General features: G+C 44.8%; 1 protein-coding gene across 1 annotated transcript; it reads right to left on the bottom strand.

The window, feature by feature from the left end:
- Positions 1–42,251: 42,251 nt before the first annotated feature.
- CD28 (CD28 molecule) lies at positions 42,252–121,662 on the bottom strand. The gene is made up of 4 exons (XM_089672716.1): positions 121,457–121,662; positions 57,392–57,727; positions 46,059–46,180; positions 42,252–42,818 (listed from the first exon to the last, which is right to left on the bottom strand). The coding sequence occupies exons 1-4, from the start codon at positions 121,509–121,511 to the stop codon at positions 42,696–42,698; spliced, it is 636 nt and encodes a 211-aa protein (XP_089528842.1). The 5' UTR covers positions 121,512–121,662; the 3' UTR covers positions 42,252–42,695.
- Between the last annotated feature and the right edge of the window lie 22,517 nt (positions 121,663–144,179).

The following is a 144,179-nucleotide window of genomic DNA, read 5'->3' as shown; positions in this document are numbered from 1 at the left end:
ACTCCTCATGCTGTGACGTTGCAACAAGGTGGAATTCAACCCTACATATGTTAGACCGCCTTTACGAACAGCGAAAGGCCATCACAGATTTCCTGATGTTAAAAGCGGATAAAGGTACTCCCTGTGTAACTTAGATGTCAGCCATTGGCAGCTCATGCGTGACACCTGCGCTTGCTCAGGCCCTTTGAGGAGGCCACGCTATTCGTGAGTCGGCAGGACTATGGGATGAACGACGTCATTCCTCTGTTGCACGTCCTGGAACAAATGCTGTTAACAATGGCTGGTCAGGGTGCGGTAGACGTGGCGCACAGATCTCAACGCCACATGACCCCTGTGGGGGCAGGACAGGAAGAAGAGGAGGAGGTAGAGGAGGACATTGGTGCTCAGGAATTATTGAGTGAAATGGGTGGTTTTTCCACTCAGCGGACAGGAGTGGAGGAGCAGGAGCATCTGGTAGAGGAGGAGGAGGAGGAGACAGAGGACCCAGACGCACCGTGGCAGTATGCTGTGGAGATGGAGGCAGGGAGTCCCTCGCATTCCTTGGCACAAATGGCCCATAGCATGCTCGGTTGCTTGCGTAGCGACAGCCGAATAATAACCATCAGACAGAGGGATGACTTTTGGCTGTCCACCTTGTTGGACCCTCGCTACCGTTCAAAAATGGTGGCCTTTTTCACACCTGCTTAGAGGGAGGCCAAAATAACGTACTATAAAAACCACCTATGTAGTCAGCTGGTCTCTGCCTGTCTGCGCCAACGTCCATCCTCAGACACTGTGGGCCCTGTGCGCTCGCGTTCCGCTGCCATGGCAGCAGGGGAGGGGTGGGGTGGTAGGAGCAGTGGCAGCTCCACCAGCAGCGGCTGCCTCAGTCTGCAGTCGATGATGAGTAGCTTTCTTCACCAGCGCAGTGAGGAAACTACTAACCAGCCGCAGCAGCAGTAGCAGCAGCATCAGGTGGACCTGGAGCAGGACCTCAAACAACAGGCTTAGGCCTACTTGGACAGCACCCTGCCAACCGAGGTAGACAATCCCCTTGACTACTGGGCAACGAAACTTGACCTTTGGCCCCAACTAGCTGAACTTGCCCTTGAAAGGCTGTCATGCCCGGCCAGTAGCGTGGCATCGGAGCGCGTGTTTAGTGCGGCAGGAGGTATTGCAACTCCGCGGAGGACACGACTGTCCACCCAAAGTGTGGAGAGAGTGACGTTTGTGAAAATGAATCAGGCGTGGATTAGTCTGGATTTCAAACCACCAGTTCCTGACACAACTGACTAAATCCGCAATGAATCACGCCCCAAACATGTGCCACTTTCAGGTCTCCTCACACTGCTGGTGTGTTACATTTTTTGTCATAGGGTGCTGGCAGATTACGGGCCTCCCATAGCTGCTGCCAGGCCCCTAATCTGCCATGGGCCCCTATACCGCCTCCTCATGCTGCTGCCAAGTCCAGAGTCTCTCATGGGTCCCTGTACGGCCTCCCATTGCTGCTGTCTCCATCGCCACACTCTGCCATGTGCCACTTTCAGGTCTCCTCACACTGCTGGTGTATTCCATTTTTTGTCATAGGGTGCTGGCAGATTACGGGCCTCCCATAGCTGCTGCCAGGCCCCTAATCTGCCATGGGCCCCTATACCGCCTCCTCATGCTGCTGCCAGGTCCAGAGTCTCTCATGGGTCCCTGTACGGCCTCCCATTGCTGCTGTCTCCATCGCCACACTCTGCCATGTGCCACTTTCAGGTCTCCTCACACTGCTGGTGGGTTCAATTTTTTGTCATAGGGTGCTGGCAGATTACGGGCCTCCCATAGCTGCTGCCAGGCCCCTAATCTGCCATGGGCCCCTATACCGCCTCCTCATGCTGCTGCCAGGTCCAGAGTCTCTCATGGGTCCCTGTACGGCCTCCCATTGCTGCTGTCTCCATCGCCACACTCTGCCATGTGCCACTTTCAGGTCTCCTCACACTGCTGGTGGGTTCCATTTTTTGTCATAGGGTGCTGGCAGATTACGGGCCTCCCATAGCTGCTGCCAGGCCCCTAATCTGCCATGGGCCCCCGTACCGACTCCTCATGCTGCTGCCAGGCCCGTAATCTGTCATGGGCCCCTGTTGTCGTTTGTTGGCATATTCCGCTCGTTCAGATGCTCCTTCTCCTGCTACTCCTCTTCACGGATTCCGTCAGCAGTCTTTCTTGGAATCCGTTTCCAAGAGACAACAGTTTGCGAGTACGCACCAGACGGTGCAGAAGCTGAACGTCCTCCTGTCCAAGTTGCTGCTGCCAGGCTCGTAATCTGTCATGCGCCCCTGTACCGCCTCCTCATGCTGCTGCCAGGTCCAGAGTGTGTCATGGGCCCCCGTACCGACTCCTCATGCTGCTGCCAGGCCCGTAATCTGTCATGGGCCCCTGTACCGCCTCCCCATGCTGCTGCCAGGTCCAGAGTGTGTCATGGGTCCCTGTACGGCCTCCCATTGCTGCTGCCAGGCCCGTAATCTGCCATGGGCCCCCGTACCGACTCCTCATGCTGCTGCCAGGCCCGTAATCTGCCATGGGCCCCTGTACCGCCTCCTCATGCTGCTGCCAGGTCCAGAGTGTGTCATGGGTCCCTGTACGGCCTCCCATTGCTGCTGTCTCTATCGCCACACTCTGCCATGTGCCACTTTCAGGTCTCCTCACACTGCTGGTGGTTTCCATTTTTGTCATAGGGTGCTGTATGGCCTCCCATTGCTGCTGCCTCCACCGCCACACTGTGGCTCCACACTCTGGTTTTGGCCCCGTGACTGCCCAAATGAGTGAAGTGTGCAGTGATTCTAAGATCGACGGCACTCATCTGCATGTCATACTGACTGACAGTATTATTTCTCTTCCCCAGCAGACTCCAAGGGCATTTAAATTAAAGGTACAGTGTTCAGCACTAATATTAAGTCTCTCTGAAGCCTAGAAACACCCTTTTTTAAGTTAAATTCACAGCGAATATATTCGACTCGAATCAAAATTTTTCCACGAATTCGCCGAATCAGTCGAATCGAATTTTTGAATACTTCGCTCATCTCTAATTATTTTGATTACTTTAATTTTATCTGGTAGGAAGAAAATAAACAGTAAAGTATGTAATAATTGCCATACATTTGATGTCATACATACACACTCCAAGAAGCTGATGAAGAAGCCAATAGATGATTCAACCTACTGGATGTGTTCTCACCACTGACAGTTTTGGGTGGACTGACTTTAACAGAGCTGCTTGAATTCTTAATTGTTTTAGGTCAATTGTTCCTTAAATACAAATGATAATAGTATGTGCATAATACTGAAGTGCACATGAAGAAACAGACAAAGGGTTCACACCTACACACATCCTCTGCCACAATACATCTGCTTGTGTCACCTGTTTTCTTTCTCCACACAAACCGCACAAACATAGAAAAGGTCTGTAGACAGCTTTGTATCCTCAAACCCTTTTTAAGCCAAATTTACAAGGAAAAGCATTCAACTGATTATTTTATGCATGTTAAGAAAACCATGGCAAAACAACAGAATAACATGACATACTTAAAGATGAGTTCCATTTATGTGTAGTGCTACCTCTTTAGGAGTCACGCATCTTTACACAGGCTTGCATCCAGAGTCAGGAATCAGACCCTGAGCTTTGGTTTTGTTGTTTTATTTAAGGAAATTGAACTGGGATAGGGTTAGGGGTATACAGGATGCCCAAGGAAACCGATAAACTAAGGACAATTTCCTGGAACTATTTACAAGCCTTCTCTGCAGCACAGTCTTTGTTGGAGAGCTAGCCAGAATATCAGTTTTGTACCACCCCACTTCTCCCCTTCACTCAGCAATCTGGAGGTATTCCTGAACAGGGGATCCAGTTCCTGTCACTTTAAAACATGAATAGTCACTGGCAGGTGGCTAATCTGATTTTCCACCAGTGTGTTCCTTCACCCAGGGGATGTAGGTGTACTCACTCAGATCCGCTCCTGTACTGCTTGTGGGTTGGTGGCTGCCACCAGGCCAATCAGCTGGACCACTCCTTTCCTGCCATACAGGTGGTCGTCGATCAGGGGGCCAGAGAGCTCTGAGCTTTCTTCTTTTCCAGCACCAGGCTTGCAGGTAGACCCGATCCCACTGGGACTCCTCGCAGCCTCCTTCCTTCAGCCTCACATCCTCCTCTTTGTCTTCCACCCGAACTCTCTGGCAACTGAGCAGGCTCTAACACTTTTAAGGGTGTTGAGGCCCTTGCCAGCCTCCTGTTGGGGATTGGCTAAGAGCCCTCAAGAGTGCAGCCAGCCACTCCTCAGATACACCCACTGCTTCTAGAGCCTTTCCAAAAGCCCTAGAGCAGGGGGAAATTCCAGAGGGGCTGGCCTGCAGAGCCTCTCAGCTCATGACCACGATTTGACCTTCTGGCTATTACACACAAGCACCCTCCTACTCAGACTAGGAGGGTGCTACATATGGTATATTTTACACTGTTACATTGGTCCAGCTTGGACCAATGTAGCTATGTACATTATATATATATACACTGATATCACTGGAGCAGACACCACTACTCCAATAATCTTGACATTGTTTCAAAGTCCCATGCTGAATTGCTGGCCTGATTCATTCTGAACACAGGAGATTGGCCACTCAGTAAGGGCACCATTCAGAGAATGCTTGGCATTGGATCACTGGAGTAGAGATATCTACTTTATTGATTTTCAACCTTCAAGGGCATCAGCCAGGTATGGTATATACATTTTTACATTGATCAAAGCTAGACCAATATATCTATGTATATTATATCCATATCTCCAATTCCTCTTTAACATTTCTTAAATGATACATTAAAACTGTACACTGGCATGCATTCACTTGTTAATAACTTATAACTGTTTTGGTATTATTATAGCTACATTTAGTATAAGACATTCATGGGCCAGTGTAGGTTGACAAAGTTCAGATCAGACACTAACAAAACACATTATTTATAATAAAGACTCTCTGCTCAGCCATATAAATAGTTAAACTACCTGCCTGTAGTAATATCGATATCATTTGCTATGTCACCTTAATCTTATTTTGTTAATAAGAAAATGGTCAGCCCTTCTGCTCTCCTGGGAAAAATTAGGCCAAAATGAGGTTAGGTCTTAACAATCCACTTCAAAGGCAGAACAGCCTCTTTGGAACCATCTGGCCTAGATGCAGGAAAGTATTTTAACTTAATTAATCCGGACCATTTGTTATCAATATGTTTTCTGCTGTTAAAAGGAGAAAGGGCACCCAACTATGGCAGACCATAGACGAGTCAAAAATCAAAGGTTCTGTTGATCATTTGTTTAATTTTTCAAAACAAAATCCAGCATGTTGAATCAGGCACTTTTAATTTCAATATTTCTTTATTATGTATTTCACATAAACAGAATCAAAATCAAAATGAAATAAGGTATGACAGTAACCAACTAAGACTTCATCTCGAGGTCAGGAAACATTTTCAGAAATATATTGCCATGTTAAGAACAGGCTATGTCCTTTACTTTCATATATAGTTATTTCTTTAAGTCACAGTTGTAACAAAGATAGATTATAAAACATATAAATAATATAATGGAAATGTTCCATGATACAATGACCAAGAAACTGGACCCCCCACCAGCCACCCCAGCAATGATCCAAGACATTATAGAATATATCTAACGTTTGTGATTTTCCCATAAGATGAGTACCACTGATTCCAAGTCCGCCAGGATGTATTAAAGATGGACTATTTACCCGTATTAACTGCAAGCATATTTTCATATGTAAGGTGGGTATGAAGTGTATGCACAATTTAATTTACACTTGGGGAAATTGAGGATCTCCATATGCGTAGGATTGTCAGTTTTGCAGCCAAGAATAAATGTGTTGTGAATTATCTATAGGAAGGAGGAATATCCTCAATCCCTAGGTTCAATATGGCTAATGACGGAGAGGGTGGGATAGGTAAGTCAATAATTCGGTTGAGGATATCAAACACTGAGAGCCAGAACTTGTCCAATTTACTACATGACCAAATAATATGGTATAAAGTTCCAGTATGTTGACATCCTCTCCAGCATAAAGGAGATTGTGTAGATATTATATGAGTTATCTCCCACAGATATGTGCATTTAGTCGCGGAAAATATATACTTTAGAGCTTTTGGCCATTGTACAGCTGAATACGTGCTATTGAGATCTCTTTCTCAGGCTAATATGGAAGGTGTCTTAACAAATACCGTTTTATCTCTAATATGGCTATAAAAAAATCGATATCCCACCTTTGTTTATAGATTTGGACGTAACAAAGCATCCAATTATCCATGGGAGTTCATATTTAATGGGGGTGCTTTTCTGAATAAAAGAGGTTAGCCTGAGATACGTATAATTCTCTGATTCCGGTAGTTGGAATTCTACCTGTAAGGCAGTGAAAGTTTTCAAAGCAGTCTACTATTAAGTCTGTTACCTTCTGTATACCATGTTTTCCCCATTGAGCTAAGTCAAGGTCTTTCAATAAAATAGTGAATATGGATACTGGAGCAGGCAGATGTATTCTAGGAGATGAAAGTGGATTATTAATAGAGAGTGTCAGTGTTTTCCAAGCTCTCAAAGTCGCTAGGATTGTTGGTGATAGATTTTTGAGGTAGGGATAAGCTAGCAAGTACGCGTGTAAATTCCCACCTGAAATTTGTGTTTGTTCAAGCTCCTTCCATATAGAGGTGGGTGCGTTTGGAAACCAACACCACAACTGAGCCAAGATTGCAGCTATATGGTAGTCAAAGATGACTGGTAGTCTCATTCCCCCTGCAGATCTTGTTTTAATCAATTTAGTAAATGCACATGGGGCTTTTTTCCCTTCCCAGAGGAATCTATGTAGGATAGACTGTAGAGTAGAATGTCTTATTAGCTGGTATGGGTACAGAGCGAAATACGTACAAAATGTGGGGTAATATCTGCATTTTAAACGCCGCTAATCTTCCAGACCATGATAATGTGTGCTTAGTTAAAGATAAAAGACCTTTCTTTAATCTAGTTTCCAAAGGTAGATAGTTAGCTTTAAATAGTTGCTTGGGGCGATTGGTATGTGTAATTCCCAAATACGTTATACCTGAATCCAGCCATATATAGGGGAAGGCGGACTGTAGTTTATCTTTATGTTTCAGAGTTACTCCTAGGTCAAGTATATGAGATTTAGCTTTGTTAACTTTATAATATGATACTTTCCCATATTGGAGGAGTACCTGTGCAACATTACTTAAAGATGACAAGGGCTTGGTCAACATCAATATAACGTCATCTGCAAATAAGCTTATAACGTTTACTGCTTTTATATTGGAAACCTGTTATATCGGGGTGTTGTCTAATACTAGAGGCCAATGGCTCCATCATTAGGTTAAATATCAGTGGAGATAAAGGGCATCCTTGGCGAGTGTCATTTGTTATTTGGAAGGGTTTAGACAACATACCAGACATGAACACCCTTGCTGATGGGATTGTATACAAGGCAAAATTGCCAAAAGTATGTGTCCTTGAAATCCAAATTTATGAAGTACTCTTTGCAAAAATAACCAATTCACCCTAACAAACACCTTCTGTGCATCTAACGCTAGTAGCAGAGAAGGCGTCCGGTGCTTCCAAGCCAAATGAATGATATTAATCACTCTCCTAGTAGCATCAGAAGTCTGCCTTCCTTTGTGAAACCTGGCTGATCCCGGTGAATCAAGGTAGGCAGAATATCCACCAGTCGTAACGCCAACATTTTTGAGTATATTTTTATATCATTATTTAAGAGAGATGTTGGCCTAAAATTAAGGGGAGTTTCAGGTTCTTTTTCTGGTTTAGGTAACGTCACTATAATAGCTTCCAACATCTCTGGTGTGAAGTATGTCTTCAATGCTGCCTCGCCATAGACCCTTATAAGACATGGAGATAAAGTATTTTTAAATTTCTTGTAATATTCCTCAATTAGTCCATCCACACCTGAAGATTTGTTGCTGGGTAGAGTTTCTACAGCTTGGAGAACTTCAGATAAGGAAAATCGAGTATTCAAATTTTGAAGTTGTGAGCTAGATAGTTTTGGCGTCTGTATGTTGCTCAAAAAATTATCTATATCGAGTAGGGAGAGCTGATGAGTTTGAGTATCTTGGCCCGAATTATATAAAGAACCATAATAGTCAATAGGATCATAGACTTTGTTATGAGATTTAGGATTGGTTAGATATGGTATTCTCATTCTAAAACGCTGGCCTTGTATCATAAGAGCTACTACCCTACCCGCTTTATTACCAGAGGAGTAGAATTGCATTTTAACTCTTTTGGCCTATTTTTCATAAATGTACAAGAGTGACTGTCGCAAATCATGCCTTAGTTGAGATAGTTTAACAGTTATTTGTTGAGAAGGTGATACTTTGTTTTGATCCTCTATGGAGTGTATATCCGAGTTAAGATCATCCAACCTACGCTGTCTTTGTTTCTTTTCATTCGCACCCAGTTTAATGAAAATGCCTCAGATGTACGCTTTGTGCGCATCCCACAGGGTAAACGGGTTATCCGTGGAAGGTGAATTAATTTCAAAGTAGTCAGCCAAGTGGCTCTCAAGAATTTTTTGAGTAGTAGGGTTGTGTATAAGATATGAGTTAGCACACCACACCATGGTTGATGTTTTTGGATATGCATCAGCCACAGTAAGAAGTATTGATGCATGTTCCGACCATGTGATATTATTAATTTTAGCTTGAGTGATTTTTTTCAGGAGCCATCTGTCTGTCAAGATTAATCAATTCTAGAGTATATAAAAATCTGTAATCACTTTCATTTACATTTACACAACGCCATGCATCATATAAATTATGAGAACGCATAAAAGGCAACAGAGATGGTGTTCTAACAGAAGAATCCGTTGTGGAATCTATATGTGAATCTGGAACCATATTAAGGTCACCACAGAGAAGGATGAATGCTTGCTGTATTTTCTTAATTTTCCTCATCAAGCTATTCCAAAAAACTAATTTGATGCATATTTGGTGCATAAATAGCTACTAGTGTGAGTGTGAGTCCCTTATCGTGATCAGCACTCCTCTCTGCTGGCATATTTGCAGTAAAATAATGTTGAACATTTTTATGGGGGCATCTAGGTGCTGACTCTTAATGAAAGTGTGTTTCCTGAACACACAAGATATCACAATGTGATCTGTCTGCTTCTTTCCACAGTGAAGTTCTTTTGGCGGGATGATTCAGGCCATGTGCATTAACAGATAAAATGGTGATTGGCATGTTCGTAAATTTTTAATTTGCTGTCGTCATCACTCTTCTGAACTAAACATGGAGACCTCTGGGAACACGCAGTCGTTGTTGCGGAGATGGGTATATATAAAGGCCATATAATGGTATCTGAATACATATCTTGCACAGTAAGGGGAGATGGCAGTACAGTCCGATATCCTGGTCCACGGAACAACAAGAACACTGATAACCAAAAAACAATAGAAAACAAGAAACTCCTTAAATTGGGGGTTTTAAAAAACTCTAGTGCAGAGAATTTCTGCTCAAGCATGTGAGAGCAAAATATCTGGCTTGAGCTTCTAATGGCGGAAAGTGCCGTGTTGGGCTATATGTTCAAATACCTAAAGAGTCCTTAAGGCACTGAATGGTATTCAAAAACTGGATACATGTTTCCAATCTGGTATTATTTTGTTAGGGCTACTGAGAGGTGGTGTTTTTGGTGCGTCATTGGGAATAATATTCCAGGCTTTCAGCAGTTGCAAACCTGTGTTAGGTGACGTGATGACGTGGGTGGTGCCATTGCTGGTAATGATAAGCTTCGTAGGATAACCCCACTTGTACCCAATGTTGTGATTCTGGAGGGCCTTTGTGATATTATTCAAACTTTTACACAGTAGTAGTATATGCTGTGATAGATCTGTGTAAAATTGAAGATCAGAATAAGTGGAGGAGCAGTGTTCCTCTTTTCGTGTTAACAACATTAGTCGCTCCTTTACGTGAAAAAAGTGGATGCAGAATCATACGTCCCTGGGTACATGTTCTGAGATGTGTGGAGGCTTGGGAATACGATGTATCCTGTCTATTGTAAGCTCCAAAGGGGACAGGTCTGGCATTAGAGATGAAAACATAGTAGTAGCATAGAAATGAAGAAATGCAGGTAGTACTGTTTCTGGGATCCCTCTTATTTTAACATTGTTCCGCTTAGATCTGTCCTCTAGGCCAGCAAGTTTTGCCTTCAACCACACCTGTTCTTCTTCATTAGACTCATTAATTTATTGATTGTGGAGGTGTATTCCCTCATCTTATTTTCAATGTGGTCAACTCTGTCCCTTACAGCTGTAAGCTCGTTGTTAAATTTCCACATACAGGCCATCATGTCAGTATATATAGTGCTTTTGAGAGAAATTAACATAAATTTTAAAGTGGTATCTAAAATAGGTTAATTTTATGTGGGAAATGATGTAATGGACTCTGGTAATTCTCTAGTGTCCTCCTGTGAGTCAGGGTTTGAGCTCACCTCACATTGCTGCAGATTTGAATCGTCCATCCTGATCCTGGATTTTTCAGGGCTTCTGACCAATGGGGTAGAGGCTTGTGATATTGTAGTCGATTCTATGTTGTTACCATAGAATCCTTTCTGATCTCTGTGTAGGGAACGAGGAGTTGCTGGAGGAGAAGAGGAATGTGAGCAGGCACCATCTTGGCCACGCCGCAGCTGTGGCTGGAAGAAGTATGCCATAAGTTTCTGGGGTTTGTGACCCTCTTTTCACTTTCTGGGCATGTTACCTGGAGGTGGGGGAGACGAACCGGCAAGTTGGGGTGAGTGAACGAAGTCCCTGTAAGCTGCGAGCCGCTATTGTTTTCTGCCATGTGGCGGAGCTCAGGTGTTAAGCCACCATCTTCGCTGTGATCAAACCACGCCCCCAAATCAGGCACTTTTGATTGTGACACGAAAATTGCTTGTCGCAGCTGGCACACTAATGATGCGAAAAATGAACAACCAAGAATAAACGTTTGGTTTTCGACTTGTGTATGGCCAGTCTTACCAAACATGCTCATATCCCAGTTTTGCTCAGATTTTTGCATCATACAATCTCAATGCAGCACACTCCTAGATAGCTAGGGGGAACTAGTTTCTTTTTTTTTTTAGATAAGTGGCTGAGAGACTCTGCAGATCAGCTCTCTGATACCTCTCCCTGATCTAGAGACTTGCAGAAGTCTCTAGAACTCAGTGGGCAGGAGTGAGGAATGGCTGATATGTATGCTTAAGGGGCCCTGATCAATCCCCAAGCAGGAGGCTTGGCAAGGAGTTGGGAAAACCTTTAAGCATAGGTGAGCCTGCTCAGTAGCAGGGAGACTTTGAATGAAATATGTGAGAGTAGGCGGCAAGTGTGGAGCCTAGGAGGGGGCCCAGTAGCAGGGGGCCTGCCTCCAGTTGGGATTTGGACAGGAGGAAAGCTGAACCTCGCCGACCCCCTGAGAGAGGACCATCTGTTGAGCTAAGGAAGGGACCAGCCCAGCAGAAGGTCTAAAGGTAGCTACCAACCTACAGCTTGCAGGAGAGGAACAGTGGGTATTTCTACACCCCCTGGACTGGAGTAAGGAAGAGGTAATTTGGGTGGAAAACCTGACTGTGCTCCCAAAGTGTTACAAAACCCACAACAGTATAATTAGTCTGTATATGCAGTAAAGCATGCTTGTTATGCTCACTGTGGAGCCTAAGGGGTTAATCCTCTGTATTGTGTAAAAAGGATGTTTGATCCTGACTTCTCTGATCCTCCCTTTCTTCCAGTGTCTACTAACTATCTCCTGATAGAACAGAGGCTCTGAGGCAAGCTGCACATGCTCAGCTTGCTGTGTATTGCTAGAGAGTTTTTTTATTCATGGGAGAGTGCATGTGATCAGCACAGAGCCAATCAGCAGTCTCCAGACAGAGGTCAGGGGTTCTACATCCTCCTACAGGAGAATGAAAACTCCTCCTACAAGCTGTAACCAGTGCTCTGCTGGATACTGATAGAAGTCACAAGACTGCTCTAACTGCTGATGAGAAAAGGTATTTAGCAGTTTATATTTACTATAATAATTGCATTTCCATGTTCTGTGTACTGTGGGAGACCAGATATAGTGAATGCAGGGTCCTGGTTTTACTAACACTTTAAGGTGGCAGGTACCAGATCCCTTTATCCAGGGAAAGCCCCCAAATAGCTGGATAGAAAAGGACTATCTGGGGTTTGGGGTGGTACAACAGGAGAGGCTGGAGAGCTCTCCAAGAAGAGAAAACTCTTCTGTGGACTAGTTTCCAGGAAGCTGTCCTCAGTTAACAGATCCTTGGGCATCCCTTGTGTCCCTCATCCCCATCCAAGTTCTATTCCTCTAATAAAATAAAAAAACAAGTTCAAGGATTGTTTTACTGTCTCTGGAATGCAAGTCTGGAAGGAAATACGTGTTGCCTGGCTGTGCAAGACTATAGGGAGAGCCAAATCTAATCTTTAGAGACTCCTAAGGGGGTAGTTCTACATCAATAATTGGTTTGAGCATTTCCTGACTGAACTTCAGCAAGTGCTCAAACGCAACAGTCATATGATAACAGCTGCAGCCCTAAAACAATTTTTGACATTATTCAAGAATAATACCAATACTCAGTATTTGTAATTTTGCTCTAACAGGTTGGCAATGTAAAGAAGACACGAAGACACCAAGTCTTTTTATCTTTTTCATAGAGTAGAGAAAGGTTTATGCCTTTGTCATGTTTTTGTTGCTTGCTCTGTTCCGACCAACAAGATGTTCCTTTATTTAATGTCCTTTAGCCAACACAGAAAGTGAAGAAAAAACTTTAATAGTTGTGACCAGAACAGGAGTCTCAGTCAGGGTTGCCAACCGTCCATAAATTTTAACCACTTAGTGGCTGACTGTCAATGTCTGTTTACGGACAGCGGCCACCCATAAAAAAAAGGCATGCGCAATTCCAAAGTCAGGATCGGGCAAGCTCGATTTGGCTCGGGAGGAAGGGGGATGGGGATGTGGTGATGTCATGGTGCAGGTACCTCCCACTTAGCATCTTTTATTAATCCTCAGTACATAGCCAGGAGGACTAGATGGGGAGGCACTGTGGGAGAGGAGCACGCTGGGAGTCTTGGCTGGAGTGGGTGACTTTCTGAAGTAACTACATGCTGCAGTGCAGAGGAGAGGAGGTACACCATGGGCAAAGCAGGCACAGGCAGTGTTCTGGTGACATTTTAACCATATCGTCTGTGTGCATAGCCTAACCATCTCCATTATCCTGTATCATGCCTGCTGCCTAACCATATCCTGTACCATGACCGCAGCCTAACCTAATCCTGTACCATGACCGCAGCCTAACCATCTCCATTCTCCAGTATGATGTCTGCAGCCTAACCATCTGCTGTAACATGTCCACAGCCTCTAACCATCTCTGGTACCATGTCTGCAGCTTCTAACCATCTCCTGTCCCATATCAGCAGCCTCTGTCTCTTTTCCCATGTTCACAGCCTCTAATCATCTCCTTTACAATGTCCGCAGCCCCTAAACATCTCCTATACCATGCCCACAGCCCCTAAACATCTCCTGTACCAAGTCCACAGCCTGTAACCATCTCCTGCATCATGTCCACAATCTGTAACCATCTCATGTATCATGTCCACAATCTGTAACCATCTCCTGCATCATGTCTACAATATCTGACCATCTCTTGTCTTGTATCATGTCTGTAGTCTGAGGGGGAGCCTGGAGAGGAGTCGGAAGCGGGAGTGCTACCGGAATGGGGGTCACGGGTGGAGTCAGACATGTGTGGACTGTAGAGATGAGAATATAGGATTAAATCAGAGCTGCCAAGCTGGAGACTGGAGAGGACTGAGCCCGACATGGTGCATTTGAAAGCAGGTCACTGCTAGCGCCACCAGGCCAGCCTAAGGGGATGAGGGGGGGGAGGGTTCACTGATGTAAGGGGGTAGTGAATACAGTAAGGTAAGCAGGAGCACTGATATAAAGGTTCCCCCTATATCAGTAACTCTCCATCAGCCCCTTACCTTAGAGTATTCTCTATGTGGAAAGTGGTCTGTTGCAGCATTTTTCATTTAAACAGGTGGTGAGGGGGAACTTTCACATAGGGACACCTGTTCCACTGAACACTGCTGCAAGCGCCTTTGCCTGCTATGTCACTTTTTAATGATGTCTCCAAGTGGAAATATTCACCCTCCAGTGGCCCTGTTTACCACTCCACCAAATCCAAAACAGAAATTGAGGGGACCTCTGTTCTATTGATCCTGGTGGCTACCTCAGTTTCTGTGTTCATGGCTAATTGTTTATGGGACTGAAATTGATGGAACATTTCTTGGCCACAGGAATATCAGACAGCCTTAAAGGATTAAAGGGACCTACACCAAGTTTCCCCGATGAGAGTCTACGTATGCAAGCGGGAGCCCTAGTGGATAGGAGGTCCTGGTGAACCTACTACAAGTAAAAACCTACTAGGAAACCCTGGTGGTCACACAGCAAGCATCACATGATCTTGCATTATATGTGGGTTATAGGCTCATGGCATTGGTTCATACTGGAGTTTGAGCTAACAGCACTGGAAGGTTCAAGAGCATTTATGTTTGCACTGGATATGAACTTATGTTTGATTTAGATTTTTACTATTTAGTAAGAAAACACACAAACTATATACTGTACTATAATTGACAAGGACATTTATTTGGCACATTATTAATGTATTGTGGTATATTTTCTTGCACAAAATTTTACTTTTTCTGGTCACACTATTTAGTATTTATCAGTGGTATTTGTATATAGTATAGATATTTACAGTATCATGCTGGTAGTGCAGCACTATTTATTATTCTATTTGTATAAAACAAATATGCTATATTTACATTGTTTTTAACCACTTGCCTACTGGGCACTTATACCCCCTTCGTGCCCAGGTCAATTTTCAGCTTTCAGCACTGTCACACTTTGAATGAAAATTGCACGGTCATGCAGCATTGCACCCATATGAAATTTGTATCAGCTTTTTCACACAAACAGAGCTTTCTTTTGGTAGTATTTAATTGCCACTGAGTTTTTTTGCACTATAAACAAAAAAAGAGCAAAAACTTTGAAAATATAAAAAGTTTTTCTTTGTTTCTATTATACAATTTTGTAAACAGGTAATTTTTCTCTTTCACTGATGTGTGTTGATGAGACTGCACTGATAGGCAGCACTGATGGGCACTGATAGGCAGCGCTGATGGGCACTGATGAGGTGGCATGGATAGGCAGCATTGATGTGCATTGATAGGCTGCACTGGTGAGGTGGCACTGATGAGACGGCACTGCTGGGCATTGATGAGGAGACACTGATGATGCTGCACTGATATGCAGCATTGATGGTCACTGATAGGCGGCACTGATGGTCACTGATAGGCAGCTCTGAAGGGCATTGATGGGCGACATTGACTGACGGCACTGACAGCATTGACTTTTGTCTCTAACTGGCAGCACTGCTGGGCACTGATGGGCGGTACTGATGGGCAGCACTGCTGGGCAGTGATGGTCACAACTGCTGGGCAGCACTGATGGGTGACACAGCTGGGGGGCACTGATGGGTGGCACTGCTGGGCACTATGGATGAGCACTGGTGGGAGACACTGCTGGGCACTGGTGGGTGGCACTGTTTGAGTCGCCACTGCAGGGCACTGATCATCAGTGCCCTGGTGATCAGTGCCGATCTGCTCTGTGACAGCTGCCGGTTATCGGCAGTACTTTCTTCACGCTGTGACAGCGTGAGGAAAGTACAGCCGATAACCGGCAACTGTATTTTCTCTGTGATCTGCTGTGTCATTGGTCACGTGGTAAAAGGCCTCTGTGGTTGGCCTTTTACCTCATCACATGATCAGCTATGTCCTTAGGACACAGTAATCATGGAGCTCGCCGGGTGCGTGCTGATGGGGGCGCACGGGAGGGGGCTCTCTGGGAGGCTATAGCGCAGTTACCAAGTGGTTAATAAGGTCTTTAATAAAGTCTTTATTTTTTATTCATCATCATAACTAGAGATGAGCGAATCGAAGTATCCAAAGTGGAATTCGAGTCGAATATCGGAAAAATTTCGATTCGTGCCGAATCCGAAAAATAGCCTAATTCGGACGCGCGAATCGAAATTTTTCAGAAAATGGCGGCTGACATGTGCGGCGACGGAGCGGGGATGTCTGGGAAGGCGCGCAGACAAGGCGCGCTGACCCATAATGCATTCCTCAACTACATGTGATCGCATCAGCCAATCAGCAGCCAGCCAGTCAGCACTGTGTAATGGTCGAGCTATAAATAGCGGCCATTTTGGAATTCTTCATTTGCCTGCAGTTATTGAACAGAGGCAGACCGCTCTGTACTAGGGACAGGGACAGAGTTAGGGCCACAGAAACGATAATTGGGGACAGAGAAAAGTTACTTAGGGACAGAGAACCATTACTCAGGGACACAGACTTGTTAATGAGGGCCACAGAATCGTTATTTAGGGACAAAGAAACGCTAGTTAGGGCCACAGAATTCATAATCAGGGACAGACAGAATTGTTACTCAGTGCCAGAGAATTGTTACTTAGGGCCACAGAAACGTTATTAGGGCCACAGAATTGTTACTCAGGGACAGACAGAATTGTTACTGAGTGCCAGAGAATTGTTACTCAGGGACAGACAGAATTGTTACTGAGTGCCAGAGAATTGTTACTTAGGGCCACAGAAACTTTAATTAGGGCCACAGAATTTTTACTCAGGGACAGACAGAATTGTTACTGAGTGCCAGAGAATTGTTACTCAGGGACAGACAGAATTGTTACTGAGTGCCAGAGAATTGTTACTTAGGGCCACAGAAACTTTACTTAGGGCCACAGAATTTTTACTCAGGGACAGACAGAATTGTTACTGAGTGCCAGAGAATTGTTACTCAGGGACAGACAGAATTGTTACTGAGTGCCAGAGAATTGTTACTCAGGGCCCCAGAAACTTTACTTAGGGCCACAGAATTTTTACTCAGGGACAGACAGAATTGTTACTGAGTGCCAGAGAATTGTTACTCAGGGACAGACAGAATTGTTACTGAGTGCCAGAGAATTGTTACTTAGGGCCACAGAAACTTTACTTAGGGCCACAGAATTGTTACTCGCACAGACACAGAATTGTTACTCGCACAGACACAGAATTGTTACTGAAGGCCACAGAACTGTTACTTAGGGCCACAGAATTGTTACTCGCACAGACACAGAATTGTTACTCACACAGACACAGAACTGTTACTGAGGGCCACAGAACTGTTACTTAGGGCCACAGAATTGTTACTCGCACAGACACAGAATTGTTACTCAGGGCCACAGAACTGTTACTTAGGGACAAAGAAACGCTAGTTAGGGCCACAGAATTCATACTCAGGGACAGACAGAATTGTTACGGAGTGCCAGAGAATTGTTACTCTGGGCCACAGAAACTTTACTTAGGGCCACAGAATTTTTACTCAGGGACAGACAGAATTGTTACTGAGTGCCAGAGAATTGTTACTCAGGGACAGACAGAATTGTTACGGAGTGCCAGAGAATTGTTACTCAGGGCCACAGAAACTTTACTTAGGGCCAGAGAATTTTTACTCAGGGACAGACAGAATTGTTACTGAGTGCCAGAGAATTGTTACTCAGGGACAGACAGAATTGTTACTGAGTGCCAGAGAATTGTTACTTAGGGCCACAGAAACTTTACTTAGGGCCACAGAATTTTTACTCAGGGACAGACAGAATTGTTACTGAGTGCCAGAGAATTGTTACTCAGGGACAGACAGAATTGTTACTGAGTGCCAGAGAATTGTTACTCAGGGCCCCAGAAACTTTACTTAGGGCCACAGAATTTTTACTCAGGGACAGACAGAATTGTTACTGAGTGCCAGAGAATTGTTACTCAGGGACAGACAGAATTGTTACTGAGTGCCAGAGAATTGTTACTTAGGGCCACAGAAACTTTACTTAGGGCCACAGAATTGTTACTCGCACAGACACAGAATTGTTACTCGCACAGACACAGAATTGTTACTGAAGGCCACAGAACTGTTACTTAGGGCCACAGAATTGTTACTCGCACAGACACAGAATTGTTACTCGCACAGACACAGAACTGTTACTGAGGGCCACAGAACTGTTACTTAGGGCCACAGAATTGTTACTCGCACAGACACAGAATTGTTACTCAGGGCCACAGAACTGTTACTTAGGGACAAAGAAACGCTAGTTAGGGCCACAGAATTCATACTCAGGGACAGACAGAATTGTTACGGAGTGCCAGAGAATTGTTACTCTGGGCCACAGAAACTTTACTTAGGGCCACAGAATTTTTACTCAGGGACAGACAGAATTGTTACTGAGTGCCAGAGAATTGTTACTCAGGGACAGACAGAATTGTTACGGAGTGCCAGAGAATTGTTACTCAGGGCCACAGAAACTTTACTTAGGGCCAGAGAATTTTTACTCAGGGACAGACAGAATTGTTACTGAGTGCCAGAGAATTGTTACTCAGGGACAGACAGAATTGTTACTGAGTGCCAGAGAATTGTTACTTAGGGCCACAGAAACTTTACTTAGGGCCACAGAATTGTTACTCGCACAGACACAGAATTGTTACTCGCACAGACACAGAACTGTTACTGAGGGCCACAGAAACTTTACTTAGGGCCACAGAATTGTTACTCGCACAGACACAGAATTGTTACTTGCACAGACACAGAACTGTTACTGAGGGCCACAGAACTGTTACTTAGGGCCACAGAATTGTTACTCGCACAGACACAGAATTGTTACTCAGGGCCACAGAACTGTTACTTAGGGACAAAGAAACGCTAGTTAGGGCCACGGAATTCATACTCAGGGACAGACAGAATTGTTACGGAGTGCCAGAGAATTGTTACTCAGGGCCACAGAAACTTTACTTAGGGCCACAGAATTTTTACTCAGGGACAGACAGAATTGTTACTGAGTGCCAGAGAATTGTTACTCAGGGACAGACAGAATTGTTACGGAGTGCCAGAGAATTGTTACTTAGGGCCACAGAAACTTTACTTAGGGCCACAGAATTGTTACTCGCACAGACACAGAATTGTTACTCGCACAGACACAGAACTGTTACTGAGGGCCACAGAAACTTTACTTAGGGCCACAGAATTGTTACTCGCACAGACACAGAATTGTTACTCGCACAGACACAGAACTGTTACTGAGGGCCACAGAACTGTTACTTAGGGCCACAGAATTGTTACTCGCACAGACACAGAATTGTTACTCAGGGCCACAGAACTGTTACTTAGGGACAAAGAAACGCTAGTTAGGGCCACGGAATTCATACTCAGGGACAGACAGAATTGTTACGGAGTGCCAGAGAATTGTTACTCAGGGCCACAGAAACTTTACTTAGGGCCACAGAATTTTTACTCAGGGACAGACAGAATTGTTACTGAGTGCCAGAGAATTGTTACTCAGGGACAGACAGAATTGTTACGGAGTGCCAGAGAATTGTTACTTAGGGCCACAGAAACTTTACTTAGGGCCACAGAATTGTTACTCGCACAGACACAGAATTGTTACTCGCACAGACACAGAACTGTTACTGAGGGCCACAGAAACTTTACTTAGGGCCACAGAATTGTTACTCGCACAGACACAGAATTGTTACTCGCACAGACACAGAACTGTTACTGAGGGCCACAGAACTGTTACTTAGGGCCACAGAATTGTTACTCGCACAGACACAGAATTGTTACTCAGGGCCACAGAACTGTTACTTAGGGACAAAGAAACGCTAGTTAGGGCCACGGAATTCATACTCAGGGACAGACAGAATTGTTACGGAGTGCCAGAGAATTGTTACTCAGGGCCACAGAAACTTTACTTAGGGCCACAGAATTTTTACTCAGGGACAGACAGAATTGTTACTGAGTGCCAGAGAATTGTTACTCAGGGACAGACAGAATTGTTACGGAGTGCCAGAGAATTGTTACTCAGGGACAGACAGAATTGTTACTGAGTGCCAGAGAATTGTTACTCAGGGACAGACAGAATTGTTACGGAGTGCCAGAGAATTGTTACTCAGGGACAGACAGAATTGTTACTGAGTGCCAGAGAATTGTTACTTAGGGCCACAGAAACTTTAATTAGGGCCACAGAATTTTTACTCAGGGACAGACAGAATTGTTACTGAGTGCCAGAGAATTGTTACTCAGGGACAGACAGAATTGTTACCGAGTGCCAGAGAATTGTTACTCAGGGACAGACAGAATTGTTACTGAGTGCCAGAGAATTGTTACTTAGGGCCACAGAAACTTTAATTAGGGCCACAGAATTTTTACTCAGGGACAGACAGAATTGTTACTGAGTGCCAGAGAATTGTTACTCAGGGACAGACAGAATTGTTACGGAGTGCCAGAGAATTGTTACTCAGGGCCACAGAAACTTTACTTAGGGCCAGAGAATTTTTACTCAGGGACAGACAGAATTGTTACTGAGTGCCAGAGAATTGTTACTCAGGGACAGACAGAATTGTTACTGAGTGCCAGATAATTGTTACTCAGGGCCCCAGAAACTTTACTTAGGGCCACAGAATTTTTACTCAGGGACAGACAGAATTGTTACTGAGTGCCAGAGAATTGTTACTCAGGGACAGACAGAATTGTTACTGAGTGCCAGAGAATTGTTACTTAGGGCCACAGAAACTTTACTTAGGGCCACAGAATTGTTACTCGCACAGACACAGAATTGTTACTCGCACAGACACAGAATTGTTACTGAAGGCCACAGAACTGTTACTTAGGGCCACAGAATTGTTACTCGCACAGACACAGAATTGTTACTCGCACAGACACAGAACTGTTACTGAGGGCCACAGAACTGTTACTTAGGGCCACAGAATTGTTACTCGCACAGACACAGAATTGTTACACAGGGACACAGAACTGTTACTGAGGGCCACAGAACCGTTACTTAGGGCCACAGAATTGTTACTCGCACAGACACAGAATTGTTACTCGCACAGACACAGAATTGTTACTGAGGGCCACAGAACTGTTACTTGGGGCCACAGAAACGTTAATCAGGGACACAGAATTGTTACTGAGGGCCACAGAACTGTTACTTAGGGCCACAGAATTGTTACTCGCACAGACACAGAATTGTTACACAGGGACACAGAACTGTTACTGAGGGCCACAGAACCGTTACTTAGGGCCACAGAATTGTTACTCGCACAGACAGAATTGTTACTCGCACAGACACAGAATTGTTACTCGCACAGACACAGAATTGTTACTCAGGGCCACAGAACTGTTACTGAGGGCCACAGAACTGTTACTTAGGGCCACAGAATTGTTACTCGCACAGACACAGAATTCTTACTCGCACAGACACAGAATTGTTACTCAGGGAAACAGAACTGTTACTGAGGGCCACAGAACTGTTACTTAGGGCCACAGAATTGTTTCTCGCACAGACACAGAATTGTTACTCGCACAGACACAGAATTGTTACTGAGGGCCACAGAACTGTTACTTGGGGACACAGAAACGTTAATCAGGGACACAGAATTGTTACTGAGGGCCACAGAACTGTTACTTAGGGCCACAGAATTGTTACTCGCACAGACACAGAATTGTTACTCAGGGACACAGAATTGTTACTCAGGGACACATAATCGTTTAATTAAAGAGTATGTCAGACAACATGCAGAGGAGTGGCAGAGGAGGCAATGTTTTAGGAGTGAGCAGACGTGGCAGCAGAGGAAGGGGTCGAGGCAGCACTATTCGCAGCCAGAGGCCAGTGCTCCCGGTGTCATCCAGTACAGTGAGGAAGAGCTAACAGAGGGCGGTCAGGAACGGGGGGAGACATCCGCCTCTTCAGCAGCCAGGCGAAGAAGTAGTGGCGAGGAGAGTGGCTCGGTAGCCGGTCTAGAGACAGGTCTGTCTCCTGACCCACACGCAGCCGAGGGGGCTAGTAGTGAGGCGGAGACCCTAATTGATGATGATGAGGCTGATCGCACTTGGCAGCCTCGTCGTCATCAGGCTATTGCTTCCGCATCATCAGGAGAAGAGGGTGGCAGCTTGGCAGCGAGCAAAACAGTCGGTGGGTTGTCTCCATCGCCACACTCTGCCATGTGCCACTTTCAGGTCTCCTCACACACTGCTGGTGTGTTCCATTTTTTGTCATAGGGTGCTGGCAGATTACGGGCCTCCCATAGCTGCTGCCAGGCCCCTAATCTGCCATGGGCCCCTGTACCGCCTCCTCATGCTGCTGCCAGGTCCACAGTGTCTCATGCCATGTGCCACTTTCAGGTCTCCTCACACACTGCTGGTGTGTTCAATTTTTTTGACATAGGGTGCTGGCAGATTACGGGCCTCCCATAGCTGCTGCCAGGCCCCTAATCTGCCATGGGCCCCTATACCGCCTCCTCATGCTGCTGCGAAGTCCAGAGTCTCTCATGGGTCCCTGTACGGCCTCCCATTGCTGCTGTCTCCATCGCCACACTCTGCCATGTGCCACTTTCAGGTCTCCTCACACACTGCTGGTGTGTTCAATTTTTTTGACATAGGGTGCTGGCAGATTACGGGCCTCCCATAGCTGCTGCCAGGCCCCTAATCTGCCATGGGCCCCTATACCGCCTCCTCATGCTGCTGCGAAGTCCAGAGTCTCTCATGGGTCCCTGTACGGCCTCCCATTGCTGCTGTCTCCATCGCCACACTCTGCCATGTGCCACTTTCAGGTCTCCTCACACACTGCTGGTGTGTTCAATTTTTTTGACATAGGGTGCTGGCAGATTACGGGCCTCCCATAGCTGCTGCCAGGCCCCTAAGCTGCCATAGGCCCCTATATACCGCCTCCTCATGCTGCTGCCAGGTCCAGAGTCTGTCATGGGTCCCTGTACGGCCTCCCATTGCTGCTGTCTCCATCGCCACACTCTGCCATGTGCCACTTTCAGGTCTCCTCACACACTGCTGGTGTGTTGAATTTTTTGACATAGGGTGCTGGCAGATTACGGGCCTCCCATAGCTGCTGCCAGGCCCCTAATCTGCCATGGGCCCCTATATACCGCTTCCTCATGCTGCTGCCAGGTCCAGAGTCTCTCATGGGTCCCTGTACGGCCTCCCATTGCTGCTGTCTCCATCGCCACACTCTGCCATGTGCCACTTTCAGGTCTCCTCACACACTGCTGGTGTGTTCAATTTTTTTGACATAGGGTGCTGGCAGATTACGGGCCTCCCATAGCTGCTGCCAGGCCCCTAATCTGCCATGGGCCCCTATACCGCCTCCTCATGCTGCTGCGAAGTCCAGAGTCTCTCATGGGTCCCTGTACGGCCTCCCATTGCTGCTGTCTCCATCGCCACACTCTGCCATGTGCCACTTTCAGGTCTCCTCACACACTGCTGGTGTGTTCAATTTTTTTGACATAGGGTGCTGGCAGATTACGGGCCTCCCATAGCTGCTGCCAGGCCCCTAATCTGCCATGGGCCCCTATACCGCCTCCTCATGCTGCTGCGAAGTCCAGAGTCTCTCATGGGTCCCTGTACGGCCTCCCATTGCTGCTGTCTCCATCGCCACACTCTGCCATGTGCCACTTTCAGGTCTCCTCACACACTGCTGGTGTGTTCAATTTTTTTGACATAGGGTGCTGGCAGATTACGGGCCTCCCATAGCTGCTGCCAGGCCCCTAATCTGCCATGGGCCCCTATACCGCCTCCTCATGCTGCTGCGAAGTCCAGAGTCTCTCATGGGTCCCTGTACGGCCTCCCATTGCTGCTGTCTCCATCGCCACACTCTGCCATGTGCCACTTTCAGGTCTCCTCACACACTGCTGGTGTGTTCAATTTTTTTGACATAGGGTGCTGGCAGATTACGGGCCTCCCATAGCTGCTGCCAGGCCCCTAATCTGCCATGGGCCCCTATACCGCCTCCTCATGCTGCTGCGAAGTCCAGAGTCTCTCATGGGTCCCTGTACGGCCTCCCATTGCTGCTGTCTCCATCGCCACACTCTGCCATGTGCCACTTTCAGGTCTCCTCACACACTGCTGGTGTGTTCAATTTTTTTGACATAGGGTGCTGGCAGATTACGGGCCTCCCATTGCTGATGCCAGGCCCCTAATCTGCCATGGGCCCCTATATACCGCCTCCTCATGCTGCTGCCAGGTCCAGAGTCTCTCATGGGTCCCTGTACGGCCTCCCATTGCTGCTGTCTCCATCGCCACACTCTGCCATGTGCCACTTTCAGGTCTCCTCACACACTGCTGGTGTGTAGAATTTTTTGACATAGGGTGCTGGCAGATTATGGGCCTCCCATAGCTGCTGCCAGGCCCCTAATCTGCCATAGGCCCCTATATACCGCCTCCTCATGCTGCTGCCAGGTCCAGAGTCTGTCATGGGTCCCTGTACGGCCTCCCATTGCTGCTGTCTCCATCGCCACACTCTGCCATGTGCCACTTTCAGGTCTCCTCACACACTGCTGGTGTGTAGAATTTTTTGACATAGGGTGCTGGCAGATTACGGGCCTCCCATAGCTGCTGCCAGGCCCCTAAGCTGCCATAGGCCCCTATATACCGCCTCCTCATGCTGCTGCCAGGTCCAGAGTCTGTCATGGGTCCCTGTACGGCCTCCCATTGCTGCTGTCTCCATCGCCACACTCTGCCATGTGCCACTTTCAGGTCTCCTCACACACTGCTGGTGTGTTGAATTTTTTGACATAGGGTGCTGGCAGATTACGGGCCTCCCATAGCTGCTGCCAGGCCCCTAATCTGCCATGGGCCCCTATATACCGCCTCCTCATGCTGCTGCCAGGTCCAGAGTCTCTCATGGGTCCCTGTACGGCCTCCCATTGCTGCTGTCTCCATCGCCACACTCTGCCATGTGCCACTTTCAGGTCTCCTCACACACTGCTGGTGTGTAGAATTTTTTGACATAGGGTGCTGGCAGATTATGGGCCTCCCATAGCTGCTGCCAGGCCCCTAAGCTGCCATAGGCCCCTATATACCGCCTCCTCATGCTGCTGCCAGGTCCAGAGTCTGTCATGGGTCCCTGTACGGCCTCCCATTGCTGCTGTCTCCATCGCCACACTCTGCCATGTGCCACTTTCAGGTCTCCTCACACACTGCTGGTGTGTTGAATTTTTTGACATAGGGTGCTGGCAGATTACGGGCCTCCCATAGCTGCTGCCAGGCCCCTAATCTGCCATGGGCCCCTATATACCGCCTCCTCATGCTGCTGCCAGGTCCAGAGTCTCTCATGGGTCCCTGTACGGCCTCCCATTGCTGCTGTCTCCATCGCCACACTCTGCCATGTGCCACTTTCAGGTCTCCTCACACACTGCTGGTGTGTAGAATTTTTTGACATAGGGTGCTGGCAGATTATGGGCCTCCCATAGCTGCTGCCAGGCCCCTAATCTGCCATAGGCCCCTATATACCGCCTCCTCATGCTGCTGCCAGGTCCAGAGTCTGTCATGGGTCCCTGTACGGCCTCCCATTGCTGCTGTCTCCATCGCCACACTCTGCCATGTGCCACTTTCAGGTCTCCTCACACACTGCTGGTGTGTAGAATTTTTTGACATAGGGTGCTGGCAGATTACGGGCCTCCCATAGCTGCTGCCAGGCCCCTAAGCTGCCATAGGCCCCTATATACCGCCTCCTCATGCTGCTGCCAGGTCCAGAGTCTGTCATGGGTCCCTGTACGGCCTCCCATTGCTGCTGTCTCCATCGCCACACTCTGCCATGTGCCACTTTCAGGTCTCCTCACACACTGCTGGTGTGTTGAATTTTTTGACATAGGGTGCTGGCAGATTACGGGCCTCCCATAGCTGCTGCCAGGCCCCTAATCTGCCATGGGCCCCTATATACCGCTTCCTCATGCTGCTGCCAGGTCCAGAGTCTCTCATGGGTCCCTGTACGGCCTCCCATTGCTGCTGTCTCCATCGCCACACTCTGCCATGTGCCACTTTCAGGTCTCCTCACACACTGCTGGTGTGTAGAATTTTTTGACATAGGGTGCTGGCAGATTACGGGCCTCCCATAGCTGCTGCCAGGCCCCTAAGCTGCCATAGGCCCCTATATACCGCCTCCTCATGCTGCTGCCAGGTCCAGAGTCTGTCATGGGTCCCTGTACGGCCTCCCATTGCTGCTGTCTCCATCGCCACACTCTGCCATGTGCCACTTTCAGGTCTCCTCACACACTGCTGGTGTGTTGAATTTTTTGACATAGGGTGCTGGCAGATTACGGGCCTCCCATAGCTGCTGCCAGGCCCCTAATCTGCCATGGGCCCCTATATACCGCCTCCTCATGCTGCTGCCAGGTCCAGAGTCTCTCATGGGTCCCTGTACGGCCTCCCATTGCTGCTGTCTCCATCGCCACACTCTGCCATGTGCCACTTTCAGGTCTCCTCACACACTGCTGGTGTGTAGAATTTTTTGACATAGGGTGCTGGCAGATTATGGGCCTCCCATAGCTGCTGCCAGGCCCCTAATCTGCCATAGGCCCCTATATACCGCCTCCTCATGCTGCTGCCAGGTCCAGAGTCTGTCATGGGTCCCTGTACGGCCTCCCATTGCTGCTGTCTCCATCGCCACACTCTGCCATGTGCCACTTTCAGGTCTCCTCACACACTGCTGGTGTGTAGAATTTTTTGACATAGGGTGCTGGCAGATTACGGGCCTCCCATAGCTGCTGCCAGGCCCCTAAGCTGCCATAGGCCCCTATATACCGCCTCCTCATGCTGCTGCCAGGTCCAGAGTCTGTCATGGGTCCCTGTACGGCCTCCCATTGCTGCTGTCTCCATCGCCACACTCTGCCATGTGCCACTTTCAGGTCTCCTCACACACTGCTGGTGTGTTGAATTTTTTGACATAGGGTGCTGGCAGATTACGGGCCTCCCATAGCTGCTGCCAGGCCCCTAATCTGCCATGGGCCCCTATATACCGCCTCCTCATGCTGCTGCCAGGTCCAGAGTCTCTCATGGGTCCCTGTACGGCCTCCCATTGCTGCTGTCTCCATCGCCACACTCTGCCATGTGCCACTTTCAGGTCTCCTCACACACTGCTGGTGTGTAGAATTTTTTGACATAGGGTGCTGGCAGATTATGGGCCTCCCATAGCTGCTGCCAGGCCCCTAATCTGCCATAGGCCCCTATATACCGCCTCCTCATGCTGCTGCCAGGTCCAGAGTCTGTCATGGGTCCCTGTACGGCCTCCCATTGCTGCTGTCTCCATCGCCACACTCTGCCATGTGCCACTTTCAGGTCTCCTCACACACTGCTGGTGTGTAGAATTTTTTGACATAGGGTGCTGGCAGATTATGGGCCTCCCATAGCTGCTGCCAGGCCCCTAATCTGCCATAGGCCCCTATATACCGCCTCCTCATGCTGCTGCCAGGTCCAGAGTCTGTCATGGGTCCCTGTACGGCCTCCCATTGCTGCTGTCTCCATCGCCACACTCTGCCATGTGCCACTTTCAGGTCTCCTCACACACTGCTGGTGTGTAGAATTTTTTGACATAGGGTGTTGGCAGATTACGGGCCTCCCATTGCTGCTGCCAGGCCCCTAATCTGCCATGGGCCCCTATATACCGCCTCCTCATGCTGCTGCCAGGTCCAGAGTCTGTCATGGGTCCCTGTACGGCCTCCCATTGCTGCTGTCTCCATCGCCACACTCTGCCATGTGCCACTTTCAGGTCTCCTCACACACTGCTGGTGTGTAGAATTTTTTGACATAGGGTGCTGGCAGATTATGGGCCTCCCATAGCTGCTGCCAGGCCCCTAATCTGCCATAGGCCCCTATATACCGCCTCCTCATGCTGCTGCCAGGTCCAGAGTCTCTCATGGGTCCCTGTACGGCCTCCCATTGCTGCTGTCTCCATCGCCACACTCTGCCATGTGCCACTTTCAGGTCTCCTCACACACTGCTGGTGTGTAGAATTTTTTGACATAGGGTGCTGGCAGATTACGGGCCTCCCATAGCTGCTGCCAGGCCCCTAATCTGCCATGGGCCCCTATATACCGCCTCCTCATGCTGCTGCCAGGTCCACAGTGTCTCATGCCATGTGCCACTTTCAGGTCTCCTCACACTGCTGGTGTGTTGAATTTTTTGACATAGGGTGCTGGCAGATTATGGGCCTCCTATAGCTGCTGCCAGGCCCCTAATCTGCCATAGGCCCCTATATACCGCTTCCTCATGCTGCTGCCAGGTCCAGAGTCTCTCATGGGTCCCTGTACGGCCTCCCATTGCTGCTGTCTCCATCGCCACACTCTGCCATGTGCCACTTTCAGGTCTCCTCACACACTGCTGGTGTGTAGAATTTTTTGACATAGGGTGCTGGCAGATTACGGGCCTGCCATTGCTGCTGCCAGGCCCCTAATCTGCCATGGGCCCCTATACCGCCTCCTCATGCTGCTGCCAAGTCCAGAGTGTGTCATGGGTCCCTGTACGGCCTCCCATTGCTGCTGTCTCCATAGCCACACTCTGCCATGTGCCACTTTCAGGTCTCCTCACACTGCTGGTGTGTTGAATTTTTTGACATAGGGTGCTGGCAGATTACGGGCCTCCCATTGCTGCTGCCAGGCACGTAATCTGCCATGGGCCCCCGTACCGACTCCTCATGCTGTGACGTTGCAACAAGGTGGAATTCAACCCTACATATGTTAGACCGCCTTTACGAACAGCGAAAGGCCATCACCGATTTCCTGATGTTAAAAGCGGATAAAGGTACTCCCTGTGTAACTTAGATGTCAGCCATTGGCAGCTCATGCGTGACACCTGCGCTTGCTCAGGCCCTTTGAGGAGGCCACGCTATTCGTGAGTCGGCAGGACTATGGGATGAACGACGTCATTCCTCTGTTGCACGTCCTGGAACAAATGCTGTTAACAATGGCTGGTCAGGGTGCGGTAGACGTGGCGCACAGATCTCAACGCCACATGACCCCTGTGGGGGCAGGACAGGAAGAAGAGGAGGAGGTAGAGGAGGACATTGGTGCTCAGGAATTATTGAGTGAAATGGGTGGTTTTTCCACTCAGCGGACAGGAGTGGAGGAACAGGAGCATCTGGTAGAGGAGGAGGAGGAGGAGACAGAGGACCCAGACGCACCGTGGCAGTATGCTGTGGAGATGGAGGCAGGGAGTCCCTCGCATTCCTTGGCACAAATGGCCCATAGCATGCTCGCTTGCTTGCGTAGCGACAGCCGAATAATAACCATCAGACAGAGGGATGACTTTTGGCTGTCCACCTTGTTGGACCCTCGCTACCGTTCAAAAATGGTGGCCTTTTTCACACCTGCTGAGAGGGAGGCCAAAATAACGTACTATAAAAACCACCTATGTAGTCAGCTGGTCTCTGCCTGTCTGCGCCAACGTCCATCCTCAGACACTGTGGGCCCTGTGCGCTCGCGTTCCGCTGCCATGGCAGCAGGGGAGGGGTGGGGTGGTAGGAGCAGTGGCAGCTCCACCAGCAGCGGCTGCCTCAGTCTGCAGTCGATGATGAGTAGCTTTCTTCACCAGCGCAGTGAGGAAACTACTAACCAGCCGCAGCAGCAGCAGCAGCAGCAGCATCAGGTGGACCTGGAGCAGGACCTCAAACAACAGGCTTAGGCCTATTTGGACAGCACCCTGCCAACCGAGGTAGACAATCCCCTTGACTACTGGGCAACGAAACTTGACCTTTGGCCCCAACTAGCTGAATTTGCCCTTGAAAGGCTGTCATGCCCGGCCAGTAGCGTGGCATCGGAGCGCGTGTTTAGTGCGGCAGGAGGTATTGCAACTCCGCGGAGGACACGACTGTCCACCCAAAGTGTGGAGAGACTGACGTTTGTGAAAATGAATCAGGCGTGGATTAGTCTGGATTTCAAACCACCAGTTCCTGACACAACTGACTAAATCCGCCATGAATCATGCCCCAAACATGTGCCACTTTCAGGTCTCCTCACACTGCTGGTGTGTTCCATTTTTTGTCATAGGGTGCTGGCAGATTACGGGCCTCCCATAGCTGCTGCCAGGCCCCTAATCTGCCATGGGCCCCTATACCGCCTCCTCATGCTGCTGCCAAGTCCAGAGTCTCTCATGGGTCCCTGTACGGCCTCCCATTGCTGCTGTCTCCATCGCCACACTCTGCCATGTGCCACTTTCAGGTATCCTCACACTGCTGGTGTATTCCATTTTTTGTCATAGGGTGCTGGCAGATTACGGGCCTCCCATAGCTGCTGCCAGGCCCCTAATCTGCCATGGGCCCCTATACCGCCTCCCCATGCTGCTGCCAGGTCCAGATTGTGTCATGGGTCCCTGTACGGCCTCCCATTGCTGCTGCCAGGCCTGTAATCTGCCATGGGCCCCCGTACCGACTCCTCATGCTGCTGCCAGGCCCGTAATCTGCCATGGGCCCCTGTACCGCCTCCTCATGCTGCTGCCAGGTCCAGAGTGTGTCATGGGTCCCTGTACGGCCTCCCATTGCTGCTGTCTCTATCGCCACACTCTGCCATGTGCCACTTTCAGGTCTCCTCACACTGCTGGTGGTTTCCATTTTTGTCATAGGGTGCTGTATGGCCTCCCATTGCTGCTGCCTCCACCGCCACACTGTGGCTCCACACTCTGGTTTTGGCCCCGTGACTGGCCAAATGAGTGAAGTGTGCGGTGATTCTAAGATCGACGGCACTCATCTGCATGTCATACTGCCTGACAGTATTATTTCTCTTCCCCAGCAGACTCCAAGGGCATTTAAATTAAAGGTACAGTGTTCAGCACTAATATTAAGTCTCTCTGAAGCCTAGAAACACCCTTTTTTAAGTTAAATTCACAGCGAATATATTCGACTCGAATCAAAATTTTTCTACGAATTCGCCGAATCAGTCGAATCGAATTTTTGAATACTTCGCTCATCTCTAATCATAACATAAGATTACATGGCAAGTTGTAACACCTTGAGCTATATTAAATGACTTAATTTTTATTTGTATTTACATAAATAACATTATTGATTAGAATAACATGCATTATGATCTTTATGATTTGATGTTGTTATAATTGAATTATGTCCCATTATCTAAATAGCGTCACACCCGAAGGAGCCATTTGGTAACTTTGGGTCTCTGTTCAGTGGCTCGATTCCAAGAACAACCGTGGTCCCTCTGACACACCTGGTTGACTAAAAATCACTGCAAGCACAGCTAAATACACAAGTGTAAAATACATTTAACCTGGCTGTGGGTTACTACCAGTAAATGCACACCTTTTTAGTGGTAAATGCTCTTAATCTATTAATACAGGTTAGAATAAATGGCAAATTGAACATAGATGAACACACAGCTGATTAATTATGACATAGTCTGCTAGACAGAGAAATAAGTACGTTAAATTGACAAAAATTAGATTTTATGTCTCTAGCTAAAATCAGAAGGAGAAATGAGTAAATCAGCAGTAAGCAATATTAGTAAACGTTAAATGCAGTATAAATGATGATAACACTACACTAGGTTAGAGTGCACTCTAAGAGATTGGCTGGGATACAGCATCTCTAAATAGGTATCTATTTAACAAAGAAAAATCAACATTGGCAAAGGGCAGAAAATGTTAGTCACTGTCTTTAGTCCTGACTCATCATTTAAGCTAAACATTGGGGCCCATTGGCATGCGTTAGGACCGTCAATAGGGCCTGCAAGTAATATTAGGGCTGTGAGGTAGCTGAAAGGTAATTCCTAATGGGTCAGTTTCTAACAGTGGCAACAAGTTGTGGCCACAAGGCTCTGTCACCAGACCCAGTTACAAGGCAGCAGTGGTCTCTCAGATTGGGTGTCCGCTCACTCTGGGTCACCTGTGCAACGGTAGGTAGCTAGATCCCTCCATATTGTACCCTCTGCTGTCCCTCACATGGCTGTGGGCTCTGCTGATACAGGCTGTCTCTCTCTAGATGGAGTTCCTGAACACGATTCTGTCACATCACTCTCCTGTCACACTCTGAGGAGAATCCTTTTTCTGGAACATCTGGTTGTCTCCTCCTTCTGATGATTGGTCCATTACTGCTGCTAGGAGAGAGGGGGAAGAGAGTCCACACTCACACAGTCCTCTCTTCTGGTTAAACTCTGTGCTGCTCACAGTTGGAGGGGGGCTCAGAGACCCAGCTACATCTATTTTTTGTTGAGCTGTATATGTGTTTATTAATGCTGGTTATAGTAGTTCTACTCTTGGTGTTGCTAAGCCTTGCAGCACACCTTCCAACGTGAGCTGAGCTTTAAAGCTGTCTATCTCTCCCCTTCAGACAGGCTTAACAAAGGGGGCAGAGTCCTTGAAACATGTTGCTGCCCATTGACCTCTGAACACTGTGAAGTGTCTGGTCTGTGTGAAGTGCATTAAGGGCTGGTTCACACCAGTTGCTGCATCTAAGATGAGCACAGTGAAGATGCACTGAGCTCTGCAGATCACACTGTGTCCTTGTCTATACAGTGAGACTGTGCTGGAATACCTGCCCAATGCAGTCCCACCACATCTGGTGTGAATATACCCTGAGTGCGGCCCTGGATGCCGCTAGCAGTCTTGGCAGGTTCAGCGTTCTGCCTTCAGGCTTACCAATCCCAGAAAATTCTTCTGGCCATGTTGTTACACCTGCCTCTCTGCACCTTGAGCCTCACATAGTCCTTCTCCATGTAAGTGATGCTGTGTTTTGTAAATAAACATGTTACCAGCTTCCTTATCCCTGTGCCCTTGCTACTTTGTGTCTTTTTCAAGTCCCCTTGTCAGAATACAAAGTCCCAACAGGGGGGATTCCCCAACCTTGTTAATGTGGATAAAGAAATCTATTAGTTTGTTAAGACTGCTAGCTGAAGAAAAAAATGACTCTTCTTTGGTCATCTTAACTGATGAAAAACAATGGGGCCGATTTAGCAAAACTGGAGAGTGCAACATCTGGTGCACCTCTGCATAGAAACTAATCAGCTTCCAGGTTTTTTGTGACTTTAAGGACAGCTACCTACTCCCATGTCCACTCCACCTGCCTAGGCGATCAGACATTCTGCTCCTTCCTCCCCCTGTATTCTTCTGGGTCCCAGAAGAGTGTGGTGCCATTCACATGCATAGTGGGCACCCAGCTGTGAAGCCACAAGCTGTCACAGCCAGGTGCCCACACTTAAGATGCCGGTGCCGGGGACAGAGGACAGAATTTTTTCTTACAGGAGACTGCAGCTCTGCTTTAACTGAACAAGCTGAAGTTAGAAGCTGATTGGTTACCATGAACAGCTGCACCAGATTTTGCACTCTCCAGTTTTAGTAAATCAACCCAATGGATTCTCTACAATCGCTAATGTCAAACATCAACAATTCACCAACCAGCCAGAAATGTTAAATCCAAAATATAAAGTTATTTGTTTTGACATGTGGTATGATAATGATTCATATGAAATGCAGTTTTCAATTATTATAATATGTCTGCTCTGCTTTATGGCTGATGACAATCATAAATATTACTTGTAACTTTCATTTTAAAAGATCATAAAGTATAGCTGCTTCTGGTTTATATAATACGTTGTGTACAGTTCATTTTTTAACCCACAGAGATCCAGTGAATGGGTGGTAGAGATACTATCTTTTATCAGTTCCTCCTACATTCACAGAGCATGATGCATTGTGGGAGAATAGTAGTACAAACCTCCCAATGGCAAAGAAAGAATAAGAGGGCGAGCGAGCGGCACGGCGCTTCACACTAGCAGCAGAAGATACTAACCCATGTAACAAAGTAGGATAGCCACTGAGGATTTTTACAAGAAGCTGCAACCTGAAGGACATGGGATACACATTACATGTAACTGATGTGTTTGGTGCAGTATTACTACATTTCAGCTGTAACGGTAAAACAATACCTAACTCCTATTGCAAGGTTTCCTGATAACCTTTTATCTTGTTTTATTGTATGTAAGTAAATGGTGCTGCGTTATCATTTGTTAGCTTTGCTATTTAAAGCATACATAGGTTCATTCCTCAATGCAGAAAATTTTCTTTTTAATTGTATTTCCAGATTTGCATACAAGAATGATGCATGTAATGAATACCAGAATGTGACACTCTGCCATGGGGAAGAATGCATGTTTATGACCTATGGAAAGCATTTTTAGACAGGAACTTCAGATATATGGCCATTCTTTTTCCCAGCAGATACATGTCATGTACTTTTTATCTGACAGTTTTAGATCATGTATACATTTAAATCCAGTGGGGACTCTGGAGCTCTTCCTTAACTGAACAAGCTAGAAGTTAGAAGCTGATTGGTTACCATGCACAGCTGCACCAGATTTTGCACTCTCCAGTTTTAGTAAATTAACCCAATGAATTCTCTACAATCTCTAATGTCAAACATCAACAATTCACCAACCAGCAAGAGACTTTAAATCCAAAATATAAAGTTATTTGATTTTTTTGACATGTGGTGTGCTAATGATTCCTATGGAAACAGCTGAAAGTTTGCTGTATACACAAGAGAGTGAAAAAATGTGCTAATATGAAAAATTGTACAGAACATACTGTATACAGTATGCTTGTGTATATAATTCAAAAATCCACACATCATTACATTCTAAAATCTACTATGCACAAAGAAAATAATTGAGTTAAGAAAACAATTTGTTATATTATTTCCTTGGTGATTAGTAGACTTTACTAATTGGCTAATGACAAGTCAACAAGTCAAGAGATGGAAAACTCATCCTGCCTTCTCAGTGAAAACATCTATATCTATGGATGCCAGATCCTCGTTGAGACCAGCAGGGACTAGACTACCTAGCATGAAACGCATCAGCCTTCAGGGATCCCAGTGAGGCCCCCCTAGGTCTGGAAGACTGTTGTATCTGGCCATGGATGAGTGGCTTGAAGTGTGCTTTTCACTTTTATGCTTGTAATTCTACTGATTTTATAATAAAGATCCTTAGGATAATGCACTAGATTAGTGTGCCTCTCTTGCTTGTTGTAGTTACTACAAGGTGTCCCAAGTACTAGAGAGCAGCAAGGCCTTGTGTGACCAACCACTTTTACACTGAACTAGAAATTATACACAGTTTTGTTCTATATTGTTGGTTATTTGATGAAGAATACAGTTTATACCCCACGTTGCTTGTTCATAGCAATTCCAGTCATTTTCATCTGATCCATGCCATATCTTGTCTGACTTCTTTTTTAAAGGATTTTTCAAATTGTATTGTAGTTTACACTATGTTTTCTTCATATGCAGTCATAAAATTGTACAGCCTAAAGGCCAATTAAATATCAGATTGTGAGAAACAAAGATCACATTTCTAATGCATGTAATAGAAAAATAAACAGCACACCTCCAATGCCAAAAGCACGTTTTCTAAATACAAAGGACTTTAAGAATCTATAGAAAAAAGTTTGACCAAAAACAAAAAACCTACCTCAACCTGGCTTTCATACCTTGCGTAACAGCTGGATTCTCAAAATCTATCAAGACTGTACTCATGTAATGGGCTGGGGCACATTCTTGATGAATTCCAAGCTCACAGCTTTTTCAAAATGCAGTAATGATGGAAGTATTGAAAGCTAGAGCCAAGGTAAGTTTTTTAATAGTAAGTTTTTTTTTATTGTAGATCTTTTTAAAACTATTTGTATTTGTTTTAATAGTAGGTATTAGGAAGGCAAAATTCTGCCTTCCCATGACCTGGACCCAGAATAATAATGTGTGACCTCACGGAACACTTTAGTGTGGAAACTGATGGCAACAGCATCTTAAATCTTAATCCTGTTTTACTGAAGACTCTGCTGACTTTCACATTCAGTGCAGTGCTTATGACCTGGAACTAATGTGTGATGAGACCTGCTTCATAGCTCAGAGGTCATTTTTTGGCCTCTCAATGTCCTCCTACTGCCTACCTTCTTTATTAAAGTCAACTCAGCTTAAAACTGAACTCCAGGATAAGGAAATATTGTTTAAATCCAAGAGGTATGTGTATTCTTCCTTGAATCTTGGTGTGCTTTGTGTATTTCTTCCAGATCTATGCAGTAATCCAATGTGAAACTTGACCTCTGTACAGGAGCTTCCTGTAGTAAAGACCGGCCACTCCTGCCCTGTCCTTGAGCAGGTTGACTGGTCTTGTCTACACACCCTTCTGTAGTTTTCTGCAGGGAACCTGTAGTGGGTGGGCGTGCTGGACCTCAACCACAGCTCTGCTTTCTGTGCAGACTATGTACAGCACCATGATGATATCACTGCTGCTTTTGCAAGATAATAACTGAGCTTGTAGAGGCATATCATAAACACAAAGCGGATTTACAGTTGTGCTCAAAAGTTTGCATACCCTGGCAGAAATTGTGAAATATTGTCATTGATATTGAAAATATAATCATGCCAAAAAAATTGTCTTTTATTTAACCACTAGCCTACAGGGCACGTATACCCCCTTCCTGCCCAGGCCAATTTCCAGCTTTCAGCTCTGTTGCACTTTGAATGACAATTGCGCGGTCATGCAACACTGTACCCATATGACATTTTTATCATTTTTTTGTGACAGGTAGAGATTTATTTTGGTGGTATTTAATCAACTCTGGGTTTGTTATTTTTTCTTAAACAAACCAAAACCACTGAAAATTTTGAAAAAAAAGTTTTTTCTTAGTTTTTGTTAATAAGTGATTTTTCTCCTTCACTGATGTGCGCTACTGAGGCTGCACTGATAGGCTGCACTGATGGACACTGATAGGTGGCACTGATGGGCACTGACGAGGAGGCACTGGTAGGTGGCACTGATGGGCATTGGCAGGCATCACTGATGGGCACTGAAAGGCAGCACTCATATATGGCACTGATAGGCGGCACTGACTGGCACTGATAGGCGGCACTGACTGGCACTGATAGGTGGCACTGATTGGAGCCACTGATAGGTGGCACTGATTGCCATTGATAGGTGGCACTGATGGGTGACACTGAAAGGCAGCTCAGATGGGCACTGATATGTGGCATTAATGTGCACTGGTAGGCACTGAAATGTGGCATTGATGTGGCACTGATGGGCACAGGCAGGTGGCATGGATGAGCACTGACAGATGGCACTGATGGACACTGACAGGTGGCACTTCTGGGGCTACACAGATCCTCAGGGCACACTGATCATCAGAGCCCTGATAATCAGTGTATATGTCCCCTCTGAGGAATGCCGATTACCGGCACTCCTCTCCTCTGGAGCTGTCAGTGTGACAGCTCGTGAGGAGAGAAATGCCGATAACTGGCATTTCCCTATTTACATGCGATCAGCTATGAATGGACACAGCTGATCACATGATCGAGCTGACATCTTCGGCTCTTTCCATTAATCGGTGATCCGCTGTGTCCGCCGATCGCCGTGCTGCGCACTCCTGGAGCCGCGCATGTGCGGTTAGAATGGGAGGACGTCATATGCTGACCTCCCAGAACGAGAGAACCGCCTTGCGTCTGTCATTTTACTATATGGCGGGCGGGAGGCGGTTAAGGATAATGATCACTTTAAGCCATTTATTATCACATATTGTGACTTTATAAATCATTCCTAGATTGTAAGCTGGGCCCTTGACCCCTCGTGTTTTGTTTTGTTACTGTATTGTCTCATGTTCTGTCCCACACTATAATGTACAGCGCTGAGCAAACCTTTTAGCGCTATATAAATACTGTATAATAATAATAATGATAACAGAAAATACCCAAATGGCTCTGATCAAAATTTTACATACCTGGAATATTTGGTCTTGGTACAGACACACAAGCTGTCACATACGGGTTAACCGCTTCCAGTCCACCCTATAGCAGAAATACTGCTACAGGGCGGCACGGGTTCACAAACTCACTTATATATACGTGATTTTGCAGTTCCGGATAGGGTGCACGCACGAACCGTGCGCGCGCACCCTACCCACGCAGCCATTCATGGCTGTCAATCACCGGGGTGATTTCCGACGGGGAGGAAGACTATTTTGTTTACTAACAGTCCTCCTCCCTGTCGGCTCAGCTACACTGCTCTGGATGGCTTTGCACAGTACAGCCCTCCAGAGCAGTGTGCTTACAGTGAAGCACCAACAGACCGCACCCTAGTAAAACACTCCCTGCACATAGTTAACTCTTTGATCGCCCCTCATGTTAACCCCTTCCTGCCCAGTGCCATTAGTACAGTGTCAGTGCTTTTTTTTAGCACTGATCACTGTATTGGTGTCACTGGGGATGTCAGTGACACCAAGTCAGTTCCCCCCAGTGTCCACCGCAGTCCCGCTATAAGTCGCTTATTGCCGCCATTACTAGTTGAAAAAAAAATTCCAATACTGCCATTTGTAAATGCTATAACTTTGACGTAAACCAATTAATTTACACATATTGTGATTTTTTTTTTTAGCAAAGACATGTCGCAGAATACATTTTGGCCTAAATTTATGATGAAATTTGATTTTTAACTGTTTTTTACTGGACGTGTAATAGCAAAAAGTCAAAAATATAGTTTTTTTCTCAAAATTGTCAGCAATTTTTTTTGTATAACACGAAAAAAAAAACGCACAGGTGATAAAATATCACCAGAAAAAAGCACAATCTGTGGGGAAAATAGGACGTAAATTTAATTTGGGTGCAGAGTTGCATGACCGCGCAATTGTCAGTTAAAGTAAAGCAAAAAAATGGCCTGGTCAGGAAGGGGGGTAAATCCTCAGGAGGGCAAGTGGTTACAATGTCAACTAAAGGGTAATTTCCCACATTTGTGGCTTCTTAAATGCAATAAGTGTCTGTGTTTAAATGGTCAATTAGTTTCTTAGCTCTCATGTGGATGCACTGAGCAGGCTAGATACTTAGCCATGGGGATCAGAAAAGAACTGTAAAAAGACCTGCATAACTAGGCAAGATGGAAAAGGATATAAGAATATGAACAAAACTTTGAATATGCAAGTCAGGTCGATAAATCACTTATTAAGTAGAAAATTGGGGGATCTCTTGATACCAAGCCAAGGACAGACAGACCAAGAAAGACTGCAGCCTCAATTGCCAAAATAATTATTTGGGATACAAAGAAAAACCCACAGGTAACCTCAGGAAAAATACAGGCTGCTGTGAAAAAAGACAGTGGTGGTTGTTTTTAATGTGTTACTAAACCTACAACAGTAAAATCAGTCTGTATCAGGGGCGGACTGACCATTTGGAAACTTGGGCACTGACCGAGGGCCCGGGGTCAGTAGGGGGCCCCATGAGATACCCCTGGTACCTTTTTCATAGGCTTTTTTGAGTTTGGGCAAGGACACAGGGGCCCCATGATCCCCTATTGCCCGGGGGCCCCATGAGTTGTCAGTCCGCCCCTGGTCTGTATATGCACTCACTGTGGAATGTAAGGGGTTAATCCTCTGTATTGTGTAAAAACGCTGTTCCCCTAATTTAAGCTGGCCATACACAGGTAGATTTTCAGCTAAGAATATTTGTAAGAAAAGTTGTATGAAAATTCTTTGCACATTTGATGATAGGACGAATCTCATTTGAAAATTGTACTTTGCTTTTAACATTCGATTTTAAAATGAATGTAATTTCTGAACGAGAACCACATACACTGGCCAAATATTTGTTTGAAAATTAGTTTTTCTTCCTGCCCCTTCGAATTTGACCCCACTAATGATTAGAAAATCAAAAGAATATTCCTGAAATGAAAATTCTCAAAGGAAAATCTATATATGTATGGCCATCTTAACGATTATAAAATCAAAAAATTTTCTTGAAAGAAATATTCTCAGCTGAAAATCTACATGTGTATGGCCAGCCTTAAGCTGAATATGGGTGTAACATGTTACGAAACTTATCCTCTAATTCTGATTTAAAATTCAGATTTAAACTTTACATTTCCTTTTTTGTTCTGCTATTATATTTTATATGATATACAGCATATATTTTCACAGTGTAATTCAGACTGTTTTGTATATTTTTTTGCCACTTCTGACAGAATAATATGTTAGCAATTCCATATGTATATGCATGTTTAAAGCGGTTTTTCAGTCTGAAAAAAATTAAAAGTCAGCAGCTGCAAGTACTGTATCTGCTGACTTTTAATAAAAGAAAGGACACTCACCTGTCCAGGGATCCAGCAGTTCTTTACTGGTCTTTGGGTTCCTGGCACTGACATCTTTAATGTGAGAAACCAGCTGTGTATTCACAGCCAGCTTCCCATTGTGCATGCACCAGCCACACTGCACTTTGTGAATTGTCCTGCAACCTTCTGGGTCCTGTGATCCCAAGAGGCTGTAGGCAGGGAGAAAGGAGGGTGAACTTCCGCTTGGATCACCTAGGTGATCTAGGAGGAAGTGGGAGAGGGTATGCCAAAACCAGGTACCTGCTCCCCCCAAAAAATATATTGTGCCAAAAGTAGAGGAGGAGGGGGAGGAGGCAGAAAAGCTGAACTTCCCTTTTTAGGTGAAGTTCCATTTTAACCACTTGCTGACCGCGCTATAGCCGAATGAAGGCTACATCCGTTCCGCCTATCATTGACACCTATCAGTACCCATCAATGCGGCATATCAGTGCAGCCTCATCAGTGCCTCAGCATCAATGCCCACCAGTGCCGCATCATCAGTGCCGCCTATCACTGCCCATCAGTGCTGCCTATCAGTGCCACCACATCAGTGCCCATCAGTGCTGCCTATCAGTGCCCATCAGTGCAGCCTCATCAATGCACATCAGTGAAGGAGAAAAATTACCTGTTTGCAAAATTTTATCATAGCAACTAAGAAACACTTTTTTATTTTTAAATTTTTGGTATTTTTTGTTTGTTTAGCAAAACATAAAACACCCAGTGGTGATTAAATACCACATAAAGAAAGCTCTATTTGTGTGAAAACAATTATAAAAATTTCATATGGGTACAATGTTGTCCAACCACGAAATTGTCATTCAAAGTGTGACAGCACTGAAAGCTGAAAATTGGCCTGGGCAGGAAGGGGGTAAACGTGCCCAGTAGGCAAGTGGTTAAAGAAACAGTGTGGAATATCCAAATAATGTATTTGCAACAAAAAAAAGACACACACATACATCATATATAGATACATTTATTACTTCAGGGTGAGAATTAGAAACAATGTAGATGCGATTATTAGAAAACAGCTTGATAGAAAATTTTAGCATATGGATGTTTTGAGAAACTAACTATAAAACTTTCATCACAGCATCACCTTTTTATTGTTAAAATGAAATGAACAAGTCAGGAACAAACAGGCAACAGTAAAACAAACAACAGAGTGTCTAACCCCATGTTCCCAATGTGAAGATTTCACATCACTTCCTATCTTTGTGGCACCCTTCACCAGTACAGAAAATGAGTGCAAATCTCCCCAGTAAAGATACAGACAGCAATAAAAACCTGACTCTTTTTCAAGAAGTTATCCAAATCTAAAAAAAAAAAAGGTTGTCATTTCTGTCAAAGCAGGATATTTGGATGTCATTTGTGTCAAAGCAACTGTTTCACCGTTTGAATACATATACTGCTAATTATTTTACTTGGAATTCTGTACAGCCAGGTCCTTGACCTCCATGGAGACTACCCTCCAATTGGGCTATACAGCCATGTCAAAGACATGCCCTAGCAGCCTGTGGCTAGTCAACAGAGAAGCAGCAGGAAGTTATTTACTATGCTCTTCCCTCTTCTAAGTATATTCAGTAGGCTAGAAGTGTGCAATAGAGTCTGATTGCCACAGAGTGCTGACTGACATTTTACCAGGCTGTGGGCCACTGTGCAAGGGATTGAAGAAGATTGAATCATTATAGTCAAGAAAACCACCAGCTGAGGAACCTTCAGAATCCAACTCTTTCAGGAGTGTTGGATTTCTGTCCCCTGTTGCCCACTGTGGTCTTCCCCATTGACTTATACAGTAGGTCATTACAGGCCGTAATTAGCTCTGGTGGGTCAAACTACTGAACAAAGCAGGGCACCAAAAATCTAACACTTCTTAAGCTGAAGGTTTCACTTGTTCACAGGAGATTAGCAGTGCAAGCAACAGGAGATGTAAGTACTAAATGTATTCATTGCAGAGAACAGTCATTTTATACATTAATTTTAGTGACATATAGGGGTTTATTTACTAAAGCTGGAGAGTCCAAAATCAGATTCCCTTCTGCATAGAAACCAATCAGCTTCCAGGTTTCATTGCCAAAGCTTCATTGAACAAGCTGAGGTTAGAAGCTGATTGGTTTCTATGCAGAAGGGAGTCTGATTTTGGACTCTCCAGCTTTAGTAAATAAACCCCATAGAGTCACATTAATAATTAATAATAATTTAGAGTCACATTAATAATTAATATGAGTATGGCATTTTATATATATATATATATAATGTATTTTTCCAACTTCTTCCAGTTTATTTATTTTGTAGATTATTTAATGCAGTAATTAACCGGTGCAATGTGAAAGAAATTCATTCCTTCTATGACTGTGTCTCTAAAAACTTTGCTAAAATGATTTTACTTACAGTATAATTATTACTGCTTAGCTTTGCGAACGTAAAATAAGAAATATAAAAAATAAGAAAAATTTCAAATATTTCCAATGGTTAATGCAAATATGATGAATTTGATTATCAGAATGTAAGCAAAACTACAGAATCAACTGGATGCTCAAGTTCCAAGCAGGTATCCTTTTGTTTTGTTGAGGTAACAGTCCATGTAAATGCCGTTGAATGGGAAAGAGCTGGTCAGCTTAGGTAGCAATCAACGAGAATGACAGACAGCAGGAGTGGTAGCGTATGTTACGCAAGACAAATGAGGTCGGGGTCGTCGTGGCACAACATTAATATATTCACTTTGTTGAATTCTGGTTTTTCTTCCTTTTCTCTGTAAAATCAAGTTTTTATTTAGAGTTGTTATTAATTAGTACAGAAATCATAATAATAAAGAGATGAGGACAAGAAGTGTTCTGTAGTTATAACACTTCCTGTCCTGGGGTGACAGTGTTGTTCCTCTATAGATACAGTCCAGTTTACTAGCATAGCAAAAGCAATAGTAGCTCCTGGAGCTGCCATGGGCCTGGGGTAGAGAAGGGAGGGGCCTATTAGGAAGGTTGTAGGGGCAAATTATACTGTGAAGTCTCCAGTCTAGATGAGCTGAATCTAGATACACAGAAGGAGTTTTTAGGAAGGTCACTAGCCACAGATCCCTCTCACCTATCTATGCAATAACCAGGGGCATATTTGCTGCGAGGCAAACAAGGCGCTTGCCTAGAGCGGCACTTTTTAGGGGGCGGCATCGCCTTTTCCCACGGAAGGGACACTTAGTACAGGGGCGGGCTGCTGTATCTTACCTGGGTCTGCAACTCCATGTCTCAGTCCCACGTTGATCTGGTCCACAAGGTGCTGCTGGAGGAGGGGTAGAGAGGTTGTCAGGTAAGCAGGTCCAGTGTCTTCAGTTCCCTGGATCGCGATGTGTGGGTGGGATGACATGCGCCCCTGTCATCTGGCCACACCCCTGGGATCACTCAACAGCCTATGGCAGCTTGTCCCTCCCTCTGCAAGCTCCGCCTCCTCGCCGGTGATTGGCCGCCGGAACTGTAGCTCAGGAAAGGCACACAGGTGGCCAATCACTGGCGAGGAGGCAGAGCTTGGAGAGGAGGAGCCGAGCGGCAGCGCGAAGATCAAAGAAGATCGAGTGAGGGAGAAGGAAGACAGATGACAGGTAAGTGTCTGTGCCCTGCAGATATTGCTGCTGCAGACAGGTATGCTGGCTGTGGATGGGTGAGGGAGCGAGCCCAGGCTGGAGCAGGGGTCAGCAAGGTAAGTATCATTGGTGTCAGTGGGAGGAATAGTGCCCATCATTGGTGTCACTAATACCAATGATGGGGCACTATTCCTCCCACTGACACCAATGATGGGGCACTATTCCTCCCACTGACACCAATGATGGGGCACTATTCTCCCCCCCACTGACACCAACGATGGGGCACTATTTCCCCCCCACTGACACCAACGATGGGGCACTATTCCTCCCCCCACTGACACCAACAATGGGGCACTATTCCTCCCCCCACTGACACCAACGATGGGGCACTATTCCTCCCCCCACTGACACCAACGATGGGGCACTATTCCTCCCGCCACTGACACCAATGATGGGGCACTATTCCCCCGACTGACACCAGTGATGGGGCACTATTCCCCCTCCACACTGACATCAATGATGGGGCACTATTCCCCCCCCCCACTGACACCATTGACGGGGGCACTATTCCTCCCACTGACTCCAATGACCGGGCACTATTCCTCCCACTGACACCAATGACGGGGCACTATTCCTCCCACTGATACCAATGACAGGGCACTATTCTTTCTACTGACACCAATGACGGGGCACTATTCTTCCCACTGACACCAATGATGGGGCACTATTCCTCCCACTGACACCAATGATGGAGCACTATTCCTCCCACTGATACCAACGATGGGGCACTAGTCCTCCCACTGACACCAATGATGGAGCACTATTCCTCCGACACTGACACTAATGATGGGGCACCATCGTTGCTGTCAGTGGGAGGAATAGTGTCCCATCATTAGTGCCAGTGTGGGAGGAATAGTGCCCCATCATTGGTGTCAGTGGGAGGAATAGTGCCCCATCGTTGGTGTCAGTGGGAGGAATAGTGCCCCATCATTAGTGCCAGTGTGGAGGTAATAGTACCCCATCATTGGTGTCAGTGTGAGGAATAGTGCCCCATTGTTGGAGTCAGTAGGAGGCATAGTGCCCCATCATTGGTGTCAGTGAGAGGAATAGTGCCCCATCATTGGTGTCAGTGGGAGGAATAGTGCCCCATCATTGTGTCAGTGGGAGGAATCGTGCCCCATCATTGTGTCAGTTGGAGGAATCGTGCCCCATCATTGTGTCAGTGGGAGGAATAGTGCCCCATCATTGGTATCAGTGGGAGGAATAGTGCCCCATCATTGGTATCAGTGGGAGGAATAGTGCCCCATCATTGGTGTCAGTGGTAGGAATAGTGCCCCATCATTGGTGTCAGTGGTAGGAATAGTGCCCCATCATTGGTGTCAGTGGGAGGAATAGTGCCTCATCATTGGTATCAGCGGGAGGAATAGTGCCTCATCATTGGTATCAGCGGGAGGAATAGTGCTCCATCATTGGTGTCAGTGAGAGGAATAGTGCCCCACCGTTGTTGTCAGTGGGAGGAATAGCGCCCCATCATTGTCAGTGGGTGGAGCTCTAATGGGAAAAGGTGGAGCCTGAATAGGAAGGAGTGGAGTTTACAGATGAAGGGGTGGATCTTAAATAGGAAGGGGTGGGGCAAATTTAGATAGGGGGGGTGCCCGATTTTAGTCTTGCCTAGGGCAGCGCAAAACCAAAATACACCACTGGCAATAACCAGCAGTGTTTAGTTGTCTTAGAAGGAAAGATTTATTGCCCTTTGAACTTCTGCTACAGCTCAGCCACACTGAAATTAATCCTGTATATTTAATGTAGACTTTTGAGTCTGTAAATAAAATTTACAGTGTCTGGACCCACAAATCTGATAAGACATCTAAGGTTTAAAGCTCTTTAAGACAAACTTATATATATGAGTTTACTCTGACATTTGCCAACATCCTCAAAATGAATACCAAAAAACCATTCATTCCCTTTGGGATTTCATAGGCAAATTCAACACGTTCTATTTAAAAGATATACATGTAAGTCTTTGGAGAGGTTGGGGGTGCTATGGAAGGCTCTGAAGCAGGCTGGGGAGCACTGTAGGAGGCTGAGGGGCACTGTTGCAGGTTGGGGGGCACTGTGGGCCACTATGGAAGCTGGGAGGCACTGTGAGAGGTTAAAAGATCTGCAGCTAGCTTGAGGCCCAAGAGAAGGGAGGCCATGGCCCATCAGTGGGATACAGCCCAGTGGTTGAGAACTATTAATCTAGCATATAATAAGGGGCAATCTGTTCCACCTTTGGTCTAGCACTTTAAAAAAAACAACATTCCTAAAGGTCAGTGGGCAGTCATAGTATTCTAGCCAAAAATTATAACTCTGTCTTTTTTTTAAACTGAAAAAATAAAAAAAGCAACCCTTGGATGAAAGGATGTATATTTGTCTTACCACAATATAAAGAAATGCCGTAGTGATTATGACACTGTATAATGCAAAACATCCAAGTGCAATAAATGTGCTCAAAGGTTGTTCATCACTAATTTTATTCTCTTGTTTGGTGCATGTAGGCTCTGCAAAAAAAAGTTAAAGAAAATAAACCCACATTTCAAAATGACATACAGTATAATCTGACAAAACTGATAACGCTTGTTTTCTATTTATTTCAACCAAAATCATGTTTCATTTTAAAAATATATTATTCACATTTTTATTCAGGGGAATAAGATAACACTTTGTTTTTAATATCTTGGATTTATGCATAAATTATGCTGAATTTAAAATAAGGAAAATATAACAATAAAATGAGACTTTAAACTAAAGTTTAAATTTAGATAAAGGTACTATATAATATGCAGGTGATAAAAAATATTTTGTATTAGATCACATGCTAAACTGATAAAATATATCTGTAAAATTTATAGTTGTATGTCTCAAGTATATTATTGGTTCTGGGGTGCATCAAGCTGCTTCTGAGCTGTACTGAGCTGCTTCAAGTTGCTTTTGCATTACCACTGATTTGCATGAGAAAAAAACAGCTCAGAAATAAACTAAAACATGTACAATTGCTGTTAAAGTCCCAACAGACAGGTCTACCTCCAACCCCAAGTAAGAGTTTCAAAATATCAGTGATGTCAAACATTAGAAGCAATACAAATGTTGCTTACAAAACTGATTACATGATGCATAGTTTGGATGCCCATATTTTAGAACCCTTCAAGTAGAACTATGATTTACGGTTTACGAATTTAATGCATTCTGCAGGACTTTTTGTATTGCAAAAAAATTAATAAACCAAAACACGGTTTTCCATAGGAATGCATTGAAAACCAATTAACCCATTCCGGGGGTCAGAAATTTTTTTTAAAAAAGTACTTTATCTGTTCAAAACTCTTTATAAAGTGCACTTTAAAGGCATAAATACTGTACAGGGACATGATTAAAAAGAGATTTGTAAATGCATTGAAAACCAATTAATCCATTCCAGAGGTCAGAAAAAAGTTAAAAAAAAGTCTTATCTGTTCAAAACTCTTTATAAAGTGCACTTTAAAGGCATAGTACTGTACAGGGACATGATTTAAAAAATTTTGGTAATGCATTGAAAACCAATTAATCCATTCGTATTGCAAAAAAAATTGTAAACCGAGGCATTATTTTCAATGGATTTTCATTTGTAAACCAAAAATTACGTTAGGCGTTCGTAAACTGAGTAGAGATGAGTGAATCAAACATGACGAAGTGGAATTCGTTCCGAAGATTTGGAAAAATTCTATTCGCGACGAATCCGAAGATTAGCAAACTTCGGATGCACGAATCGAATTTTCCCAAAAATGGCGGCGACATGTGTGGCGACGGAGAAAATGGACAGAGAAGATGGGGCGGGGATCTCTGGGAAGGCGCGCAGACTAGGCACGCTGACCCATAATGCATTCATGACATGTGATCGCATTAGCCAATCAGCAGCCAGCCAGCACTGTGTAATGGTGGAGCTATAAATCGCGGCCATCTTAGAATTCTCCATTAGCCTCCGGTCATTCAAGAGAGACAGACCTGTGTTTATTAAGGGACAGAGTTAGGGCCACAGAGACTTTAGGGCCACAGAATCGTTACTCAGGGACACAGAATCGTTACTCAGGGACACAGAATCGTTACTCAGGGACACAGAATTGTTACTCAGGGCCACAGCTATCAAAGAATCAAAAATTTAAAGTGACATACACCCTTTTTTTTTTTGGTGGCTGTCGTGCACAGTTGGTGCTGCAGTTTGCCGATTGTGCAAAATAAACTGACTTTCTGCTTCACAACCACTATTGTACGTTCAAAGAGTTAAATCCATTTACACGCCGGCTGGCGGTAATATTTTTTGGGTGATTAGTGCATTCCAGTGACAGAAACGTACAGTTTCCAGCCAACGGCAAGCTGCAATTGACCGATTGTGCTAAATAAACTGACTTTCTGCTTCACAACCACTATTGTACGTTCAAAGAGTTAAATCCATTTACACGCCGGCTGGCGGTAATATTTTTTGGGTGATTAGTGCATTCCAGTGACAGAAACGTACAGTTTCCAGCCAACGGCAAGCTGCAATTGACCGATTGTGTACAATAAACTGACTTTCTGCTTCACAACCACTATTGTACCACTGAGGTACGCCAGTATATCCCTTCATTTTGGATAGAGTAAGGGAGGGTTACAATCTGTCAGGTTTTTTTCGCCATGTGTGTCCCATTGGAGAGATGTACCTTCCCTTCCTGTCCCATAGACAAAACAGAAAGTGTGAGGAAAATAGCTTCAAATTAAGAGATTCCCTCTGCGCCCTCCATGTCACCAGAACTAATGTTCCCATTGGGGGATTTCCTCTGTATTACTTTTCTAATGACAACTCAAAATTTGGGATTTTCTTTTACTTTCACTGTCAATGATAATGGTAGACAGGACAAAAAGAAAGGGTGAATCTTTCTAATGAGGGCACAGACAGCAATAAATACCTGATAGGTGTTCTAATCCATCTCTACTCTGTCTAAGACTAAAAGAAAGTTTTGCTTTTAGTTATACTTTCAGTGCTAAGGTTGTCATACACTGCCTAAAACATATATCCAAAGCAACAAATCTGATATGCTGAAAAATTTCTGAGTAACCAATCACTTTTCATTCCTAGTTCTCCAGGAAAAAGCAATGAGTCTTTAACTTCATGTTGCTAAATCTGTTCATTGACTTATTTAGGAACAAGATCATAATAGGTTTTAGTGATATTCATATTGCTTAAAGGATAAGTTCACCTTTAAACAAATGTAGCGCCACCCCCAAAGGAGCAGCTGAGGATTTTGGGTTCTCTATTCTGCAGCTCAACTTCAAGAACAATCTCGGACACACCTGGTTAAATAGGAATACTGCAAACGCAAGTGCAAGAAACTCAAAAAAGAAAAGCTTTACAAGATAATGCTTTACTAGAGATTATTAAGTCACCAGGGGACAAAAAAAAGAGGTTAGTTGTGGGTGTTCCCTAACTTGTAAACTATAGCATCAAACAAACATGAAGATATACAACAGAAATGACCGTGTCAATAGGCTTAAATGCAGGACCATCAAATTCTAAATAAACCTATGATTCCAGGAGCAAGAGGGAGAAGAGGATACCTTTAGTCAGTTAGCTCCCTCTACTTACTGCCGCCACAGGCACAGAAAGCAATATAGCACAATCTAGTAAACCTGGGTAGGAGTTCCCTCTTAAAGTAAATAAGTGCTACGAGAAGAGACAATGGGTATACGAGCGCTGGGTAACAGAGTAGAGATATAAAATCAGCCGCCAGCAGAAAGGGAGGAAATACCTGAATCCTCTAATGTAATGTACAATAGTCAAAGTAAGAAATGCAGCGCTTGATATTGCAAAATAAAAATGACATAGGTGAAAATATAAGTAAAAAGTCTTAAAAGTGCAACTTGGCAATCGTGATTCCTTGGATTGCTGTTAAAATATCGTAACTTCTGTGGTTCGTGAGAAGTGAGAATACAATGCACTAACCAGATAGCACATGATTATGTGCGTTGGAGTAAATAAGACCTACTCCAGTGGTACTCTGGGAAACCGGAACTCTGCAAACAGGTGAAGTCGTCAGGTGGGGTTGAGTCACCAGATATCATCAGACCAGCGCAGGTTTCCTCATTCCAGTATAATGTATGATCATCACATTGGATATATCCTGCAGTACGGATTTCAGCCACCGTTGTCTCTTTCAGCATGTATGCCTCAGGGGTTGGTTCAGCTTTTCACCACCGATCATCCAGCTCCGGCTCCCCGATCTCCCGCACACTGCTCCGATCTCTCCTCTCTGCTCTCCAGACTGACCAGCCCCACCCCCTTTGGTGCTTCTTTTCTGAAGGAAGAGTCCCAAGCATATCTAGTAGTGTACAATTAAACCTTTCCAGCTGTGGAACCCCCTGAGGGTGGTAAGGGTTTGTTCTTGACTTCTGAATGCCTAACAGGTCTAAAAGTCTTTTAATGAGTCTACTCTTAAAGTCTCTCCCCTGGTAAGAATACATTAGAGCAGGCCATAGTGGAAGAAAAATTTATCAACCAGGATTTTAGCTACTGTAGACGCTTGCTGGTCTCTAGTTGCGAAGGCCTGTGTGTACCAGGTGAAGTGGTCGGTTACCACCAGGACATTCCCCTGGTCCACTCGAGTCAGGCTCCAGACACAGAAAGTCAATACATACCAACTCCATTGGTCCCTGACTTTGAAGATGGACCATTGGGGTAACTCTACTGGGTAAATTCCTCCTGTGTATGCACCGCATGCAGGAGTGGCAGTATTCTTTGACTTGAACCCACATACAAGGCTAAAAGAAACAGTCTCTCACTAGTTTGAACGTCCTTTCCAGGCCTAAGTGACCATGATTGTCATGTAAGGTTGTCAGTACAGTCTCTATATACTTTCTTGGCAAGAATAGCTGCCACTTGTCTTCAGGATCATCCGAGGGGCCCCTTCAGTGGACTACCCTGTTGTGATCCTTTTTTAAGTCTTTGTTTGAAAGTTTAAGTAGACCTTCATCCCTGACTTCCCTGGGAAAGAACACAGTAGTATTTGGGAACACCTACCACTGAGACTCCGATGACTTTGGCCCCTGTTGTCTCTCTGGCCTGAAATTCCATTCCTTGATACAAGGCTTGTATCCCTTCTGGAGTCAGTTGAGTCCACTCTTCAGAGGAAGCCCCTGAGTCATAGGGTCTCCTTGACAGGGCATCAGCATCTCTGTTCCCAACCCCTGGATGGCACTTCAAGCTGAAATGGAACCCTGATAGGGTGGCCAACCACCTGTGCCCAGTGGCATCCAGTTTGGTTGTGGTAAGGATATAGGTAAGCGGGTTGTTGTCAGTTTTGACTATGAAGTCTGCACATACAAGTAGTCTTTCAGTTTGTCCACTTCAGAGCAAAGAACTCCAACTTATAGGTGGTGCAGTTCTTCTCATCAGGTGTAAGGCTTTTACTCACATAGGCAACAGGCTGCTAGTCCATCGTGCTCCTGATATAACACCCCACCTTGTCTGTCTCAACTGGCATTCACATGCAGTTCATACAGTTTGGTTGGGTTGGCATAGGCTAAGACGAGAGCAGTTGTTAAGCTCCATTTCAACTGACAGAAAGCCTGCTCACACTGGTCAGTCCACTAATCTTGGATTGACTCCCGAGGCTTTCTGGGCCCTCCGAGTTGTCTGGCCAGCTTTGTTGGGTCTAGATTAGAGATGAGCGAATCGAACCAGGCGAACCGGAATTCGATACGAATTTCAGGAAAAATTTGATTCGCGTCGAATCCGAATATTTGCCTACTTCAAGTGCGCGAATCGGATTTTTCCCGATCAGCCGGCAAAAGTGTCCCTGCAGAAAGCTCCGCTATTTCTGACAGTTCTCTGACAGAAGGAACAAATGTACAGCGGTTGAAACATTGTATCTATTTGTTTCCATTTAGGATACAGATGTTTTTATTCGGAAACAGATGTTTCAACCGCTGTACATGTGAAGGAGCTGTCAGAGAACTGTCAGAAATAGAGGAACTCTGCAGATACACTTTTTGCCGGTTTGGAATTCTTATTTTCATCCTACTTCTTCTTCTTCTTCATCCTCATCCTCAGAAGAAGAAGAAGAGGATGAGGATGAAGAAGAAGAAGAAGAAGAAGTAGGATGAAAATAAGAATAATTCCAAGCCGGCAAAAAGTGTATCTGCAGAGCTCCTCTAAGTGTATCTGCAGAATAGAGGAGCTCTGCAGATACACTTTTTGCCGGCTTGGAATTATTCTTATTTTCATCCTACTTCTTCTTCTTCTTCTTCTTCTTCCTCTTCATCCTCATCCTCTTCTTCTTCTTCTGAGGATGAGGATGAAGAAGAAGAAGAAGTAGGATGAAAATAAGAATAATTCCAATCCGGCAAAAAGTGTATCTGCAGAGCTCCTCTATTCTGCAGATACACTTAGAGGAGCTCTGCAGATACACTTTTTGCCGGCTTGGAATTAATCTTATTTTCATCCTACTTCTTCTTCTTCTTCATCCTCATCCTCAGAAGAAGAAGAAGAGGATGAGGATGAAGAAGAAGAAGAAGAAGAAGTAGGATGAAAATAAGAATAATTCCAAGCCGGCAAAAAGTGTATCTGCAGAGCTCCTCTAAGTGTATCTGCAGAATAGAGGAGCTCTGCAGATACACTTTTTGCCGGCTTGGAATTATTCTTATTTTCATCCTACTTCTTCTTCTTCTTCTTCTTCTTCCTCTTCATCCTCATCCTCTTCTTCTTCTTCTGAGGATGAGGATGAAGAAGAAGAAGAAGAAGTAGGATGAAAATAAGAATAATTCCAATCCGGCAAAAAGTGTATCTGCAGAGCTCCTCTATTCTGCAGATACACTTAGAGGAGCTCTGCAGATACACTTTTTGCCGGCTTGGAATTAATCTTATTTTCATCCTACTTCTTCTTCTTCTTCTTCATCCTCATCCTCATCCTCAGAAGAAGAAGAAGAGGATGAGGATGAAGAAGAAGAAGAAGTAGGATGAAAATAAGAATAATTCCAAGCCGGCAAAAAGTGTATCTGCAGAGCTCCTCTAAGTGTATCTGCAAAATAGAGGAGCTCTGCAGATACACTTTTTGCCGGCTTGGAATTATTCTTATTTTCATCCTACTTCTTCTTCTTCTTCTTCTTCTTCCTCTTCATCCTCATCCTCTTCTTCTTCTGAGGATGAGGATGAAGAAGAAGAAGTAGGATGAAAATAAGAATAATTCCAAGCCGGCAAAAAGTGTATCTGCAGAGCTCCTCTATTCTGCAGATACACTTAGAGGAGCTCTGCAGATACACTTTTTGCCGGCTTGGAATTATTCTTATTTTCATCCTACTTCTTCTTCTTCTTCTTCATCCTCATCCTCAGAAGAAGAAGAGGATGAGGATGAAGAAGAAGAAGAAGAAGAAGAAGTAGGATGAAAATAAGAATAATTCCAAGCCGGCAAAAAGTGTATCTGCAGAGCTCCTCTAAGTGTATCTGCAGAATAGAGGAGCTCTGCAGATACACTTTTTGCCGGCTTGGAATTATTCTTATTTTCATCCTACTTCTTCTTCTTCTTCTTCTTCCTCTTCATCCTCATCCTCATCCTCTTCTTCTGAGGATGAGGATGAAGAAGAAGAAGAAGAAGAAGTAGGATGAAAATAAGAATAATTCCAAGCCGGCAAAAAGTGTATCTGCAGAGCTCCTCTATTCTGCAGATACACTTAGAGGAGCTCTGCAGATACACTTTTTGCCGGCTTGGAATTAATCTTATTTTCATCCTACTTCTTCTTCTTCTTCTTCATCATCCTCATCCTCAGAAGAAGAAGAAGAGGATGAGGATGAGGATGAAGAAGAAGAAGTAGGTTGAAAATAAGAATAATTCCAAGCCGGCAAAAAGTGTATCTGCAGAGCTCCGCTAAGTGTATCTGCAGAGCTCCGCTATTTCTGACAGTTCTGTGACATTCACTCCATACAGCGGTTGAAACATTGTATCTATTTGTTTCCATAAATGGATCCATTTATGGAAACAAATAGATACAATGTTTCAACCGCTGTATGGAGTGAATGTCACAGAACTTTCAGAAATAGCCTATTTCTGACAGTTCTGGGACATTCCCTCCATACAGCGGTTGAAACCACTGTATGGAGTGAATGTCACAGAACTGTCAGAAATAGGCTATTTCTGACAGTTCTGTGACATTCCCTCCATACAGCGGTTTCAACCGCTGTATGGAGTGAATGTCACAGAACTGTCAGAAATAGCCTATTTCTGACAGTTCTGGGACATTCCCTCCATACAGCGGTTGAAACATTGTATCTATTTGTTTCCATAAATGGATCCATTTATGGAAACAAATAGATACAATGTTTCAACCGCTGTATGGAGTGAATGTCACAGAACTGTCAGAAATAGGCTATTTCTGACAGTTCTGGGACATTCCCTCCATACAGCGGTTGAAACCGCTGTATGGATTGAATGTCACAGAACTGTCAGAAATAGCCTAAGAAATAGCGGAGCTCTGCAGATACACTTTTTGCCGGCTTGGAATTCTCCTTCTTCTCATCCTTCTTCTTCTTCTCATCCTTCTTCTTCTTCTCATCCTTCTCCTTCTTCTCATCCTTCTCCTTCTTCTCATCCTTCTCCTTCTTCTCATCCTTCTTCTTCTCATCCTTCTCCTTCTTCTCATCCTTCTTCTCATCCTTCTCCTTCTTCTCATCCTTCTTCTCATCCTTCTCCTTCTTCTCATCCTTCTCCTTCTTCTCATCCTTCTCCTTCTTCTCATCCTTCTCCTTCTTCTCATCCTTCTCCTTCTCCTTCTTCTCATCCTTCTCCTTCTCCATCTTCTCATCCTTCTCCTTCTCCTTCTTCTCATCCTTCTCCTTCTCCTTCTTCTCATCCTTCTCCTTCTTCTCATCCTTCTCCTTCTTCTCATCCTTCTCCTTCTTCTCATCCTTCTCCTTCTCCTTCTTCTCATCCTTCTCCTTCTCCTTCTTCTCATCCTTCTCCTTCTTCTCATCCTTCTCCTTCTCCTTCTTCTCATCCTTCTCCTTCTCCATCTTCTCATCCTTCTCCTTCTCCATCTTCTCATCCTTCTCCTTCTTCTCATCCTTCTCCTTCTTCTCATCCTTCTCCTTCTCCTTCTTCTCATCCTTCTCCTTCTCCTTCTTCTCATCCTTCTCCTTCTCCTTCTTCTCATCCTTCTCCTTCTTCTCATCCTTCTCCTTCTCCATCTTCTCATCCTTCTCCTTCTCCTTCTTCTCATCCTTCTCCTTCTCCTCCTTCTCCTTCTCCTTCTTCTCATCCTTCTCCTTCTTCTCATCCTTCTCCTTCTCCTTCCTCATCTCCAAGGGCATTTAAATTAAAGGTACAGTGTTCTGCACTAATTTAAAGGCTCTCTGAAGCCTAGAAACCCTTTTTATAAGTTAACTTCGTAGCGAATAAATTCGCATCGAATCGAATTTCTTCCTGAAATTCGGCGAATCAGCCGAATCGAATTTTTGAATAATTCGCTCATCTCTAGTCTAGATCATCAATTGCCACTCTCATTCTTCGATAATTCATTAAGAAGCAGAGCTATTTTAGCAAATCCCTCTGTGAATCTTCTGAAATACGAACAGAACCCCAGGAATGACCTAAGCTTAGTTACTTTGGTAGGTCTTGGCCAAGAGGTAACAGCTTTCAGCTACTGGGGGGCACTAGCTATACCTTCAACGGAGACAACATGCCCCATGTAATTGACTGAAGACTGGTAAAACTGGCACTATTCTGAAGATAACTTCAACCCTTCATCATGGAGTCTTTGCAGGAGCTTCTCCAGGCATTCCTCATGTTCTTTAAGGGTTTTGACAAAAACAATTATATTGTCTAGGGACACCAACAGTTCAGTCTCCTACAGTCATCTCCTTCAATCTCTGAAATATTGCTGGAGCTCCAGACAGACCTTGGGGCATCCTGTCAAACTCGAAGAACTCTAGTGGGGTGATGAAAGCTGTCTTCTTTCTGTCTTCTGGGTGCATGGGAATTTGATAGTACCAACTTTTAGTCCAGAACCATTTAATATCAGACAGGCTCTGTAAGGCATCTTTAATTCTCAGAGTGGTGTACTGGTCAGGGATAGTCCTCCGGTTGAGTGTTTGGTAATTGATACACAGCCTCAGGGAACCATTCTTCTACCACACCACCACTATGGAAGAGGCATAAGGACTCCTCCGTGACTCTCAGATGATGACTGCTGTCTTTAACTCTGCTAGTTGTTCACAAAGATCTTCCAGATCACCCAATGGGATCCGTCAAACTCTTTCCCTGATTGGTTAGTCCTTCTGGAGGCGAATCCGTTGTTGGAACATCTCCTGCCATCTCAGGGAATGGGCTTTGACTCTCTCTTTCCATTCAGGTGGGAGACAGAATGTCTCTAAGGAAATACCATCTTTTGCTCCCCTCATCAAATCAGAAGGTGGGACTGGGGAGGCTGGATTCCATGAATCCGTGCCCTTGTGGATATTGACTGAAACCTTCCCATGGTTTTGCTGCAAAACCCTAATGGATATCACTTCTGGGATCACCTCTAACCCCATATACTCTCCCCGACAGTTGGCTTCAAGGACAATAAAGGGGCCTGGTTGCTCCCAATTGAGCTTGACTGAGGCTCGTGGACACCTCACCTCTCCAGGTTGCAATATCTTCTCACTCATGTCTAGTCACCTTGTCTTCCCTACTCCTTCAACCAGGGCTTTTTGGTCTTAAACTAGGCGCTGATATGCTTGACTCAGCATGGGGTGTATGCCCTTGCTCGGTGTGTCAGATTTTGAGACAAGTGAAGAATGTTGGGAGTCGCCCCGTAGAGCTGGGTGGTGCTGGACTGCCAAGCAGGTTTACTGTGCTGGACGGTGGAGCCGTAGCCTGCTATTGAGAGGGAAAAAGATAAACTCCCCTCCGTCAGCCTCCAAGCCCCCGTGCCAAGAGAGCCAGAGCGGCTGCTGCAAGGGAATATATCTCCCTCTCCAGGATGCCCTTCGGTTTTCCTCTCTTCTGGTAAATGTAATCCTGACAATGCTGAAAAATACAGTGTCTCTAGGCAATAGGACTACAGGTTCATGAATCTCTACTTCTCAGACTCACTTCCCACTCTGTCAGTAAGAAATGAACACTAGAGGGGAAGAAAGAGAATTTCAGTCCGTGCAACAGATTTCCCTTGCAGAATGCCCCAGCCTGAACCTGCCTAAAAAAAAAGAATAAATGCACATTTTTTGCAGGTAAAAAATAAAAATGTGCATTGCACCAGCGATAAGCAGATCGGGGGATCGGGGGATTGGGGGATCGGGGGATTGGGGGATCGGGGGCTGGTCCTTTCATAACATTTAACATGTTACACTATGAATATAGGTGTAACATGGTACGAAGGGTGAACTTATCTTTAAAAGAGTATCAGGTTTCTTACCATTACCATTCTTTATGAGGTACCTGCCTGGCTATGTCCACCCTAACAAGGCCTACACAAGACAAGTGCACAGCTGCTGTCCTTTGGAACTTTAAGGCTAATAGTTTTTATCATATAGGTTTTTTATAGGTGTTGCTATACTGCTACCATAATGTTTGCATATTATGTGTGTTTATTCTTCATAAATTTGGCTCTGCAGTGCCTATTTCCATATCATGACATTTAAAATGTATTTTTAAATGTAAAAAAATGCACTACAGTAAGAACATTTTTCCACTTTCATAGATACTTTGTGATAATTGTAATATATTTAACTTTTTTACCTATTATATGAATGATAGTGCCTTCATCCCATTCACAGCGGTAAGGTGGGGGATACATAACTTCTTTTTGGAAAAAGTAAATGTCTGTATTGTTTGCAGAAAGATCCCACAAGTAAAAAGTCACATGGTTTGTCGCTTTTGTCACTCGGCAGTTATACTCTTCGAACGTTATCTGGGTGAAATTGGGGGATACTACACAAAGAGTCTCTGATTTGTTAATTCCTCTGTTCAAAGACACCTTGAAATCCTTTCCAGTGCCATTAAAGTCCTCGTAAAATGTTAAACTAATGTTGCCTGGGGCATAGAGAATGTGTCTGTGCCTCCTTGGTACAGTACCTACAAAATTAGAAAGTGACAATTAGAGAAATGATCACCTTTATCAAAATACAGTAGGTTATGCCTATTTTCTTATACAATGTAAAGTGCATTTTATTTAATACATAACTGCATACAGAGGGCACATCATACTTGTCCAGAACCATCTTACTTCACAGTGGAAATATGTTAGTACATCAGGCTGCTCTATACTGAGAAATGATGCATCTCTAATCAATCTGGAAATAGTATATTAAAAAGATGTACATTAGATCTCAGGAAAAGGCTTTACTGTGCAGTATGGCAAATACAAGCTTTAACCCCATCCCCAAATGTCCCATTCAAATTGGCAAATATTATAAAAAACTGAGTTCTGCAAATTGGAATTTATGCTAAGTTCACATCTATGCAGGTTGCAGTTGATGCGTTTTTCCATCACATTTTGGGGTGCGCTTTGCGTTTTTGAACACGTGATTATGATGCATTTTGCGTGGATTTTTTTGGCTAATAGGACAGTATGACAGTTGGAATACAGGGAATCTGCCCCATATCTGCTTGATGGGTGCCCCGAGACTAGGTCCAGACGCCACAACTGTTAGCATTTAATAGATTCCAGAGGCAGCCTTTATCTCCAAATGACTGCCTGTCAGATTTTTGTAGCACAGAGCCAAATGAAGCACTCTGAAACACCTCCTTGGCTCTGTGCTACACAGATCTGACAGGCTGCATGGATGAGACAGCTGTAGACCCAAAAAAAAAAGCACGCTCTGCCTAAAAAAACAGAGTTGACTGCACTGCTTTCAATTAGAGCCTCTAATGCAACTTAAGGTGAGAGCTGCAGAGGGAAAAGGGGGAGGAAGGAGTGTCAGTTGTGCAGAGAGACTGTGGAGAAGGTATGGATGTTATGCAGAGGTCAGAGCTGGGGGAAAGGGAGGGGGAAGTGGGGGTTATAGATTGTGCAAAGTGAGAGCTGTGGGTGAAGAGGCTGAGAGCTGTGGATTGGGGTGAGCTGTAGATAGGGGTGCTGCAGTGAAAAGTGGATGGGGAGAGATAAGCTGTAGATGGAGGTGCAGAGGTGATTGTGGACTGGGGGTGTAAGCTGTGGATGGGGGGGGGAGTGTGCAGAGATGAGATGTTGACAGAGGGTAAAAAGAGCAGTTGTGGATGGGGGGCATATGCTAAAGTAAATTGTGGAATGGGGGGGAGGTGAGATATGGATGGGGGGTGAGCTGTGGACAGGGGGGGAAAGGGTTAGCTGTGGATGGGGGGGGTTAGAGGGTGAGCTGTGGATGGTGGAGGAAAGGGTAAGCTGCAGATGGGAGGAGAGGGTGAGCTGTGGATGGGGGGGAAAGGGTGAGCTGTGGATGGAGGTGGGAGGAGAGAGAGTGAGCTGTGGGGGAGGGGGTGAGCTGTGGATGGGGGAGGGAGAGGGAGGGTGAGCTGTGGATGGGGGGGAGGGTGAGCTGTGGATATGGGGGGGAACAGGGTGGGCTTCGGATGGGGTGGAGGCTGAGATGTAGACAGGGGGGAGAAGGTGACCTGTGGATAGGGGGCGGGGAAGGTGAACTGTGGACAAGAGGAGAGAAGGGGACCTGTGGATGGGAGGCTGAGTTGTGGACGGGGGGGAGAGTGTGTGCCGTAGATGGGGAGAGAAAGTGGGCTGTGGATGGAGGGGGTGAGCTGTGGACGGGGGGATGGAAGGTGAGCCTTGACCAGACCCATTATTTGGCAACACTTTACTTCTCTTTCCCCAGGAATGGCGGGATTGGGGATGGAAATGGGGGTGGGGTTGGGCGCAAGGAGTTTACCGGGGAGGATGGGTTCCTGCATCTATTCTTTGAGAAAAAAAAGCCCTTCAAAAATGTATATCTTCATATAAAGTTTCTAAACATTTCCTGTTATTAGGACATGGTTATTGTTATTTCAATAACAAATATTCAGTGAAAGAAGCAATCATGTCACTAAACCAGTGACTATAAGAGGTTTATGCACTTGTCATTATGCATACACTGTCAGTGGTTGTCAAATACAGATTATGCTTCGTGGTTTTATTTCCATCAACACTGCCCATCTGTCCCTATTTTTGGTGGGAAAGTCCATCCGTGATCAAATGGTACATGCTTTAGCAATATACAGCTTATATACTACATATATATATAAAACATTGCCAAGTATGTTAAAGTGGCTCTAGAGACTCAAGTTTTTTTTAACCTTCATGCATTCTATGCATGAAGGTAAAAAACCTTCTCTGTGCAGCATCCCTCCAGCCCTCCCAATACTTGATCTCCAGCGATGTGCGCTGGAGTCTCGGCTATCCTGAGTCTCCCTCTCCTCATTGGCTGAGACAGAAGCGGGAGTCATTGGCTCTCACTGTTGTCAATCACAGCCAGTGAGGCAATGAGAAGAGAGAGGGGGGCGGATCCGAGCCACTGCTCCGTGTGAATGGACACATGGAGCAGCGGATGCCCCCTATAGCAAGCTGCTTGCTGTGGGGGCACCTGACAGGAGGATGGGGCTAGGAGCACCGGCGAGGAGAAGATGAGGATCTGGGCTGCTCTGTGTAAAACTACTGCACACAGCAGGTAAGTATAGACATGTTTTCTTTTTTTTTTTTGTTTTTTTTAAATAAGCCTTTAGAATCACTTTAAGGTTTCGTTAAATTGAGAGTTAGGCCCAACTCTTGGTAGTGCACATCACCTTGAAGTGCATAAATTGTATAAATTGTAATTCATATAAAAATGGATTAAAATAGCAATATTTATCAATCATATAGCAGTTCAAAGCACATGATGAAACTTTATCTAGTATGGTCAAAATGCCTGAAAAAAATCTACTCTCTATTATTAACACAAGGCTCTCACAGGCTGCATAGATCCCAAAAGTTGGCATCTAGGGCATAATAATAGGATTTGGCTGTTTATTCTTATAAACTAATCTCCCTAATTAGCGTATTGTAAAGCATTGCCAACATATGTGGATTGTTTTAGACTATAATGCTTACTTATAACGACATGGAAAGAAAATGTATTTCTAGCCTTTTTAGCCATTAGCAGGGTTTATTTGTAAAAGGCAAATAGGCTGCCCACTTTGCAGTGTGAAAATTTCTCTAGGCTCTGGGTAGACTTCCCTTGGAAATAATACCAAACCATGAGCAAGGAAAATAAAAAACAGAATTTTTGCTTGCAATTGATTGGATGATGGAAGTCACCAGAGCTCATTTGCTAAGCTCTGGGATCATTCCTTTGCAGAGTGCAGCTTCCCTATACTGCATATAAAACATTGCCAAGTATGTTAAAGTGGCTCTAAAGACTCAAGTTTGTTTTTTACCTTCACTAAACGTAAATTGACTGTTCACCAGCAAAGTGAACAGTCAATTTACCTTTAGTGGACATGGTATACTTGGATTTTGCAAAAGTGTTTGACACAGTTCCCCACACATGGCTAATGTGTACAGGCTTGTAAAAATCCATATGTAAATGGATAGAAAACTGGCTAAAAGATTGTATTCAGAGAGTAGTGGTTAATGGTTCATATTCTGAATGGTCTACGGTTGTCAGTGGTGTACCCCAAGGTTCAGTGTTGGGACCCTTGCTTTTTAATATATTTATAAACAATATAGGTTCTCTGATACAAAATAAAACTTTGCAGATGACACCAAGTTGTGCAGTGGAATAATGTCCTTACATGATGTCACCAACTTACAAGCCAAACTCAATGCATTGTTTAATTGGGCAACTATGTGGCAAATGAGGTTTAATGTTGATAAATGTAAGGTTATGCACTTGGGGGCAAAGAATATGCATCATACTTACTAAGGGGGTACAATTGGGGGGAATCAATTGGTCGAGAAGGATCTGGGGGTTCTGGTAGATCACAAGCTTAATAATGGCATGCAATGCCAAGCTGCGGTTTCTAAAGTGAGCAAAATCGTCTCTTGTATTAAAAGAGATATAGACTCCAGATAGAGAGATATCATTAGTAGCACCTCATCTGGAATATGCAGTTCAGTTTTGGGCACCGATTCACAAAAAGAACATTGGGGAACAGGAGAAAGTACAGGGAAGGGCAACCAAATTGATGAGACATGGATAAGCTCAGCTATGAAGAAAGATTAGAGGAACTGAATTTATTCTCTTGAGAAGAGGAGAAAAAGGGGGGATATGATCAACTTGTATAAATACATCAGTGGTTCATATAGTGAACTCATATAGTAAACTCGGTGTAGAGCTATTTACGCTGAGGTCATCACAGAGGACAAGGGGGCACTCTTTACATCTGGAGGAAACGAAATTTAAGCTCCAAACACAGAAAGGTTTCTTCACAGTGAGAACTGTGAAAATACTCAAGAGTTGGTTCTGGCCAGCTCAGTTGATGGCTTTAAAAAGACCTGGATTCTTTCTTAGATACACAGAATATAACTGGATACTAACATTTATAGGTAAAGTTGATCTCGGAAATATCTAATTGCCTCTCGGGGGATCAGGAAGGCATTTTTTTCCCTGGGGGAGCAAATTATTTCATGCTTTGCTGGGGGTTTTTTTCCTTTCTCTGGATCAACTGTGGGTGTAGGATTATAACTTTTTTTTTTAAAGGTTGAACTGGATGGAATTTTTTCAGCCAGACTAACTATGTAACTATTTTTCCAAATATTTACTCTTTCAGTAGATCTTTCAATGGCAGCAAAAATGGCTGCCATTTTGTGCATGTAGAATTTAGATGCTATACCTAAACCTAGGTTTTTAAAAGATAAGTTCACCTTTAAAAAAAATAATACATGCACATTTTTTGCAAAAAAATGTGCATTTACTATTTTTTTTAGGAGCCTATAAAGCATTGAACCCCAGATTAGCAGATTGCGGGTGCAATGCCAGGCTCCTGCAGACTGTCAATGTAGCTGTCTGCCCATCCCTCCAATATGGGCAGGCAGTTCCTGAATGACAGGAAGGTCAATGGACAATGAGAGCACTCACCAGCACCCTCGCATTTCATTGAGAACTACAAGCCATCAACCGCAAAGGCTGACGGTACTTGCAGGCATCCATTTACAGAACTATGTGATTAAAGGACATGGCGTGAGCCAAGCAAAGCCATGCTCTTTTCAAATTTTGACAGTGGGTGTGGGGAGAAGATCCCCTGCCAGCTGTCATGGAGGTGAGGGTCAGAGGGAGAGCTGTAGGAGCGGGAACATGCTAAAATGCTTAGAGTCTAAATCAGTTCAGCAGAGACCAGCCAAGATTCTAACCATGTATGGGCAAGCTGATTGTACCAAAGTTGATACATTGGTCAACTTGGGTACAACCAGCATGTTGTATTTTTACATGTGATTAATGCCTTAGGCTATAGCCGCTAGCAATAATCACTGTGTTCTCCTTGGCAGGGATGGCTCACTGCATCCCCCCCCCCCCCCAGCCAGGAGAAAAGAATAGCTTCAAGGGAGATATTTCCCCATCGACTATGATTGGGAATCGAGCAACCCGTTGTTTCTGAAAAGAAAATTACATCAACTATGGTCTTATATGTTCCACCCTAAAAACAGATGTTCCCAACTTAGCCTTTAAATCAAGCACACAGGACACAGTGTATTATTTACTAAAATTGCATAGTGCAAAATTTAGTGCAGCTCTGCGTAGAAACCAATCAGCTTCCAGGTTTTATTGTCAAAGCTTAATTGATAGCGCTGAAGTTAGAAGCTGATTGGCTACCATGCACAGCTGCACCAGATTCTGAGTGCTCCAGTTTTAGTAAATCTCCCCCACAGTGGCTTACATCATCTTTCTTAGATCATCTTTCTGTCCCTGTCTCTGGTTAATCCTAACTGCCAAGTTAGGATCACCAGATATTTTTCTGCACTTGCAGTGTTTTCTAAAAGACAAATAAGGTGAAATGTGCATATATTGTAGCTATGTATTGAATAATTTTTTTATAATTCCACATAAATAGATGTAAGAGGAGTAACACTGTCCTTGCTGGCCTCCTGCTGCAAAAATGTTTTGATTGTTTTATACCACACACACAAAATGCAATTAATAAAGAATTCCAACATAAAGAGTCAATTTACTCAAAAGTGGAATATGTCTTAGCATTGGGTTGAGTCTAAGGGGTGGCTTCTTATATCTCCTGAATACTCTAACAGCTACGAAGATCTCCCTGCTATAATTTTCAACTCTGTTTCTGTCCACCTGGGAAGTTTAGGTGGTGCTCTCACTCATTGTTCCACTTTCCAGTACCTCTGGCTACAAGCTTCATAATACTAAAAACAGAAAAAACAACAGAGAGAGCATAACCCTTCATAATAGCTATAGAAGGTGTATAGACCAAGGTACTCACATGCAGACATTTCACCAACAGATACCCCAAAGGATAGAATTTGTGAAACAGTTAAACTCTTATTTCCAACAGCTGAATAATCAGTTCTAGGTAGACTGACCCCTTAAAGTGGAACTTCACATAAAAGGGTAAATTCTGCTCTTCCTACCCTCCTCCTCTGTCATATTTGGAATATATTTTGTTGAGGAGGGGAGTGGTATCTGGTTTTGACAGGTACCCACTCCCTCTACCGGTTGGATGGCCATGGTGATTCCATCAGATGTTCTCCTTAAACCATCCCTGCCAGTAACCTTCTGTGACACGTAGCAGGTCCCAGCAAGTTCACAAAGTGCAGCTCATGCATGCTTTGTGGGAAGCCAGCTGTGAAGAAACAAGGAGTCACAGTCAGCTGTCCACAGATAACATGCTGGTGCCAGGGACCCAAAGATCGATGAAGAACAGGCCCCGGTGAAGACTGTGTTGGATCCTTGGACAAGTGAGAGTCTGTTTTTGATAAAAGTCAGCAGTTACGGTTTTTGTAGCTGCTTTTAATTTTTGCAGAACTGATTGAAGCTTCTCTTTAAACATGAAATTATATGACATATCATTGACATGAAAAAAGGTTAACATTACATGCAATTGCATTCTTATTTAGATTCTCTGTATAACAGATAAGAAATTCTACCCTTTGTTAACGGCTTGTAAACTAGAGTAAGATAAGGGTAGACAGGAAATAGGCAGTTACTACACAGGTGTAGCTCAATTAACCAGAGCATCTTCCTAAATCTGCTCAGTGGTTCGGAACAAATTCAAAATGTTCAGTATAGGGACTTCTAGACTAAGTATTAACCCCTTCCCACCAACAGTACGCATATATGTAGCCTCATTGGACTGGGATGTTTTCCGTGCGGGCCGCATATATTCATATCTGTCTTGTGCTAGAAACACACCGCACAGTGCACTCCCTCCCAACACAGAGACCACAGATCTCTCTCTCTCTCTCTCTCTCTCTCTCTCTTTCTCTCTCAAAAAACAGAAACATAATTGTGTGTGTGAAAAAAAAAAAATAGAAAAAAATACCTACATCAAGGTTTGATCTAGGTCACTGCCAGAGTTAGCATTTAGGTCGTGATTGTGGGGCGCAAAAGAATTTGTTTTGGGTTGTTCTTTGGTGGTAGGTTATGGTAGCAGCAAGATATATACAGCTAAATTAAAAAAATATATATTTCTTTTTGACTATTTTGGGCCAGTCTTCCTTTGATAATAAAATTAAAAATCAGGAGATATCCATTACCTTTTACCATCAAATGAAAGCCCAAAAAAAAAACAATCCTGAAAAAAAAACAAGGTATAATCCACCTGGAAGTGCAAAGCGATTGTGATGATATATTCAGTTTTACAGGTCAAAGTTGCAAAATTGTGCTTAGGCATTAACATTTGTTTTACCCATAGGCATGAAGGGGTTAAAGAACATAACAGGATCACCATATATGCCTTTTAATTTTGGCAGCTATATAAGTATTTTATTATTGGCACCTATATGCTGTGTGTGGATGTATTTACAAAACCATTGTTGTTCACAAAACACAGAGTTGGTGCACCACGTGAAACAATAGTAGAAAGTTAACCAGCGGCTGACTGACTGGTTTTTATTACATCAGAAGGAAGACCCCTATGCACGTGAGAAATGTCTACTTCCTCTCATTCAGGGGTCCTCCCTAGCAAAGAATTCAACTCTGTGACCCAGATTTGCTGACTTGCACCGATAACAGCTGAAAGCAGAATTGCAGTTGTGTAACTCAGGAAGTGGAGGCCAGTAAATAAAACCACAATGTGAAAGGGAGGATAAAAGGTGCACATTTATATTGTGCTTAGCTTCTTAAAGGAGGAATGTAACAATCAAATTATGCTGTGTTGGGTAAAAAAACAATTTTCATTCTTATACCGCTCACTCTTTTGAGAAAAGAAAGGGGGACACCTTTTAGCACATAAGCGTTTACGTCAGGTACTTATATATCGCTGTCAATTTACGCAGTGCTTTACATACATATATTGTACATTCACATCAGTCCCTAACCCTCAAGGGGTGTACAATCTAAGGTCCCTAACTCACAGTCATACATACACATACTAGGGCCAATTTAAACAGCAGGGCCAGATCTAGCCTGTCTGATTTGGGAGTGTAATAAAAATGTCAGGAGGGGCAGAGGACACAATTGAGCAGCACATTGTATAACTGTCAGTAGAGCAGTGTACAGGGGGTCAGCAGTTTGTAGGGCAGTGTAAAGGGGTTAGCATGGCAGAGGACGGGGTCAACAGGACAGAAGATAGAGGTCAGCAGTGTGGAGGACAGGGGTTAGCAGGGCATGGTGAAAGAAAGTGGTCAGCAGAGTTGAGGACAGGGTCATTGTTGGGAGGGCACTTAAGAGATCTCCTCCTCCCCACACAGCACATAGTTGAGATCAGTATATCTCCACACAGTGTGTAGCTGGCTACTGCAGCTGCCAATCCAATCAGGGAATTTCACAGGTCAGAAAGGTAACTGCAGCCAGCTACACATTGTGCAGATTGATGCTGTGAGGAATCTGATCTCAGCTATGTGTTATGTGGGGAGGAAAAGATCTGTTGAGTGCCTTGTGTACAGTGCGGGCAGTGCTGGGACAAGACCATCTAGCACTCAAGGTGAAGGTGACAAACTGCGCCCCCCCCCCCCCCGGCCAAAAAAAAAAAAAGAGGACTAATCACTAAGCTCACCCCCTAAGCATAAATCCCTTCTGCAAGCCAAAATTCTACCCAAACAAAAATGCAAAAATTTCCCATCCTCACAGTCCAAACCCCCCTTACAGCACAAATATTTGCCCCCCAATCCACCTTCCAGCTCAAATCCTGCCAATCCCTAATAAATCTTCCATGCCCCAAAAATCATCCCTCTTAGCGCACATCCTTATTCCTTCCAAATCCCCCCTCCTATTATAAACCCTCTCCCCCAAATCTCCACTCCTAGTACAAATTCTTTCCCCAATCTCCCCCCCAGTACAATTCCGCACTCCTAGCGTAAATCCTTTACCAAATTCCCCCTTATAGTACAAATCCCCCCTCCTAGCACAAATCCTCTCCCCAAATCCCCCCAGTACAAATTCTCTCCTAGAATCACCCCTCCTAGTACAAATTTCCCCCATTTCTATCACAAATCTTCTCCTCCAAATCCCCATTCCTAGCATAAATCCTTTCCTTAAATCTGCCCTCCTAGTACAAATACTCCCCCATAAACCCCCCTTCCAGCACAAATCCTGCCCCCAGTACAAATCTTCCCCCCCCAAATCCCTCCTTCTAGTACAAATCCTCCCCAATCCTCCCTCCTAGTACAAATCCCCCCTACTGGTACAACCCCCCCCCCCAAATTCCTCATCCCTAGCACAACTGCCTACAAATTACCCTTCCCAGCACAAATGCCCCACATACCCAAATCACCCTAGTAGCACATATGACCCCCCATTCCCCCACCTAACACTAATCCTCCCCCAATTCCCCCCTCGTAGCACAAATCCACCCACCCTCCCAAATCCCCCTCCTAGCACAAATCTTTCCCAATCCTGCCTCCTAACACATCCCCAATTACCCTTCACAGCACAAATAGCCCCCACAAGCCTCCTCCCCGAATCTTACATGAGGGAACAACAGGAGTAATGGAGTAGTGAGGAGATGCTGGCTCTCTTTGATCTCCCCTCATGTCATAACAGCGATCCTCCATACAGCAGGTTACATAGGATCGCTATTGCATCTAACGGTACACAGCTTCATTACCCGCCCCATCTCCTCCAAAGACTGCTCAACTCTTGGAAATGTGGATGGGGGCAGGTAAGGAAGCTGTTTACCATTGGATGTAATAGCAATTCTATAACCTGCTGTATGGAGGACCGCTGTTATGACAGGAGGTGGAGATCACAGAGAGCCCGCATCTCCTCCCTGCCACTCCTGTCTGGATAGATTGCTTTAGATATGGCCAACCAGTAGTGCAGGGATGCGGGGGAAAGCTCAGCAGGCACGGCACAAGGTACATGAGAGGAGGGGGCAACCAGCCTGGGGAAGGGGGGGCATAACTGGAATCTGGGGGGGGCACAGCGCTCCCCAGCATCCCCCCCCCCCTAGATCCAGCCATGTTAGGCAGGAGCCAATTAACCTACCAGCAGGTCTTTGGAATGTGGGAGGAAACCCACGCAAGCACAGGGAAAACATGCAAACTCCAGGCAAGTGGTGCCATGGTTGGGATTAGAACCGGTAAACCTGGTACTGCTAGGCAGAAGTGCTAACCATTAACTCTCTGTGCTGCCCATGTTTAGCTAATAAACACATCATTGCCACACCTCTAATCATGTGGACCATAACATATTAAAAAGGGAAGAACATTCACATAACTCCATTGGAGCATCTTTATTATTGCCACATTTCCCTTTATATTAGCAATTAAAAATAACAACTGCAATCATTTGAAGGATAGATGAAAAGTATAGTGTATTATAAACAACACTGGTTGTTAAAGTGTATCTGAGACCAGAAACAAAAACATAATACATTGCAGATCACCATTCCTTAGATGTAGTGGCTGCATTCATTTTCTTTTTTTAGTCTAAAACATTTTCAGTAAAAGCAGTCAAATATCTGTTGATCCTGCTGGAAAAGCAAGATCATTGTCACTTCCTGTGAAATGAACTGAAAGCACAATTTAAACTCAAAAGCAATCATTTATTATATAGCAGCTTACCATTTTTTAGATGTGATGTCTGTATTCATTTTCTTTTTTAGGCTTTCTTTCTTTTAATTTCAAATGGAGATCTGGCCAGTAAGTCGGCAGCAGGGGTGGACTGACCATTTGGAAACTAGGGCACTGCCCAAGGGCCCGGGGTCAGTAGGGGACCCCATGAGATGCCCCTGGTACCTTTTTCATAGGCTTTTTTTAGTTTGGGCAAGGACACAGGGGCCCCATGATCCCCTATTGCCCGGGGGCCCCATGAGTTGTCAGTCCGCCCCTGGTCGGCAGTTCTTTCCAGCAGAATGTATAAGTTACAGAGATTAGACAAATTATTTAACACTATCTGGGTGCTTACAATGGTCAGTTGTTATTTATTATGTAAAACCTTTATCATAAAAGGAAAAAAACGGTTGATGTAACTGCTTATAAAGTATTAGCTGGAGTTTGGCTTTAATGTGTTAGTGTATTTAAATCGGTTAATACATCTAGCACACCCTTCCCACCTATACTGACAATACTACTGTTCAAAGGTGCCTCTGTGCTCATTCATCCAGAGTGGAGGCACTCTAATATAGGAGGTGTAATACCTGCCAGATCACCAGGTGAAAACAGAGGGTAAAAGCCTATAAAAGAATACTAATGCACCCACCACATCTATTGACTGGTAAGCTGTAATATATTACAATTTTTTGGGGGGAGGGGGAGGTTTAATGCCACTTGAAACAGAAGCAGAAAAACAATCTTTTCTTATATGTGTAAACTACTATTCATATCAGAGAAAATAAAACATGGAAGGTGCAAGAAAAAAATACATACCTTACTTACAATTCAGTAACCATCTGTGAGCAAATTGAGGTATCTTCAGTGCAGAGTACAGAGATTTCCCAGGATTCAGTAGTGACTGTCATGCTGCATGCTGTGCAATGGACCGCCACACAGGATGACACATTAGGTTTCCGTGGATGCTAGAGTACTTCATGGAAAGGTGAATAGCAGAGTATTTTGGGCCACTGCCCCTTTCTCAAGCCTACCTGCTACACCTACAGAGCAGGTTTATAGATTTATGTACTGAATGGGGGACAGGGGAGGCTGTCAGAGAACATTTCAGAAGGGCTAACAGAGAACTTTGATAAAAAAAACAATCAATAATGTAGGCATATTGGGGCACAATATAAATACTGTATTTCAGTATATAAACTTGCTTTACTAAGGCATGAAGGCAACCAAGTATTGGTAGGCCTGCTTGCCTTAAGGGCACAGGGGCTGCTATAAGGAAGAAAAATACTTGCTTTCTCTAGCTCCTGGTCTAGACATTGGACTGTGCATAACAATATTTCAAGGCCACTTAGTACCAGAGGACAGATGGATCCTTTGCAGGTCTGATTGTTTGCTGAAGAACTGTGTAAAAGCAGGAACTATCTCTGCCCCACTGAGTTGTGGCCCTTCCACCGACCTTGCCAGATCCTGAACCTAAGGTTAACCTATCTGTTTTTCTGGGGACCACTATTTGTTTTCCGTTGCCTCGACCCTGGGATTTCAGATTATCTTGAGACATCTCTCCACTTGCCTCTATTGATGAGTTTTTTAAAGCCTATGATCTCCTTTATGATGACCTTGACTGTACTCACACTGCAAAATCCTTCATCAGAGCCCTTTGGAAAGAAAGGTTTACTGAGGAGCAGTACTGCTTGGAGTTCGTTTGGTAGGGATCTAATTCTAGGTGGAATGACCCAGCCCTAAGTAGACAATGTAAATTTGGGCTGCATATTGCTATTAAGAACTTCCTGGTGAACTACCTAGAGCCAAAGGGTTTGCAAGAGACCATGAAGTGAGTAGGGCAGACAGATGTCAGGGGGAGAAACATTCTGAGAAAGCCATGTCCCAATCTCCCAGGTTCCTCACTGCACCCCTTCTTCTGGTAGCACCGATGTGCTCTACCCAGAGTCAAGAAGAACCATTGCAGAGAGTAGCCACTTGGTTGTTTCTAGAAGAGAAACATAGAAGAAAGACACAAGGACTTGGTCTATATTGTTTGGCCAATGTCACTTCATGGTTAGGTGATTCAACAAATCAGAAAACACCAAAAAACTCTAAGAATTTAGCTTTGAGTCTTGCAGCAAGGAATCCTCCAAGCCCCACAGCAATTTTTGTGCAACAGTCCTGTGCTCCTGCTAACCTGTCTGTGAGAAAGTTATTTGTTCCACATCACTTCAGGCTCCTACTAGAAGCTTGTGACACCAAGTTGACTGGACATCCAAGTATCACTTCAAGCATGCCCTCCAGTTCTGTCACCCATAAACATTTTGCTCCTCAGATTAAGGTTAGGGAACAGGTCTGGCTCTCGAAAATGATTTTAACCCTCAAGGTTCTCACCTAAAGACTGGCTCCTAGCTTCATCCATCCTTATAGGGATGGGCAACAGGTCAAAACAGTCGTTTTCAGGCTACAACTTCCTGCTCCTATAAAAGTTCCTGGTGTTTTTCATATCTCTCTTGTAAAGTCAATTCACGGAGATACCATAATTTTTTTTTTCAGTCTCTAGAAACTATCAATGATCAAGAGGACTATAAAGTGGCACCTATCTTGGACACTTGGAAAGCCAGAAACTCAGTCCAGTATCTTGTCCAATGGAAAGGTTTTGACCCTGAAGAAAACAAGAAATCACATGGGTTCTGCCCATGCATCATTTAACACAGGAATCAATGAATGAAAAACTACTGCGACAGAGGAGCTGTAGCTCTCAATGAAGCACAAGTGCGGTGATGTCACTGCAGTGGTAAGAAATTAATACTTTCTCCAGCTTCATAACTGAAGGGCTGTACTTTTATATGGACCTGGGTCTGCAGGAGCCAGCGCATTGCACTCTAGATCCACTCACCATGCTCGCAATGCTTTGCATTCTCTAATGCAAGAAAAAAAAATAAAAATAAATGTACATTTTTGCATTTTGTAAACTGGGTACATCGATTACTTTTTTTTTTTGCAAAAGATGGAACTCTCCTTTAAACAGTATGCCAATAATGTCCCTGATCTTTAATTTACTGGACACAAATTTTTGCTTAAGAAAATGCTAAGAAGAAATGCAAGATGAACTTTAGTTCAATGCAGTTTTGCCCTGGAGGCCTAGGGTTGATTGGACTAGAAGTTAAAGTGGTTTAAAATTAATATGAACAAAACATAGCCTTATATACATGTACTTAGCCCAATCAATTGTGCCTAGTGTTGATCCTTTCTCCTTTCCCTGCAATCTTCATGTGTCACTTCTGGCAGTTCACAGTTATGGCCCGCCCCCACCTCTAGCACACAGCAGGTGATTGACAGCCTCAGATGTTCATGTTTTCCTGTGAAGCTATGTGGGGAGGTGCCCCTTCTCTCCACTCTGGTCTCCAATTATACTCAGCCCTCTGCTCTGTGCTGTGGAGTGGGTTAAATCAGGTTTCTACTCCTTACCTCCTGGAAGTTGAGAAATAAGATCTGATCTATGTACTCTATCTTTGGAGGAGAGAAAGAGGTACAGTTTATGTCTGAAGATTTGCTTCGTCATTGTATGTTGTCTGAGACTTATCATTTCAGCGGGCTTATGTGAAGCTTTATTACCACTTTGAGATAATCCAGTGGAGGAGAACATAGTCTGCTTGGGGTATCTCTCAATCTACAGTCAGGTCTATAAATATTGGGACATGGACACAATTCTAACATTTTTGGCTCTATTCACCACCACAATGGATTTGAAATGAAACAAACAAGATGTGCTTTAACTGCAGACTGTCAGCTTTAATTTAAGGGTGTTTACATCCAAATCAGGTGAACGGTGTAGAAAATATGTGCCTCCCACTTGTTAAGGGACCAAAAGTAATGGGACAATTGGCTTCTCAGCTGTTCCATGGCCAGGTGTGTGTTATTCCCTCATTATCCCAATTACAATGAGCAGATAAAAAGGTCCAGAGTTCATTTCAAGTGTGCTATTTGCATTTGGAATCTGTTGCTGTCGACTCTCAAGATGAGATCCAAAGAGCTGTCACTATCAGTGAAGCAAGCCATCATTAGGCTGAAAAAAACAAAACAAACCCATCAGAGAGATAGCAAAAACATTAGGCGTGGCCAAAACAACTGTTTGGATCATTCTTAAAAAGAAGGAATGCACCGGTGAGCTCAGCAACACCAAAAGACCCGGAAGACCACGGAAAACAACTGTGGTGGATGACCGAAGAATTCTTTCTCTAGTGAAGAAAACACCCTTCACAACAGTTGGCCAGATCAAGAACACTCTCCAGGAGGTAGGTGTATGTGTGTCAAAGTCACCAATCAAGAGAAGACTTCACCAGAGTGCATACAGAGGGTTCACCACAAGATGGAAACCATTAGAGAGCCTCAAAAACAGGAAGGCCAGATTAGAGTTTGCCAAACGACATGTAAAAAAGCCTTCACAGTTCTGGAACAACATCCTATGGACAGATGAGACCAAGATCAACTTGTACCAGAGTGATGGGAAGAGAAGAGTATGGAGAAGGAAAGGAACTGCTCATGATCCTAAGCATACCACCTCATCAGTGAAGCATGGTGGTGGTAGTGTCATGGCGTGGGCATGTATGGCTGCCAATGGAACTGCTTCTCTTGTATTTATTGATGATGTGACTGCTGACAAAAGCAGCAGGATGAATTCTGAAGTGTTTCGGGCAATATTATCTGCTCATATTCAGCCAAATGCTTCACAACTCATTGGATGCCGCTTCACAGTGCAGATGGACAATGACCCAAAGCATACTGCAAAAGCAACCAAAGAGTTTTTTAAGGGAAAGAAGTGGAATGTTCTGCAATGGCCAAGTCAATCACCTGACCTGAATCCGATTGAGCATGCATTTCACTTGCTGAAGACAAAATTGAAGGGAAAATGCCCCAAGAACAAGCAGGAACTGAAGACAGTTGCAGTAGAGGCCTGGCAGAGCATCACCAGGGATGAAACCCCGCGTCTGGTGATGTCTATGCGTTCCAGACTTCAGGCTGTAATTGACTGCAAAGGATTTGCAACCAAGTATTAAAAAGTGAAAGTTTGATTTATGATTATTATTCTGTCCCATTACTTTTGGTCCCTTAACAAGTGGGAGGCACAGATGCAAACTGTTGTAATTCCTACACCGTTCACCTGATTTGGATGTAAATACCCTCAAATTAAAGCTGACAGTCTGCAGTTAAAGCACATCTTGTTCATTTCATTCCAAATCCATTGTGGTGGTGTATAGAGCCAAAAATGTTAGAATTGTGTCCATGTCCCAATATTTATGGACCTGACTGTATGCACGGTGAAGTTGAATATGGAGGATAGAAACTAATTTGTGAGTGCTTGCTGCATCAAGGGGTGGTTGAGAAAAGGAATCTCATGACTGCTTTCTTCCATGCAAGGCCTTCCCCACAGAGTGGTAGACATGATCAACAAAGGGCCTCTGTGTGAGAACAGTTTTCTGGCTTTCCTATTCAACTACTGCCCCAGTAAAAATATTATAGATAGATGTCTTTGTCATAGAGTCTTATATTATGCATAGGCCCCATGGAAAGGGTTTCTCTCTCTCTTTCTCGCTGTCTTTGTCACACACTGCATAAATTGTATAATCCATCATATTTTATCGGCAGCATTGCATCCACTGCTGCTTTATTCATCCTGTCATGGCCAACCCCTAAGTGTTTCTGCCGGGGAGCTCAGGCAGGTGCACTGTGCTGTGCCAATTCTGTCAGGAATCCTGTGAGTTATATAGTTACATAGCTACATAGTTAGTCTGGCTGAAAAAATACAAAATTCCATCAAGTTCAACCATTAAAAAAAAAAAGGTATAATCCAATACCCACAGTTGACCCAGAGGAAGGAAAAAAAACCCAGCAAAGCATGTACCAATTTGCTCCTGCTGGGAAAAAAATTCCTTTCTGATGCCCCGAGAGGCAATCAGATATTCCCTGGATCAACTTTACCTATAAATGTTAATATCCAGTTATATTCTGTGTATCTAAGAAAGAATCCAAGCCTTTTTTAAAGCAATCCACTGAGCTGGCCAGAACCAACGCTTGAAGAAGTCTATTTCACATTCTCACAGCTCTCACTGCGAAGAAACCTTTCCATGTTTGGAGATTACAATTTCTTTTCCTCCAGACGTAAAGAGTGCCCCCTTGTCCTCTGTGATGACCTCAGGGTGAATAGCTCTACACCGAGTTCACTATATAAACCACTGATGTATTTATACATGTTGATCATATCCCCCCTTAATCTCCTCTTCTCAAGAGAGAATACATTCAGTTCCTCTAATCTTTCCTCATAGCTGAACTCTTCCATGCCTCTCATCAGTTTGGTTGCCCTTCTCTGTGAGTGAGATAGTGAGACACAGGATCGGCACAGTGGGCTACATGAATATGACGGAGGAGTCTGGATCTGCTCTGCCTCCTGTCCTATCCCTGCTGTGTTTTCCCCACCCCACCCCACACCACCACCCCCCCCCCCCCCCCCATTGCTGATGTGCACATTCTTCCAATGAATGGGATTGTTGTGTGGGCATTCACAGGAAGCATATATGAATATAAAGAACACAAAGCAGCTCTACATCCCAGCTGCCTGAACCTTAAGGGGGACCAGCCTGAGCAGCCATAATTATGAGTAAGCAAGCATACTGAACACCCTCCCCCCTTGACATTTACAGATGTCTCTCCCTCTGCTTCTCTGAGGGCACATCTGGTCAGTGTCTATCGGAAGAAGAATTGCAACATCAGCTAAGTTTGTACTGTATACTTGGTTACTGAGAGATGAAAAAGCACAGTTACTGAGATGTTAAACATTGTAATTGTAGAGCTCTCCTTGCCATGTCTTTCAACTAGATACAAACTAGAACTATTAAACAATATATGTAATGCAAGTTGTTTATTCCTTTAATCTCAATATATTTTTAAAGAAGAACTATTGGCAAAACTTTGTTTTTCATTTTGGACAGAGTAAGGGAGGGTTATAACGACTGTCAGTTGGGGTGTTTTGCCACCTGTATCCCATTGGGGAGATTTCCCTTTACCTCCTGTTCCATTGCCAAAACAGAAAGTGAGAGGAAACCTCTGCAAATGAGGTGAATCCCCTAGGCTCCCCCAGGTCACCCAAAATAGTGTCCCCATTGGAAGATTTCCCCTCAATTACTTTTCTGGGGACAACCCAAAATGTGGGATTTTTTTTTTCTTTCGGTTTCAATGATAATTTTAAATATGACAAATAGAGAGGTTGCATCTCCCAAACAGGGGCACAGACAGCAATGAAAACTGACAGGTGTTGTAATGCCTCTCCACTGTATCCAAAACTAAAAACAAAAGTCTTTACCTTTGGTTATACTTTAGCTGCTTGAGCTGCTTGTCCGCCACCCTTTAGTAAAAGTATTGCTACAGGGCGGAAGGGCTGTGCAAAATTACATATATATACGTGATTTTCATTCATGGGTAGGGGGCGCACTTGCCATTGGCAGCTAGGGATGTCAATCACCGGGTCCCAGCCAGAGATTCCCTGCCATGTAAAGCTGACAGGGGAGAGACCTGCATGTAAACAACACAGGTCTCTCTCCTGCCAGCAAAGACATGCTGCTTTGTATTTCTCTGCACAGAGAAATACAAAGCAGAATGTCTCCCTAGTAAAACCGAGCACACATAGTAAAACAGCACGCAGCACAAAGTTAACCCTTGGATCACCTAAAAGTTAACCCCTTCCTACCCAGTGTCATTAGTACAGTGTCAGTGCTTTTTTTTAGCACTGATCACTGTTTTAGTGTCACTGGGGATGTCAGTGGCAGTTAGTCAGTTCCCCCCCAGTGTCAGAATGCCCACCACAATCCTGCAGTCCCACTATAAATTGCTGATCACTGCCATTACTAGTATAAAAAAAAATTAAAATTCCAGTATGTACACCGCTATTTGTAGACGCTATAACTTTCATGTAAACCAATTTATACGTATTGGGATTTTTTTTTTTAGAAAAGACATGTAGCAGAATACGTTTTAGTCTAAACTTATGACGAAATTAGATTTTTTACATTTTTTTATTGGATATGTTTTATATCAAAAAGTCAAAAATATTTAGGGGGTTTTTCCAAATTGTCAGTCTTTTTTTGTTTATAGCACAAAAAATAAGAAACACAGAGGTGATCAGAAAGCTCTATTTGTGGGGGGAAAAAAGGACATAAATGTAATTGATATACAGCATTGCATGACTGCACAATTGTCAGTTAAAGTAGCACAGCACTGTATCACAAAAAATGGCCTGGTTGGAAGAAGGGTAAATCCTCTGCAGAGCAAGTGATTAAATACTGTATAATCAGTATAAGTACCTGAAGCTGTGTTGACGTCAGCCTCTTGTCAACCCTTTCAGAGTAAAAGTGAACCTGGGTGAGATAGGGGCAGAAGTAGGAGATAACCAGGTTCTGCTGCAGTGCACATATGCTGACAGAAGGAGAGAGCACAGTGAACACAGTTGATGACCTGAACTGCTGTTTCTTTATTGTCTAATCAGCAGCCTGCAAGAGGACAAGTGAAGCTACTGCATTCCTTAATTCTAAAAAAAAAAAAAAAAAGGATTGTCAGTAGAGATGAGCGAAGAAATGAAAAATTCGATTCGACTGATTCGGCGAATTCGTGGACAATATTCGATTCGAGTCGAATAAATTCGCTGTGAATTTAACTTAAAAAAGGGTGTTTCTAGGCTTCAGAGAGACTTAATATTAGTGCAGAACACTGTACCTTTAATTTAAATGCCCTTGGAGTCTGCTGGGGAAGAGAAATAATACTGTCAGTCAGTATGACATGCAGATGAGTGCCGTCGATCTTAGAATCACCGCACACTTCACTCATTTGGGCAGTCACGGGGCCAAAACCAGAGTGTGGAGCCACAGTGTGGCGGTGGAGGCAGCAGCAATGGGAGGCCATACAGCACCCTATGACAAAAATGGAAACCACCAGCAGTGTGAGGAGACCTGAAAGTGGCACATGGCAGAGTGTGGCGATAGAGACAGCAGCAATGGGAGGCCGTACAGGGACCCATGACACACTCTGGACCTGGCAGCAGCATGAGGAGGCGGTACAGGGGCCCATGACAGATTACGGGCCTGGCAGCAGCATGAGGAGTCGGTACAGGGGCCCATGGCAGATTACGGGCCTGGCAGCAGCAATGGGAGGCCGTACAGGGACCCATGACACACTCTGGACCTGGCAGCAGCATGGGGAGGCGGTACAGGGGCCCATGACAGATTACGGGCCTGGCAGCAGCATGAGGAGTCGGTACGGGGGCCCATGACACACTCTGGACCTGGCAGCAGCATGAGGAGGCGGTACAGGGGCGCATGACAGATTACGAGCCTGGCAGCAGCAACTTGGACAGGAGGACGTTCAGCTTCTGCACCGTCGGGTGCGTGCTCGCAAACTGTTGTCTCTTGGAAACGGATTCCAAGAAAGACTGCTGACGGAATCCGTGAAGAGGAGTAGCAGGAGAAGGAGCATCTGAACGAGCGGAATATGCCAACAAGCGACAACAGTGGCCCATGACAGATTACGGGCCTGGCAGCAGCATGAGGAGTCGGTACGGGGGCCCATGGCAGATTACGGGCCTGGCAGCAGCTATGGGAGGCCCGTAATCTGCCAGCACCCTATGACAAAAAATGGAACCCACCAGCAGTGTGAGGAGACCTGAAAGTGGCACATGGCAGAGTGTGGCGATGGAGACAGCAGCAATGGGAGGCCGTACAGGGACCCATGAGAGACTCTGGACCTGGCAGCAGCATGAGGAGGCGGTATAGGGGCCCATGGCAGATTAGGGGCCTGGCAGCAGCTATGGGAGGCCCGTAATCTGCCAGCACCCTATGACAAAAAATGGAACACACCAGCAGTGTGAGGAGACCTGAAAGTGGCACATGGCAGAGTGTGGCGATGGAGGCAGCAGCAATGGGAGGCCGTACAGGGACCCATGAGAGACTCTGGACTTGGCAGCAGCATGAGGAGGCGGTATAGGGGCCCATGGCAGATTAGGGGCCTGGCAGCAGCTATGGGAGGCCCGTAATCTGCCAGCACCCTATGACAAAAAATGGAACACACCAGCAGTGTGAGGAGACCTGAAAGTGGCACATGTTTGGGGCATGATTCATGGCGGATTTAGTCAGTTGTGTCAGGAACTGGTGGTTTGAAATCCAGACTAATCCACGCCTGATTCATTTTCACAAACGTGAGTCTCTCCACACTTTGGGTGGACAGTCGTGTCCTCCGCGGAGTTGCAATACCTCCTGCCGCACTAAACACGCGCTCCGATGCCACGCTACTGGCCGGGCATGACAGCCTTTCAAGGGCAAATTCAGCTAGTTGGGGCCAAAGGTCAAGTTTCGTTGCCCAGTAGTCAAGGGGATTGTCTACCTCGGTTGGCAGGGTGCTGTCCAAGTAGGCCTAAGCCTGTTGTTTGAGGTCCTGCTCCAGGTCCACCTGATGCTGCTGCTGCTGCTGCGGCTGGTTAGTAGTTTCCTCACTGCGCTGGTGAAGAAAGCTACTCATCATCGACTGCAGACTGAGGCAGCCGCTGCTGGTGGAGCTGCCACTGCTCCTACCACCCCACCCCTCCCCTGCTGCCATGGCAGCGGAACACGAGCGCACAGGGCCCACAGTGTCTGAGGATGGACGTTGGCGCAGACAGGCAGAGACCAGCTGACTACATAGGTGTTTTTTATAGTACGTTATTTTGGCCTCCCTCTCAGCAGGTGTGAAAAAGGCCACCATTTTTGAACGGTAGCGAGGGTCCAACAAGGTGGACAGCCAAAAGTCATCCCTCTGTCTGATGGTTATTATTCGGCTGTCGCTACGCAAGCAACCGAGCATGCTATGGGCCATTTGTGCCAAGGAATGCGAGGGACTCCCTGCCTCCATCTCCACAGCATACTGCCACGGTGCGTCTAGGTCCTCTGTCTCCTCTTCCTCCTCCTATACCAGATGCTCCTGCTCCTCCACTCCTGTCCGCTGAGTGGAAAAACCACCCATTTCACTCAATAATTCCTGAGCACCAATGTCCTCCTCTACCTCCTCCTCTTCTTCCAGTCCTGCCCCCACAGGGGCCATGTGGCGTTGAGATCTGTGCGCCACGTCTACCGCACCCTGACCAGCCATTGTTAACAGCATTTGTTCCAGGACGTGCAACAGAGGAATGACGTCGTTCATCCCATAGTCCTGCCGACTCACGAATAGCGTGGCCTCCTCAAAGGGCCTGAGCAAGCGCAGGTGTCACGCATGAGCTGCCAATGGCTGACATCTAAGTTACACAGGGAGTACCTTTATCTGCTTTTAACATCAGGAAATCTGTGATGGCCTTTTGCTGTTCGTAAAGGCGGTCTAACATATGTAGGGTTGAATTCCACCTTGTTGCAACGTCACAGCATGAGGAGTCGGTATAGGGGCCCATGGCAGATTAGGGGCCTGGCAGCAGTTATGGGAGGCCCATAATCTGCCAGCACCCTATGACAAAAAATGGAACACACCAGCAGTGTGAGGAGACCTGAAAGTGGCACATGGCAGAGTGTGGCGATGGAGACAGCAGCAATGGGAGGCCGTACAGGGACCCATGAGAGACTCTGGACCTGGCAGCAGCATGAGGAGGCGGTATATAGGGGCCTACGGCAGATTAGGGGCCTGGCAGCAGCTATAGGAGGCCCGTAATCTGCCAGCACCCTATGTCAAAAAATTCAACACACCAGCAGTGTGTGAGGAGACCTGAAAGTGGCACATGGCAGAGTGTGGCGATGGAGACAGCAGCAATGGGAGGCCGTACAGGGACCCATGACAGACTCTGGACTTGGCAGCAGCATGAGGAGGCGGTATATAGGGGCTTATGGCAGATTAGGGGCCTGGCAGCAGCTATAGGAGGCCCGTAATCTGCCAGCACCCTATGTCAAAAAATTCAACACACCAGCAGTGTGAGGAGACCTGAAAGTGGCACATGGCAGAGTGTGGCGATGGAGACAGCAGCAATGGGAGGCCGTACAGGGACCCATGACAGACTCTGAACTTGGCAGCAGCATGAGGAGGCGGTATATAGGGGCCCATGGCAGATTAGGGGCCTGGCAGCAGCTATAGGAGGCCCGTAATCTGCCAGCACCCTATGTCAAAAAATTTAACACACCAGCAGTGTGAAGAGACCTGAAAGTGGCACATGGCAGCAGAGTGTGGCGATGGAGACAGCAGCAATGGGAGGCCGTACAGGGACCCATGAGAGACTCTAGACTTGGCAGCAGCATGAGGAGGCGGTATATAGGGGCCCATGGCAGATTAGGGGCCTGGCAGCAGCTATGTGAGGCCCGTAATCTGCCTGCACCCTATGTCAAAAAATTAAACACACCAGCAGTGTGAAGAGACCTGAAAGTGGCACATGGCATGAGAGACTCTGGACCTGGCAGCAGCAGGAGGAGGCGGTATAGGGGCCCATGGCTGATTAGGGGCCTGGCAGCAGCTATGTGAGGCCCGTTATCTTGCAGCACCCTATGTCAAAAAATTTAACACACCAGCAGTGTGAAGAGACCTGAAAGTGGCACATGGCAGCAGAGTGTGGCGATGGAGACAGCAGCAATGGGAGGCCGTACAGGGACCCATGAGAGACTCTGGACCTGGCAGCAGCAGGAGGAGGTGGTATATAGGGGCCCATGGCAGATTAGGGGCCTGGCAGCAGCTATGTGAGGCCCGTAATCTGCCTGCACCCTATGTCAAAAAATTTAACACACCAGCAGTGTGAAGAGACCTGAAAGTGGCACATGGCAGCAGAGTGTGGCGATGGAGACAGCAGCAATGGGAGGCCGTACAGGGACCATGACAGACTCTGGACTTGGCAGCAGCATGAGGAGGCGGTATATAGGGGCCCATGGCAGATTAGGGGCCTGGCAGCAGCTATGTGAGGCCCGTAATCTGCCTGCACCCTATGTCAAAAAATTTAACACACCAGCAGTGTGAAGAGACCTGAAAGTGGCACATGGCAGCAGAGTGTGGCGATGGAGACAGCAGCAATGGGAGGCCGTACAGGGACCATGACAGACTCTGGACTTGGCAGCAGCATGAGGAGGCGGTATATAGGGGCCCATGGCAGATTAGGGGCCTGGCAGCAGCTATGTGAGGCCCGTTATCTTGCAGCACCCTATGTCAAAAAATTTAACACACCAGCAGTGTGAAGAGACCTGAAAGTGGCACATGGCAGCAGAGTGTGGCGATGGAGACAGCAGCAATGGGAGGCCGTACAGGGACCATGACAGACTCTGGACTTGGCAGCAGCATGAGGAGGCGGTATATAGGGGCCCATGGCAGATTAGGGGCCTGGCAGCAGCTATGTGAGGCCCGTTATCTTGCAGCACCCTATGTCAAAAAATTTAACACACCAGCAGTGTGAAGAGACCTGAAAGTGGCACATGGCAGCAGAGTGTGGCGATGGAGACAGCAGCAATGGGAGGCCGTACAGGGACCATGACAGACTCTGGACTTGGCAGCAGCATGAGGAGGCGGTATATAGGGGCCCATGGCAGATTAGGGGCCTGGCAGCAGCTATGTGAGGCCCGTTATCTTGCAGCACCCTATGTCAAAAAATTTAACACACCAGCAGTGTGAAGAGACCTGAAAGTGGCACATGGCAGCAGAGTGTGGCGATGGAGACAGCAGCAATGGGAGGCCGTACAGGGACCCATGAGAGACTCTAGACTTGGCAGCAGCATGAGGAGGCGGTATATAGGGGCCCATGGCAGATTAGGGGCCTGGCAGCAGCTATGTGAGGCCCGTAATCTGCCTGCACCCTATGTCAAAAAATTTAACACACCAGCAGTGTGAAGAGACCTGAAAGTGGCACATGGCAGCAGAGTGTGGCGATGGAGACAGCAGCAATGGGAGGCCGTACAGGGACCCATGAGAGACTCTAGACTTGGCAGCAGCATGAGGAGGCGGTATATAGGGGCCCATGGCAGATTAGGGGCCTGGCAGCAGCTATGTGAGGCCCGTTATCTTGCAGCACCCTATGTCAAAAAATTTAACACACCAGCAGTGTGAAGAGACCTGAAAGTGGCACATGGCAGCAGAGTGTGGCGATGGAGACAGCAGCAATGGGAGGCCGTACAGGGACCATGACAGACTCTGGACTTGGCAGCAGCATGAGGAGGCGGTATATAGGGGCCCATGGCAGATTAGGGGCCTGGCAGCAGCTATGTGAGGCCCGTTATCTTGCAGCACCCTATGTCAAAAAATTTAACACACCAGCAGTGTGAAGAGACCTGAAAGTGGCACATGGCAGCAGAGTGTGGCGATGGAGACAGCAGCAATGGGAGGCCGTACAGGGACCATGACAGACTCTGGACTTGGCAGCAGCATGAGGAGGCGGTATATAGGGGCCCATGGCAGATTAGGGGCCTGGCAGCAGCTATGTGAGGCCCGTTATCTTGCAGCACCCTATGTCAAAAAATTTAACACACCAGCAGTGTGAAGAGACCTGAAAGTGGCACATGGCAGCAGAGTGTGGCGATGGAGACAGCAGCAATGGGAGGCCGTACAGGGACCCATGAGAGACTCTGGACCTGGCAGCAGCAGGAGGAGGTGGTATATAGGGGCCCATGGCAGATTAGGGGCCTGGCAGCAGCTATGTGAGGCCCGTAATCTGCCTGCACCCTATGTCAAAAAATTTAACACACCAGCAGTGTGAAGAGACCTGAAAGTGGCACATGGCAGCAGAGTGTGGCGATGGAGACAGCAGCAATGGGAGGCCGTACAGGGACCCATGAGAGACTCTGGACCTGGCAGCAGCAGGAGGAGGCGGTATATAGGGGCCTATGGCAGATTAGGGGCCTGGCAGCAGCTATAGGAGGCCCGTAATCTGCCAGCACCCTATGTCAAAAAATTCAACACACCAGCAGTGTGAGGAGACCTGAAAGTGGCACATGTTTGAGGCATGATTCATGGCGGATTTAGTCAGTTGTGTCAGGAACTGGTGGTTTGAAATCCAGACTAATCCACGCCTGATTCATTTTCACAAACGTGAGTCTCTCCACACTTTGGGTGGACAGTCGTGTCCTCCGCGGAGTTACAATACCTCCTGCCGCACTAAACACGCGCTCCGATGCCACGCTACTGGCCGGGCATGACAGCCTTTCAAGGGCAAATTCAGCTAGTTGGGGCCAAAGGTCAAGTTTCGTTGCCCAGTAGTCAAGGGGATTGTCTACCTCGGTTGGCAGGGTGCTGTCCAAGTAGGCCCAAGCCTGTTGTTTGAGCTCCTGCTCCAGGTCCACCTGATGCTGCTGCTGCTGCTGCGGCTGGTTAGTAGTTTCCTCACTGCGCTGGTGAAGAAAGCTACTCATCATCGACTGCAGACTGAGGCAGCCGCTGCTGGTGGAGCTGCCACTGCTCCTACCACCCCACCCCTCCCCTGCTGCCATGCCAGCGGAACGCGAGCGCACAGGGCCCACAGTGTCTGAGGATGGACGTTGGCGCACAAAGGCAGAGACCAACTGACTACATAGGTGGTTTTTATAGTACGTAATTTTGGCCTCCCTCTCAGCAGGTGTGAAAAAGGCCACCATTTTGGACCGGTAGCGAGGGTCCAACAAGGTGGACAGCCAAAAGTCATCCCTCTGTCTGATGGTTATTATTCGGCTGTCGCTACGCAAGCAACCGAGCATGCTATGGGCCATTTGTGCCAAGGAATGCGAGGGACTCCCTGCCTCCATCTCCACAGCATACTGCCACGGTGCGTCTGGGTCCTCTGTCTCCTCCTCCTCCTCCTCTACCAGATGCTCCTGCTCCTCCACTCCTGTCCGCTGAGTGGAAAAACCACCCATTTCACTCAATAATTCCTGAGCACAAATGTCCTCCTCTACCTCCTCCTCTTCTTCCTGTCCTGCCCCCACAGGGGTCATGTGGCGTTGAGATCTGTGCGCCACGTCTACCGCACCCTGACCAGCCATTGTTAACAGCATTTGTTCCAGGACGTGCAACAGAGGAATGACGTCGTTCATCCCATAGTCCTGCCGACTCACGAATAGCGTGGCCTCCTCAAAGGGCCTGAGCAAGCGGCAGGTGTCACGCATGAGCTGCCAATGGCTGACATCTAAGTTACACAGGGGAGTACCTTTATCCGCTTGTAACATCAGGAAATCGGTGATGGCCTTTCGCTGCTCGTAAAGGCGGTCTAACATGTGTAGGGTTGAATTCCACCTTGTTGCAACGTCGCAGATCAGGCGATGCTGTGGAATTCCGTTCTGCCGCTGCAGCTCAATGAGGGTGTTCTTTGCGGTGTAGGAATGGCTGAAATGCATGCACAGTTTACGTGACATTTTAAGGATGTCTTGCAGTGGGATGGTGGATTTTAGGAACCGCTTGACAACCAGATTGAACACGTGAGCCATGCATGGCGCATGGCACAACCTTCCTTGACGCAGAGCAGACACCATGTTCTTTCCGTTGTCAGTCAACATGGTTCCGATTTTTAGTTTGCGCGGAGACAGCCATCTGTCGATTTCTCTGTTCATTACACTCAGCAGTTCCTCCCCTGTGTGACTACGTTCGCCAAGGCATACCAGGTGCAGCACAGCGTGACACCGTTGCGCCCTGCACATGTGATATGCCGGTCGGGTAATGGGACTTGGCACGGGGGTGGCGGCTGAGGACACGGCGGAAAAAGAGGTGGTAGAGGCGGACATGCTTGCTGGACCAAGGACGTGCAAACGTGGAGGCAAAAGCGTCGTGACCTGTCCAAGTTGCTGGTGCGGCTGTGCCGGCACCACGTTCACCCAGTGGGCCGTAAATGACATGTACTGTCCCTGACCGTAGTTACAGCTCCACACGTCGGCGCTGCCGTGCACTTTGGCAGAGACCGACATGCTCAAAGACTGGCCCACCATCTCTTCTACATGTGAATGCAGGGCTGGCACTGCCTTTTGGGCAAAGAAATGACGGCTTGGCACTCTCCACCGCGGCGCGGCACAAGCCATCATTTCTCGGAAAGGTGCTGAGTCCACCAGTTGGAAAGGGAGGGACTGCAGCACCAGCAACTTGGACAGGAGGACGTTCAGCTTTTGCACCGTCGGGTGCGTGCTCGCAAACTGTTGTCTCTTGGATACGGATTCCAAGAAAGACTGTTGACGGAATCCGAGAAGAGGAGTAGCAGGAGAAGGAGCATCTGAACGAGCGGAAGATGCCAATGAGCGACAACTCCCCTCAGCAGAGGTGTTGGAGCCTTGACTGGCTGATAGAGGGCGATTGACGACGTCGGGTGACGGAGCAAGTAACGGAGCGGGTGATGGAGCGGGGGCTGGGGCAGGCAGAACCGCCGTATGTTTATCACGGTTTTCCCAGGCCACCGAATGGTGACGCTGCATATGCTGACGCAACGCTGTAGTCCCAACATGGGCCCCCTGGCCACGCTTGCATTTCTGGCCACATAGTCGACATACGGCTACGTTTACTTCCTCGGGCGGCTTGAGGAAAAATTGCCACACCACCGAGTAGGAAACTTTGCCCCCGCTACTCTTCACTGGCTGACTGCTACTTCCTCCGTGCGCACCGGCACCACTACTGGCCGTGGTGGTAGGCTGCAGTGGAGCTGGTGCTCTACTCCGTGGACGTTTGGCTCCACTGACACTGATGCGACCCTGCTGCTGTCTCCTGGGCAACCCACCGACTGTTTTGCTCGCTGCCAAGCTGCCACCCTCTTCTCCTGATGATGCGGAAGAAATTGCCTGATGACGACGAGGCTGCCAAGTGCGATCAACCTCCTCATCATCAAGTAGGGTCTCCGCCTCACTACTAGCCCCCTCGGCTGCGTCTGGGTCAGGAGACAGACCTGTCTCTAGACCGGCTACCGAGCCACTCTCCTCGCCAGTACTTGTTCGCTTGGCTGCTGAAAAGGCCGATGTCTCCCCCCGTTCCTGACCGCCCTCTGTTAGCTCTTCCTCACTGTACAGTGGGGCTGAGCCCACAGCATGCGATACTTCGCTTGGTGAGGGAACAGCAAAGGACAGGGGCAGGTAGAGGACACGTGATTTCAGTGGGCTTGGTCCCGGGCCATGCCAACTAACGGTTGTGTCTGACGTACCCACCGACCGTTGGCTGTAGGTGTCAGAGGTGACCTGGGAAGAGGAAGACGACCGAGCCAACCAATCAATGACGGCAGGGTTGTCGGTGGAGACACGACCGCTGGATGACACCGGGAGCACTGGCCTCTGGCTGCGAATACTGCTGCCTCGACCCCTTCCTCTGCTGCCACGTCTGCTCGCTCCTAAAACATTGCCTCCTCTGCCACTCCTCTGCATGTTGTCTGACATACTATTTAATTCAACGATTAGGTGTCCCTGAGTAACAATTCTCTGGCACTCAGTAACAATTCTGTCTGTCCCTGAGTATGAATTCTGTGGCCCTGAGTAACAATTGTGTGTCTGTGCAAGTAACAATTCTGTGTCTGTGCAAGTAACAATTTTGTGTCTGTGAGAGTAACAATTCTCTGGCACTCAGTAACAATTCTGTCTGTCCCTGAGTAACAATTCTCTGGCACTCAGTAACAATTCTGTCTGTCCCTGAGTAACAATTCTGTCTGTCCCTGAGTATGAATTCTGTGGCCCTGAGTAAGAATTCTCTGGCACTCAGTAACAATTCTGTCTGTCCCTGAGTATGAATTCTGTGGCCCTGAGTAACAATTGTGTGTCTGTGCAAGTAACAATTCTGTGTCTGTGCAAGTAACAATTTTGTGTCTGTGAGAGTAACAATTCTCTGGCACTCAGTAACAATTCTGTCTGTCCCTGAGTAACAATTCTCTGGCACTCAGTAACAATTCTGTCTGTCCCTGAGTATGAATTCTGTGGCCCTGAGTAACAATTCTGTCTCTGTGCGAGTAACAATTCTGTGTCTGTGCAAGTAACAATTTTGTGTCTGTGAGAGTAACAATTCTCTGGCACTCAGTAACAATTCTGTCTGTCCCTGAGTAACAATTCTCTGGCACTCAGTAACAATTCTGTCTGTCCCTGAGTAACAATTCTCTGGCACTCAGTAACAATTCTGTCTGTCCCTGAGTAACAATTCTCTGGCACTCAGTAACAATTGTGTGTCTGTGCAAGTAACAATTCTGTGTCTGTGCAAGTAACAATTTTGTGTCTGTGAGAGTAACAATTCTCTGGCACTCAGTAACAATTCTGTCTGTCCCTGAGTAACAATTCTCTGGCACTCAGTAACAATTCTGTCTGTCCCTGAGTATGAATTCTGTGGCCCTGAGTAACAATTCTGTCTCTGTGCGAGTAACAATTCTGTGTCTGTGCAAGTAACAATTTTGTGTCTGTGAGAGTAACAATTCTCTGGCACTCAGTAACAATTCTGTCTGTCCCTGAGTAACAATTCTATGGCACTCAGTAACAATTCTGTCTTCCCTGAGTAACAATTCTCTGGCACTCAGTAACAATTCTGTCTGTCCCTGAGTATGAATTCTGTGGCCCTGAGTAACAATTCTGTCTCTGTGCGAGTAACAATTCTGTGTCTGTGCAAGTAACAATTTTGTGTCTGTGAGAGTAACAATTCTCTGGCACTCAGTAACAATTCTGTCTGTCCCTGAGTAACAATTCTCTGGCACTCAGTAACAATTCTGTCTGTCCCTGAGTATGAATTCTGTGGCCCTGAGTAACAATTGTGTGTCTGTGCAAGTAACAATTCTGTGTCTGTGCAAGTAACAATTTTGTGTCTGTGAGAGTAACAATTCTCTGGCACTCAGTAACAATTCTGTCTGTCCCTGAGTAACAATTCTCTGGCACTCAGTAACAATTCTGTCTGTCCCTGAGTATGAATTCTGTGGCCCTGAGTAACAATTCTGTCTCTGTGCGAGTAACAATTCTGTGTCTGTGCAAGTAACAATTTTGTGTCTGTGAGAGTAACAATTCTCTGGCACTCAGTAACAATTCTGTCTGTCCCTGAGTAACAATTCTCTGGCACTCAGTAACAATTCTGTCTGTCCCTGAGTAACAATTCTCTGGCACTCAGTAACAATTCTGTCTGTCCCTGAGTATGAATTCTGTGGCCCTGAGTAACAATTGTGTGTCTGTGCAAGTAACAATTCTGTGTCTGTGCAAGTAACAATTTTGTGTCTGTGAGAGTAACAATTCTCTGGCACTCAGTAACAATTCTGTCTGTCCCTGAGTAACAATTCTCTGGCACTCAGTAACAATTCTGTCTGTCCCTGAGTATGAATTCTGTGGCCCTGAGTAACAATTCTGTCTCTGTGCGAGTAACAATTCTGTGTCTGTGCAAGTAACAATTTTGTGTCTGTGAGAGTAACAATTCTCTGGCACTCAGTAACAATTCTGTCTGTCCCTGAGTAACAATTCTCTGGCACTCAGTAACAATTCTGTCTGTCCCTGAGTAACAATTCTCTGGCACTCAGTAACAATTCTGTCTGTCCCTGAGTAACAATTCTCTGGCACTCAGTAACAATTGTGTGTCTGTGCAAGTAACAATTCTGTGTCTGTGCAAGTAACAATTTTGTGTCTGTGAGAGTAACAATTCTCTGGCACTCAGTAACAATTCTGTCTGTCCCTGAGTAACAATTCTCTGGCACTCAGTAACAATTCTGTCTGTCCCTGAGTAACAATTCTGTCTGTCCCTGAGTATGAATTCTGTGGCCCTGAGTAAGAATTCTCTGGCACTCAGTAACAATTCTGTCTGTCCCTGAGTATGAATTCTGTGGCCCTGAGTAACAATTGTGTGTCTGTGCAAGTAACAATTCTGTGTCTGTGCAAGTAACAATTTTGTGTCTGTGAGAGTAACAATTCTCTGGCACTCAGTAACAATTCTGTCTGTCCCTGAGTAACAATTCTCTGGCACTCAGTAACAATTCTGTCTGTCCCTGAGTATGAATTCTGTGGCCCTGAGTAACAATTCTGTCTCTGTGCGAGTAACAATTCTGTGTCTGTGCAAGTAACAATTTTGTGTCTGTGAGAGTAACAATTCTCTGGCACTCAGTAACAATTCTGTCTGTCCCTGAGTAAGAATTCTCTGGCACTCAGTAACAATTCTGTCTGTCCCTGAGTAACAATTCTCTGGCACTCAGTAACAATTCTGTCTGTCCCTGAGTAACAATTCTGTCTGTCCCTGAGTATGAATTCTGTGGCCCTGAGTAAGAATTCTCTGGCACTCAGTAACAATTCTGTCTGTCCCTGAGTATGAATTCTGTGGCCCTGAGTAACAATTGTGTGTCTGTGCAAGTAACAATTCTGTGTCTGTGCAAGTAACAATTTTGTGTCTGTGAGAGTAACAATTCTCTGGCACTCAGTAACAATTCTGTCTGTCCCTGAGTAACAATTCTCTGGCACTCAGTAACAATTCTGTCTGTCCCTGAGTAACAATTCTCTGGCACTCAGTAACAATTCTGTCTGTCCCTGAGTAACAATTCTGTCTGTCCCTGAGAATGAATTCTGTGGCCCTGAGTAAGAATTCTCTGGCACTCAGTAACAATTCTGTCTGTCCCTGAGTAACAATTCTCTGGCACTCAGTAACAATTCTGTCTGTCCCTGAGTAAAAATTCTGTGGCCCTAATAACGTTTCTGTGGCCCTAAGTAACAATTCTCTGGCACTGAGTAACAATTCTGTCTGTCCCTGAGTATGAATTCTGTGGCCCTAACTAGCGTTTCTTTGTCCCTAAATAACGATTCTGTGGCCCTCATTAACAAGTCTGTGTCCCTGAGTAATGGTTCTCTGTCCCTAAGTAACTTCTCTCTGTCCCCAATTCTCGTTTCTGTGGCCCTAACTCTGTCCCTGTCCCTAGTACAGAGCGGTCTGCCTCTGTTCAATGACTGCAGGCAAATGAAGATTTCCAAAATGGCCGCTATATATACCTCGACCATTACACAGTGCTGGCTGGCTGGCTGCTGATTGGCTGATGCGATCACATGTCGTTGAGGAATGCATTATGGGGCAGCGCGCCTTGTCTGCGCGCCTTCCCCGACATCCCCGCTCCGTCGCCGCACATGTCAGCCGCCATTTTCGGAAAAATTTCGATTCGCGCGTCCGAATTAGGCTGTTTTTCGGATTCGGCACGAATCGAAATTTTTCCGAAATTCGACTCGAATTCCACTTCGGATACTTCGATTCGCTCATCTCTAATTGTCAGCCTCCTAGTTATACTGTGTGAATAACAAAAGTGACTGGACACAATTATAAATCCTTTGGCAGATACCACAGTTCACACACAGTATAGGTATATCAACTGTGTATTTAGCTATTGTGCCTGGAGCTCAGCTTAAAGCCATATAATAGGATACCAAACCCAGGACAGTATGAATTATAATTAATAGTGTGTGAGTGTAAAGAATCCAAAGCTTGTGCAGGGATTCTACATGTTTAAGGGATATTTCAAGATATTTCACAGACAATTTAGATTTAAAAGAATAGACATTATTTTATAGAAAAAATTAATTCTACAATGGAACAGTAATGAACTGTTATCTAAAAGAATAAAATATGCCATAGGCATGAGACTGTGGTTGGAATGTCAGCTCTTCATTTACACCCTGGCAATAGCTTTTGGCCTCTCCTGATTGGGTGAGGATGTCAGTTATAACTGGTAGTGTTGCAAAAGAAACAATACTGTCATTCGATCAACCTACACTAAGGTAGGTGCCACTAAAACCTGCATTTTAATGTGCATAATGCCCCATGTCAATATCCCATATTCCCTGGGAGCCTGGAAAGAGCTGGAATGTAAAGAAAGAGCACCAAACCAACAATCAAAGAGTCAGAGGAAGATTTAGATTAGTCAATATCCAAATGTAGTAAATTGGCCATCTAGCTGCCAAATAACCAGTTAGCACCCTTCAAAATGGCTAACACTATTTATTTAATTTGCCTGTTTGTTTATTACAGGTATTTATGTAGCGCCATCAATTTACACAGCTTTCTTACACATATAGTACATTCACATCAGCCCCTGCCCTCAAGGGGTGTACAATCTAAGGTCCCTAACTCACATTCATACATACACATACTAGGACCAATTTAGACAGGAGCCAATTAGCCTATCAGCATGTCTTTGGAGTGTGGGAGGAAACTTGAGTACCTGCAGGAAACCCACTCAGGCACAGGGATATGCATTTTTCATGTGTTAATGCTTGTTGCATGAGTGCCAAACCAATAATCAGAGTCCAAGAAAGGTATATATACCGTATTTTTCGCTCCATAAGACGCACCTGACCAAAAGACGCACCTAGGTTTTAGAGGCAGAAAACAGGAAAAAAAAAATTCTGAACTAATGGACTGCAGACATAGTACAGGAGATGACCAGAGACTGTGGACACAGGGATGACCAGAGAGTGCGGACAGCACAGGGATGACCAGAGACTGCGGACAGCACAGGGATGACCAGAGACTGCGGACAGCACAGGGATGACCAGAGACTGCGGACAGCACAGGGATGACCAGAGACTGCGGACAGCACAGGAGATGACCAGAGACTGCGGACAGCACAGGGATGACCAGAGACTGCAGACAGCACAGGAGATGACTGCTGACCTTTGGGGAGGGGGGGGAGCGGGTACCTGAATTTGACAGGTACCCGCTCTTACTTCCGCGGAGTTGTTCTTTGATCTTACCTGTTCCTCTATCCAGCCGCACGCTGTCTTCCCGGCTTCTGTAGTGTCGGCGCTCGGCATGACAGCCGGGTGCCCAGTGCTCATGAGCGAGAAGCACTTCCGCTTTGTGATTGGTCCGGCGGCTTCTGGGATCTGTCATGTGTCCCAGGTACCGCCGTACCATTCACAAAAAGCACCGCTTCTTGCGCATGCGCACTTGGCACCCGGCTGTCAAGCCCAGCGCCCACACTACAGAAGCCGGGAAGACAGCGCGCCGCTGGATAGAGGAACAGGTAAGGTCAAAGAACAACTCCGCGGAAGTAAGAGCGGGTACCTGTCAAATTCAGGCACCTGCTCCCCCCCCCCCCTCCCCAAAGGTCAGCAGTCATCTCCATAAGCTCCCGCTGCAGAGCTGAGCGGCCGGCCCGGTATTCTGACACGGCGGCGGTGGAAATACCGGACCGGCTGCTCCATATTCTCTCCATAAGACGCACTGACATTTTCCCCCCTTTTTTGGGGGGAAAAAAGTGCGTCTTATGGAGCGAAAAATACGGTATATTAATTCTGATGTTATAAAAAAGAAACACTATGAACATAATTCCCTTAAAAAAATAAATGTGTCAGTAGAAATGCTAGTAGACCATTTAGAATACAACATGGTTCAGTATTAAGCATGAAGAATAAGCAGAAAAAATAAAAATGTTCTATGCAATTTGGTCTAGCATTTTGTATTTTATTTTTAAGGGACATGTTTTGCTTATTTTAAAGGAGAAGTGTGAGGTATAAAAAAAAACAAACGTACATGCTCACCTAGGTGGCGGCAGCATCTGTCCAATGCTGCAGCTGTCCTGCGCCAGAGGACAGAGAATTAAGCAATCACATGACTACTGATCGCTCAGTTCTTGGTTCACTGAGCACGGAATGGTGACTAGCAGTCGCTGGTTCTCTGCTCTGCCCCCCCCCCCCAGCGCTCACTGGAGTACCAGGCTGTGGAGGGGGTGGGAGCCATTGGCTCAGGCTCTCAACGGCGTGCTGAGACGCTGATACGCTGCGGCAGCTGCCAGTCAGGCATCTGGGTGGATCCCAAAAATAAAGTCAGGATCCTTGCACAGCCTGGACTGGCTCTGTGTCAGCTGAATCTGAGTCACAAGAGCGCAGAACAAAGTGCACTCCTTTGACCCAGAAGAGAAAGATGGCCAATAAAATCTTTGACTACACTTCTCCTTTAATCGTGTTTTTAGATTACATCAATTACATTATAGACTATACTATACATTATTATTACTTATATTATAGCCCTAATGTAGGGGGATTGCTAGAACTACTACATTCACTACTATTTACTACATTCACTACTTTTAACAATGCCTGAGACAAAATATCCGCTACACAGGCACAGTATTGTTTTCAATCAGTCAGTCAACTCATAGACTCATAGATTGCAAAGAGGAACAGTTAGGCACCTTTAACTTAGGTGCTCTGTTTATCCATTTTTCATCCATCCATTGATGGATGAAAAACAGACATCAATGCATCTCTATGGAAAAACAGATGTAAACAGATAATCATCTGTTTACAACTGCATCCATCAACATCCATTTTTTTTAAATAGATCAAATCCCTATTTTTGTTCCATTAAAAACAAAAGATGAAAAACAGATATAAATGGACAAACTGTCCATTTTTGCATTGGTATTGGATGTAAAAAACTGATTTAAAAATGATGTAAACTGAATCCTTTTTTTTTCTTTAACAAAAGTGACTGAACTGATGAAACAAATGGAACACCTGTGTGAAAGGACCCTAAAGCACAAGCAATGGGGCTGATTTACTACAACTGGAGAGTGCAAAATATGATGTAGCTGTACATTGTGGCCAATCAGCTTCTAACTTCAGCTTGTTCAATTAAGCTTTGACAGAAAAAAACTGGAAGCTGGTTGATTTCTATGCAGAGCTGCACCAGATTTTGCACTCTCCAGTTTTAGTAAATCAAGCCCACAGGGTGTCACTGCAGAATGGGCATAGAACCTGAGTATGTGATTAGAAAATATCACTGCCTCCATGCACATACTGTATATGAGAACAGGTCATGCAAGCAAGGTTTTTAAACAATGACAAATATTGAAAAGCCCAATATAACTTGTATCTGTTTTTCATATTTAAAAAAACAGACCATACTTTCCCTTTAACCCCTTCCTGACCACCCTGGTGTCCTTTTAAATAGTTTGGACAGCAAAGAGGTGGGAAGGATTTACAGTAGTCACATAACTGTAACCGTCACACCAGCTACAGATCTGTAGCAGGGACCAAGAGCTGTGTGCAACAGCTCAGTCTATGTGCTGGGAGCATGTTCTTATCCTGTAAACATTGCCCACCTAGCATCGCATATGTGCAGCTTTTTGGCGAAAAACCCACCCTTCTTCTGCTATACACATAGTGCTCAGCGTAAATGAGTACACCCCAACAGATTTGTCAGAAAAACTTTCCTTTCTGAATCAGCTGCAAACAAGATTTGTTCATTTGCACACACAAAAAAGTATTTTTCCTAACAAATTCATTCAAGACCACGTTGCAAAAATGAATACACCCCAATAAAAGTCTTAGGAGCAAAGCTAAATTTTGGACAACAAAATCCTAATTACCGTATTTTTCGCTCCATAAGACGCACCTGACCATAAGACGCACCTAGGTTTTAGAGGCAGAAAACAGGAAAAAAAATTCTGAACTAATGGACTGCAGACAGCACAGGGATGACCAGAGACTGCGGACAGCACAGGGATGACCAGAGACTGCGGACAGCACAGGGATGACCAGAGACTGCGGACAGCACAGGGATGACCAGAGACTGTGGACAGCACAGGGATGACCAGAGACTGCGGACAGTACAGATGACTGCTGACCTTTGGGGAGGTGGGGAGCGGGTACCTGAATTTGACAGGTACCCGCTCTTACTTCCGCAGAGTTTTTGTTTGATCTTACCTGTTCCTCGATCCAGCCGCGCGCGGTCTTCCCGGCTTCTGTAATGGCGCTCGGCATGACAGCCGGGTGCCCAGTGCGCATGAGCGAGAAGCACTTGCGCTTTGTGATTGGTCCGGCGGCTTCTGGGATCTGTCATGTGTCCCAGGTACCGCCTTACCATTCACAAAAAGCACCGCTTCTTGCGCATGCGCACTTGGCACCTGGCTGTCATGCCCAGTGCCCACACTACAGAAGCCGGAAGACAGCGCGCCGCTGGATAGAGGAACATGTAAGATCAAAGAACAAAGAAGTAAGAGCAGGTATCTGTCAAATTCAAGTACCCGCTCCCCACCTCCCCAAAGGTCAGCAGTCATCTCCATAAGGTCCCGCTGCAGAGCTGAGCGGCCGGCCCGGTATTCTGACACGGCCGCGGTGGAAATACCGGACCAGCCGCTCCATATTCGCTCCATAAGACGCACTGACATTTTCCCCCCTTTTTTGGGGGGAAAAAAGTGCGTCTTATGGAGCGAAAAATACGGTAACAAGAATTCAACTACAGGTGAGTCTATTTATTCATTAAACAGGTGTCCAGCAGACAGTTGATTATAAAAGTGCTTTACTTAACAAAGAAAACTCATGCCTGTTTCATATTGTCAGCAATGGTACCACATTATTATTTATTATTATTATACAGGATTTATATAGCGCCAACAGTTTGCGCAGCACTTTACAAAATGAAGGTAGACATAACACTTACAATACAATTTGGTACAAGAGGAAACAGAGGGCCCTGCTCATTAGAGCTTACAATCTAGGAGGAAGGGTTGAGTGATACAAAAGGTAATAGCTGTAGGGGGCTGAGCTGATGGAGGAAATAAAAGGCAGTTTACTAGTTAGAAGCAGGATAGGCTTCTTTAAAGAGAATGATTTTCAGGGATTGTCTGAAGGTGAATAGATTAGGAGATAGTCGGACAGATTGGGGTAGGGAGTTCCATAGGATGGGAGAAGCTCGGAGAAGTCTTGGAGGCGGGCATGGGATGAGGTGACATGGGAACTAGAGAGCAGAAGGTCTTGGGAGGAGAGAGAGGTTTGGTAGATATTTTGAGGCCAGGTTAGTGATGTAGCTTGGGACAGATTTGTGGATGGCTTTGTAAGTTGTTGTTAGTATTTTGAATTTTATTTGTTGGGCAAGTGGAAGCCAGTGGAGGGATTGGCAGAGAGGGGTAGCAGACACACTGAACAGTTGGTAAGGTGGATGAGTCTGGCAGCAGCATTCATGATGAACTGAAGGGGGGATAGCCTATAAAAAGGTAAGCCAATAAGGAGGGAGTTGCAGTAGTCGAGGTAAGAGATAACCAGGGAGTGAATTAGGAGCTTTGGTTAAAAAAGGACATATTCTGGAGATGTTGCGGAGGTTGAGGAGCAATGATTTGGACAGGGATTGGATGTGGACCTGAAAGGATAGCTCAAAATCCAGGGTCCCTGGCATGCAGGGATAGGTTGATAGTGGTGCTATATGGAATAGAAATGTCACAAGTCCTGAGAAAGACAATATTTTATTTACACAAGAAAGGTAAAAGCTACAAGAAGACCAGCAAAGCTTTACTTATCAGTCAGAAAACTGTAGCAAAAGTGGCACACAAATTTAACAAATATGGAACTGCAACCATCTCACAGAGACGTCCAGGACATCCTTGGAAGTTAATACCTCAACAGGAGCGTCTTCTGATGAGAAGGGTTGAAGGAAATCACCATGCAAATTCACTGCAGTTAGCTAAAGAAGTAGAAAGCCAAACTGGAGTGAATGTTTCCCGTGTCACAATATGTCATACACTGCAGAGGAATGGTATGCATGGGTGTCGTCCATGAAAGAAGCATCTCCTAAAGACCATGCCCAAAAAGCCCACCAAAAAAAAGAAGACGACCTCTGATACTCTGTAATCTGGAGTGATGAAACCAAGATAAATGTTTTGGGAAATGATGGCTTCAAAACCGTATGTTGTCGCAAAGGTAAGGAGTACAAAGATAAATGCATGGTGCCTATAGTGAAACATGGTGGTGGCATTGTCCTTCTCTGGGGCTGCATGACTGCTGCTGTTGTTGGGGAGCTGCATTTCATTGATGGTATTGCGACTTCACAGATGTACTGTGCTATATTGAAAGAGAAGATGCTACCATCACTCCCCGCCCTTGGTCATCGTGCTCTTTTCCAATATGATAATGATCCAAAATACACATCTAAGGCCACTGTTGCATTTCTGAAGAAGAACAGGGTGAAAGTGGTTCAGTGGCCAAGTATTTCTCCTGATCTGAACCCAATCGAACACCTATGGGGAATTCTGAAGAAACAAGTTGAGCATCACTCTCCATCCAGCATTCAGGCTCTAAAAGAGGTCGTTCTTGAAGAATGTAAAAAGATAGATGTTGCAATATGTTCTCAACTTGTTCATTCCATGCCTAGAAGACTTGGTGCTGTCCTTACAAATCATGGAAGTCATACAAAATACTAGATGCAGTAGTTTTTGTTGTGGGGTGTATTCATTTTTGCATCAACTAATTTGAGTAAAACTGAAAATTATGTAATCTAAGTTATGTTATTAACCTTACTTTCACGTAATGAGCTAAACAAATGTTCTATAAAGAACTTTTTCTTGTGTTCATTGAGGTATTGAATAAAATCTTACTTTTCAAAATGTAGACATTTGCTTATGACAAAACTGCACTTATACCATGAAAAACTCTGTAAACATATAGCCAGTATCATTTCACAACAAAAAAAAATGTTATAGAACATACAATATTGAGTTGTTACCCATAATACACACCACAATAGATGATGTGTGTTGCAAATTTAAAAAATAGAGCAGGAGTGATTTTTGGTACATTGGGACCTATTGAGAATGATTGAGCTGTAGTAACTCAACATTCTGCAATGCAAAATAAAGCAAGTTGCAGTGCATATGTTACAGCAATGTGCCCTGATATGAATGGGCCATTAGTAATGCTCTGTAATGCAGAGCCTTATAGCAACATGCCATGCATATGTGTAAAAGAAAACAAGAGGAGAGAGAGAGCACCACTGTCTGAGTGTAGTATACAGTCAGGTCCATAAATATTGGGACATCGACACAATTCTAACACTTTTGGCTCTATACACCACCACAATGGATTTGAAATGAAACGAACAAGATGTGCTTTAAGTGCAGACTTTCAACTTTAATTTGAGGGTATTTACATCCAATTCAGGTGAACGGTGTAGGAATTACAACAGTTAGCATATATGCCTCCCACTTGTTAAGGGACCATAGTAATGGGACAATTGGCTTCTCAGCTGTTCCATGGCCAGGTGTGTGTTATTCCCTCATTATCCCAATTACAATGAGCAGATAAAAGGTCCAGAGTTCATTTCAAGTATGCTATTTGCATTTGGAATCTGTTGCTGTCAACTCTCAAGTGGGAAGCACATATGCAAACTGTTGTAATTCCTACACTGTTCACCTGATTTGGATGTAAATACCCTCAAATTAAAGATGACAGTCTGCAGTTAAAGCACATCTTGTTCGTTTCATTTCAAATCCATTGTGGTGGTGTATAGAGCCAAAAATGTTAGAATTGTGTCGATGTCGCAATATTTATGGACCTGACTGTATATGGCAATACACGGGTGAAAAATAAAGTAATGCACTCACATGATATAAGCTAAACTGAGCATGTAGCAAGATACTCTGCAGAATATCTGACATTTGTCCTACTTAGTATATGTGAGTGCATTACTTCCTATTTTAATTATGGTTAAATAAACATGGTGCACTGAGTGTGGCGCTATCTCTTTTTCTGTGTTTTTTCCCCTACACATGTTCATCTAAAAAAAACTGTGCGAGAACCCCCCTTCAAAGTACCCTGCAGAGTATCTTGCTACATGCTCAATTTATCTTAGTTCATGTGGGTGCATTATTTTATTTTTCACCCATGCATTGCCATATGTACTACACTCAGACAGTGGCCTCTTGTAGTTTCTTTTACATGACTATTGGTGAGAACTACTTCAGACCCTATCTAGAGGAGAGACTGCTGATGCTGTGGAAGTGGGATCCTAAGTACAGACTTTTCTGTACGTTTATAGACCCTTGAAAAACTGCATTGGCCATTTGTTGATGAACTTCACAGTGATGCCCATTATTTTATGATTGCTCCCTTTTACATATCATTCCTGGATGTCAGGGTGTCTGAGCGCAACCCCATTCCTGGGGTGTATTTGATCCAATTACCATTTTTTCCATGGGTATTGTGTATCCAATATAACTGGATGACAACATACAAATTACAGTATATTTTTACCATCATCATGCAAAAGAGAACTAAATCTAGATTTTCAAATGTATTATGCTGTCCATACCAGACTTAAATGTTGCCTAATTTCTACTGAATTAGATGAAATTCAAGTCATGGGTGGCCTCCTTAGCACCTCATGGCCTAAAGGATAAGTTCACCTTTTGAACAAAAATAATAAATGCACAGGTAAAAGAAAATGTGCATTTATTATTTTTGTCTACAGGAACCTGGAAAGCATTGCACCAGCGATCAGTACGGCAAGCGGATATTCTGACAGGAAGCTTCAATGAATTACCATGGTGCTCCACAGCGCCCCACAGCACCGTGGTAGTTAATTGAAAACTACAAGTTGACAGCCACTAAGGGACTTGCAGTTCATTCATTCATTGAAGTACGTGAATGAGTGATGAGGCCGTGTGGGCTCGCTGTTTTCAAATTTGACAGATGGTACGGGGAGACTTCTCCCCGAACTATATGTCAAAGGGAGGGGGGAGGCGGCTGTGGCTATGGGAACATGTATTCAATCCTAAAAACAGGTGGAACATGTAACATGTTCCCAATGGTGAACTTATCCTTTAACAAACTGCAACATAAAAATCAAAGGAGCCAGGCGGAAAATCCTCAGCCAAACAACTGCAGCCAATCAGATGATATCATTGTTCTGGTATTCTGAGAGCTGTGGGAGCAGCAATAGCCAGCAGGACACTATTTGGCATTGATGGAGGGGGGGGATCTATTGAAATTCCCCCATCAATCTACTGAAATAATAACATGTTTGACTAGCCTTAAGCTGATCATGCCAACTGTCTGACTATTCACTCATTTTTTTTATTTTTTTTTAAATGGAAATCATTCTGAGTTGATTACACAATACTGATTATTCATTTAAGTTTGCACCCAGTGATGAGTTCTCTGACAGGAACTCAGAAAAAAATGAAAGCTTGCAACCACCACACTTCTTACTAAAGTCTCCATCTTTTACCTCTATACGAACTAACTACACAGTTAAAGTTGATATATTAGTGTTACCTACATTAGTGTCACACATATTAGGAATACTTGTATATTTATTAGAGATGTTTCAGGTTAAAGTATATGTAAACCCTAACAATAAACTTCCATTATTTGTTTCTTTTTGGTCTGATGCCATTGAAAGCATTTTCTTGTGTCTGTTTAATGAGTAAAAAACATTTAGGATTAAGTTGAGACTGGACAATTTCTACCAGACAGTCTCTAAAACTAAATCTCACTTCTACCTAGCTTTATAAAGCCTTCCATAATGATGTCATTAAGTACATGTTTATTTGTTCCTTAAAGTGGTTGTAGGACTCTGAAATGAAAAATGACCAAAGCATATCCTTCTATAGTGTGTACCTGTCTCTATCCAAAGCACCAAGTGTGTTTTCTGTCTCCTCTTTTCTTCCTCCTCTATCTGCATGAGTCTGTTCAGATAGGTTATGCCAACACCAGACCATACCAAGAGATGTCAACACTCCCCCAGCACACAGCAGGTGATTGACAGCCTCAGCTGTGCTTGTTTCCCTATGAGACTGTGTAAAAGGGGATGTGTCCATTCTCTACACTCATGTCTCAGATTACAATTAACTCATTGCTCCATGCTGTGCAGTGTGTGACATCAGACATCAGACAGTGTGTGACATCAGTGCAACTTTAAGTTTATAAAATGGTCTTTTATACTTTGAGATTGCAGATCCATCTGTGTCATTGATGAATATATCTTCCAGAATAACACAGAAAAAAAGAAAAGAACTGCTTATATTATTGGTGGACTTTTTAACAATATTGTGATTTTCTTTTCTTTTTTCATCATTGGTTTATATATTCATACTTAACATGGACTTTCCAGTCAGCTCTGTCTGCCAGTTTTTTGACCTGATCAGAAGCTCCATGCAAATCTAAAGGCAGGCAGATATAAACAGGCTTGCATATGTTTGCAGCCACCTACGGCTAAGTCCATCTAGATTCAGAAAAAAAAACTGCTTCATTTTTTGTTTTTCTGAACCTAAATGTAATGGATTGGAGTTAGCCTGAAGAAAATTACACATTCCCCAGGAACTTGTCTGCAAGTTACATCAACCCCTGCCATGTGAAAGCTGAGATAAAGGTAAGTATAGCATCTGCTTTTTCCTGTCACAGGTTTTTGAGCAGTTTAATGTAGCATTTTAGGAGAGCACACTAAATAGGTAAGCCTAGTTTGGGGTGCAAGGTCCACTTTAACCACCTCAAGTTCTAAAACTTTCCCCCCCTTCCAGTCCAGGCCAGTTTTCAGCTTTCAACACTATCAGACTTTGAGTGACAATTAGTCATGCAAAATTGTATCCATATGAAATCATAATTTTTGGAGACAGATAGAGCTTTCTTTTGGTTGTATTTGATCACCACTGGGTTTTTTTTTGCTATATACTGTAAATAAACAAATACTGAACATTTTGAAAACAATAATCATTCTTTGCTTTGTTTCCATTATAAAATTTAGCAAATAAATAATTCTTCATAAATTAGGCCAAAATGTATTCTGCTACAATTACTTGGTAAAAATAACCAAAACAGTGTATATTATTTAGTATGTGTGAAAGCTATAGAATTTACAAACTATGGGATATATATTTGAAAATTGATCAGTTGAGACCCTAAAATGCCGGAAGCTGGTATGATATATGGCAATGATCAGGAGACTGGTATGAGGTATGGTGGTGATCAGGATGTTAGCATGAGGTATGATGGGGATCAGGATGCTGGTATGGAAGTGATCAGGACTCTGGTAAGGCTTATGGGGTGATCAGGACGCTGGTATGGGGTATGGAGGTGATCGGGACACGGGTATGGAGTATGGTGGTGACCAGGACGCTGATATGGGGCATGGTGGTGATCAGGATACTGGTATGGTGTATGGCGGTGACCAGGATGCTGGTATGGGGTATGACAGTGATTAGGGTGCTGGTATGGCAGTGATCAGGACATTGGTATGGTGTATGGCGGGGTTATTGTGAGTGTGGGACAGGTGCCAGGGGAAGGCTGCTTTATTTATTAGGATTACAATGGGCAGTGGTCAGGGACACAGGAGAAGTTATAGGGTACAATGTGGTGACTGATACAGCAGTCTGTGAGTGTACATGTAGCCTGACAGAGACAAAAGAGAGAACCGATCTTTACTTTTACTTTCTAGTCATAAAAGAACCCAGAGCAACATATAAAGAACTACAGGCCTCACCTGCCTCAGTTAAGGTTAGTGTTCATGATTCAACAATAAGAAAGATACTTGGCAAAAATGGCATCCATGGGAGAGTCCCAAGCCGAAAGCCACTGTTGACCAAAAAGAACACAAAGGCTCATCTCGCATTTGCCAAAAAACATCTTGATTATCCCCAAGACTTTTTGGCAAATATTCTATGGTCTGATGAGACAAAAGTTGAACTTTTTGGAAGGTGTGCGTCCTATTACATCTGGCATAAAACGAACACAATATTTCATAAAAAGAACATTATCCCAACAGTCAAACATGGTGGTGGTAATGTGATGGTCTGGGGCTGCTTTGCAGTTTCAGCTTGCCATAACTGATGGAACCATAAATTCTGTGCTCCACCAGAAATGTCAGTTTCTGACCTCAAGCGCACTAGGGAGAAAAACATTACTGTTCACCGACTTTTGTTTGCCTGTGAGGTGAGAAAAGCAGAACAAGAATTTCACATTGATATCCACCAACAACACCTACAACCGCTAAAAAAAACAATAAACATAAATCACATCTGCTTAACTCTTTAACCACAAATGGCTTCTAAATGTATGAGTAAGAAAAAATATACTGTTTTGTCAGATGTTTACTGAGTGTGCACGTGAGGGTAGCAATCAAATTGTGACTAGACTTCTGATAGCCAGGATACACTCTATTTAGTGGACATTTGATAATAATGGCATTCAGTAAAAGATATTGCTTTTAAGAAAATGATCTAAACATCTTTTTAGGTTAAAAAAGATGAAAAAGTTGTGCATGTTTATATGTGTCAAAGTGCCTGTTGGTATGTTGCTGCGTTCACCATCTGTAGCCCTGTCTGCAACAGCATGATGTTTATGTTGTTTTGTAGTGTCTTACCTAATTTATGGGCTGATCTTTGCTCTCCTGCACACCTGATTCTGATGTGAAAAGTTTTGCTTTGTTGGCCAGGCATTTATTAACCCCTGATTGATTAATTGACAAACAACCACAACACCCTTCACAGCACAAAAGCTAGACCACCTTTATGGAGCAAGCACATTGCTGGGGATCACATTACTAGGTTTTTTTTTTCTTGTAGAAGTGATTCTTTGAACAAGTGATGCACTTCAGGCTCTGCACTTTAGCGACAGCAAATCAGGGTCGGCAACAAAACAATATACAATCAGGAACTTCAGGAAAACAGGTAAGACCATACGGCACTTGAGCATTGCAAGAGCCGGGTTTAGCCCAACTCCTGACAGGCGCTCCTGGGTCCTAGTGCTTGCCCGGCGCCGTCATTGGTGACAGGCGCGCCTGGGTCCTAGTGCCTGCCTTCCTGTACGTTTTGTCAGGATTCTACGCATGTGCAGATTCGATCGCTGTGGCGATCTTCCCATTCCCTGACATTGCCCCCCCCCTTACGGGCAGCCTCTGGATGCCCACCCAATTCCTCCTTTGAGGCTGGTTATGTAGGAATTTCCGCATTAATCTGGGGGCATGGACGTTTCTAGGAAGGTTCCCACGAGTTTTCCTCCGGCCCATAGCCTTTCCACTTGATTAAATATTGTACCTGACCACCCCGCCTCCTACAATCCAAAATTGCTTCCACCTCAAATTCTTCCTCCCCGTTGATATCTATGGCTTCTGGAGGTGTACACCTGTGGTCTAAAAAGGGGTCTGGAACTGCAGGTTTTAACAATGATACATGGAAGACTGGATGTATCTTGAGGGATTCAGGGAGAGCCAGTTTAAACGCTACTTCGTTAATCTTGCGCTCTACTTGGAAGGGCCCCACAAATTTGGGTACCAATTTTCTGGATGGGCAAGTCAGTTTTAGGTTGACAGTTCTCAGACCAATTCTCCCTTTCTCCTCCTGTCACAGAACCTTTTACTCTCTGCTTGGGCCTTAGCCATTGTTTCCTGTAATAACTTGTTATTGGTATTAAAGAATTCTAAGGTTCCTGGGCTGCCGGGACTGAGTTCTCAGGAACCAGGTCTGGCAGGAAGGTAGGATGGAACCCATAATTAGCGAAGAATGGAGATTGGTTGGTGGCGGAATGATTCGCATTATTATATGCGAATTCCACCATGGGTAGAAGTGTCAGCCAGTCATCCTGCAGAAAAGATGTATAGCATCTCAGATATTGGTCAAGCGTCTGATTGGTTCTGTCTGTCTGTCCGATTGTCTGGGGGGTGATATGCTGACGAGAAAGATAACTTAACCACTTGCCTACCAGGCACTTATACCCCCTTATTTACAGGCCAATTTTCAGCTTTCAGCGCTGCCGCACTTTGATTGACAATTGCGCGGTCATGCAACATTGTACCCATATGAAATTTTGATCATTTTTTTCTCACAAATAGAGATTTCTTTTGGTGATATTTAATCACCACTGGGCGCTTTACTTTTTGCACTATAAATAAAAAAAGTGCAAAAAATTTGAAAAAAAAAAAGTTTCTTTGTTTCTATTATAAAATTTTTCAAACAGGTAATTTTTCTCCTTCACTGATGTGCGTTGATGAGGCAGCACTGATGGGCACTGATAGGCGGCACTGATGGGCACTGATAGGCAGCACTAAAGGGCACTGATAGGCAGTACTAATGAGGTGGGATGGATAGGCGGCACTGATAGACAGCACTAATGAGGTGTCACGGATAGGCGGCACTAATATGCAGCACTGATAGGCGGCACTGATAGGTGACACTGATGATGGGTACTGATAGACGGCACTGACTGGCATCACTGCTGGGCACTGACTGGCGGCACTGACTGGCACAACCGCTGGGCACTGACTGGTGGCACTGACTGGCAGCACTGCTGGGCTGCACTGGTGGGTGGCACTGGTGGGCAGCACTGGTGGGTGGGCACAGGTGGGTGGCACTGGTGGGCACAGGTGGGTGGCACTGCTGGGCACAGGTAGGTGGCACTTCTGGGCACAGGTGTGTGACACTGCAGAGTGGCACAGGTGGGTGCACTGCTGGGCACAGGTGGGTGATCTGCTGGGCACAGGTGGGTGGAGCTAGTGGGAGCACTGCTGGGCACAGGTGGGCAGAACTTGCGGGTGGCACTGCTGAGCACCGATCATCAGGGCACTGATCATTAGTGCCCTGATGATCGGTGCCGATCCCCGCTCTGACAACTGCCGGTTCTCGGCAGTACTTTCCTCACGATCTGACAGCATGAGGAAAGTGCAGCCGAGAACCGGCACTTGCATTTCCCTGTGATCAGCGTGTCATTGGACACCGCTGATCACGTGGTAAAAGGCCGCTGTGATTGGCCTTTTACCACATCATGTGATCAGCTGTGTCCGTAGAACACAGCGATCACGGAGATCGCCGGGTGCGCGCCCCCTGGGGCGCGCAGGAGAGCGCGTTCTGGGAGGACGTCATATGATGTCCACCCAGAACTGGCCGGCCGCAGTGCAGCCGTCATTCGGCTATCTGCGGTCGGCAACTAGTTAATCTCCAGCCCCTCACATAGTGCTTTCCAGAATCTGGAAGTAAAATGCACTCCCCGGTCCGAGACAATCTCTTTTGGCACTCCGTGAAGCCTCACAATCTCTTTAATGAATACTTGGGCTGTTTCGGAGGCCGATGGTGTCTTGGCTAGTGGAAGAAAATTGGCCATTTTAGAAAGGTGGTCCACTACCACAAAGATCACGGTGTGATCTCGGGAGGGTGGCAATTCAACAATAAAATCTACAGAGATCATACTCCAGGGTCGGGCAGGTATTGGTAAAGGTTTCAATAGGCCCCAGGCCTTGTCTCTGGTGGGTTTATTTCGGTTACAGATGGGGCAAGATTTCACATAGGCTTCACAGTCCTTGGCCATGTTTGGCCACCAAAATGTACGTCGTGTCAGATCTAAGGTCTTATGTATCCCAAAGTGTCCCGCTAGGGGATGGTCATGGCAGAAACCTAACACCAGGGACTGGACCTCCTTGGGTACCACGACCTGTTCCCCCCTCCAAGAAAGCAGCAGGGAGACTCCAGGCAGGTCAGGAACCCGGTTGGAAGCAGCCTGCAATTTAGACAATAGTTCTGCCTGCAGCAATAGAAAGCTACCTGCCGGCAGGATGGTGTCTGGCTGGGGCATCTCTCTAGGATCCTCAAACATCCGAGAAAGAGCATCAGGCTTAATGTTCTTTGACCCAGGATGATACGTTATGTGGAGATTAAATATTGCGAAAAACAGTGCCCACCTGGCCTGGCGTGGACGGAGGCGTTTGGCTGTTTTCAAATACTCAAGGTTTTTGTGGTCAGTATAGACCAGAATGGGGTGTAGGGCCCCCTCTAGCAGATATCGCCATTCCTCCAGAGCCGTCTTAATGGCCAGTAACTCCCTATCCCCAATATTGTAATTCCTTTCTGAAGGGGATAGCTTCCTGGAAAAGAAAGCCACTGGATGCATTAGCTCCTTGGAACCCTACCCTCTGTGACAATACCGCTCATACAGCCACTTCCGATGCATCTACCTCTAGTATGTAGGGCAGTGATGCATCAGGGTGGCTCAGAATGGGAGCCGTTGTGAACAGCTTTTTCAATGCCTCAAAAGCTGCCTGTGCAGCTGGAGTCCACTGAAAACATACTCCTACCTTGGTGAGCTGGGTAATGGGCGCTACCAGGCCTGAAAAGTTCTTAATAAATTTTCTATAAAAATTGGCAAACCCAATGAATCTCTGAACTCCTGTCAAGGTCCTACCTTTTCCTAGAGGTTATTCTGCTCCATGTGCTGGCATCCATCTTGGGTTTCTGCAGAGCATGGTGGGAGTCTTTTATGCCTTCAGGCCTTTGCGGTCCATCCCCCAGAGGGGTGTGGTTGATCACATATAAGCCTTTTGTCCGCACGTGCTCTTTGCATTCATGTCTTGTGTGTTAGTGTTGCAACAGCTCTGTTTATATTCTCGTGACTCTCCTGGAATCTGACTCGGCTTTTGACTAGACCATTCTCTGCGTTTTCCTTTGATCTGACCTCCCATTGCTGAACCCGGCCTGTGACCTGTTATTCTTGTCTACTGTTCTGTACCGTTTGTCCCGTTGTTGTCGACCCGGCCTGCCCGACTACGCAATTGTCTGTTCTGGTTCCTACCAGCTACACGCCATTGGCGGCAGCCATTACCACAGCTGGGGTGTCTCAGGGGCCGTGACCTGGTTCCTGGCTGCGTCAAGTCCATCCCCACCATCAGGGGCCCTGGTGAAGGGCAGCCTGGGCTCCGCGCCCTGGGGGACTCTGGTCTGTGGGTGGTGGTTGTCGTCAGTCAGTGCGTGACCCTGCCACTAGGCCTGCCTGTCCGTTCCACAGCTCCTGCCCTGACAACTCCCTTCTTATCCGTGGGGGCAAGCCATTCCAGGATGGCCGAGATTTTTTGTGGATCCACAGCAATCCCCGTGGTGGAGATTATTAGACCAAGAAATTAAATGCTTTCCTGCTCAAAGCAGCATTTCTCGGCTTTAGCATAGAGGCCATGCTGACGGAGACGTTCCAGTACACTCTTAACATGTCCCCGATGTGCTTCCAGAGATGAGGAAAATATCAAGATATCTTCCAAATAGACAATGAAAAAAATATTCAGGAAATCCCTAAAAATGTCATGTCATGACAAAGTGCTGGAAGGTAGCTGGTGCATTACATAGCCCAAAAGGCATGACTAGACACTCAAAATGTCCGAACCGAGTGTGGAACGCCATTTTCCACTCGTCCCCCTCACGTATCCGAACCAAGTTATAGGCACCTCTGAGGTCCAACTTGGAAAAGATGGATGCCGTCCTCAACCTCTGAAACAACTCTTGGACCAAAGGAAGGGGTAGCGGTTCTTGACTGTAATCTTTTTAAGGTCCCTGTAGTCAACACAAGGTCTCAGGGAACCGTCCTTCTCAACAAAGAAAATCCCTGCCCCAGCCGGTGATGTGGAAGGGCGGATAAATCCCTTCCAGAGGCTCTCGTCTATGTACTCTTTTAGTGCCCCTAGTTCCCGTTCAGATAGCGGGAAAATGCAGCCGAAAGGGATCTCGGAGCCTGGGAGCAGATCGATGGGGCAATCATATGCCCGATGTGGGGGAAGAACCTCTGCCCCCCGTGGACTAAATACATCCAGGAATTGGTGGTAGGCCGCAGGCACCATTTGAGCTAACTCAGCCTCAGGGCTTACAGCAAACAGGGCCGGTGTATCTAGTGATGCTCTAGGTAGACAATGTTCCTGACAGTATCGTGAGTAGAACTGGACTGGCCCGGTCTTCCAGTCAATTTGGGGTTCGTGAGCTCGTAGCCAAGGGAACCCCAGAATAACTGGAAATAGAGGGGACGCGACGGCGTCCAAGCGGAGAAGCTCCTGGTGATATCCCGCCACCGTGGTGTGTATAGGAAGGGTCTCCCAATCTACCGTCCCCGATTTTATTCAAGACCCATCCGCCAGGAAAATATTCACCCCATGTTCTTTGGCGAGTAACGGTATTTGTTGCTGGGTAGCGAAACCGAGATCGACAAAGCAACTACAGGCCCCGGAGTCAATAATAGCCATCACCTGTATGCTTCCTCCGGGGAGCTGAAAAGATACAGGTACAGCCAAGTGAGTGGGGTTGCCTGCGCACGCAGTAGATATATTAGAAGAAATAGAGGAGGACTTACAGTATTTCTCCGGACAGGAACGCACCATATGACCTGCTGCTCCGCAGTACAGACACAGGTTATTTGCCCGATGCCTCTGCCATTCCTCGGTAGAAAGAGTAGGCCGCATCAAGCCAAGTTGCATAGGCTCGGCTCCCTCTGATGGCTCTGGGCTCCGATTACCGACACTGACCCTTGGCATGACTGGTACTCTTGGCAGCATCCATGAGGTTCTCTGCCCCTGACTGGACCTCTCCTGTCTCCTTTCCCGCAGTCGGCGATCGATTTGGATGGCCCGATCGATTAGATGCTCCAAGGAGTCTGGGACTCCTATTCTTGCCAACTCGTCCTTCAGCGGTTCTGACAGTCCCAACCAGAATTGGTGGCGTAAGGCTGCATCGTTCCACTGTGTATCTCCACTCCATTGTCTGAACTCAGCGGCATAGTCCTCCGCTGCCCGGCGTCCCTGTTGTAAGGAATAGAGAGCTACCTCAACCGAGGCAGCTCGGTGCGGGTCATCGTACAACTGTGCCATTGCCTTAAAGAAGGTGGTGACAATACTCAAGTGCAGGTGGTGGGTTTCCATCAGGCGATAAGCCCATCCCTGGGGTTCACCCTGCAGTAAGGATATAACAAATCCCACCTTCACCGATTCGGAAGAGAAGGTCCGGGGTTGCAGGTCAAAGTACAGCTGGCAGGAGTTTTGGAAGGCCCTGAACTTCCCTTGGTCCCCATTGAACCGCTCAGGGGTCGGTACTCTTGGCTCTGACGGAGGGATAGTAAATGCTGCTCAGCGGCAGGCCCCGCTGAACCCGTGGCCGGAGGCGTACCCACTGTGCCTGAAGTTGTGGGTGCCGGTGCGGCCAAGCTCTGGACCTGTCCCTCCAGGTGCTTGTATCCCTCTTCCAGGGTCTTCACTGCTCGTGTGAGTGCCGCCAGGTGTTGGCACATCTCTTCCCAGGGTGAAGGTCCTCCTCCAGACTCTGACATGGCCGTATGGTTCTGTCAGGGATCCAACCGCAGTAGCCTCTAGCACTCCACAGACCGGATTCCCCCAAGGCGCGGAATCTAAGCTCCGACCTGCTTGTTCACCAGGGCCCCTGATGGTGGGGATGGACTTGGAACAGGCCGAGACCAGTTCGCGGCCCCTGGGTTCACCCAGCTGTGGTAGAAGCACCGTTGGAGGTGTATAGCAGGTGAGGGTCTGATGTGAGGAGGTAACAGGAGCGGCGTCGGGCAGGTAACAGTGGTGGCGGCGTAGTACAAAATCAGCGGGCAGAGGGATAAACAGGTCGTTAACAGGAGGTCAGAACGTACAGGGTTAAGCAGGAGAATGGTCAGACAAGCCAGGGATCAGAGCAGGAGACGGACAGCAAATCAGGGTCAGGCAGGGTCGGCAACAAAACAATATACAATCAGGAACTTCAGGAAAACAGGTAAGACCATACGGTACTTGAGCATTGCAAGAGCGGGTTTAAATACCCCGCCCAACTCCTGACAGGCGCTCCTGGATCCTAGTGCTTGCCCGGCGCCGTCATTGGTGACAGGCGTGCCTAGGTCCTAGTGCCCGCCTGCCTGTACGTTTTGTCAGGATTCTACGCATATGCAGATTCGATCAGTGCGGCGATCTTCCCATTCCCTGACAACCTCTCTGTTGCCTTTGACACAATGGGCCACCCCTTCCTCCTCAAAAAACTCCACTCCTTTGGTCTCCATGACTGTACTCTTTGCTGGTTCTCATCCTACCTATCTCACCGCTCCTTCAACATCACTTACAATTTTACTTCCTCCTCTTCTCTTCTTACTCTGTCTGGGTTCCCCAAGGTTCTGTTCTTGAACCTCTCCTATTCTTGATCTACACTTCCTCCCTGGGTCATTTGATAGCATCCCATGGTTTCCAATACCTTTTCTATGCTAATGACTAGAGATGAGCGAATCGAACATGGCGAAGTGGAATTCGTTTCGAATATTGGGAAATATTCGATTCGCGCCGAATCCGAAAATTAGCCAACTTCGGATGCACGAATCGAATTTTCCCAAAAATGGCGGCGACATGTGTGGCGATGGAGCGGGGATCTCTGGGAAGGCGCGCAGACAAGGCGCGCTGACCCATAATGCATTCATTCATGACATGTGATCGCATTAGCCAATCAGCAGCCAGCCAGCCAGCACTGTGTAATGGTGGAGCTATAAATTGCGGCCATCTTACAATTCTCCATTAGCCTCCGGTCATTCAAGAGAGACAGACCTGTCTGTATTAGGGACAGAGTTAGGGCCAGAGAGACTTTAGGGCCACAGAATCGTTACTTAGGGACACAGAATCGTTACTTAGGGACACAGAATCGTTACTCAGGGACACAGAATTGTTACTCAGGGACACAGAATTGTTACTCAGGGACAGACACAGAATTGTTACTGAGGGACACAGAATTGTTACTGAGGGACACAGAATTGTTACTGAGGGACACAGAATTGTTACTCAGGGACACAGAATTGTTACTCAGGGACACAGAATTGTTACTCAGGGACACAGAATTGTTACTCAGGGACACAGAATTGTTACTCAGGGACACAGAATTGTTACTCAGGGACAGACACAGAATTGTTACTCAGGGACAGACACAGAATTGTTACTCAGGGACACAGAATTGTTGCTCAGGGACACAGAATTGTTACTGAGGGACACAGAATTGTTACTCAGGGACACAGAATTGCTACTCAGGGACACAGAATTGTTACTCAGGGACAGACACAGAATTTTTACTCAGGGACACAGAATTGTTACTCAGGGACACAGAATTGTTACTGAGGGACACAGAATTGTTACTCAGGGACAGACACAGAATTGTTACTCAGGGACACAGAATTGTTACTCAGGGACACAGAATTGTTACTGAGGGACACAGAATTGTTACTCAGGGACAAAGAATTGTTACTCAGGGACAGACACAGAATTGTTACTCAGGGACACAGAATTGTTACTCAGGGACACAGAATTGTTACTCAGGGACACAGAATTGTTACTCAGGGACAGACACAGAATTGTTACTCATGGACACAGAATTGTTACTGAGGGACACAGAATTGTTACTCAGGGACACAAAATTGTTACTCAGGGACACAGAATTGTTACTCAGGGACAGACACAGAATTGTTACTCAGGGACACAGAATTGTTACTCAGGGACACAGAATTGTTACTCAGGGACACAGAATTGTTACTCAGGGAAAGACACAAAATTGTTACTCAGGGACACAGAATTGTTACTCAGGGACACAGAATTGTTACTGAGGGACACAGAATTGTTACTCAGGGACAGACACAGAATTGTTACTCAGGGACACAGAATTGTTACTCAGGGACACAGAATTGTTACTCAGGGACAGACACAGAATTGTTACTCAGGGACACAGAATTGTTACTCAGGGACACAGAATTGTTACTGAGGGACACAGAATCGTTACTGAAGGACACAGAATTGTTACTCAGGGACACAGAATTGTTACTGAGGGACACAGAATTGTTACTGAGGGACACAGAATCGTTACTGAGGGACACAGAATTGTTACTGAGGGACACAGAATCGTTACTGAGGGACACAGAATTGTTACTCAGGGACAGACACAGAATTGTTACTCATGGACACAGAATTGTTACTGAGGGACACAGAATTGTTACTCAGGGACACAAAATTGTTACTCAGGGACACAAAATTGTTACTCAGGGACAGACACAGAATTGTTACTCAGGGACACAGAATTGTTACTCAGGGACACAGAATTGTTACTCAGGGACACAGAATTGTTACTCAGGGAAAGACACAAAATTGTTACTCAGGGACACAGAATTGTTACTCAGGGACACAGAATTGTTACTGAGGGACACAGAATTGTTACTCAGGGACAGACACAGAATTGTTACTCAGGGACACAGAATTGTTACTCAGGGACACAGAATTGTTACTCAGGGACAGACACAGAATTGTTACTGAGGGACACAGAATTGTTACTCAGGGACACAGAATTGTTACTGAGGGACACAGAATCGTTACTGAAGGACACAGAATTGTTACTCAGGGACACAGAATTGTTACTGAGGGACACAGAATTGTTACTGAGGGACACAGAATCGTTACTCAGGGACACAGAATTGTTACTCAGGGACACAGAATTGTTACTCAGGGACACAGAATCGTTGAATTAAAGAGTATGTCAGACAACACGCAGAGGAGTGGCAGAGGAGGCAATGTTTCAGGAGCGAGCAGACGTGGCAGCAGAGGAAGGGGTCGAGGCAGCACTAGTCACAGCCAGAGGCCAGTGCTCCCGGTGTCATCCAGCGGTCGTGTCTCCACCGACAACCCTGCCGTCATCGATTGGTTGGCTCGGTCGTCTTCCTCTTCCCAGGTCACCTCTGACACCTACAGCCAACGGTCAGTGGGTACGTCAGACACAACCGTTAGTTGGCATGGCCCGGGAGCAAGCCCACTGAAATCACGTGTCCTCTACCTGCCCCTGTCCTTTGGTGTTCCCTCACCAAGCGAAGTATCGCATGCTGTGGGCTCAGCCCCACTGTACAGTGAGGAAGAGCTAACAGAGGGCGGTCAGGAACGGGGGGAGACATCTGCCTCTTCAGCAGCCAGGCGAAGAAGTACTGGCGAGGAGAGTGGCTCGGTAGCCGGTCTAGAGACAGGTCTGTCTCCTGACCCACACGCAGCCGAGGGGGCTAGTAGTGAGGCGGAGACCCTAATTGATGATGATGAGGCTGATCGCACTTGGCAGCCTCGTCGTCATCTGCCAGGCCCGTAATCTGCCATGGGCCCCCGTACCGACTCCTCATGCTGCTGTCAGGCCCGTAATCTGTCATGGGCCCCTGTACCGCCTCCTCATGCTGCTGCCAGGTCCAGAGTGTCTCATGGGTCCCTGTACGGCCTCCCATTGCTTCTGTCTCCATCGCCACACTCTGCCATGTGCCACTTTCAGGTCTCCTCACACTGCTGGTGGGTTCCATTTTGTCATAGGGTGCTGGCAGATTACGGGCCTCCCATTGCTGCTGCCAGGCCCGTAATCTGTCATGGGCCCCTGTACCGCCTCCTCATGCTGCTGCCAGGTCCAGAGTGTGTCATGGGTCCCTGTACGGCCTCCCATTGCTGCTGTCTCCATCGCCACACTCTGCCATGTGCCACTTTCAGGTCTCCTCACACTGCTGGTGGGTTCCATTTTGTCATAGGGTGCTGGCAGATTACGGGCCTCCCATTGCTGCTGCCAGGCCCGTAATCTGTCATGGGCCCCTGTACCGCCTCCTCATGCTGCTGCCAGGTCCAGAGTGTGTCATGGGTCCCTGTACGGCCTCCCATTGCTACTGTCTCCATCGCCACACTCTGCCATGTGCCACTTTCAGGTCTCCTCACACTGCTGGTGGGTTCCATTTTGTCATAGGGTGCTGGCAGATTACGGGCCTCCCATTGCTGCTGCCAGGCCCGTAATCTGTCATGGGCCCCTGTACCGCCTCCTCATGCTGCTGCCAGGTCCAGAGTGTGTCATGGGTCCCTGTACGGCCTCCCATTGCTGCTGTCTCCATCGCCACACTCTGCCATGTGCCACTTTCAGGTCTCCTCACACTGCTGGTGGGTTCCATTTTGTCATAGGGTGCTGGCAGATTACGGGCCTCCCATTGCTGCTGCCAGGCCCGTAATCTGTCATGGGCCCCTGTACCGCCTCCTCATGCTGCTGCCAGGTCCAGAGTGTGTCATGGGTCCCTGTACGGCCTCCCATTGCTGCTGTCTCCATCGCCACACTCTGCCATGTGCCACTTTCAGGTCTCCTCACACTGCTGGTGGGTTCCATTTTTTCATAGGGTGCTGGCAGATTACGGGCCTCCCATTGCTGCTGCCAGGCCCGTAATCTGTCATGGGCCCCTGTACCGCCTCCTCATGCTGCTGCCAGGTCCAGAGTGTGTCATGGGTCCCTGTACGGCCTCCCATTGCTGCTGTCTCCATCGCCACACTCTGCCATGTGCCACTTTCAGGTCTCCTCACACTGCTGGTGGGTTCCATTTTGTCATAGGGTGCTGGCAGATTACGGGCCTCTCATTGCTGCTGCCAGGCCCGTAATCTGCCATGGGCCCCCGTACCGCCTCCTCATGCTGCTGCCAGGTCCAGAGTGTCTCATGGGTCCCTGTACGGCCTCCCATTGCTGCTGTCTCCATCGCCACACTCTGCCATGTGCCACTTTCAGGTCTCCTCACACTGCTGGTGGGTTCCATTTTGTCATAGGGTGCTGTATGGCCTCCCATTGCTGCTGCCTCCACTGCCACACTGTGGCTCCACACTCTGGTTTTGGCCCCGTGACTGCCCAAATGAGTGAAGTGTGCGGTGATTCTAAGATCGACGGCACTCATCTGCATGTCACACTGACTGACAGTATTATTTCTCTTCCCCAGCAGACTCCAAGGGCATTTAAATTAAAGGTACAGTGTTCTGCACTAATATAAAGGCTCTCTGAAGCCTAGAAACACCCTTTTTATAAGTTAAATTCGCAGCGAATATATTCGACTCGAATCAAATTTATTCCGCGAATTCGCCGAATCTGCCGAATCGAATTTTTGAATACTTCGCTCATCTCTACTAATGACACCCAAATCTATCTCTATCCCTCAGCTCACCCCATTAGTCTCCACACGCATCACGCATATCAGTCTGGATGTCACTCCACATCCTCAAACTCAGTCTATCCAAAACTGAGCTCATAATATTTCCTCCTCCATGTGCCTCTTCCCCTGACTTCTCTGTCAAGATCGATGACCCGTCCCTGCATGCCAAGGTGCAAGGTGTAATCCTGGACTCTAAACTATTCACATCCAACCAATGTCCAAAGCTTGCCACCTCCACCTATGCAACAGCACCAAAGAGGCCTCTTCATAACCAATGACACAACAAAGCTCCTAATTCACTCCCTGGCCATCTCTCATCTCAACTACTGCAACTTCCTTCTCATTTTTTTGCCTTTACATAGGCTATTCCCTCCTCAATCCATCATAAATGCTGCTGCCAGACTTATTTACCTTACCAACCATTCAGTATCTGCTACCCCTCTCTCTCACACAAATCCTTCCACTGGCTTTACGCTCACCCAATGAATTAAATTCAAAATACTAACAAAAACTTACAAATCCATCCACAACCCAGCTACATCACTAACCTAGTCTCGAAATACCAACCTAATCGTTCTCTTAATTGCTCCCAGACCTCCTGCTCTTTAGCTCCCTTACCACCTCTTTCCATGCTCGCCTCCAGGACTTCTCTCCCATCCTAGCCTCTCCCATCCTGTGGAACTATCTACCCTAATCTGTCTGACTCTTACTCTGTCCACTTTTAGACGATCCCTGAAAACCCTTCTCTTCAGAAAGGCCTATTCTGCCTCCACCTAACAACTGTACTTTTATTTTCTCTATCAGCCCATCCCCCACAGTTATTACCCTTTGTGTCTCTTGACCCTCCCTCTTAGATTGCAAGCTCTAATGAACAGGGCCCTCTGATTCCTACTGTATTGAATTGTATTGTAATTGTACTGTCTGTATTGAGCTCTCTAACAAATAGACAGTAATTGCTGAGCAAATGACTGCCTTCACATCCTACTGAAACATTCTATGGGTCTATTCTATTCTGTCTTTGAACCATTTTGCATCATATGTAATTGGATTTGTAAATTTAAATTTTTCAAAAGTGAGCAACAATGAGCAACATTAAAATGTATTATGAGCATGATATAAATGGATTCTTGTACTCCACTGTGTCTGGTAGACACAACAGTCACAGACTGGGCCACTGCAGGCTCCTGAGAGCATGCACAAGCGGCCAATGAGGCAGCGGCTGACTCTGACAGATTAATGTACCTGTCACTGACAGGTACATGAATCAGGTGGAAGTACTGACAGTTTTGGTGTGGCAGCCTGACAGAATTCTGATGTCTATAACACCCTTCATTAATTCCCCCTCTATTTTCCACCATGTAAATCTAAGGAGTCACTCACACTTGTGGCAGCCTTTGTTGCCTCTCTAAAAAGTGATTTGGGGTGGATCAGAAGATATTTGACAGGCAGCTGGAAGGCGATATGTTATCACCTCCCCACCTGTTTTAACTCTGAAAATCCTGCACCACTGCATTGCGGACACATGCATTACACAGAGTTGTAGAGTGGTTACCAACATAGGGTGTAATTTTTGCCATGAAACAAAGCAATTTTTAGCCAAGTTATGAATTTGATTTTAAAAATGAATAAAGTGACAACTGATGGCCAGATGCCGCTTCACTTATGAGTACTCATTTCTGGTATTTCTTCAGAAATAGACAATTCCACTGATCTTCCATATACCCTTTTCCACTCAGCAGTTCCTCCCTCCGACCCCTTTGTCTTTACTGTGTCTGGCAGTGACATAGAAGTTGGTGGGAGGAAACACTGATAGCACTGGGAGCATGGATAGAAGAATGACATTGTTGCAGGTGTCTGATTCTACCTATCGGTCTTATGCTTAACACAAATTAGACTGAGAGGGGAAAGTTTGTCAATGTAAGCCAATTGTACTCTATTACAATGCTTCCATTTTACCATGTTTTCAAGCACAGGGCACTGGAGGGTGAGCTGAATAGGCATCTTACAATAGGGCAGAAGCAGAAGGTGGACCTTATGCGGGTTTATTTACTAAAACTGGTTCACTCAGAATCTCGTGCATTTCTGCATGGAAACAAATCAACTCCCAGATTTTATTGCTTATGCTATGCACAGCTGCACCAGATTCCAAGTGAACCAACTTTAGTAAATCTCCTACTATCTGTGTAATGGTTCTGTTTCATTATCTGGCAGTCAAGTGACAAAGGAAATTAAATGCTGCAATAGTGAGTAGTGGTGCTATCACCCTGAATTTTCAATATGTTAGGGATGTAGAGCTATTCACCCTGAGGTCATCACAGAGGACAAGGGGCCACTCTTTACATCTGGAGGAAAAGAAATTTAATCTCCAAACATGGAAAGGTTTCTTCACAGTGAGAGCTATGAAAATGTGGAATAGACTCCCTCAAGAGTTGGTTCTGGCCAGCTAAGTGAATTGCTTTTAAAAAGGCCTGGACTCTTTCTTAAATACACAGAATATAACTGGATACTAACATTTCTAGGTTGATCCAGGGAATATCCAATTGCCTCTCGGGGGATCAGGAAGGAATTTTTTCCCCTGCAGGAGCAAATTGGATCATGCTTTGCTGGGGTTTTTTTGCCTTCCTCTGGATCAACTGTGGGTATAGGATTATAACTTTTTTTTTAATGGTTGAACTGGATGGGCTTTTGTCTTTTTTCAGCCAGACTATGTAACTATGTGTGAATCACAAGTGTCTGACAAAAATTACAATATTTTGGAAATTGTGCAGATCAAACCTAAGTTTTCCATCTTAGCTACAGGGTTGGTTTCCTGATTTAAACTGTCAGTTAAATTCTAATTAAAATTATATTATTACAGCTCATTTGGGCATAATATCAACGATCCAGACAGTACAAGTTTATGTTGCAGCTAGATTTGCACATTCAATAATGACTTTCAATGGTGATACAGATGAAGCAGGCATACAATGACTGTATCAGTAATATCTCCATGAAATAGAAATTGTAGTAAACATGTTGCATTCAGTAGTGTTGAAAAGGGGTAAGCAGGGGTGGACTGACCATTTGGAAACTTGGGCACTGCCTGAGGGCCCGGGGTCAGTAGGGGGCCCCATGAGATGCCCCTGGTACCTTTTTCATAGGCTTTTTTGAGTTTGGGCAAGGACACAGGGGACCCATGATCCCCTATTGCCTGGGGGCCCCATGAGTTGTCAGTCCGCCCCTGGGGGTAAGGAATGTTCACTTTGCAAAGTTAACTGAATAAAGGAAAGCTATGTTCACTTTGAAAACCTAATCAAAAGTTAGGGAAATAAAAAATTATGTTTTTTGTTTACAAGTGATTGGATGATTGAAGTGAAAACAGCTTCACCTTATTCAGTAAGCTTAGTTAAGAAACACTTTGCAAAGTGAACATTTCCTAACTTTTTGGTAAGGCAATCCTGCTAAATGCATGCATGTTGACTACAATTTCTATTTCTTGAATAGAGATGATAGATACATTTATTGTATGCCCACTTTACCTATACCATCTGTAGTCAAGGTACGTAAACACCCTATTTCTTTAGTATACCAACCTCATTATATACATTAGAGACATGCAATGAGATTGGAAATCATAGAAATACAGAAAGGAGCACAAGACCAGAACTAGATAAAAGAATCCAAGATCATTTTTGTTGGTAAAAAGTCATATTAAAAATATTCAACGTGTTTTTAGGCAACATTACTTCCTCTTCATCAGGGCTCAACACAGGATACAATTTGGATGGACTTCACAAATCTATATTAGAAACAGTACTGAACTCTCTAACAAATTGACAGCAATTGTTGCGCAAATGATTGCCTTCATATCCCGTAATCGTATTGAAAATCCAATTCCAACTGTCACTTTGCTTCTTTGCACAACAAAAGTTAGATATCATATCAGTTATCACAGTTTCTGTATGGGAAGGAATACTTTTGTATATAGTTCATATATATATATATATATATATATATATATATATATATATTTATAAATTTTTGGAATTAAAATAAACACTGCAGCATGCTGCTTACTTGTCTAGAATATTTAGGAAATCATTAAGCAGGCAGGAAAAGGAGGCCTATATGGTTTTTTGTTAAGTGGGTTTCTTGTCATAGGGGCTGCTCTGTAAAATGTATATGCTCACTATCTTGGTGCAGAGTTTTAGACACCCTGACCTAATTGAACATGACAGGCAACTACTGTTACACACTGAAAAGACATTTGACATTAGCACATATTAATACTATACTGCTGACCTACACTTATAAAGATTCTACTTCCTTGGCTGTCCTTCCATTTCGGTGGCTTCGGTATGCTTTCTGAGGCACTGGATTATAACAAACATGCAGATCAGAAGTTCTGTTATCCTGTGTGCTTGTTCTGGGTCAGTGAATCAGAAAGTACTGCAGCCAGAGACAGCCAAGCAACTAGCATTTTCAGAAAGGACTTAGCAATGACAAGCCTCTGCATTTCTTGTAGTAAAAGTTCTGTTAATAAGCTGAAAGATTTAAATGTTCATTAGCCACAAACATAGATAAAAACTTCTTCTAAGATCATTCTTAGAGAAAATGATGATTTACTGGACCTGTATATACTGCAGATCAATTTGATCAATGCATGTATTAAATAAAGCAGCAAGTGCATCATTTAACAGAAACTAACAAGCAGTTGCGGCTGCTGAACAGTAAAATCTGACCGGTTGCTATAGACTACTGTCTAATCTAGCTTGGTAATGATATTCCTGGGTAGAAAAAAAGGATGTGAATATCAGGTTTAACCTCTTATTACCTATAGCTGGCTTGATGAACTGTAGTAAAAACACAAAACCAACAGTGGAAAATTCATTATAATTCCACCTATGTCAGGTGTGCAAGCAAATACATTTAATGCATCACCTTCCTAAAGAGGTGCCTTTTACCTTTCTTAAAATACATGCATTTAATTCATAATTATTAAATAATTAAACTTGATGACTTATGAACTCAGCCATAACCAGGGGCGGACTGACAACTCATGGGGCCCCCGGGCAATAGGGGATCATGAGGCCCCTGTGTCCTTGCCCAAACTCAAAACAGCCTATAAAAAAGGTACCAGGGGCATCTCATGGGGTACCAGGGGCATCTCATGGGCCCCTACTGACCCCAGGCCCTCGGGCAGTGCCCGAGTTTCCAAATGGTCAGTCCACCCCTGGCCATAACATCATTTATATATATTAGAAACAGTTAAAACACAGGTCGTTCGGGGAGTCATAATCATATAATGGTATAATTGGATAGTATAACTGATATACTTGCAATTGGAACCAAAATGAATTGACTTACCTATACACTGAACCAATGGGATCAGACCTATTGTCAGAATTATCCACAGAACCATGGCTGCATTACGTCTTAGAAATTAACTCCATGCATCTGTGGGGAATGACATATAGAACGCAAATCAGGATTTGGGTAAATCTTGGGTTATTCATTCACATATCAGTTGCGTGCAGCAGAATAGGGCCTCCACACAATGACAGCATAGTCTACTGCTCATCAGACCCCAGTGTGAATGTGACACCTGTTTCTCTCATTTTTTCCTATGCTTATCTCCGCCTCTATCTCACCGAATCTATCACACTATAGGCTTTCATTCAGCCCTGCCACACAATAGGCAGGAAACTAGGCTGATGACTTCAACTTTTCTGCCCAACAATTTAAGCAAAAACAAGACTTTATGTTATTGACAAATGATACATTTTTTTCATTTCCTCATTATTTTCCTTTTTCCAGTGAATAGCTTTTAGTTTATAAGAAACACAGCAGCACATTTTACATAGCATGAGCGTGACTTTCAATTTCTCATTTTTCTTCACATTAAAATGCCATATACACTATATTGCCAAAAGTATTGGGACGCCTGCCTTTACACGCACATGAACTTTAATGGCATCCCAGTCTTAGTCCGTAGGGTTCAATATTGAGCTGACCTACAATTTGCAGCTTTAACAGCTTCACCACTTCTGGGAAGGCTGTCCACAAGGTTTGGGAGCGTGTCTATGGGAATGTTTCACCATTTATCCAGAAGTGCATTTGTGAGGCCCGACACTGATGTCAGATGAGAAGGCCTGGTTCGTATTCTCTGCTCTAATTCATCCCAAAGGTGTTCTATTGGGTTGAGGTCTGGTCTCTGCAGGCCAGTTCCTCTACCCCAAACTCGCTCATCCATGTCTTTATGGACCTTCCTTTGTGCACTGGTGCACAGTCATGTTGAAACAGGAGGGGGCCATCCCCAAACTGTTCCCACAAAGTTGGGAGCATGAAATTGCCCAAAATGTCTTAAAGAGTTCCCTTCACTGGAACTAAGGGGCCAAGTCCAACCCCTAAAAAACAACCCCACATCATAATCCCCCCTCCACCATACTTTACACTTGGCACAGTGCAGTCAGGCAAGTATAGTTCTCCTGGCATCGCCAAACCCAGGCACGTCCATCGGATTGCCAGACAGAGAAGCGTGATTCGTCACTTCAGAGAACACATCTCCACTGCTCTATAGTCCACTGGCCATGTGCTTTACATCACTGCATCTGACATTTGCATTGCACTTGGTGATGTAAGGCTTGGACGCAGCTGCTTGGCCATGGAAACCCATTCCATGAAGCTCTCTATGCACTGTTGTGCTAATCGGAGAACCACACGAAGTTTGGAGGTCTTTAGCTATTGACAGTTGGCGACTTCTGCACACTGTGTGCTTCAGCATGTGCTGACCCCACTCATTTTATGTGGCCTACTACTACTTTTCTCCACACTTACATGCAGGCCAAGCTTTCCAGCAACAGTGACAGTTATGGGGGTTTTGACATACTATTATACTTTTCCAATAGTCAGGAAAAAACTATTGCTGTAACTTTTTTTTTTTTTGTTGTATAATCTCTTTGTATTAAAAAACATTTTCCAAGCATAGTACAAAGAAAATACACGATATAGAATAGAAACATATATAGAAACAAACATGCTGTAGTCATATATCCATATGCCTTGTAGCCATCTGCCTGCTGTTGGGGCATCAGGTACAGGTCTTCTATAAACCATATAAGGGCCCCAGTGACCATGCAGGAGCTACATCTCTGCACAGGACCAGTAGGCTCCCAAATGGAAATCTGGTTGTGTCTTATCAAAATCACTGTAATAAAATAATAACTTAAACATGTTTGATGGCATTGAAAAATGAGAAACACATAAAAGATTAGTTGGGGTACAGGCATGGGAAGAAACAGAAAAAATGTCTGAGACCACGTAGTTAACCACAGAATAACAATGATCAAGAGGTTCAGTAATAGTCTAAACCTGGGGACAGCATAATAGTTAGGTTAGCAGGTTGCAGTGGGATCCAAGGGGCACCCACCAGATTTCTGCCGGCAATAGATTTTTCTAGAGTAACCCATATCTTTTTCTTCGAGTGGCGGTACCAGTTAATAATGCATATTAGCGCTACCACCTTAAAGTATAAAGAGACGTCAGGCACCCCTAAAACCTCCATCCTCCTTGCTTCGATGAAGGAGTGAATACGCTAGTCTAGGCTGCTTTCCCTGCCATATAAATATAGTAAACAACCGGCTTAAGCAACAAAAGAATACAGGCAGCAAGTGTATAGGAAACACAAATGCTCCTGCACTTGGGGATGGACTCAATGCAGGCTGCAACCACATTAAGAATGTCCTGGAACATGCACACCTTGCTGCCCTCAACAGACCGGGGGAATCCAAATATACTGAATGAGGAAAGAACAAAGGGAGGGCGCACAGGCCTAGTGCATTACCATAAAAAATGTTTAATAAGAAGGGCTCTGAGGAAGAGGCAAGTCCTCGAAACGCGTCAGGCTATTGGATGTCTACATTCCCCATTACGGACTGTTACTCAGCGCGGTGTTGACCCAGCTGTTCTTTTATGATGTGCCTTGACTTTATTCTCGTTTGTGAGTACAACACCTATTTTATTTCTTATTAAACACTTTTTCTGGTAATGCATTAGGCCTGTGCGCCCTCTTTGTTCTTTCCTCAGCAAGTGTATAGGGACTGTAGAGAACAAAAATAAAATTTTAGGCAGGATTGACATTTTTATTGTATTGATGCATCCCATCCACCTGAGGGCAGTGTTTTGCCATGCTCTTAGATCCCTATCCACTCCTTGTAAAAGCGTGCCATAGTTCGCAGAGTACAATTGTGATGGAGAGCAGAAATTTTATTTTATTTTTGTGTTGTTTTGTTGAAATCAACGGTGGGTCCAGCAGTCAGCTTGTCTGCTTAATTAAATCTCGGAGTTCCTGTGCCCCGCAGGGGCTGGGAGATGAGGTTGATCTCAGTGGGAGGCACAGACAGCACTGTGTCCTGCAGCTGGAAAAAGCCAGACGTGTCAGCACTGGGGGCTTGAGGTTTGGTTGAATTGAAGTGACAATATATTTTCCCTATGCTGGCAGAAATCCTCAGACCTTTTTCTGAGTTTACTCCTGTGATGGACACACAGGAGCTGAGGGCTGCAAGTCTTCCTTGAAGGAAGTTAGAAGATAAGCAGAACTGCTGAGGAAGATAGTCTTGTATGGGCTGTGCTTCGCTTTCTAAACTGCTGTCACTTGTAGTTTCATATTGTCTATGTGGCTTCTTTGAGACTGGGACTCTGCTCTCCTCTCATTTCTTCCTGCAACTGTTCCCTGTGTGGTCTTGAAGCTGTGGCCAGGACACCACAGCCCTTCGAGGAGCCGTGATGAGTAGGTGAAGTCCCTGAATTGCTGACCTGTGCCCTTGGACTTTGCTATACCAGTCTGTGACCTGCGACTCACTGTGCCTGGATGGATTGTTGCTTTTGACTCTGGACTTAACCCTATTCTGCCCAGAACCTTTTGCCCTGTGTGCTGCACTTAACTTTGCTCTGCCTGGACCTTTTGTCCTGTGTGCTGGACTTAACTGTGCTTTGTCTGGACCTTTTGTCCTGTTTGCTGGACTTAACCCTGCTCCTCCTGGAACTCTTTGTCCTGTGTGCTGGACTTAACTCTGCTCTGCTTGGACCTTTTGCCCTGCTTCCTGGACTTAACCCTGCTCTTCCTGGATCTTTTGCCCTGTGTGCTGAACTTAACTCTGCTCTGCTTGGACCTTTTGCTCTACGTGCTGGACTTAACCCTGCTCTTCCTGCATCTTTTGCCCTGTGTGCTGCACTTAACTCTGCTCTGTTTGGACCTTTTGCCCTGCATGCTGGACTTAACCCTGCTCTGCACAAAACCCTTTGCCCTGTGTGCTGGACTTAACCCTTTGTCTGCTGGAGTCCTGCCATCCCTGTAGTGCAGGGGTGTCAAACTGGCGGCCCTCCAGCTTTCGAAACTACAGTCCCATCATGCCTCTGCCTTTGGGAATATTGCTTGTAACTGTCAGTCTTGCAATGCCTCATGGTACTTGCAGTTTGGCAACAGCTGGAAGGCTGCCAGTTTGGCACCTGTGCTGTAGTGAGTTCAGCCTTGTGTTACAGATTTACACTTTTGCCTACCAGAGCTCTGCTTTCCTTGCCTTTCAATAAAAGCCTTGTGTGTACGCCTGCTCTCCGTGTGTTTCTGTTCCACCCACTCCTCCATCACAACAACAATTTGGGGTCAGGACAAATTTGAGGCAGTAACTTCTTTGTGTAAGCTGTAAGTTGTTTGTCATTTAGGGTGACAATGCTTCGGGTGTGACTAAAAAACTGAAACTGCTGTGTAAATGTTAGTGACAGACTGCATTATATTTTTTTTTTTTAAATTCTACTTTAAATTTATTGATGATCTTTGCTGTGCTATTATTATGTACAAAAAGTATTATTATTATAATAGAGTTCCTTGACATTTTATGCCACTTTTCATTTAACAGAAATCCAAAGTACCAACACAAACATGAAAAATGGAAGTATAAAAAAGAACCAACCTTAAAAATATAAAGTCAGATGAAGTAAAAATAGATCTTCCATCCATTGTATATTTCGTGCTAACAAAACGCTTATCAAAACCACAAAGTACAACTACACTTATCATTCTTTGATGTTACAATCTCTTGTATAAACCATTGCAACTGTTCGCTTTTTACTGGAAACCACCCACCTGCTACAACTTGCATATGTTCAGCAAGTTTTAATATCCTCCTGTTATATCACAGTGTAACCAAGGCATAGCAAGAGCTCAGTATATTCATTTTTATGGTATATGCACTAAGAATATCTGAATTATTAGAATCTGAAGCTAAAAAACAACTTATGAGTTTGTTAGTAGATACTACATTCAGAATATAGACTATGGGATATATATATACCATATATATTGTATGCACAAAATAACACAAATTAATATTTGACAGTTTTCCATTACAGAAATTTAAAGGATTTTTCCTTGTCACTTTGCAATAAATGAAACAGAAACCATTTAGTCGCTTTTTCTGCCTCTTAAATCGAAAGCCTCCCTAAACTGTTTTCAGGTTTGGATTGAGTGTGGGAGGGCTGGGACCTTTGTTAGCATTTTTTGCCTTATTGTATCCCCTTTTGAGAGATTTATCAATTTATTTTGTCTATTTGACAGATGTCAGACAAAGCAGGAAGTGAGAGAACATTTACCTGTTTGCTTTTTAATAGGTGTCAGACAGTACAGAAAGATAAGGGAAACCCCCTAAAACCATACAGTCAGAAAATAAAAAAATATTCAAAGACAATGTAACTGTTAGCACTCAACAGCTGGGATAGTTGTGATGTCATCTGACGTAGGTTTTATTATTTATTTTTCATCAAGCAAACCTCTGATAGATTAATTTAAATTGAATACCAGAAAAAATAGGGGGCAGGGGATTTTCATATTTTTTTTAGTTGTGTCCATTTTCTTTTGTCTTTTTCTTCTCCATCATCCTTTGTTTCTTTCCAGTGTTTTTTTTTCTTATTGATTGACTTTCTTGATTCTATTCCTTTTTTTTGTCACCTCCTATTCATTTTTCTTTTTTCTCTTTCCTTTGTTTTGTGACTTTTTTCCACTACATTTTTTTACATCTCTTCTTTAGGATATTTTTTTTTTTTTATTTTTCTTTCCGTAGCTTGCTCTTTTTTAATTGTTTTACTTATAATTACTTTTTTCTTCCTCTTTCTATTTTTCCTTACCTCATATAATATTTTCTGTCTCTTCTTCATATTTTTCTTTATTCTGTTTACGTACTTATTGTCCTTTTTCCCCATTTTTTCACATCACCTCTCTTTTGTCCTTGACTACTCTGATTAATTCTTTCAGTTTTTTAGGTTTCCTCCAACATTACTATCCTTCATACATTATTTATTTTTGTGTCTGTGTTTATATCTTTATTTCCATATTTTCTTATTGTATTTTCCCTTCCCTATCTTTGTAGTAAACTCTACTCTTTCTTTCTTTTCTTTTTTTTTTAATTTGTTTCCAGCATCTTTTTTGTGTGTTACTTTTTATTTTCCTTTCTTTTCTTTTGTTTTCATCTTCCAGTTTTCTTTTGGTTTTATACACATTCTATTTAATATATATATATATATATATATATATATATATATATATATATATCCTGTATATATGTCTCCTGTACATATATTTTATTTTCCTGTTTCCTGTGCTTTCTGTCCTCTTCTTTAACATTTTTAGTGAGCTTTAAAGTCAAAGGCACAAAAACAGAAAGGAAATATGAGAAAAAAACACCATAAGTCATATTCAAATCACCAGGGCTGTAATTATATCATGCAGATCCCTGTTAAACACCTTAATGCTAAGCAAAGGGAATATACTTGAGGAGGATGTATTCACATCACCACACATGAGACAATTTGCCAAGGCTTTCTTCAAAGATCTCAGCGAGCCTTTTTTCTCTCCATGGAAGAGAGTCTTTCATCCTGTCAATATTAATTTCAATAACATAATTCAAATCAGGTTCCAAGAAGTTTTACAACATTCATAACTTTAACTGCATTAAAATAAAATTATTAAAACAAAAGTCCGGTTACACCTAAATATATTAAGAGAGTGTATATGTGCCCTGAAAGCCTGGCAAAATGCTAGGTTGACAAAGTGCATCTCTAGGGCAAGACCTGTCTTTTTGTTTCATAGAGTAGGGAAGGGTAAGACCCTCTGTCAAATTTTTATTGCTGGCATAAGGGATGGAATACAAAAGCTTAGTGTATGACAACAATATAGATTATGTTTAGTTTATTGATTAGGGGAAAATGTACAGATAGCATCACTAAAAAAGCCAAAACATATTAAAGTAGAAAGGCTATGCAAGTGGAACAACCTGGATGCTAGTTCACTGTAGCCCAACAAGACCATATAGAAATGTAAAGTCTTATTACCCAAAAGAATGACTATATATTTGAATATACCGAGAATTGAAGCACCACACCACTACTAAGAGGTCCAGATACAACTTTATTCCATTAAAAGTCAGGGTTAGAATATAATGCCAAGGCTTAACTATTTACTTCAAGCCCTTCTGGTGAAACTCCCACCCAGGTTTCTGCAGGGGTTGAGCTCTTCTTTCCTGAAATTTGTTTGGGCAGGCAAACTGGCACGTCTCCAGATTGATATCCTTTCCCTACCCGAGGCTAGAGGAAAAGCAGGATTCCCAGATCCCATAAGATATCATGAAGCAGCACATCTCTAAAGGGTGGTCAATTGGTGTGTAACACACAATGCAAAGTTGTGGGTTCAATTGGAGCAGGCAACCATCGACTTGCCCCTGGCACCCTTCATCTTCGTTACCTACACCAATTAGACAACACCCATTAGTGGGAGCAACAGTCCAGGTGGCCAAGATTGTTTTAAATCCTCCAATATCTACCTTCACCCAAGCCCTATGACGTCCTTTATAGGGATGACCAGATTTCCACCTGGGCTTCAGGACCCACATTTCACATCTCTCTTAAAGAAAGGACATTTTCGTTTATTGCATTTTTCCAGGAATCACCACTTGCTGACGACTCATGAGATAGAGCAGACCTTCTCACTAAACTTAGACTATTAAGGAAGGCGCAACTGGGGGCATACTTGCATTCTTTACACACCGAGTACACAACTCTGGCGAACCCCCATAGCATTCACTTTCTCACTTATATGCCTCACTGATAACTTCCCATGCACCACAATGTTGTCTTCTATCATAGTAAATATAGCATTTCTTTTCCAGAGAGATTTAATGGGCTCAGTGAAAATCCATAACACTAGAACAGATGACCAGTGTATTTATAAATGTATTTTCCTGCAGCAACTAGTCCAACAGTTCTTTTCCAGAGAGATGCATTTAATCAGCTCAGCAACAATTCATAAAACAGAGGTACAGACAAGGCAGATGACAGGGTACTTAGAATATTCATGCAATCATCAGACACCTTCAGAGAAACTACTTTCTCCTGTCACACTTTCTCCTGACCCCACTCAACCAAAAAACCTTCCCTAATATACACCTTTTCCCATTGACCAAAGTGTCAAGCAATTTGATTGGTTGGTTTTATGAGCATGTTTGGTCTTAAGTGTTACAAAAAATGTGTCTAGACCTAGAAGAGCTGTATACATAGATTTTAATTAAAAATTAAATAGATACTCCTTGTCTTGTTTATGGCAAAACTGCAATCTTTAACATCCTTGAATAAAGGTGGACACGATACCCACATTGAAATTCTCTTCAACATAAACAAGAACACTATGAATATTTAAGACCTTTCCAAATCTAATCAAACTTGCATTTTACAATGCTGGTAGATTTGAAAATAACCTGCTCTGAAACTTCCCCTGACTCTCCACATATTTACGCAACATAACAAAGGTAAGGTAATTACTGCTTACTAGATTGTACAGGACACAAGAAGTGCTACAGTGTATGTTCCCTCAGGTGCTGAATACTTGCTGGTGGTGCAAGAATTCTGTGGGGTCTGTACTTCACATATTTTGGGAGTGCTCTAAGCAGCAAGATCTCTGGACCATGGTGGAACAGATGGTAGAAACGAGAGTATCTCCTACATGACACACCCCTTTCAAACAAATGCTAGAAAAACTTTCTATTGAAATACCTCCTTAACGCAGTGAAAGCCTGCATCCCAGCATTATGGAAAAGTTCTCTACCCCCTGACAAACCACACAGGCTTGCCTGAATCAATGAGATTCAAGAGATGGAAAATGTAACCATGATGTTCAAGCAATAAGAAAAATATTTGAAAATCTGGACCCCCCCCTACTTCTTTTACAAAGACTAGACTGGGTTGGCCTCCCAACCATGAGATGAGGAGAGCAATCGCAATACCACGCATGTTCTCTGGCGAGACAGCGGGATTGCTACAGGCATAGGGCCAGGAGGATAGACAGATTTTTTTTTCTCTGCCTCCCCTCTCCTTTCCCAATTGATCTGTCTGTCACTGCTCTCATCCCCTTCCTCTGCTTATCCCTTCCCCTCCTCACCCCTTCCCCCTTCTTCCTTTCTAATCCCTCTTTATGTCTACTCACTCTCCACATTATACTTTCCTCACTGGGGTTTTTTGTTCTTTCCCCCTCTATTAGTACACATGAAAAATAAAGGAGGAGATTGTATGTTTTAGGGATGTCTACATGGATCTGCTGACTCTTTACCTGCTATACTATACTTGCTATACTAATTACATCAGAGCTCAACACATTGCTTGTATGGCAACTTGTTTATGTATCTTTTGATGTAAAATGTTTTTTTTTATTGCATTCCATTCAGTTGTATATTTGTTGGAATATTTTGTCATACTATTTCTTCAAAGTAAAAAATTAAAAAAAAAAGTTAGGGATACAATACAAAGAATATCCAACACATTTCGGGGGTCCAAACATCCCCATCATCAGGGCTAGAAAGAGCATAGAAAGGTTTCCATATCAATCTGATATCAATACAATATCTCCTCCACTAGGTCATAATTAAAACCAAACAATCAATTGTAAAGGGAGTGTCAAAATGAATATACAACAATTAAACCATAAGGGCTTAACTATATTGTTTCAAAAAAAGAGAGACGAGGAGAAAAACAAATAAATAATAATAATAATTTATATGGAAATCTTCCTATGTTTTTCTACCCTGATAAAGGAGCACTTGGACTGTTTTGAATTGTACCCCTGACTTTAAATGGAATAAATTTGCATCTGGACCTTTTAGCAGTTGTGTGGCACTTCAATTTCAATTCTCACTACATTACACTATAAGCCAAGGAGACTATGGAGATCTTCTAGGGTGTAGAAGCTGCCTGCCCAAGAACTAGATCATTTACACCAGCATTAACCATGCCAGTACGATAACCCTATGGGTCCAACTTGGTCTTTTCATTTTCCTCAACCTACATGTTTGAATAGATATTCACAGTAATTTACAGTATATATGAACTTAAAGTGTTTGGAAAGGCTCAAGGTTTAGAATGCATGAAGGTAAAAAAAACCTTCTGTGTGCAGCAGGGCCCCCAGCCCCCTCAATACTTACCCAATCCAGTGATGTGAACGACAGTCTCGACTGTTCTTGGTCTCTGCCTCCTCATTGGCTGAGACAGCAAGCAGGAGCCATTGGCTCCCACTGCTATCAATCACAGCCAGTCAGGTAATGAGGAGATAGTGGGTGGGGCCAAGACACAGCTCCTTGTGTGAATGGACACAAAGAGCAGTGGGTGCCCCATAGCAAGCTGCTTGCCCTGAGGGCACCCGACAGGAGGGAGGGGCCAGGAGAGCCTTCGGGGGACCTGAGAAGAGGAGGATCCAGGCTGCTCTGTGCAAAACCACAGCACACAGCAGGTAAGTATAGCATGTTTGTTATTTTCCACAAAAAATATGAACCTTTAGAAACACTTTAAGCAGTGAACTATGGGCATTGCCATCACAGCCAGCTGGTTCCAATTCAGAAGAACAGATATGAACAGAGCCCACTCTCCTGAGATGGCCCTTTTACAAACTACTTCCTCTGAAATTGTAGTGGAAAAGTTATTTTATATGTTTAGCCCCATAGAGATCTCTGAAATGGTCCTTGGTCAAGGTATGTCCTTGTAATCTAGTGTTATGAAGGAGTTGGAAAGCTGTTAAATATAAAGCAGTTACATACTTCTGTGTATGACCTTAAGACAGATAGGTGTGTTAAACAATTAACAAAAGGGTATGCTGAAAAAAGGTGGTGGACAAAGATGGTATAAATATGGACTACTACCATATCTTATGTTTGCCAATAGAGAAATCTCACAGACCTCTATGCTTTGCTTCCTTTAAATTGGTATACGTTGACCTGGGTATGGTCTTTCAGACATTGCTAAAGAAAAAGAAAGTACTCCTTACATAATTATGTTATAACACACACAATTATTGCAGTCATAGAGATCAATATAGTCATAAATCACATGCAGCAAGCACAGGAATCTCTGTCAGATTTACAATCTAGTAAAATTAGGATTTTATTCCAGAAGATTGTGAGCATATCCAGAAAGTAGGCTAAATGGCAGGGCATGTATGAGGTGTATTAGATAAAAAGTAGCAAGTTTATCACGTAAGCATTGGATCAAATCAAACAATGGACAGATAAAGAAGCTTTACCATAGAAACTCATTCTAAACCAGAAGTAGGGGTTAATGAGGTAAAGGTTGCTATGACATTCTCAGTAGCTTGAAAACAGGTGTTGAAAAAGATTTGAAATGAAGATGTGTTTTTCATCTGTTGCATTAACCCCTTGGCACCAGCGCCTCCCACCCCTTAAAGGGTTTCAGAAGCCGGGAGGCGGGGCAGGGTTTTAGGGTCATGTGACCGCTGTGATTCACTGTCACGGCGGTCACATGATCGGGAAAGGTCCCAATCGCAAGAGGAGATGGGGACCTTCCCGTGAGTACTGGTCATGTGTGCTGGGAGCACGCAGGGTGCACGCTTTCAGCACGTATGTTTTTCTTAATTGCACGCAAATGTGCGGCCGCTCGGCGTCAAGGCCCAGATGCTGGGAGGGCGCATTATTGCATATAATATCGCATATACTATTGTCACACAAGCCACAATATAATATAACATTAATAAACATGAGTTTTCCTTTTCAATCTGCAACATTGTCATTTTCTGTAAAATATAATATGCAATATTGCAACCTGGAGGCATTCTGTACACAGATGGTATACGGAATGCCCCAAAGAAATGTAATTTTAGTTTTGCTGAGATACTCCCAAAGGATTAATCATGTCTAAAGGGACTCAGACCCTGTCATTTGAACCCTGTAAGTGCAGGAGGTAATTGATAAATAAAAAATACTCCCATTCACATTCACTTTGCACTTGGACACAAACAAGCAGCTGTTTCTTCAGAATAAGGAAAAGTAGGAATCTGCAACAAAGTTTGTTAGAATTCCTGTAATGTACAATAGATCATCCAGAGGGAAGTGTTTTTTTTTCTCAACAAAAGTGGAGTTAATATTTAAAGATATTTTTTGCTATGTTAAAAAAGAGCACCACCCTGTATGAAAAGAAGCTATACACTTACCTTTTCTGCAAGCGGTGTGTTTAATCTTTGTGCTCTTTATGAGGACAAGGAGTCATTGCTATCCAGTACTGCTATACAGTGTCTTCCCACCAGTCCCTATGTCACTGCAGGACACAGTGGTGACATAGTAGCCAGCAGGAGGAACCCAGCAGGGAAATGCTGTCCGACACATGCTGAAGTGTTAGTAAGCATTGGCACCAAAAACTATTCAAGAGTGGAAAGATTAAATGCATAGTCCGCTGGAGAGGTAAGTATAAAGCCTCTATGTTTACAGGCTGGGTCTTTGAGTTTTTCCAACATATTGACAAGTTTAAGCCCTGTTGGATCCTTGTTCATTTTGTGGCCTCCCCCAAATGTAACCCTAGACAATGTTTTATTAATATGGGAACACCAGAGCAGGACAAAAATTAAAGGTAATTTTAGATTTACTCTTTACTTATTTTATATTGAGGAGAGTGGGGGATGCATGATTTGGAATGAACATTCTTTTTAAAATATGTGTTTCTATATAAATACTGTACAGAGCATTTAAGAGGTATAGGTCTAATAGATCTCTTTGTCAGTTCACTTGAACAGAAACATTACCCCCACCCCTTTCTCAATATATCAATACCTTCTCCAGAGCTGGGAGGTACATTCAGGGGCATATTTATCGCAATGCAAACAAGGCATTTGCCTTGGGCGGCATTTTTCAGTGGGCGGCACTGCCCCCTGGAAGAAGGGACTCACGTGGCAGGTGACAGAAGATGGGGACCAGATGAGGCACTGCCTGAGCTCTGCTATGGGATCTGAAAGAGGCTGCAAACCTCTGGAGGGTTTAGCTAGAGGCTGACTCTCATTGCCGCACAACAGTGACACTAGGGATGGCTGGCTACTTTCATTCTGGAGAGGTGCAGGTGAGTGCTGGAAGAACGTGTCTCTCTGTCTGTTGCTCCGAGGATGGCCGGATGCTTTATTTTTCTCTCTCTCTCCCCCCTCTTATTTTTTTTTGGGGGGGTGCCATATTTTTGTATTGCCTAGGACAGCACAAAAACAAAATACACCACTGGGTGTGTACACATTTAACATACTCAGATGCTAAATATTTTAGTCCCCACCATCTTAAACCACCTGCAAGACTCTGAAAGAACAGTTGCTGATATCAGCTTTATCAGCAAAGCTAGGGACTCACTTGCTATGGGGATACAAGCTAATGAACCTTCTGTAATGAGCTGGTTTTTTACTTTGGTTGGAAAAAAAACAATGAAAACACAGGACCCAGTTTTACAACAGGTTGATATGAATCTATGAATCAATTTATTATACATAGATTTCCTGCTTAGAGTATAAATATACCCAATAATAAAAAAAAAATGGAAGGGAATAGAGCATGCTCTGTGTTAAAAGCCAAAAGACCCATTTATAATTAGGAAGCAAACAATACTTACAGTATACAACTGTTCACACACAGTGTATAATTAGCAAAAGTGAAGATACAAAGTAGGGAGAAAGTGTTATTGTTGTATTGTAGGGGTCACTAACACTCTGGGAGACAATCATATATCACCCAGAATGGCCAAGGAAGCTTTATTAATGATATATACACTATGTTGCCAAAAGTATTGAGACACCCCTCCAAATCATTGGATTCAGGTGTTCCAATCACCTCCATGGCCACAAGTTTATTAAATCAAGCAACTAGGCATGCAGGCTGCTTCTACAAACATTTGAGAAAGAATGGGTCACTCTCAGGAGCTCTGTGAATTCAAGCGTGGTACCGTGCTAGGTTGCCACCTGTGCATCCATATATATTTTTTTATATATATTGTGGGGTTAGCTCAGGTGGGGGATCTCCTTCCCTGGGACAAAGGTAGACCGCACAGCAGGCTTTCATCAAAATCTGACTGGTTGTCAGCTTTATTTAAAAGGTTTGCAGAAAATAAACAGAACATGAAAATAAACCCTTGCCATCCAGGCACTAACTAAACAAAAGATGATTCCTCTCTCAAAGGTGAAGGGCTTCTCCCTGTCACCAAAACAAAGTAACAGCAAACCTTTTCTTGCAGGTATAGTCCATACACACAGCTCTCTCAGAACACCTCTCTGAGTCCCAGGCCACGAGCAACTCCTTGCTCCAGCCCTGCCCTTTTTATACCACCTGTTGGTGGTCATCAGTGGAGCCCAAACTCTGGTCCGGACCCACCTGCTTAACTGTTGCCTCGAAAACCCGGAGTGGACTCCACCTAAACGGTCAGGTATGAGCATATGCGAGGTGACACATAGCGTCCCTCTATCACCTCGCCGTTCATCCTGTCACAATATATATATATATATATATATATATATATATACATATATATATTGACAAAAGTATTATGACGCCTGCCTTCACTAGCACATGAATGTTAATGGCATCCCAGTCTTAGTCCGTAGGGTTCAATAGTGGGTTGGCCCACCCTTTGCAGCTATAACAGCTTCAATTCTTCTGGGAAGGCTGTCCACAAGGTATAGGAGCGTGTCTATGGGAATGTTTGCTCATTCTTCCAGAAGCGCATTTGTGAGGTCAGCCACTGATGTTGGATGAGAAGTCCTGGCTCACAGTCTCCACTCTAATTCATCCCAAAGGTATTCTATTGGGTTAAGGTCAGGACTCAGTGCAGGCCAGTTAAGTTCCTCCATCCCAAACCCGCTCATCCATGTCTTTATGAACCTTGCTTTGTGCACAGTAATGTTGAAAAAGAAAGGGGTCTTCCCCAAAAAGTTGGGAGCATGAAATTGTCCAAAATGTCTTGGTATGCTGAGGCCTTAATAATTCACTTCAGTGGAATTAAGGAGCCAAGCCCATCTCCTGAAAAACAACCCCACACCATAATCCCCCCTCCACCAAACTTTGCACTTGGCACAATGTAGTCAGGAAAGTATCATTCTCCTGGCAACTGCCAAATCCAGACACATCCTTCAGATTGTCAGACAGAGAAGTGTGACTCATCACTCCAGAGAACACGTCTCCACTGTTCTAGAGTCCAGTGGCGGTGTGCTTTACAACACTGCATCTGACGCTTTGCATTGCACTTGGCGATGTAAGGCTTGGATGCAGCTGCTCAGCCATGGAAACCCATTCCATGAAGCTCTCTATGCACTGTTGTTGTGCTAATCTCAAGACCACATGAAGTTTGAAGGTCTTTAGGTATTAGCTCTGCAGATAGTTGGCGACTTCTGCGCACTGTGCACTTCAGCATGCGTTGACCCTGCTCTGTCATTTTACATGGCCTCCTACTTCATGGCTGAGTTGCTATTGTTCCCAGTTCCTTCCACTTTCTTATAATATCAACCTATCACAGTACCATGCTTGAATTCACTGAGCTCCTGAGAGTGACCCATTCTTTCACAAATGTTTGTAGAAGCAGTCGGCATGCCTAGGTGCTTGATTTTATACAGCTGTGGCCATGGAGATGATTGGAACACCTGAATCAAATGATTTGGAGGGCTGTCCAAATACTTTTGGCAATATAATGTGTATATGTATATATATAATGTCTATATATATATATAGTTAGTGGTTGTGAAATGGTTAAGTAAGAGCTCCTCAGATGGTTTTGCTCCAATTTATACATAGCAAAACTGATATTCTCCCAGGTGAATTGCAACAAATTATGAGGATTATACATAACATCACATTCGTGAATAAAAAGTATAAATTTGTCCCTGTGTCATATTCAAGCTCTGTTTCGAAAATTCAGCTCCAGACACAGACACCAAGATGACAGATTTGAAGCACAAAAGAATCTATGATACCCATCACCATGGCAACAGTGACGTCTCTTCACCTTTGCAGACAGCAGTATGCTGTGCAAGTCATTTCTGAATTGTTCTACTCACAGGTAACTCTCAATAGGTTAGATTAAATGTGGTAAAACGGTCTTGTGTCAATTTATATTCTACATGGAACAAAAACATAGTGAAGCAAAAGTGTCCAGTGTCATAACCATTATCTGATAAAAGTAAATTAATTGTTGCTCAATTATTCTTTTTTATTTTTGTAACAACTCTATGGAGCATCATGTCTAAATATGATAATGAAATTGTTTTGTATACATCAATTTTTAAAATCACAGTCTCCACATATCTTCATGGAATTTGCATAATCCCCCTGTGCTTACGTAGGTTTCCTCTGGGTACTCTGGTTTCCTCCCACACTCCAAAGACATGCTTGCAGGTTAATTTGCTCCTCTCTAACTTGGCCCAAGTATGTGTGCACGTGTGTTATCACATTCCCAAGTCTGTGTAAATGGTAAGAGGGATGAGGAAAGACCTGGTAACCTACCTCTTTATAAAATTGCCAAAAAACTTTATGGAAAGGATCTCAAGTGCATCAGACTTGTTACCCAGAGAGCTGGTACATATAATCACCGAGGGTTGGATACAACTGAGTGAATAACACACACATCCAACATATAATTAGTAGAATTAGTGGGAAAATTAACTAGAAAATAAATCGGCTGAACCTCTACCCCATGGGATGAATGAGCATGTTACTGACTTTCCAACCTATCCTAATGGCTATTGCCTTAGATGGCAGCAAGCTGGAAGATTTTGGGGTTTAAAGGATAATTATACCCAGGAACAAACACGTGCTAAATACTGCAGCTTAGCAGGCTAAGAACATTTCCGTAAGTAATAAAATTACCTGTTGATCATGCCAGAAATTAAATGTCCTTGTACGTTGCTATTAGATCAACTGGAAGCAAAACAATGCTATCTTATTTCTAATCTCCCAATCTCACCAATGTCCTACCAGAGTTATAACCATGGCTCCCTTCTTGGATACAGTAGAGAAGTGTGAGTAATGCGCAGTCACCCTAGGGCAGCAAGAGTGCTATCTTCAGGAATGTCAGGTGATAATAACGGAAACAAATCTGAAAAAAAAAAACTAACGCAGCCACCAGATCTATAGACCAGAAAGCTACAATATATCTCATATAAAATTTTGGGTTTAGATACCCTCTAACACAGATATGAGATTGTTGCCCAATTAGGCCAACTTTTTTAAAATGAATAAAACTATTATTTGAGTGTAATGTGCAGAATTATATCCAATAAGTACCAAAATCCCTTATGTATTAAACAGAATCTAGTAAACACCATGGGACTTTTTTAGGTACATATATATATATATATATATATATATATATATATATATATATATATATATGACATCTAATATCATCTCTTAAGATTATACCAAAAGTTTCTATTTACAAAAGTTAATATTAGGATAATTTTGTTATTGATGCTTACCGCATTATAGACCCACTCACATAACTGCTCCCTCCTAGACTATCCCACTTATTCATGTATCTAATGTTATCCAAGTCATAACTTATGGTTACAAAAATAATATACCTCAATACCACAACTAACTTGATATGGTGACCATGGATAAACGGTACACTTCCTTTTCTCAGACCCATAGTTCACTTCTTCAGGAGATCGGGGAATGGGAGGATCTATCTAACAAACATGACAATATATGAATATATATCAGTACACAATTGTAATTTTATCAGCATAAATACTCCAATGTATCTCTGTAAGCACTTACATAGCAGCATCAAATATATAACAGCACCAGTTATGTGCATCAGTGCAGCCACTACAAGGACTAGCAAGCTACAATTTATCACGTCTTTGAGTTTAGATATGATACAGCACCACCTATTCATTCATAATAGTAAAAAAAGCACTCAGCACTGTAGAGTTGTGTGATTCACCTGCTGGGCTATGTATGTGTACACGCAGCCACTGACAAACACACAGAGCCACGGAGTTGAGTGACCTTTTACTATTATGAATGAACAATCAGCACTGCCAAGTCATCTTAGAGGTAGTGGGGCTCAGTGCTGGCTGCACCTCCCCCCACAGGAACACCCATAATTTGGACTTGAAGCTGAAGTTTTTTTTGGGAGGATGCAGAATCAAACACATTAGTTATGTCTAATGTTGTGTATCCCATTACCTGCAGGAGGCTGCTTCTGCTAAAAAGCATCTTTGCAGTGTCTCTGTCACAGCCACCAGCTACTGTCCTAAGCAGCTATCTTCTGGCACCGTGAAGGTTAACAGCAGTGGCTGCTACAAAAAAAAGTTGCAACACCCACCCGTCCCCTTCTGTTCTCTCCACACAATGCATCCTACAATGCAGCATGTTCTGTAAACGGAGGAGGAGAAATTCAATAACAGGATCTCTTTAATCCATTAACAGAACTTGATGTATATCTATAGTTTGGTGCTGTAGCCCCCTCAAAAATGTTATATTAAATATATATTTAATATATATATTAAATTTCAGCTTTATGAATGGGGTTGAGCTACAACCAGAAAAAAGAGGATTTTAATCCATAATAGGGCCACTGATCCAAACTGGACCAAGTGCTGCTGCATATGAACTTGGTTTCATTCAAGATTAAATAAAAGTTAAAACAATTGAATGAAAGTTGTTCTTTAAAGATAAAACACAGCTACTGTGTGGTTGACTATATATATTATTTTAATTGTTTTACTATTACTCCATTTAATCACACAATATCTACTTTTATTATTATTTATTATTATTATACAGTGTTTATATAGCGCCAACAGTTAGCTCAGCGCTGTACATTATAATGGGAGACAGTACATGAGACAGTACAATAACAATACAGTGCAATACACGAGGGGTTCGAGGGCCCTGCTCCTTGGAGCTTACAATCTAGGAGGGAGGGGATAGTGGTACGGGAGGGAAAGCTGTGGGGGATGGAGTGGTAGGAAGAGTGGAGAAGATCTGCAATTAGCAGAGGGCAGGGTAGGCTTCCCTGTAGAGGTGGGTTTTCAGGGTGCGCCTAAAGGAGAGGAAAGTAGGTGATAGTCTGATGGATTGGGGTAGGGAGTTCCAGAGGATGGGTGATGCCCTGGAGAAGTCCTGGAGGCGGGCATGGGATGAGGAGGCCAGGGAACTAGAGAAAAGGAGATCTTGTGAGGAGTGGAGAGTGCGTTTTGGGTGGTATTTGGATATTAGGTCAGTGATGTAGTTTGGGGCAGAGTTATGGACAGCTTTGTACGTCAGTGTTAGCAGTTTGAATTTGATCCGTTGGGTAATCAGAAGCCAGTGGAGGGATTGGCAGAGGGGGGTGGCGGAAATGGAGCGGTTGGTAAGGTGGATGACTCTGGCTGCCGTATTCAAGATCGACTGAAGCGGGGATAACCTGAGGTGAGGCAGGCCAGTGAGGAGGGAGTTGCAGTAATCGAGTCGTGATATGATGAGGGAGTGGATGAGCTGCTTAGTAGTTTCTGGGGTTAGGAATGGGCGTATTTTGGAGATGTTGCGGAGGTGGAGTCTGCATGAGTTTGTTAGTGATTGGACTTGGGGCTGGAAGGAGAGAATGGGGTCTAGTATGACACTAAGTACTCTGGCTTGCGGGGTGGGCTTGATGGTGGCATTGTTGGACGTGATGGAGAAGTCAGTGGGGGGGGGGGTGCGCGGGCTGGGGGGAAAACTAGGAGCTCGGTTTTGGAGAGGTTCTAGACATTATAGACAAATACAGTATTTATATGTATGCCATAATATATTCTCTCTGCCACTGATATATGGGGGGGGGGGGATTACCAGTTGATGTGGTGTGACAAATGGCTTTAATAAATGGAAACACAAGTTTATTCACTGCTCTTTTCCTCTTTTCTCACTGACGTTCCCTATTTGGCTTAGAGAGGTTATATTTTGTTGAAGTTCTCCTGAATGTCATAATAAGAGCAGACTTTCACAGAAACAAGAAAACATATTTTCTCCTAAATTAAAGGAAAAATCCAACCTTCTGACCATTATTCATGTTACATCTATATTAGGATGTAACATGAAATATAGTCACAGTCTGCAACTCCTACCCCCAAACTGCCCCCTTTTAATGAATATGGGGATTTCTTTCCCCAAAGTCTCTTATATTATTTTTTTCAATTTTGCACAGTTGTACATGGCTCTGACTGCACAGCCACATCATCCATTTACAGAGATCTGTGAATAAAGAAACTACAAGTCCCATCTTGTACCATGACAGAGGTACTCATAGTTCTTATTGAAGAGCAAGTGAGGTGATGTCTATGAACTTGTAGTGAATTTATATTTCCTGCAGCCCTGCTACCAAAGGTCTATAATTCAGCATGGACCTACGGCTAAAGGGATAGCATGCAGGAGCTTCTGCATGTCATATGCAATTCTCTGATGGCAGTTGCAATGCTTTGCAGGCTGCAACAAAATGCACATTTTTTTCATCATATGGGTGCATCTAATTATTTTTTCCAAAAGACAGAATAATAAAAATGCATGCAGCAAAAGGGCTACATACTCCAGAGCTTAATGGGTAATTGTATTGGTTTTGACACAGTGGCAAAATTATCCACTAGAAAGAAGACAAATTTATGCTTAATGTGCATATTAACCTACTACATGGATAACAAAATAGCCTTGTGGGGACAATAAACTACTATGTGATCTAATTTGTTATTCTAACCTTTAAATTATCTGGAAGATAAAAGAATCTTGCTGAACAATTTTACACTCAGAAGCAAGCATAGTGCCTGTTCTACTTAAGTTGAAAAGGTAACTTATGTAGAAAGTTAAACTCTTGTTTAATTGCTTAAAGAGCAAATTTCCTCACAATTTTTCTCAATTCAAATGTAAACACTGCAATGATTTTTACCAAACTTTGCCAGCTTGTGTTTTATAGATACTGAGAATAGCCTAGCAAGTTGACTTGTAAAACATAAACCCTAAGAGTTCCAGCTATAAAGCAGTGGTATGTCTTCTACTGATTGCCCTGGGTCTCTGTTGCATTATCTTTTGCTGCCATCACTGTGCAATTGTCTAGAATAGTGGTCTCCAAACTGTGGCCCTGGGATCAGATGTGCCCCTTGCTTGCCTTTATCCAGCCCTTTCCTCCTCCTGATACAAGACACTATGCCTCCCACTGACACCAACAGTGGGGCATAGTTCCTGCTGCTGACATAACCAACAGACACTATTCCTCCAACTGACACCAACCATAGGGCAATATTTCTCCCACTGCCACCATGGGACACTGTTCCTCTCACCCACACCAACAACGGGGAACTATTCCGCCTACTGACACAAACAACAGGGCACTATTCTTCCTACTGACACCAATGATGGGGCACTTTTTCTCCTACTGACACAAACAATGCGGTTCTATTCCTCCGCCTTTGTTCAGAAAGTTTGGAGACCCCTGGAACATACTTCACTCTTTTCTGAACTATGATACTGATTTTGTTTTGTACATTGATTATCACACTTCCACTAGCAAGTGCAATATCTGTCTTGATTCTTAAATATTATGCTAAATGTGTAGTTTAGTGAATGACAGCTTCTGGACTTTTTTTTAACGAATTACTGAATTTCTATGACTACATGTATTTAAAGTGTATGTTTAGTCAAAACATGTTTTTGAAGTTTTAGATCGATTGATGATAGGTCAAAACCCCAGTTCTTTTTGCTATCTAAGGCTCTTCCCAAAAGGGGAAATTCCGCTTTAATGCTTTGTCCCCCGCTCCCAATTAAGGATTGGCACCTTTGGGGAGCATGTACCCGAATTTGACAGGTACCCGCTCCCACTTCCGCTGCGATCGCCTAGGCAATCGGAAGCAGAAGTTGTCCTCCCTCCCCGTAGTCTTCTGGGACATGTGACAGGTCCCAGAAGACTACAGGGCCATTCAAAAAGTGCAGCGCTTCTCGCGCATGTGCAGTGGGCACCCGACTGAGAAGCCGCAAGCTGTCACAGCCGGATGCCCACACTAAAGATGCCAGCGCCAGGGAGAGAAGACAGACGGTGAAACCAGTGATGGTGAGGACACTGCTGGACCGAGGAGCAGGTAAGTATCTGTATTTTAAAAATTATCATCTACAGTTCTTGTAGCTGCTGACTTTTTTTTTCAGCTGGAACTCCGCTTTAAGGTGAATAGCAAAATGAGATTTATAGGATAGCTTGTGATCTTCTTTTCAGCACACTGTATTGTGTATAAAGTTTGTGCACAGATACCCTAAAACCAAAACTCATTCCAGAGGTAGTCAATTGTTATGCAGAAATAACAATTCCAGTGCCATGTTCCAGACATATAGCACAATGGCTTGAGAGTATGTAAGCAGCCTATTTGGCACTGGAAAGCAATGTAAGATGGAAAGATGAGTCATTGTTATCAAAAAATAACAATTAGAGTTAGTTTTTTCACAGACAGTAGCTATCATGTACCTGGTGGATGAACCTGATGTGATGAGAAAGGCCTCTTTTACATCTATGGTTTAGGGCTAATAGAAGAGTGGCACAAGAACACAGAGTGTCACCAGTACCTAATGGTCTTGCCCGCAGCAGCAATGAGCAGGGAGTAGAGGTAGGTCGACCTCAGTTCACAGTAGGGTTAACTGGCTGGACAGCAGCAGACAAACAGCAGGCTGGAACAAGCAGGTACTGGCTGACAACCAACAGGAGGTGAGCGAGCTTAGACTAGACAGCAGACAAGTAATCAAGCATTGTCTGGCAGCAG

The sequence above is a fragment of the Staurois parvus genome, unplaced genomic scaffold (assembly GCF_062004578.1).
Source record: "Staurois parvus isolate SC_StPar_1 unplaced genomic scaffold, SC_StPar_1.0 ptg000011l, whole genome shotgun sequence".
Taxonomy (NCBI): domain Eukaryota; kingdom Metazoa; phylum Chordata; class Amphibia; order Anura; family Ranidae; genus Staurois; species Staurois parvus.
This window is presented reverse-complemented; position numbering and strand designations above follow the sequence as displayed.

What these genes read in the sequence shown, in the direction of transcription:
- CD28 (XM_089672716.1), bottom strand. Translation starts at nt 121,511, where the DNA reads ATGGTTCTGTGGATAATTCTGACAATAGGTCTGATCCCATTGGTTCAG. An exon ending in CACTATCATTCATATAATAG is followed by an intron (nt 46,181 to 57,391) that starts GTAAAAAAGTTA and finishes TTTTTTTTGCAG; the next exon opens with AGCCTACATGCACCAAACAA. An exon ending in CGGCATTTCTTTATATTGTG is followed by an intron (nt 42,819 to 46,058) that starts GTAAGACAAATA and finishes TTGATTTTACAG; the next exon opens with AGAAAAGGAAGAAAAACCAG.